The 144,179-nt window shown below is 37.2% G+C and overlaps 1 protein-coding gene, 1 long non-coding RNA gene and 1 pseudogene across 2 annotated transcripts; 1 reads left to right on the top strand and 2 right to left on the bottom strand.

Annotated features, from left to right (window-relative positions):
* Positions 1-57,668: 57,668 nt before the first annotated feature.
* On the bottom strand, positions 57,669-62,293 carry LOC110213827 (elongator complex protein 5-like). Its single transcript, XM_078155104.1, is given in 2 exon segments — positions 57,669-61,599; positions 61,602-62,293. Coding segments are annotated over 2 exon segments (867 nt in total). The 5' UTR covers positions 62,140-62,293; the 3' UTR covers positions 57,669-61,270.
* Positions 62,294-62,723: 430 nt separating this feature from the next.
* LOC110213826 (activator of 90 kDa heat shock protein ATPase homolog 1 pseudogene) lies at positions 62,724-66,230 on the top strand (annotated as a pseudogene).
* A 9,760-nt stretch (positions 66,231-75,990) lies between these two features.
* On the bottom strand, positions 75,991-118,951 carry LOC110213858 (uncharacterized). Its single transcript, XR_002326130.2, has 4 exons — positions 118,837-118,951; positions 88,995-89,129; positions 81,949-82,005; positions 75,991-76,547 (listed from the first exon to the last, which is right to left on the bottom strand). It is a non-coding gene; the product is annotated as an uncharacterized LOC110213858 (long non-coding RNA).
* Positions 118,952-144,179: the final 25,228 nt, after the last annotated feature.

Below are 144,179 nucleotides of genomic sequence, written 5' to 3'. Positions count from 1 at the left end.
ATTGGATTTGGCAACTAAGAGATCATTAGTAACTTTGGAGAGAGCAGTTTCAAAAGGTCAGAATGAGATCAGAAGCCTAACTGTAAGGGGTTAAGATGAGAATGAAAGGAGAGAAAGTGGAAGCACTAACTGTAGATGGTCTTAAGGAGTTTAGCTACAAATGGTAGAGGAGATATAGAACAATAGTTAGTGGGGATGGAAGGATCAAGTCACTTTCTTAAGGTCACATAAATAGTAGCAAAGCTGGAATTTGAGCCCAGGTCCTTTGGCCCTAAATTTATGGTTCTTTATACTTCATTATAGCTACAAGACTCTTCTCTCCTTGTAGTCTATTGTTCAATGCAAGGAGAAGGTTGGGGTACTAATTTTATTCATCTGTGACTATTCCCTAAACTTCCTTAGGTGAATGAAGCTTCAAGCAAGGGCACTAACACCTGAAGATTGGTTTGGTTTTGTACTTTGTTCTTTTGTAGTCCTCACTGGCCGGCTTATATATATATACATATATATATATATGCTTAAACTATTTTCATCTTTTGTGTGTATTCTTTTATGGTCTGAGCTTATGGAAGAACTCCCACAGTATCTACATACATATTGATGGACCAGTTCTGTAGTTTGTTCATCAAAAAATAATTAAAATCTGGGCAACAGAAATTCTTCATATACTTGGTCCTTCCTGAGTAGATGGTTAGGCCAAATTCTTTTTAGCTGTAAAGGTGGAGTGGATTGATTTACTCAATCTGGTCTCTCCACTCCACTTCAGGTAAGCACTGACTGATCTTAATATATTAACAAGATGAGGTGAATAGAAGGCAGATATTGCTATCCCTGTTTTGCAATTATAGGAATTGGGACAAAAAAATGCAACTTTGAGACGAAAACCATAAAAAAATTTTATGACTAGATGGGAGAACCATTATCCCTAACATTGTATTATTTATATATTATTTTACTATATTTTATTATGCCTAATAAATTGCTATGTTATATAATATTATGTTGTATTATATTATATCATATTATATTATATTATATCATACCTAAATGGTTATGTCTATACATGTAAAGTGAAGGGAAGAATTTGGGCAAATATCTACATAAATCAGATAATTTTGCTATTAAGCAAAATGGTAAAGAATAGCAAAAAAAGTAGAAGTTGGTCTCAATTTTTTGGATCTACTTTCTATCTTGATGAGTTTTCTATATAACTATTCAATTTTCTACTCCAATTTATCTGTATAGGCAAAACCAGTGAATCAATAGTGCAGTTAATACTTGGATTAATCTACAGGCAATGTAATCTCTAATGTGCCCTTTCCTTGGACTTTTCTCTCAGGCAATTCTTATCATTTGAAGTTGTACAAAAGTGGAAAGAGCTGCATTAAAAAGTAGTGAATTCCCCATCACTGGAAATGTTGAAACAAAGGCTAGGAACCACTTATTGAGGATATTGTAGAGAGAAATCATGCATGTAGAGGTGGGCTACATAGCTTCTGAGGTCCTTTCCAAACTCTAAGATTTTGTGTTTCTATCGCATTGTATCACTTTGCATTTCATTATTTATTGCATAGCTACACTATATCTGAGACATAGTTTAGAAAAAAAAATTGTCTCTGCCCACAAGAAATTTCCCATCTCATTGGGAAAACAAGACCACAAAACCAAATAAAAGGTGAATTATGAATGATTATGAGAAGCTAGATCAAGTTCAAGAGCTCTAGACTTAGTCCCTTTTCTATCTTTGTAAGAAGAGTCTTAACAACTACTGTGCCAGAATTATTTAGGAGGCCCAGAATAAAATATACATTTTAATTAAACATATCATAGTGTAGTAGTTACTGTGACCTGTCTCCCAGAGTGATGCAGGATACATTTCCTCCTCAGGGTTCTAGAGGAACCCCTGAGGAGTTGGGGGTGTCTTTTTCTAATGCTGTCGGCTTATGCCATCATTCCAATGTGTTCCTTCTACTGTTAACCTCCAGTGATTAGCACTCCAGTTCCACTTATCTAATTAACATCTATTGGTTTTTACAACAAGATATTTACTTTGAATATATGACATGAACAGAAGTACAAATATTTGTACTTGTATTTGTATTTGTACATACAAAAATGCCCATGGTACAGAGGCATATTCTCCCATATACATCTTTGGTCCCTGGGAAATGTTGGTGCAGTTTTACCACCAAGTTCACGTCCAAATGTAGTTTCACTGTTGGATGGGTCCCTGTCTCATTTACTGATGGTCTTGGTCACACCTCAAGGCATTGATGCAGAACTGGCTGCAAAGCTCAGCCTGGGTTCAGCTCTCAGACTTCTATCTCCAATCTTCTTCACCTAAAATGAAAGAGCAAACACTGAAGCAAAGAACTGAGGTATATATCCACAAGATCCCATAATGGTCTCTGATGTGGAAGGGTCTAAGGCCTTTCTTCTTACAGCATTATCTCTTTTCTCTCACAGAAATATCACCATACAGGAAGAAGTCAAATCAAGAGAAGCTGGACTAGTGCCTTTTGAATGCATGCCCAGTTCTGACTGCAGCTAATCAAAGAGGCTCCTCTTCACCCTGTGGTTAACTGACCAAAATCGATCACAAAATATCTATGCATGCCTTAAAATTCACATGGGGATTGTATCCCTAAACACTCTGAGCAGGTTATAAAGACTGGACTTATTGACCAGTCCCCTTGTTGCAATAGAATGTAGAAGATACCAGCCTGGGTTTTTCAGTCATAAGTGATATCAGCTATCATTGTTAAACAGATGTTCCAAGGAAAAGAGAGATCCCAAAAGACAAGTCTAACAGTGCACTGGAATTATTTGATACATCTTTGAACAAAATCCACAATAATTGCTATGCGTTTAGGGAGTGACTGTCTTTTGCCTCTTTTTATATTACTTGCATTTAGCATAGGCACATAGTAGGCACTTAATAAATGCTCTTGGGCTGAAAAGCAGCCCAATACAAAATAATGATTCAGAAAAGTAAATGATATAAAACTATGACAAATTTAAAACCTGGGTAGAAAATTGGGGAAAGGAATGAAATATTGTTTATAAAGACACTCCAACAATTACTTAAGAGCAATGGGGGCATATCCTGACATTGCAGGCTTTAATCAAGCTAGAAGTACTAATTAAGCACTTACTATGTGCCAAGCACTGTGTTAGGCATTGGGGTACAAGTACAAAAAATAAAACTGGAGATCAAGTCCCCACCCCTATGTGGGGGTGGGGTGGAGTGAGGAGGAGTTGGAGAGAAGAGAGAAGAAAATCTCTTGACTTTCTTCAGGTTTCTTCAGTCTGTTTGGGCTCTTCAGTTGATTTGGGTGCTTCTGACTTCCAGCTTTGAGAGAGAAGAAAATGAGTGATGTGAACCCCACTTCAGGTTGCCGAAGGGAGAATAAGATTCTGGGAAGAAGGTGACATGAGAAAAGCTAGCAAGCTCTGTCATGTCGCTATCCCCAACTTGCTACACTACAGACTTCAGGGAATCTCCCCTTGGGTGATATTTGAGCCTTTCTCTCTTGGTTGAGTTGAGTTACCTCATTCCCAATGGGATAGGTCTCTCACTCTGTATTGTCAGGTATATATTCTATGTATCCGTCTTTTGATATTGACTTGGATGAATGTGTTTCTTTACTAATTGCTAAAAAAAAAATGAAACAATATTCACAATGAACTTATATTCTAATGAAGGAGACAACAGACACATATTTTTATATATGTATACATAAAAATACATACAATATAAATCAGTGCATACATATAAATATATAGGCTAAATTTACATATTCAAAGTAGTTTGAGAGTGAACGCACTAAGAGTTGGAGGGAATTAGGAGAGGTTGTATGCATTAGATGGCACTTGAACTGCCTCTTAATGGAAGAGAGGGATTCTATGAGGAAGAATTAAGGAGAGAATACATTTCAGGCAAGAATGATGGTCAGCACAAAGGCATGGGAGTATCAAAGAAGAAGGAAGGTTCTGAGTGAGGAAAAGAGAAGGCTTTCTCCTTGTTTGAACAATGAGTCCTTTTGTATCATTAAGGTCCATTTCTTACTTCTTTGTCTCTGTGAGTCTGGGATTTGAAGTATCTTGCTTCTGTTGCTTGTTAAAATGAGGTCCATAGAAAAGATGCAAGCAGGAACTGCCTAGAACAACGAAGTCTTATACTAAGTTGGTTTAAAACATTTAAAAAAAATGTGGTAACGAGAATCCTTAATATAGAAAAACACACCTAAAATTGTGCATGAAGTAAAATCCAGAAAATGAAATTCTGACTTTAACACCTAGACAAGGTTGCAGATTTTAGAGATTTTTTTTATCCTCCTATGTACAAAATTGAAGAGAAAAACAAAGCAGCAGGAGGTCCAAACATGTCAATCAAAGAGGAGACAGAGTATCCTTGCATAGGAATACAATTATGTAGAAGATATAAAAATAGGATTCTCTAATCTGACAAGTGAAAATATCAACCAAAAAAAGGGTATAGAGGATAATCTTTCCCTTCCTAAAACAATAGAAAAATGGGAAAATGAAAATTGGATGGAAGAATGAAAGTAAGGCAAAACTAATGTTGAACTTGGAACCAGAGAACCTCAGTTTAAAATTTCAATTTTGCCTCTTTGGACCTTGGTATTCTCATCCATAAAATGAAGAGGTCCAATAAGATGACCTCTAAGGCACTTTCTAGCTCTAAATCTTATAAATCCTATAAACTATTAGATTTGTACACATGATCAAACCATCAAGATAGAATATAAGACTCTTGTTAACTCACTCATGTATGGAAACATCTTTTGCTTTCTATAAAAATAATGAGTAGTTAGATTTTACAGGGTTTACATGAATGCATCTCACATTGAGTAATGGAATAAGCCATTTCTATTACCGGATAAAAAATTATGCTTGCACCTGAAAAATCATAGATTTCCATTTACCATAGTAATTGAGTTTTAAGTGTGCCTTAACAGGATGTACACAGGCTGCTGATATCTACATTGTTGATTTCTGCTTACTTTTGTAGAAAACTCCTATTCCAGACAGTGGTGGTTTGTTATGTTAATGTTATTGAATTCTTGTGTAGTTCCCCACCCCACCCCCTCCATGTATTGATTGCATTACAAAAAGAAGTAAGTAAAGATATATGGTTTGTGTGTATGGAAAAGTGCTTTGATGAAATGAAAAATCTGTTTAATGAAATATAATGAAAGTATCGCACATCAATTTCCCAACCATTCCATGCAAAATTATAGTAGTAGGAGGAAACCTCTTATAGCTGGGCAAGCCCTAAGACTCCTTCAGTTATTCTCCACTTAAAAGCTATCAATTTACAGCTGTCCTATGTATTGCCCTGTGAATTGAACAAGCCTTTTCAGTCTTTAATTAAGAGTGAAAAACTCTTTGAACATCACAGCATTCATCTATTCATGTGTGGAAGGCCTAGTGTAACAAAAGAATTTAATCAAACTACAAGCCTAATAAAGACTACATTGCCTGAACTAAGTGATGTTATTGCAGTAGCAGCTCATAGTTTTACATTAAAAAAAGCAGGTCAGAGTGTTCATTCATCTTGATTAGCAATGCCAACCTAATTACTTCTGGAGGAAACAGTAATTAGCTGGAGTCTCACCTCATTAATCATGACATTCTTGTAGCAGACTATTTTTATCTGATAAATGGCTTGGATTGGAACAAGGTGTATATTTGATTTCTAGTTAATTGTACACAGCTTGCCGCATAACATTTCACATTTTTATCATTTAACTACTTGCTTCCTGTGAACCTCTTGAGGGCTTTTTGTTGGCTATTTTTATTTACTTGGGTGGAAATCCCATATAAAAACAGGGCCAGTTGCACTTGATGATGAAAATAAGAGAAATGATGTCCTGAGGAATTAGGTGATAGACCTCCATTTATAAGTCAAACCATTCCAAGAACTCAGGGACAGTGGTAAATTTGCAACTGTCAATTCAAAGTATGTGGAAACATTATATTACTTGTTATTTTGGCTCAGTAGTTTCTAAATGCTAAATGTTATTTCAAGGACCTGTTTGGGTATTCCCTCCAAAAACACAGATGTCAATCTGTCTCTGACTTAGTAGGTGATCTTCAGGAGTTGCTGTGGCCAAAAATTCATCACCATGCAGCCAAGTGATGATAAACCTCTTCAGACTTGGTTAGATTCCTCCTTCAATAGGGTCTGTTCTCCTAACCTTTCCATCTTGGTAAAAGGAGCTTGCACTTTGCAGGTATAGCCTTCCAGGTTGGAGCTGTGAATTCAGGGTCATGTCCTCCCCATTATGAAGCACTGGAGATAGTAGAGGAAAGAACAAAATATTGCTTTTAGATCTGCACTATCCTCAAATCAGTGCTTGAGGTTAGAAACCTCCATAGGGATCATGGAGAATAAAGCATAGGGCTTGGAGTCTGCAGCATTTGGATTCAAATTTTTCCTCAGACACTTGCAAGCAGTAACCCTGGATATTAGTTACCTTCTTTGGACCTCAGCTTCCTCACCTGTAAAATGAGGGAGCTGGTCTCAATGACCTCTAATATCCCTTCCTGGTCTAAAAATATGATTCTATGATTTGTGATGCTGTGAAACTCATTCTATGCTAGTTGCCAGGTAGGAGGTTTTGTGTGTGTGTGTGTGTGTTTAGGAAGTTGGGGGAACTAGGATGAAATGGAGGAGCTAGTATCTATAGTTACACGAAAAAATGCTCTAAATCGCTCTTGATTATAGAAATTCAAATCAAAACAACTCTGAGGTATCGCATAACACCTATCAGATTAGCTAATATGACAAAACAGGAAAATGATAAATGTTGGAGAAGATGTGGGAAAATTGGAACACCAATGCATTGTTGGCAGAGTTGTGAACTGATGCAACCATTCTGGAGAGGAATTTGGAACTAGGCCCAAAGGGCTGTAAAACTGTGCATACTCTTTGATCTAGCAATAGCACTACTGTGTCTGCATCCCAAAGAGACAATACAAAAGGGAAAAGGACCTACATGTACAAAAATATTTATAGCAGCTCTTTTTGTGGCGGTAAAGAATTGGAAATTTAGGGAATGCCCATCAATTAGGGAATGGCTGAACAAGTTGTGGTATATGAATGCAATGGAGTACTATTGTTCCATAAGAAATGATGAGCAGGCAGATTTCAGAAAAACCTAGAAAAAACTTACATGAACTGATGCTGAGTGAAGTAAGCAGAACCAGGAGAACATTGTACATAGTAACAGCAACATTGAGCAATGACCAACTTGGATAGACTTAGCTCTTCTCAGCAATACACGGATCTAAAACAATTCCAAGACACATGATGGAAAATGCTATCCACATCCAAAGAAAGAACTATGGCGTTTGAATGCAGATCAAAGCATACTATTTCTCTCTCTCTCTCTCTCTCTCTCTCTCTTCTCTCTCCTCTCTCTCTCTCTCTCTCTCTCTCTTTTCTGCCTCATGATTTTCCCCTTTCATTCTGATTCTTCTTTCATAACCTGACTAATGTGGAAATACGTTTAATACAATTATACATGTATAGCCTATATCAGATTGCATGCTGTCTTGGGGAGGGAGAAGGAGAGAAAAGGGTAAAAAGTTTAGAACTCAAAATCTTACAAAAGTGAATATTGAAAACTAAAAATGAATAAATAAATTAAAAATAATAGAAATAGAGAAGCTAGGATGTAAGCGGAGAAAGATGCCTGGGCATCAGCTTAGCTACTCAGGACTGAGTATTGGGATTGCTGCTGGGGCTGTAGCCAATGGTGGGGTTGTGATCTAGGGTGGAAGGGTAGGTGAAGTGTCATGTCACAGGGCCCACAGAATTAAAAGGACTGTCATTTTTATCATCAGAACTATATTTAAATAGCTCAAAAAGAGGGGCCTACATTTTTTCTTAAATGTCTCAATCAGAAGACTTCATAGCTTCCCTTGGCAGTGTTCTCTATTGACAAAAACCCTTAGAGTCAAGAAATATTTTTAAAGTCTAGCAAACATTTCAGCTGTAGTTTAATTCTGTTGTTTGTTATTTTGTTCTCACTGGAAGCAGAACAATAATTTATCACAGCGGAAATAGTAGATTAGGGGTCAGAATACCTGAATTTTGGTGCAGGCTCTGTCATTGTGGAGATATGTGACTTTGGGCAAATTATACAAACTTCCAGTGCCTTTGTTTCCTCATTTGTAAAATAAGGACGATACCTTCCCTAACCTTTCTTACTGAATTCTTGTTAGGACCAAAAAGATAATATATATGAAAGCATTTTGACAAGAATAAAGTACTATAGACATATAAAACATTATTATTTTTCTTTCTTTCCAAGGCAATTGGGGTTAAATGACTTGTCTGAGGTCACACAGCTAGTAAGTGTCAAGTGTCTGATGCCAGATTTGAACTCAAGTCCTCTTGACTCCAGGGCCTGTGTTCTATCTACTGCACCACCTAGCTGCCCTATATAAAGCATTATTAATCTAAAGTGTTATATAACATAATATATTATAATATATAACACATTATATAATATAATATAATAATAATAGTGGCTAACAGTTACTGTTATGATAATAATAATAGCTAACAGCACTTTAAGATCTGGAAAATATTTTATACATGTTATCTTACTTAGATCTTACAACAACCCTGTAAAGGAGGTGTTATCATTATCCCCATTTTACAGATGAGGAAACTGAGACTAAGGGAGGTTCAGTGACTTACCTAGGGTCATACAGTTAGTGTCTGAAACAGGATTTGAACTTGTCGTCCTGATTCCAAGTCCAGTACTCTATTCACTGTGCTACCTTGCTGCCCATATTATAGTCTAATACAGGGGTGTGGAACCTGAGGCCTCGAGGCCACACATAGTCCTCTAGGTCCTCAACTGTGACCCTTTGACCAGTCAAGTCAGGCCTTGAGCCTGCAGGTTCCCCATCCCTGATGTAATACTTTAAAAAGTGTGATTTCATCTGGATGCATACTCCCTTTACTGACACAGCTCATAATTTCTCTGTCTCTTGTGAGACCAGTCAGTCAGTAAATAAACATTGATTAAGTTCCTAGTATGTGCCAGACACTATGTTAGGTGCTAGAGACATGAAGAAAGAGAAAGGACAGTCCCTGCCCCGAGGACGTTGCAGTCTAATAGGGGAGACAATATGCAAACTACTACTTACACATTAGCTGTATGCAAGATAAAGAGGAGGGAACAGAATTGAGAGATTGGGAAAAGATGGGATTTTAGTTGGAACTTAAAGGAAGCCAGGGAAAGCAGTAGGCAGAGATCCTTGAGGAGGAAGCGTTCTCTCTCTGCATGAAGGACAGCCAGCAAAAATGTGTGGATTTGGAAGGTATGGGAGATCGAGTGTCTTGTTCAAGGAATAGAAAGGAGGCTGGTGTTACTGGATTGAAGGGGACGTGGCAGGTATAGATCATGAGTGACTTTGCCAAACAGAGGATTTACACACACACACACACTCACGCGTACACACACACACAGTCCTAGAAGTAATAGGGAGGCACTGGAATTTATTGAGTAGGGGAGTGACATGGTCAGACCTGTGCTTTAGGAAAATCACCAGAATGAGTATGAATTTCTAATTGTTAAACTTATCACCTGGTGGTCAACTGTTAAGTGAGGAAAATCTCCATACTTACCTACCTTGGTAGAAAATGTCATAACTTTCCAAGAATTTGGGGTCACTTCCATGCCACAATGAAAAAAAATATAAGGAAGAATTTATTAGAGGAAGATACTATTCTTTAATTGAATAAAGTTATTGAGTTTCTATTTGATTTCCAGAACCTCTTGTTATCTGGAATAAATAAAACCAGTTCCTTTATTCTTTCTTCTTAGAACTTGTATTTTAAATTTTCAATCATTATTGACGTCCCTTGGATCTTCTCCAAAACCCAATCTTTTTAATTTTTTTCAGTTATAGCCTTCTAAAATATGTTCTCTGTACTAAGCATAGAGAGAACTTTCTACTATTTACAAAGTTAACATATTTAGTATATCATCCAATATGACAAAGACATCATGGTTCCATTTTTAAAAAATCTGTTAAATTTGCTTTTTCTTTTTTAGGTAAATTACCTAAAATGGATTTCATTCATCTATTAATTCATTCAATAAATATTTATGAAGTACCTTCGATCTATGGTGCACTGTGCCAGTTGATGGGACAGAAATCATGCAGAATTTTAGAGGTGGGAAGGACCTTAGTCTAGGGATGGGGAACCTGCGACCTCAAGGTGGCAGGTCCCTCCCACCTAAGAACCATACCTAACAAGGAATCTCCCATGACATCATTTCTAACAGCTACTCACACTACCTCTGCTTGAAGACCTGCAAAGAGGAAGAACCTATTACCTCCTCAGACAGCCCTTTGTATTCTAATAGTTAAGAAGTTGTTCCTTACATAAATCCCAAGTTTGCTCTGGGTACTGCCCTCAGGGACCAAACAGAACAGGTCTAATCTCCCTTCTACAGGATTCAAATACGTGATCACAGCTGTCATGTTCCTCACCTCTTTCCCCTCAGTCTTCTCTTTTGCAGGTTTGATAGGATCACTGTCTACTGGGCTTCTCTCTGTTCTTGTCACAGAGGGTTGTTAGACTAGCTTTCCCTGATAGGTAATAAAGTTGCCCCCAAGGCTTGATGGGCCAAGTGAGCTAAGGTTCAAGTTGAGTATCCCTCGTTGCAATATCCTGGTGACCTTCTACCAGATTGATGTAGCTTCTTGATTACATAAGGGCATAAAAAGGCCCACCCACATGCAATTGAGGCCCTTCAGACTTGGTAGATGTCCTGTGACTGTGAGTCACCACATGTAACCCTACCGACCAGAAATATTTCCATTTAGAAAGGAAGGGGGCAAGATCCAGTCAAGCAAAGTGCTACAGTATCCTTGTTGAACATACTTTGATTACCTGTGATTACTTCGGTTAACTGCTGAATCACCTATGAGTGTTTTATTTTGTTTCAATATTGAACCTGGAAGGGGGAAGGAGGAAGGATGAAAAAAGAACAAAGTAAAAAGTGCACAGCAGAGAACAAAAGAAAACTTAAAAAGAAACAATGAAAAGATGAACAGCTTTCAACACAATGTATACAACATACAGGCTTTCTTGAAATGAAAATTTGTTGCTATATATTTTGAATCCTCCCATGTTCTCCTGTTGTATTTTCTTTTCTTACTTTGTAATGTTTCAGTATTTAAGTTTTTGATATGTTTCTTTATCTTTTCTCTATTCTATATTTGAGTTCTGGTATTTGCGTCTAAAATTTTTTTTAAAAAAGGAAAAAACAAAAAACAAAAACATTGAACCTAACAAAGTACTGGCCTGAGTTTGACTTGCCCATCACAGCAGGCTAAATGTTCTCAGTTCTTTCGATAAATTCTCAGTGTGGCATGGACTAAAAGACCCCTACTATCCTGATTGCTCTGCTCTGGACACTCTCTAGCTTATCGACAAGCTGCCTAAAACTGTGTGCCCAGAACTGAACACAGTACTACAGATGTGAACTGACCAGGCACAATACACTAGGACTATTACTATTTTTTCATTTCTGGAAGTTGCACATATCTCTTAATGGAGCCCAGGACTGTATTTTTTTTTATTGCTATATTACATTGCTCAATCAAATTGATCTAAAGTGATTTAAGGAGTTGGGTAACATTATATATTAGGAAGATAGACTGAAAACTCAAAATCTTATTCAGACAAATTGCTGTCTAACCAGGCTTTGAACTTATGAAACTGATTTCTTAAACCCAAGTGGAAAACTTTACATTATTCCTACTGGATATATATTATCTTATTAGGGCAGTTGTGGCATAGTGGATAGATTGCTGAGCCTGGATTTAGGAGACCTGAGTTCAAAACACCACTCAGCTGTGTGGTTCTGGGTAAACCCCCAACCTCTGCCTCAGTTTCCTCAACTTTAAAATAAGAACAATAATAGCACCTCCTTACAGGGTTGTTGTGAAGATCAAATGAGATAATTGTAAAGCACTTAGCACAGTGCCTGGCACATAGTAAATGTATAAATGTTAGCTATTGTTATTAGATTCAGCCAGCGCCTGTCAAAATTTTTTTGGATTTTCACTGTCATCAAGTGCGTCAGGCTTTATTTGTCTTTTCTATGAACTCTTTGAAATCTACTTTTCCAAATCTAGGATGTATGTCAGATTATGCTTGGCTTTGTTCTTCTTCTGTATCACAAATTATAGAAGGGAGTGGTCACTTCCCCCAAAGTTCCTATCATTTCCACCCCAGAAACACATTTTTTCTGTTAGTGAGATTCAGACCTAGCATACAATTTTCTTTTTTCAAACTGCTACCATTCAAAGTATGAAATTATCATTAAGGTAAATCAAGAAGTCATTAGCTTCTCTTTTTTGGCAGAGCAATAGTTTTCATAGATGTCTGGAAAAATCAAAGTCGTGCATCACAACTGTATTTTGCTAGGTTTGTGATGTTTCCAGAACTCATCTATGTATGTACTCTTTCTGTCCAGTTGATACATAATGTGCTCTGCTAACAAAAACGTTTCTTTCTCCATTGTTCTTCACTCTTTGTGGTTCCTAGATTTTCTCACTTGAGTCTATCTTCTTAATATATAACATTACCCAATTACTTTCGGCCATCCCGTTTCTTTTGAATAAAATGTACATAGCAGTGAGTTGGTAAACATTAAACACCAGCTCTCTGAAAAAAAAATGTATGCACTGCACACTTTTAAATTTAATCTGCATTATTAACATTTTCTCCATTGCTTTCTTAAAACAATCAACAAAACATGAAATCAAGTCCTGATTTGTAGCATTTGCCAGTTTCCAAGGTATAAATACTCACACTGAAAATGTAACAATTGGCTCTTTTGAGCTGATTTGAGCTGGACCCAGCACACACTTGGATGTATCCATCCAGAATCATATTCCCAAACATTTTATTTCATTAAATCTCAGTAATAGCTATTACATCAAATTTGCTTCCTTGCATTAGGATCTTCAGTTTATCTTGCTTGTTGCCTAAACTTGAGCCATTTGTATCATGGACTTAGTACTGGCTCTTTTCTAGGATGTTATCTCCCTTTCTATTATTTCCTCCTAGAATTTTTGGTTGCTACAAAAAAAAAATCCTATTGATTTATTTGGGGGAGGGGCAGGTATTTTGTATCTTGCTATGTTACAAAATTTATTAATTGCCTCAGATGGTTTCCTTGCTGATTCTTCAGTATTTCCTAAGGAAAGTATTGTGCTGTTAGAAAAATAGGGATAGCTTTGTGTCCTTGCCTGTCTTTATTCCTCTATTTTTTCCTACTGTCTTACTGTTTATTGTTAGCAATTTCTAGAATCATATGAAATAAGAGGAAGGAAGGAAAGGAAGGAAACAAGCATTTATTAAGTACTTACTATGTGCTAGTAACTGTGCTAAATACTTTATGAAAAATGATCTCCTTTGATCCTCACAACACCCTCTGAGGTAGTGCTATTATTATTCTCATTTTACAGTTGAGGAAAATGAGGCAGACAGATATTAAGTGACTTGCCTTGGGTTACAAAGCTACCAGGTATTTGAGGCCAGATTCCAGGCCCAGTGGTATTAACCATTGGCCCGACTATCTGCTTAACTTTTGGGCAACTGGGTAATGCAGTGGAAGGGAGCTGGACTGGAGTTAAGAAGACTCATCTTCTGGAGTTCAAATCTGGCCTTACACACTTACTAGCTGTGCGACCTTGGGCAAATTGCTTAACCCTGTTTGCCTCATTTTCCTCACCTGTAAAATGAGCTGGAGAAGAAATTGGCAAACCATTCCAGTATCATTGCCAAGAAAACCCCAAATGGAGTCACAAAGAGTTGGACAAGATTAAAATAACTGAACAACAACAAAACTGCTTAACTGTGGAGAAAAGGCATATTTTTAATTTGTACTTTTATTTCTTGAGAAAATATCTGGTTCTTTTTAAAAAAACAATTATAGGTAATGCTATCTTTTTGGATTTAGATATATTCTTTTTGTCATATTAAAAAAATCTTTCTATGCCCAGGCTTTGTAGGGTTTTTAGCATTAATGATTGTTGTACTTTGTCAAAGGCTTTTTTCTACATCTATTAATAGTATCATGTGGTTTGGGATGTTTTTGTTTTTAATAGGATTATTTTAATTATTTTCTTGATATTGAATCAACTTTGTGTTCCTAATATAAATCTAACTTGGCCAGAGTGAATGTATTTTGAATATATTGTCATCAGGAATTTGTTTACCATTTAAAAATGTATATTTGGTAATGATATTTGTCTATAATTTTCTTTATTTGGGCATTAAGTTTATGTTTGTCTATAGAAAGAGTTTGGTAGAATGTTTCCTTTCTTAATTTTTGAGAATAATTTGTGTATCATATGAATTAAGCATTTTTAAAAGTTTGATAATATTTTCTTGGAAATCCATCTGAACCAACTTTGGTAGTTACTTTTTGCTGGTTTAGTTTCCTTTTCTGAAACTGAATTATTAAACATCTCTATTTGGTGTGCCATTAATTTTAGCATTTTATATTTTATAGATAATCATTTATTTCTTTTAAATTCTTAGTTTTGTTGTTATTAACTGTTATGTTAGGTTCTGATCATTGCTTTTTTTCTTCTCTTTTTGTGATTTCACTGTGCTCACTTTGCTGTGTGTTCACTGTGTTATTTTGTAAATGTGATTTTCCTCCCAATCCTTTTAAATTGGGTTAGCTAAAGTTTTTTCTAATTTTCTTAGTGTTTTCAAAGAACCATTTTTTAATTTTAATTAGGTCTGTAGTCTTTATTTTCCAAGGTATACAGTTCTCTTCTAATTTTCAAATTTTCTTTTTTGTGCTTTTTAAAGGTTTGTTATTTGTTTTGCTTTCTAATTTTTAACTGAGCCCATGAGAGATTAAGTGACTTATTAATTTCTCTTTGAGGTCCAGCAGGAAGGCAGAGCCAAGATAATGGAGAAAAGGCAGAAACTTTCCTGAACTGTCCTGAAAACCCCTCCAAATAGCTTTAAATAATGCCATAACATAATTCCTGAAGTGGCAGAATCAACAAAAGGATGGGGTGAAATACTTTTCCAGCCAAAGGCAATTTAGAAGTTGGCAGGAAAGGTCTGTTGCACTTGGGTGAGTGTGGAGCATAGTCCAGCCCAGGTTGTGCTAGCACAGACCCAGTCTCAGCATACCAGGAGCAGGTCTTGGGAGCCACTGAATCAGCAGTGGAGATGCCTGCTTCGAGAGCTCTCAGCCCACAGAAGGTAAGGGGGTTAAACAACTGATCAGAAGGAGATTACAGAGGTCTCTTTGCTGGCATTAGGGGTGGGACTCTGTTGCTTTGTTCATACTCAGATCTGGGTGGCAGTCCTGGGTGGCAGTCCCAGGGTGAGAAGGAGTACTAGCATACCAGAACTTGCAGTTGTAGTGGAACAGGGACCCTTGTCACAGTTCCAGGAAAGAAAACAGTGCTTGTGGTCACTCACAGACCAGAGCACAGGCCAGGAAGGTAGTAAACACACCTCTACTTAGATAATACCACCTTAGAAGAACTGAAAACTTATAGATCCCTAGAAGTATCTCTGTAAACAGCTGCACAAAAGCCCTGCAGCTTGACAGTGCACCCTCCACCCTGGAAGCAGAGCCCCATATTAACAAAGAATTGAAAGTCAAGAAACAGACTGGAAAAATGAGCAAACAACAGGAAAAAATTTTGACCATAGAAAGTTACTATGGTGACAAGAAAGATCAAAATACACACTCAGAAGAAGATAACAAAGTCAGAATTGCAACATCCAAAGCCTCTAAGAAAAATAAGAATTAGTCTTAGGTCATGGAAGAACTCAAAAAGGATTTTGAAATTCAAGTAAGAGAAGTAGTAGAAAAATTGGGAAGAGAAATGAGAGTGATGCAAGATAATTTTGAAAAAGAGTCAATAGCCTGGGAAAGGAGAAACAAAAAATACTAAAGAAAATAACATAATAGGCCAAATGGTAAAAGAGGTGGAAAAAGTCAACGAGGAGAAGACCGCCTTGAAAAGCAGAATTGGATAAATGGAAAAAGAGGCACAAAATTCACTGAAGGAAAAAACTCCTTAAAAAGTAGAATTGCCCAAATGGAAAAAGAGGTACAAAACCTCATTGAAGAAAATAATTCCTTAAAAATCAGAATTGAGCAAATGGAAATAATGGCTTCATGAGAAATCAAGAAACAATAAAACAAAACCAAAAGAATGAAAAAATAGAAGACAATATGAAAATTCTCACTGGAAAAACAACTGACCTGGAAAATAGATGCAGAAGGTATAATTTACACATTTTTGGACTACCTGAAAGCCATGATTTAATAAAAAAAAAAGAGCCTACATATCATCTTTCAAGAAATTATCCAGGAATACTGGTTTGATATTCTAGAACCAGAGGATAAAATAGAAATTGAAAAAATTCACCAATCACCTCTTGAAAGAGATCTCAAAATGAAAACTACCAGGAATATTATAGCAAAATTCCAGACCTCCCAGGTCAATGAGAGAATATTGAAAGCAGCCAGAAAGAAACAATTCAAGCATTGCAGAACCACAGTCAGGATAACACAAGATTTAGCAGCTTCTACAATAAAGGATCAGAAGGTTTGGAATATGATATTCCAGAGGGAAAAGGAGTTAGGATTACAACCAAGAATCACCCACCAAGCAAAACTGAGTATAATCTTTCAGAGGGAAAAATGGATATTCAATGAAATAGAGGACTTTCAAGCATTCTTAATGAAAATGCCAGAGCTGAATGGAAAATCTGACTTTCAGATATGAGACTCAAGAGAAGCATAAAAAGGTAAACAGGAAAGGGAAATCATAAGGGATTCAATAAGGTTAAAAGGTTTACATTCCTACATGGACAGAAGATACTTGTAATTCATAAAAGCTTTCTCATTATTAGGGCAGTTAGGAGGATATATATAAGAGAACACCTGTGTGAATTGAATATGAAGGGATGATATCTAAAAAACTAAAATTAAGCTGTGAGAGAGAAATGAACTGGGAGAAAAGGAAAGGGAGGGGTAGAATCAGGTAAACCATCTACATAAAAGAGGCAAGAAAAAGCTTTTACAGTGGAGGGGAAGATGGGGGAGGTGGATTGGGGAAGTGAGTGAACCTGATTCTCATCAGAATTGGCTCAAAGAGGGAATAACATACACACTCAATGGGGTATAGAAATCTATCTTACCCTATAGGAAAGTAGGAGGGCAAGGGGCTAAGAGAAGGTGGTGGAGTGATAGAAGGGAGGGCAGATTGGGGGAGATGATAATCAGAAGCAAAACATTTTTTGAGGAGCAACAGGATGAAAGGAGAGAGAGAATAGAATAAATGGTGGTGGTGGGGAACAGGATAGAGTGAAATACATTTAGCAATCACAACTGCGGTGTTTTTTTTTTGTTTGTTTTTGGTGAGGCAATTGGGGTTAAGTGATTTGCACAGGGTCACACAGCTAGTAAGTGTCAAGTGTCTGAGGCCAGATTTGAACTCAGGTCCTCCTGACTCCAAAGCCAGAGCTCTATCCACTGCGCCACCCAGCTGCCCCCTCAATCACAACTGTGAAAAAAAAATTGAAGCAAGTTTTTCTGATAAAGGCCTCATTTCTCAAATATATAGAGAACCAAGTCAAATTTATAAAAATAGGAGCCATTCTCCAATTAATAAATGATCAAGAGATATGAACAGTTTTCAGATGAGGTAATCAAAGCTATCTATAGCCATATGAGAAGGTATTCTAATCACTATTGATTGGAAGAATACAAATTGAAACAATTCTGAGGTTACTACCTCATACCTATTAGATTGGCTAATAGGACAGAAAAGAAGAATGACAAATGCTAGAGAGAATGTGGGGAAAATAAGACATTAATATTCTGTTGATGGAGTTATGAACTGATTCAACCATTCTTCAGAGCAATTTGGAACTATGCCCAAAGGGCTATAAAACCATGCATACCCTTTGACCTAGCAGTGCCACTACTAGGTCTGTATACAAAAAGAGATAAAAAACAAAAGGGAAAAGGACCTATATGTACGGAAATATTTGTAGCAGCTCTTTTCTGGTGGCAGGAAGCTGGAAATTCTCAGGATGTACATCAATTGGGGAATGGCTGAACAAATTGTGCTATGTGATTGTGATGGAATACTATTGTGCTATAAGAAATGATGAGCAAGATGCTCTCAGAAAAACCTCCAAAGACTCACAATGAGCTGATGCAAAATGAAATGTACTGTGTACAAAGTAACAGCAATATTGTAAGATGATAAGCTGTGAATGACTTAGCTATTCTCAGCAATACAATGATCCAAGACAACTCTGAAGGACTTATGATGAAAAATACTATCCATCCCCAGACAATACAGATTGAAGCATAATTTTTTACTTTATTTTTTGTGAGTTTTTTTTTGTGAGGGAGAGTCTGTGTTTTCTTTCACAACATGACTAACATGGAAATATGTTTTGCATGACTACATACGTATAAACTATATCAAATTGCTTGCTTTCTCAATGAGGGGGGTGAGGAGGGAGGAATGGAGAGAATTTGGAACTCAAAGTTTAAAAACAAATGCTAAAAATTGTTTTACATGTAATGAAGGAAAAATAAAATACTGAATAAATTTTTAAAAAATTTCTCTTTGAGGATATAGCTTGCATTTGTATAGTATTTTATATTCTTTTAAAGTTTTTTTTACATATATCATTTTGTCCTGATAACTCTAGAATAGGTTGATTGTTTAAATACCCATTTTTATAGATAAGAAAACTGAGGCACATAGAGGGTAATTAATTTGATTAAGGTCATTCTACTTTTAGTAGTAAAAGCAATACTAGAACTCATCTGAACTTGTAGCCAAATGGTATTTACATAAAACCACATAGCCACTTATACTATAATAACTAGCTAGCTATTGATTAGTCACTATACTACGGTACAATACCAAAACTCTTAATAATACAAGTACATTTTAGGACATGAATACAGACTATATCCTTATAGTTAGTGTTTGAACGAAATTATTTATATGATTGAAACATTTCATTCATTCAACACACATTTATTAAGTTCCTACAATGTACAATTTTCTATAGGATTCTGTTTTATTGGATCAGAACACATATCCTGCCCACTATGTATGGCTTTAAGGCTCTGACCTGGGTGCCTTTCTTTTCTCACTCTACATTCTCTCTTGGTGTTCTCAAATCAACTCCCATGACGTCAAATATTTTCTCTATGCAAATGATTCCCAGGTCTATGTTCCTAGCCCTACCAGAATGAATACTCCTTGAGGACAGAGGACTGTTTTGTTTTTTAACTTTCTTTGTATTTCCAGAACTTTGTACAGTACCTGTCACATAGTAAGCTCTTAGTAAATGCCTCCTGACTGGTTGTTGACTGACTATTTCACAGAAATTTTGGTAGCTTGTCTCATAATTATTTTCTTTCACAGACATTGTTTCTATAATTTGTTCATTGATCTATTAATTTTTTTATACTTTTACAAAGGAATATTTATTTCAAAGAAATAGTAAGAACAGAAGTACAAACATTCTCCTTCCCTTCCACTCAACACACACTTTAGGTCACACTCTCCACTGTATCTATACAACCTTAATCCCTAGGGAATGTGAGCTCAAACTTCTGGCAGTTTCTATAAAGCACTGGTCCCCCAAGTTTGTATCTAAATGCAGCATTGCTACGGTATGATCCCTATTCTCAGCTAGCTTTGGGCTGAGCCCAGAATGTCAAAAGTCACTCCTGAACCCTTAGCAAGGACACTCTCAAGGTTTCTCTGAAGAACTTTGGAATTGATTATGAGATATAGGAGACACTGGCCCAGGACCGCTCAGCATTGTGGGCCCACATCAAAGAAGGCACTGTGCTCTAAGAGCAAAGCAGAATTGCAATAACTCCAAAGAAATATGAGATGGACAAATTTAGAGCCATCTCCACTTCAAATGTTTATGTGGATTATTTGTGCTTGACCTGTGGTAGAGACTTCCAAGCTTGTATTGGTCTGATTAGTAACTGTCAGACACACTGCACCTTGACCCCAACATAGTGATGTCTTTGGCTCTCTTCAAGAATGAAGGACAACAAGCAGCCATTAAGTGCAGACACCCTAGTAAAAACTTTCTCTGCATATGGGCTAAATCAGGTTGAGGGTAACCAACAGGCCTCACACCCATCAGTGAGTTAGGGGGATGTCTACCCCCAAACATGTGAAGGTTTTCTTCAGCAGAATAGGCAGATGAGAACAATTTGTTCCAACAGCTATGAAAGCAGCTGAAGCAGATGCTGCAGAGCACTTAGAGATTTATCAGACATCAAAGATATGAAGGTCATCCACTGCATACCAAGCCATTGACTGTCTCACTGACTTTTGTCTTACCTTTGGACTTCAATGATTTTAGAAGAGAAAGTGAGGCTGATGACTTTATGCAACTATGCCTCACTTAAACACATTTCATCTGCAAGTCAAGCCATCACCCCATTATGTCATTAGTGCTCTGAAAATGAAGGACAAACAACAACATTTAGGAGCTGGAGTTGAATAAAAGTCACTTCTTTACTCTCAGATAAGAAAGCAAACTGTCTAGGCTTCTTGCCTTAAAACTGTTAGCTTTCTGTTGTGGGGATTGGGGTAGGATACTTTCCTTCTTTCTTTTCCACTAGGGGTTCCCACTCTGCTCTGGACCCTCATTCACTTCATTGTTGTTATCATTGTTTAGGTGTTTTTCAGGCTTTCCAACTCTTTGAAACACATTCTGGGGTTTTCTTGGCAAAGATACTAGAGTGGTTTGCCATTTCCTTCTCCAGCTCATTTTAAAGATGAAGAAACTGAGTAAAAAAAAGTTAAGTGACTTACCCAGGGTGACACAGCTAGTAAGTGTCTGAGGCCAGATTTGAACTTATAAAGAGGAGTCTTCCTGACTCCAGGCCTGGCACTGTATCCACTGTTTAATCATTGAGCAATTAATTCTAAAAGAAACAATAATCATCCTTCTTATCCAAAAGGAAAGCCAAATCCCTGCAGCAATCTTGGAGCATGAGGACCTTACTGCAAAAGAATTAGGGATTTGAGGTTGGTTGGAAGTCACTCCAATCCACTCATTCAGTATGTAATTTTTAAATGTCCATTTAGGTCTGTATCTTTTCTTGCATTCTTTGTATCAATTGCTATTTTTATTGCGCCCTTAGTCTTGTAAAGGATGTTAAGCATTTCTCTTTTTAAAAGACATTTATACATTAGCACATTCTGGTTTTGTAAAGGTACTATGTGGTGCCTAGAAATATACATATTCTTAAATGTTTCCTCAAAGAAATTGTAACATCAGTCAGAATACTGTAAGCGCTTAACCATCAGGGATGATCAGGAAGGATCAGGAAAAACTTTATGGAGGAAGTAGTATTTGAGCAGGACCTTGAAGTTACTACCCATCCCCCAGTGGTTTGTTTACCCATTGAAATTTACCTCAACTTACAATATGGAATTCTTATGGTGATGTCTAAAGTATTAGCTCTTTTATCTGATTTTGTAACCACGTATTTCATGATCAATGTGTCAGTCCAAAAAAGTTTACTAAATACATGTGCAATAATGTTTATGAACTCATATATTTAATCTTTTCTTTGGTCCTACCTCTAGAGTTGAAAAAACAATCACAATATATGGCATTTTAGCATGGGAGTAAAAAATAAAGTTTTCAAAATAAGAAACACAGGCTTAAGGATGACAATTTGTAAAAAAGATGCATAATTTCCTTTTCCCATGTGGGTAATATTGCATATTATCTTTTCTACAGGTTTGTAGAAGAGGGTAAGGTCTGCAAGGGAAATGCAATTAATGTAGGAACATAAATAAATAAAATTAATTAGCAAAGTTTTGTTGTGAAAATTAGACCAGTTTCTAATGCATAATTTTGATGTTAACAGAGCCTGGTATGCTTTAGGCCAAAATCTTTGATTCCAGAGCATAGTTCTTATGCTGTTCTTATTAAAATTTAAAAATGAATATATTCTACTAATAGAATTTTTTCGTATAAATGGATACGGTTCTAGAAAACACAAGAATACATTTAGCTGAAAAAATACAAGTATTCATTTAATTTTCTTTATTGATCTTCTATGCTTATTACCAGAGCCACATCCAAAAACTCCAGTACCTAGAATAAATTCAGTTGTGGAGGTTTGGGGTTCGGAAGGGATACTATAAGGTTATTTGTGTGATTGAGATAAATGGGAGACAGAGGCCTTAGAAGTTGAGAGGCTGAAGAATTGGGAGCTAAGGTGTTTGAAGAGTTTAAGAATTGGGATGGAGAAGGGAACTTTGAACCAGGTGCTGAACTCTGTGTGTGTATGTGTGCGTGTGTGTGTGTTTGCAGGGACAGTCCTCTTAAAGGTCTATGGATAATAGCAACAAAATATCTGGAAGATAACATGAATTTTAGAAGAACCCAGGTAGTTTCTGAGTGATGGTGGCAAAGGAGGGTTTGAGAGTTGCACTGGGGAGCGAGGAATGTGTCATTTCCTCTTCCAGATCCAGAACACCAACTTGTATCAGAGGGTGTGAGAGAATGAGCTTTTAGCCTTGGAAGGGATATCCCAAAATGTAGTGTTTCCAGGAAAAAGCAAGGTTTTAGTATCACCAAAAGATGGAAAGAATCTGAAAGGAAGAATCAATCCTAGGCTAAATAACGGCATTAGAGATTTTGGGCTGGAAGGGACCCTGGTAGGTCATCAAGCACAAACCTCTTATTTCACAGATTTTAGGCTCACAGTATAGCCACGCTCCAGAGTATGGCTGCATAGATTTACGGGAGTTATATTCCAAAGGGACAACATAAGTCCTTCCTGCTCGAAAGGGAAGGTTCATGAGACTCCTGAGGGAGGATGTGAAGCTTAGCTGTGGCTGAGAGGAAAGGGAGCTAAAGTACATTTTGAATGGAGACTAACACTGGTCGGGGTGGGAGTACTGAAATCCACTACACATATTCCTCAGGAGAAGAGGTTTATGTCTACAGTGGACTGGGGTTGCTCCTTGGGATAAAAAAAAGGACAATGAAGGTTTAATTCCTTTTCCCTTTCCCTAGGCTCTACAGTTGGTAGACACTTTCTACATGATTTTTTTTTCTTTAAGCTGCTCCTAATTTTTGATTTTTTATCCCCTCTAAACCATTACCAGTTTGCCTCTGTCTCTCTCTGTCTTTGTCTCTCTCTGCCTCTCCTCACCCCTTGTGACAGTGCCAATATCTATCATGGCTCTACCCTGTTCTCCCACAATAAGAGTTAGGCTAACTTTTCCCTAAAAGGCAACAAAACCAGGACTTCATTGGCCCAGTATGGGGTAAGACTCAAACTGTGCCTCCTTTGACACAGCTTTCTGGTGGACTCTGGTTGTGCTGCTGTGTCTTCTTGCTCACCCAGAGGCATGAAAGGGGCTGTTCAAATGAGATCAATGGTTTTCAGATTTAGTGGATGGGGGCAGCTAGGTGGCACAGTGGATAGAGCACCGGCCCTGGATTCAGAAGGACCAGAGTTCAAATCCGGCCTCAGACACATAACACTTACTAGCTGTGTGACCATGGGCAAGTTACTTAACCCCATTGCCTAGCAAAAAAAAGAAAAAAAAAAGAAAAAAGAAAAAAGATTTAGTGGATGCCTGAAGAGCATGGCAGTCAGTCATCACATCCTGCTTGGCTGACCAGATGCATTTCTATATAGAGAAGAGGAGCTATATATTGAGTTAAGAGCTACTCTGTATCCTTGAAATGTTAAGTAAACTTTCTTTAGTTAAGAGTTCAATGACCTATGCATGCCTCATTTTGTTCTAACATAAAACCTGAACTAACAGTTTTCAAGCCCTGTACCTAATAGTCCTCATCTTCAGAATTTCAGCCACTTGAATCTTTTTTGGTCATGACCTAATTGCCTAGGAATGAATGTTCATGGATTGATTGTTTGTATCTGTTATTTAGGAGCATATATGAGCTAACTCTAATAGAATCACCTTAAGCTTCCCTCTCAATCAACTTAGCCCTTGGTCCAAGGTGTTGGGGAGGGAGCAGGGAGCAAGAAAAGAATGCCTTTCCTTGACAGCCCTAACAGTCAGAGAAAGTGCATCCTCTGTCTCCTTATTTCTGTACCACAAGCCCTTCTTGGCTCCTTCCTTGCAATCCCTCAATACACAAGTAATTAACAGACATGAGTCACAATGAATTACAGTTTAATGTGTAGACTAGGCCGATGGTATCAAACTCAAATAGAACAGATCCCTGTTGGCTGCATATTGACTTAGAAAACCATGAATTAACATTATTTTTGTTGTGTTGTATTTTTATCTAGTTAAACATTTTCTAATTACATTTTAATCTGGTTCCAGCCACACTGGGGAGAGTTGCTGGCAGCTTTAGGCCTGTAGGTATGAGTTTGACACCTCTGGACTAGACAAGCTCTAGATTTCCTTTTAGCTGTAACATGCTATGGTTCTATGAATCTACTGGGAAGATTGGTAAGTATTGATGGCCTCACCAAATTTCCATTTCTTGAAAAATAAGCAGCCTTGGTATCTTATCATTCAATTGAGGCTCAAATTTTTAAAGGCAATACATATAATTTGTCTATGAAAAAGTCAGATGCAAAGAAGGCTAAGCACATGGGGAATGTGAACAAATGAAATCCTTACATAATTCATAATCTTTAATTCAGTTTGGTTAATGGTTCCGGCCTTTTCACTACCCAAACTGGCTAATCAGTATTGATTCTCCTTTGTTTTTTTCCTTGCTTTTTCCTCTGGTGGAGGTGCTAATGAGAATGGAAATATCCAATGTGTAAATGGTGAGAGGAAGAAGGAGTAACTAAGGGACTGAGTAAACCTGTGGCTCAATAATGAGCCTTGGAAAAACAGATTTAGTTGATAGTATTTCCAGGTTGAAGACTGTACTTCTGGTTGACTCTTGTCACAGAAATAAATATAGCTTTGAGCTTAATTAAAAGCAAACAAAGGAAAGCTTACTCATCTGAAAAACATCTCTTTCCATCATTTTGTTAGTTATGTATTTTTATCTCTCCCCTAATGTTCATCTCTGATCTGTCATCAAGGGGAGATTTCTTAAAGTCAATGCCACTGGAGCAGAAGCTCTTGGGGTCTTGTTGAGTCATTTTTCACTGTGTCTCTATATGACTCCATTTGGGATTTTCTTGGCAAAGATACTACAGTGATTTGCCATTTCCTTCTCTAGTTCATTTTACAGAGAAGGAAACTGAGGCAAACAGGGTTAAATGATCTCCCCAGGGTCACAGCTAGGGTCTAAAGCTGGATTTGAAATCAGGTACTCCAGACTTCAGAGCCAGGACTCTATCTACTGTGCCACCTAGCTGGAGTTTTACTGAGCCATCAAAGGTTGACCCTGCAATGAACCAACCTAACTAAATTAAAAGAGCCTGACACTAGAAGCTTTGTCACCAGATAATTTTTTTGGCCAAAACAACTCAGTAAGGTAGACTATCAAGGCAATGAAAGACCGTGGTCTGCATTAGTAGAAGAACTAGGCACACTAAGAAAACAGCATGTCTTTGGAGTATTAAATGTGTGCTTTTCAGATGAGACACTGTAGCAGGTATCCTCTGGGCGTTGTCCTGCATCTTCCTTGCTGCCACGGTTGAGGACTTTGTTCTGGCATTGAAGATAAAAAGATCCTCATCTGTCTCATTGACAAGGATAACTTTATTTGGGCACTGATGATGTCTTTCTAACAATGTCAGGAATTCCTTTCCCAAGGTTAAACCCTTGGAAAAGTATGAATTTCTTGCCTTATTCTGAGTTGCTCCACTAAAGTAGGTAGATTTAATGATTTGTGCCATAATCTTGTATTCGGTCTCTAAAGGTTGAGGGGGGATGAATAGCTAGAGAGAAAATAAAAGTGGGAGAGAAGCCAGCTTTCCTGGGAGCCTTGTACAGTAGTCACATGAAATCTCCTAGGAACTTACTATACTATGAATCTGTATGCTTCAGGAAACCCTGTTCCCTGATGAACTAATGCTAAACAAAGACACAAACTTGGGAAGTCAAGATCAGATTCTCATATCCAGAGCAGCAGGGAGACAGCAGCATGATAGAGACGTTCCTGGATCAAACCCAGTGGAAGAGCTGTTGGATGTGGTGAGAATCAGAGCATAGGTTCAGCAAGGTAAAGAAAAAGCCATGATATGGAATTACAAAGCAAATCTTGCCCTTCTTTGAGTTATGTGGCTTGTACAGTCCTAGAAAGATCTACCAGAGTAGAGGGTTGCTGGACTCTAGCAACCTTGCCTGCTTTCCCTTTGCAAGGGGAGAGAGTGAGTATTACATCTGGGCACTGGGTTACATTTGGGGTAAGACAGGTGTGCAACATCTGAAAGAAGAGTTTCTTTACTCTCTAGTATTCCTGAATGCTTTTAACTTAGGAGGTTAGTGAAGGGGAAGAATTAACCAGGGTAGTTCAATAAATTTGAAATTGACTGTATAGGTCCCCAGGGGACAGGAAGGCTCACCCAAGGAGAAAGGAGTTGTTTTGATTGTTTAGAGACTCAGAGGCAAGGCCATTTTGTTTTGACTTTTCTGCCAGGTGAAATAAAGGCTGTCCTATTTTGATATCTTATTAACCTCAGTGCTTGCCTGAAAGCTTTTCCTTCCTTCTTTCTTTCTTTCTTTCTTTCTTTCTTTCTTTCTTTCTTTCTTTCTTTCTTTCTTTCTTTCTTTCTTTCTTTCTTTCTTTCTTTCTTTCCTTCAAAGGCCTTCATAATCTAGCTCCCTCCTACCTTCCTAGTCTTTTTACAACTTATTTCTCAGCACACATTCTTTGATTGAGGGACACTGGCCTCTTGGCTGTTCCACAAACAAGCCATGCCATCTCTTGGTTCAGGGCATTTTCTCTGGCTGCCCCCTATTCTTGGAATGTTCTCCCTCTTCATCTCTACTTACTAGCTTCCCTGGCTTTCTTTAAGTCCCTCCCCATTTTGCCATCTTGGTGAACCAATTGGACTCTACACTGTCCTTTTCTCTCAGTTATTGTGCCCCCTTATCTTACGGAAGATCTTTGATTCACCTCAGTCTTGAATTACTCCTATTGTCTGCTGCCTTCACTCTTACTAATGTGCTGCTGAAGATGGAAAAAATCACGAAACTGTGTTGATCATATCCATTAAAAATTTATGTTACCTAATCTGAACTGGTTCCTTACTGTAGCAAAGCAACCTTTTACACTTCCCTGATTGATTCATTATCCCACTCATTACAGTAGCTATTTCAGACTTTTTCTTTCCTCAAATCTTCTCTTACCTCTTTATCCCTTCCCTATGTCATCTCAGCTGAGGATCCTGTTTCATACTGAATTGAAAAAATTGAGGCCATTTGCTGAAATCTTCCTTTTCTCCCATCCTCCTCATCTCCCATTACCAAGATCCTTCTACCACTATTTCCTCCTTGACTTCATTCTCACAGAACGAGGTGGCCCTTCTCCTTGCCAAGGGAATCCTGCACAAGTGATCTCATTCTATCTTGTCTTCTCTAGCAGACTGCTCCCTCTGTTTTCCTCACTTACATTTATCTGTCTTACTTGTCACACTTATCCCTTATCTACTGACTGCTTAAAACTTCATAGAAAACCATCTAACTGGACCCAGAATGTCCTATAGTACCTAGCATCACATCGTGCTAGCTAACTTTAAGTAAATCACTGAATATTCACTAACATATTCTCATCTCCCTTTACTAATGAAGTCTGTTTTGTACCTGATAACGTATTTGGTACCTTGAGTGCTTATAGGGGGTCTTGAGAGCTCTGTTATCCAAATTTGAGGAATTCTAGACATGAATACATTAGGAGATTTTCCAGGAACAATTCTAGGTGGGAGTAGTGAAATAAAAGAGGAAATTGTCTCCCTTGGAGTCAACCCCCAGGACTGAAACCAGTCTTTATGAGACCAGAGTCTTTAGGGGTGTGCACCTATCTATAAACTAGCACATGATGGGAAGGTAATTTTTGAACATATCTAAAAATATATGAATCTACTTAAAAAAAACCATACACACACACACACATTATTTTGCTTTAGCTTGGACTTCTCTCTTTGTGGGCAGTTATAGTCTCTTCATGAATACTATGTTAGCTACAGATAATGGATTATTCATGCTACATTAACCTATCAGTACTTCTCATTTCATCTTTATTATTGCATTTCTTAAAGAGCCTAACAAGGACATAATGACCCCAGAAGCTATCAGGGCACTCCACTAGGCTGTCAGAAGCAAACTTTTGCCAAGTGGGAATCACTTCACTAAATTGTGAATGTCCCAGATGTTAAAACTGGTATCAAATCTATAATACAGCAGAGTGGACAGACAGCTAGCTTAGGAGAGATTCTGGAAAAAATCCTTTTTATGGCATACAAAAGCATTTTTTGTGTGACTATGAATTTAAAAATGGAAATTGTGCTCTATGTCATGTACCAAGTTCAAGAGTTGGCAAGGAGAAAATAATTTTCACTCTGTGATAGTTTACTGGAAAAGGCAAAGTGTTTGATGTTTTGGTTCTACAAAGCTGATTAGCTCAGCTGAGTTGCACAATTACTGTTCAATCTTTGATCAATCTAACCCTTCCCAAATGTGAATAACTGAAAATGATTTTTTCTATTTATTAGATTTTTTTAAAAAAAACTTTCATTTTTAGATTAAATTGAAATGCAAGGTTCAACCTAATGATGAAAGATTAGATGAGGTTTGGACCAGTATAAATAGATTTTCAAAAGGAAGAGTTATTTTGAGTGGAGTGCTAGTTGTACTAGACAATTTCAGTCAGGCCTCCTCTTCAGTCTTGTCAAAGCTTAGCACAGTCCAGAAGGCAGTAGTGCGTATGCCAAAAAATCAGAGCAGAAGCAGAAAAAAAAGAAAGGAAGGAAAGAAGGAAGGAAGGAAGGAAGGAAGGAAGGAAGGAAGGAAGGAAGGAAGGAAAGAAGAGAGGAAGGAAGGAAGGAAGGAAGGAAGAAAGAAAGAAAGAAAGAAAGAAAGAAAGGAAGGAAGGAAGGAAGGAAGGAAGAGAGAAAGAAAGAAAAAAACAAGTGCACTAAGAAATACTAAATGGAAAGTCAATGATTATAAATAAAAAGGAAAGTGAGCACAAATCAATCATAAATGAATCTGAAAACAAAACAGGAGTTGGAAGGGTGAGAGAGACTTCACACATAATATAAAGCTAGATAAAAATAATTAAACTGTGCTTCTTCAACTGCAAAAATTTGAAAAATTCTCTAAATGTTAAGAAAGCAGGAATATAAAAAAGCAAACCCTTTCTTTGTTGTCTGTAGCTAACAAGAGGCAAGACATATGCCAGCTGCAGGAAAGGAAGGAGTTGATGCATCTGGGGTGAATGGAAGTATTCTATTATCTATACTTATTTCTCTAAATTAATTTTTCCTTTGTCACATTTCCTGGAGAGGGCCAAATAAAACAACACTTTCTAGCTGTACTTATTTTAGAGCTTGGGACAAAAAAAAATCAAGTGATGGGGTCCTATATTGATGATAAAATTTATAGGGATAGAATTAGACCTGTGATTTCATTAGTATAGGGAACTCTTTTTTTCTCTTTTCTTTTTTGGCAAGGCAATGAGGTTAAGTGACTTACCCAAGGTCACACAGCTAGAAAGTGTTATGTGTCTGAGGCCACATTTGAACTCAGGTCCTCTTGAATCCAGGTCCAGTGCTCTACCCACTGTGCCACCTAGCTGCCCCTTACAGGGAACTCTTGACTGAAGAAATTACTACTATCAATACAGTTCAGAACCTTCTTTATAATGCTAGTCTTACAGAGTTTCCTAGAGCACTGTATTTTACATCGTGACAGAAAATATTCCATTATGTTTATGGACCACAATTTATTTGGAAATTCTTCAATCTACTTTTTTTTTTATTAAACTATTTTTTTGGTGAAGATTTTTCTTCTCCTCTTTTTTTGGCTATTGTCATTTTACTTAATTTGACATATTATTGTTTTTGAGATGATGAAAGGGAACTGGGCTCAGATATAGCCATTCAGCCACTTTGCCACAAGTCCTCTGAAATATCTATCAAAAGATGGGTATCTTTTCCTTTCTTGCTTCTTGCACACCAGTTTTTCATGCTTCCAACAGTCTAGAATCTTATTACCTCTCACCCGAACAATTTTAATAGTTTCCTAACAAGTGTCCACATAGTTTGTTTCCTGTATTTTGCTGTCACAAATTATGCTGTTATGAATATTTTTGTGAGGGTGGTACTTTCTTCCCATTACTAACGTCCTTAGAGTTTAAATCTAAAAGTAGGAATTTCAGGGTCAAAGACTGTGATAATTTTGGTAACTTTTGTTGCATAATTCCATATTGCATTAAAAATGGTTGATCCAATTTATAGGTATAAAAGCAGTGAATTAAAATGTCAATTTCCCCACATTTCTACCATCACAGCACTTGAAAATATAATATTTTACACAGTCTTTCTAAAGGGTTACTTTATCTCAAGTTCAAATTTGGGTAACAAAAGGATAGGCTTTATACTTGTTCTGTAGTCTTGCTAGCTTTCCCCTTTTTCCTTACCTGTCTCCATGTAATGACAACATATAACTACCCTACAACAATAAACACAACCAGTGAACACAACTTCTTTCACAAAATCTTAACTTGCAGAGATGGGGGTGAAGATAGAGATAAGAGGACATTCCAGGCATAGGGAATAGGTAGAACAAAAGAATGGAGGTGAGAAAGTGTGGAATATGTTTGAAGGATGACAATTCAATTTGTTTGCAATATACAGTGCATGATTGAGCAGCAGTCAGATAAAGCTGGGAAAGCATTTAAATGCTTATTATGTGCCAGGCCCTGTGTTAGGTGCTAGGAATACAAAGAAAAACACATATGGTACCTGTCCTTTGAGGAAGGTTTTCTATGCCAAGCTAAGGAATTTGGTCTTTATTCCATTAGAAACCACTGAAGGTTTTTGAGCAATGTGAAGACCTATGCATGACTATGCCTTCGTAAGATGGATTTCTTCAAATCTGACAGTGATATGCAGTATAAGTTATAAGCGGATGAGTCTGCAAATGGAGAGTACTATTAGGAAACTAATGCAATAGTGCAGGTGAAAGACAATGAAAGTCTGCATCACAGTTAGAGCGAGCAAACTAAGGAATGAAGAAGAAGATGGATGTGACAGATATTTTAGGAGAACTGCAAGACGGCTGAGTGAGTGGCTGCATTTGAGCTTGGATTCCTTCATCATCTCAAAAAAAAAATGTGCCAAATAAAGCAAAACACAAAAATAAAAAAGAGGAGAAAAACAAATCTTGATAAAGAAAACCTTGCAGAAAAATGAGTGAAGGGATTGAAGAAATGAGTTAGAAAAAAAAAGCTCCAATAAAAAAATGTATATGTTGCAAGTCAAAAGAAGACAAGAAGAAATCAATAGAAGAATGAATAATACAACAATAACAACAACCAGACCCCAACAAATGAGAATGGAAAAAAACTGCAAAAATGTCCAGAGCCCTAATAGAAGAATTAAAAGATGAGAGGATAGAAATTATAATTCTTAAAGAGTTCCAAATATGAGCAAGGATTTGTGGAGAGAGAGAGAGAGAAATGGAATATAAAAAATAGTAATGTAACAGTAATCTTCAGAACAAAATTGAAAAACAGTAAATTTGGATGACTGCTTGAATTCTCTTTAAAGAAAAACAACCAATCTTAAAGACAGAACTCAGTGAGACAGACAGAATTATTGACGCCTTGTAAAAACAGTGAAACAAACAAACCAAATACCATATTTCAGAAAATTATACAAGGTATATTGAAAACAGGTCACAGTATAGCTTGAGAGAATCCATAGCTTGCTATCAGAGAGAAACCTGAAATTTAGTTCATCCATAAAGGTGGTCATGAAGCTCCATATCTTTGATATCAAAGAAAGCTTCTTACAAGCAGCTGAGAAGTAGTTCATATTAAAAAAAAATAAAAATTGTCTATTTTATCTCTTCTGATCACCTCTGCCTCTTGTTTGGTTTTAAGAAATTTCTCATTCACCAAAATTATGAGTTATCTTCTGTCATTCTCTTAAATTTTTTTTAGTAAGTGATATGAACTTTTATACTTAGGTTCCATATTCATTAGGGGATTATTGGAAGTTCCAATACTTTCCTCAATTATTTGATGAAAGATGTTTGTCTAAACCTTTCCATTTTTCATTTTCTTTGCTTTCCATTTCTCTCAAAAGTTTTGTCAAATAGGGAATCCTTCCCCTAGTCATTTATACTCTTGGTTGTATCAAACATTGTTGTGGATTGCTTCTAATTCTTGCTTATCCACTCTGATTCTCTGATTTACTTTTTAAAAAAACCAGTATCAGATGTTAAACCAGGTTTGATGTTATAGCTTTACAGTATGATATCTAGTCACTACATCCCCTACATTGTTATCTTTTTTCACTTTCTCCTTGAGATTTTGGTAGACCATTTTTTTTTAATAATGGATATATCACATTTTTCTCTTTTTACTGTCTCGCTCTAATATTTCTTACTTTATCACTGAATTTTTAGTTTAATTTCTTCCATTCTCTTTTCCAGGGTGTTCACAATTTTGGGAATGTTATCTAGCTTTTCTTCTAAGTTGTTTATTCTCCTTGTTTCTCAAAGATTCTAATTTCAATCTTTTTGTCTGCCTTTTTTTTTTCTTACAGTACACTGTCTAACCCCTCTAGGAATCTTTGCATCTAGTCCATTCTCTTTTCTGGGGTTCTACCTGAAATTATTGTAGAATCATCCTCCTCTCTTGGAATTGTGTCCTGAGAGTCTCTTGACTTACAGTGTTTCTATCATATCTTTGAGGCTGGTGATATTCACTTTTCACCAATTCCCCCTTCGTGCAATTCTGAATGGGTTAGATGCCATGCCAGACAAAAAGTAAGCTCCGGGAATTTCTTTTCAGAGCAGTCTTGGGTGGTACAGATGCTAAGCTAGGTGAAAGCAACCTCTGTTCCAAACCTTTTCAGATCTGTTTTGAATGGTTTTCATGCTAAGCTGGATACAAATGCTTTCCATCAAAAGGCCCAATACTGGACGGCAGCAGGAGGCCTTCCCCCTCAGCAGTGGAGCACAGTAGGATCCAGAGCAAATAGTATATTTCTTTGTTGTTTGGTGGGGATGGGAGGGAGGAAGGGGAAAGAACCCACAGGAATTTTTCATTTATCTCTTTTATTTGTTAATTCTCTGTTTCCTTTGGCTCCATTTCTTATTTTTTAAAGGTGGTTTTAGAGGAAGTTACATTGGATTGGAACTTTTTTATGTAGTAATTTTCACTGGAATTCTTCTATTTATAACCTTTTGACATTTGGTTGGTTTTTAAGTATTTAAATACTATGCTATTCATCATATCTATATTTAATGTTGTTATAGCTTATCTACAGGACCTTTAAGAATAATTTAGATTTTCTACTTCTTTCTCTTGACCATGCTTATTTTTACTTTTGTTATTTTTACTTTTGTCTTATCTGAGGTCATATTTGATGCTTCTGGTTTTTAGGATGCAGCTGAGGCACAATAGATTGTATTCTAACCTCTCATCTTAAGTCTGTATGAGAGAGTAATGTGGTATAGTGGATATAGCCCTGACCTTGGAATTAGCAGATCTTGTCTTGAAATGCACTGACTGGGAAAGTCCCTTAAACTTTGAGTGAGTCAGGCAACTCTCTAAGACTCCAAGTCTTAGAAACTGTGTAGATCTACAGTGATGGAGGAAGTTCCTTACTGAAAATTCCCTATATTGATGAAATAATAGGTCTGATAAATTTTTGGTTTTTGGAGGTAGTTTATTTAAGTCATTGAAATGGAAGAATCTAGTAAGCCCCCATCAAAAGGATCTTGAAAACTACCCTACCTCCTTCTTGATAATTCTTGGTTTCCCTCTGGTGTCATTGTGATTCCGATTCTGACTGCCTTTAGCTTCCCATCTTCTATTTCTGATGTGCTACTTACGTAGCTCCCTTTCCAGAAAGGTATTCCTATTTAATAAAGGGATAACAGGTGTTTTTAAAAATTTATTTTAAAAAAAATGACAAGTATTTATTTTCTCTCCTTCCTACTTCCTATCTCCCTCCCACCCTGAAAAATAAAGAAAAAGAAAATCCTTGAAACAAATATTCATAGTTAAGCAAAACAAATTTCCACACTGGCCATGTCCAAAATTGTGTGTTTCATTCTTCATCTTGAGTTCAGACTGGTAAGTATTCTTCAACATAGGTCATCTCATGGCTTGTTATTGTGTTGATAAGTGCTTTTAAATCTAAAGGATAAATTATTTTCCTGATTATGCTCATTTCTTTCTGCATCATTTCATACAAGTCTTCCCAAGTTTCTCTGAAACCATCCCCTTTATCACATCTAAAGACTCAATAGTATTCCATTTCATTATTAAATCTTACTTTGTTCAATTATTCCCTAATTGATGGGTACCCTCTCAGTCTCCAGTTTATTGCCACTACAAAAAGAGCTGCTATAAATATTTTTGTTCATATAGGTTCTTTTCTTCTTTCTTTATTCTCTTTGGGTGTATAAGCCTTGTAGATAACACATATACTCCTCATCATCTGTGATTAATAACATACTGTGACTATATATTTTTTAAGGCAATTGGGGTTAAGTGACTTGCCCAGGGTCACACAGCTAGTAAGTGTTGAGTGTTTGGTCTGAGGCCGGATTTGAACTCAGGTCCTCCTGACTTCAGGGCTGGTGCTCTATCCACTGTGCCCCTAGCTGCCCCAATACTGTGACTATATCAACTGAACTAGGGAAGAACCAATTCCCCCTGGCCTCCTTTATACTTACCTTAGTTATTTCTTCTTTTTTTTTTTCACATATATAAGAAATTTTACTTAACATCCTTTCTTTCCCACATTTAAACTTGTCTTGGTGAAAAAGCCAATTATTAGAAATCATTTATATAAAGTTGCAATTTCTCGGTAAGCTAAATGAATTATTTAGGAACTCAATAACAAACAAATTCTTCTCTCAGAGCAGACGACCTTGACACAGTTGGTAGGAGCTTTTGGCAAGCTTACAAAGTTAAGGGAATTGCCTTGTGTCCCTCCTTTTCACTCAAAAGTAATTAAGAATTCTAGGTCTTAGCTTTAAAACAGTAACTTCAAATAACTTAGTTAACAATTTTGGTAATTTTCATGAGTGATAGTTAAATTATTTTAGCTCTAAGTTGTTCTTTTAATCATAGGTAAAGATAGAAATACCTGATTTTCTAAATGATAGTTATAAATTAGTTATTTCTTCTTGATAACACATTTAAGATCTCATTGACTCTGGCATTTGGCTATTTTTTTATCTATCCCCTTATGTCTGACAACTAATGCTTTGCTATATTCTCAGCATTAAAACAGAAATCGCTTTATGTTGATGCCTGCTAGTAAACTTGACTCCTCTTTGGCCTCAAGGAGACCTCAATTTCTTGTAGTCTCTCCCTGGCTGCTAATGAACTAATAACTTGAGGAGGCTAACTTCCTGACAAAACCCCAATCCCCTTTGCTTCTTTCTGCAGTCATTATAGGCAGGTTAACCACTTGCTTTTTAACTTCTTATCCCAGGGTTTAAGATGAGTCTAAACATGAGATACAAAGAAATTTGACAAATGAGCTAATTTGCCCTTTAATCAAGATTTTGCTACAATCTAGTCTTATTTTTATGACAGATTGGAGAACAAGCTGTGAAACATACATGTACCAAACAAACAATGATAATAACTTTTTAAAAAATGACATCAACACTCTTAACATTCATATTCAGGTGGTCTGTTTTTAAAACTTTCAAAGAAGTAGCATGGCCATTCTCAAGCCTTGTTCCTGGACTGAATCAAGACAGCTGTCTTGTTATTTTCTTTCCATTTTAAAGAAAAGCTTGTTTATTTTCTTCTGAGTCAGTAGTTTTTGCCTTTAAAAGTTGGCTGGCCAGAATGCAGTTCCTCATCTGTAAAATGAAAGAAGGGGGAAGGGGCTGGGTGGATAAGATGACTAAGGTTCCAGCTCTGACTGTGTTGTAATGGGACTATAACCCAGGGGGCAGCCAGTTAGAAAGGAAATGACTTTACCAAATGTTGATGAGGAAAAGATCTGAGACTCATTTGCATATAATTAGCCTCATAAATGTCTTTTTCCACATTCTACAAATAAGAAAAAGAGGTGGAACTATTTTTTCTCCCCTTCAAACACACCCATTTGCCTGCCCTTTTGTGACTTGTTTTCCCCTTCGCTGCTTTTTTTTTTTTTGGCATTTGATTTCCTTTAAATAAAAATGTTTGTGGGTAGAGCTGGGAAGGAGTTTCGGTAATGGATATTCTTCCATTTGTCCCACGTTCTAAACTTCCTAGGAATATATCCCTGTGGACAATATATATAGCACTGACTTCCTGGCTTGGACACAGCATGGGTAGATTTGCATTGACTTTAAATAAGCCTTCTGCCCCCCACTCCTTATGTGAAAAATAAAAAATGCACTTATAAATTCAACTACAATTTTTCTTAAAGACAGAGGGTTTCAAGGTTTTCATATCTAGCCCTTTATATCAATTTGACTTTAGGTAATGCTCAGTAATCACTCTTTATTCCTCTTTAAAGCCTGAATTAATTAAAATGTATGTTTCACAATGAGTATTGTTTCTAGATTGTTTTTTCAAATTCCCAATATAAACAGCTTTTTATGTAGATAATTAAAACCATCTGCTTCCTGGTAGCTCAGTTATGTTTACAGCAGCCCCTTTTTACTTGGGGAATTAAACTGTCATAAGTTTTTACTTTAGTGGATGAAACATCACAAAAAAATGCTCATGGCAGTTTAATTCCTCAAAAAGAAGAAATGTAGGCTATTAAATATTCCTGTCAAAAAGCTTCCAACTCACTCAAAAGGCCTTTTTACCGGGTAAATATATCCAAGAACTTATTTCATCAAGGAGACTTAAATGCGAAAATAAAGATAATAATATTTTGCACGCATACAGAGGGCTCTGTGTGCACGGCCCTAAAACCAGTTTTAAAAGCATTACCTCTAATAAGACTACTTTGAGGTACAGTGACACTGTTAAGCCAATTTTCTGGAGAAGCAAAAATTGAGAAATTGAAGGACTTGTTCAAGGTTACACAGAAAGTCAAAAGCCAAGTTCCGCTCGCAATCCCTGGAGTTTATCAAAAGAAATCCCTACTTTCCTTTCTATATGTTGAAAACACACACAATTTAAATAGTGTTCAAGTGAGTTATCAGGAGATTTAAATCTTACTGTCATTCCTTATTTTCAAATGGAATGAAACAATTTGAAAAAGACTGGTCATGTAATTTGCCATTTTAGCATCATCTTTAAGAGTGGAACACATTTATTAAAGAAAGAACAGCTTGTCTGAACTCATGCTGAGTTTGGGTAATAAAAATCCATTGTCTCAATGTTACTTCTAGTTCTTCCTTTCACAGCTAAGCCCAATAAGTTATTATTTTTTAACCACAAAGATTAAGCCACTTGACCCTATTATTCCTTGGGCACTTTTTATCTATTTTGTAAAGTAGAATGATATTTGTTTTGTACCAAGCACATAAGAAGCTTACTTGGAAAATGTGGAAGAAAGAGGAGTGAAATCATGTTTCAATGACCTTTAATTTGCTGCTTGCAAAGCTTCATTGTCTGTTCAATTACAAGATTTTGGCTGTACGTTTTAAGTGAACTGAATTAAAGTTTTATTTTGTAGTTATAGGAGGGAGCATGGTAAATGTTCTTATTGGGATTAAGTCTTCCAAAAGCATGTTGTTGGTTTTTTTTTTGTACTCATGGAGTAAGATATCCTTTACTCAAAAAGATGGAACAGACTAGATTCTGATCTTCTGAGCTTTGAAAGATTAGAAAAGCCATAAAAGGTCATCTAAGCAACTAAAGTCTAGTTACACCATTGGAACTGGTAGCTCACAGACTCAGTAGGTGAGTCTGTAAGCTCCTCAAGGGAGGACACTATTATCTATCTTTGTATGCTCAAGGCTTAGAGCAGTGCCTGGCACATAGTAGACACTAGATAAATGCTGACTGACTGACTTGTGAGGAGCCAGCCTGGAGGAGCAATCTCTTTGACTCAGCCCAACAGAACATTGGTCCAGCAGCTGAGACGTTACATCTTACAAGGAGCTAGCCCAAATGAGAAAGGGCTATCCATGACTACACCAACCCAGAAATGAACTTGGTGGTGCCTCTTCAAAAAATTGAGGACTTTGGGCCAGGAGGTAATTTTTAAGCCCATGCACCCTTCATGATCAGCATTTCAAGTTTGAGAGCTTATCCCAGCAACCAGGTGTATAAAGAGGGAAGAATATATACCTGGTCTGAGGAATGTTTTTATAGTTTCTGTTCTTGCTATACTTTTCTCAGTTAATCTCTTCATAAAAGCTAATTGATATCAACTGGTTAATTGATATTGAAGAGAAATGCCAGTGGGGGTTTTATGAGTGATAGTGTTAAAATCATACTCTGTTGGAGTTACCCCTAGACCCAGATTAAACCAGTAGTCAGTTACTCTGGGGATAACTTTAGTTTGAGTGGGATTTGAGAAAATGAGTCCAAAGGTGTTGTTACACACAATAATCTATTCCAATGAGTTACATCCTGTACTGCTAGTGGGATATTTTGATTTTCAGTTTCATCTCACTAGAACAACTGCTTTTAGATAGGTTATACTTGGATTTTCAGTGTGAAGAAGACAGTATGCTTCTTGAGGTCAGGGCTTTTTGTTTGCCTGTTTTCATTTTTATGTCCCCAGCTAGTCCCTGCAGAGTGCCTGGACCATAGGTAGGAATTTAAGAAATGTTTGTTGAATTGAATTAACTTAGCTTTAGTAATAAGATGTTACTCTTTTAAGGAAGCAATCAAATGAGGAAACAAAAAAGAACCTGTCAAAAAACAGGAGGGGAAAGGGACAACAAAGCACATTGGAGACCTCATAAAGACTGATTGGCAGGTTAGGCTGCAGGCTGCTTAACTGGGCTCAAGTTGGGAAATGTTAAACATAGCCTTGCAAATAAGTTTTTGTCACCTAACTAATAATGATTAGCTTAGAAAAATGTAAAAGATGTAGATTTAATTCATTTTATATGTTAGAGCTGAGAAGGAGCTTAGAAACTTAGAGTTCCTCCGGTTCTGGACCATTGTGCCAGCTGCCTTACTCTAGGATCAGAAACCATGCACCTAGGACTTCACCTTTTCATCTCCTGAACCCCTGCCCTGCGGCCCTGCTGGTCCGATTGGTGCAAGCCACGCACTGTTTCAGGCAGACCCTAGTCATGTTTTAATCCACTCCCTACTCAACTTCTCAACAGCTGCCTTGCTGATGTCCAAGTTTTCTTCACCCTCCCCTCCAACAGGTTTTAATTTTGAAACTATAATCAAAACAACATTGCTATTACTCCTGGAAAGAGTGTGTGTCAATACATTCCCCCCATGATTCCACTTACCAATCTAGTATTGAACCAATTTTCAAACCAATATATCCCCTCCCCAGCCATGATTCCTCTACATAACGTTGCCTTCCCTTATTAAAATGTAAGCTCCTTGGGGGAAAGGAATGTCTTCAAAAGTTTTTTTTATATTTCAGTGTTTAGCACCATGCTTAATCAATGAATGAATGAATGAATCTACTATGTGCCAAGCATTATTCTAGATTCTGAAGATAAAAGAACAAAGAAAGAAACAATTTTTACTATCGATTTACTTACATTCTAAGTAGAGCTAATGTGGAGAAACAATAAATACATATGAAAAATATATGTAGAATAAATATAAAGCTAACAAACAAACACACACAAAGTAGTTAAATACAAAGTAATTCGGGAAGGGAGAGCACTAGAAGCTACTTAACACTTAGTAAGAGCTTAATGAATGCTTTTTCATTTTATTTGTTCAGATGCTAAAACTGATGTTCATTGAGATGAGGTGACATGTTAAAGTTAAATTGGCAGTAGAATTATGGTTAAAAGGAACTCTCCAGACTTCTGGTTTAGGGCTCTTCCCACACTTTTTAGAATGTATAAGGGAAGTCAGAAGAGGCATGATAGGCTGTAAATTTTTTTTAAAAATCCTGATAACTGTATTGAGAAAGGTAATTGATAGTCAAAGAGCTGATTAAATATGCAATAGAAAAAACATTAGAAGAAATACCACCAAAACCAGGTCTAAAGCATAGATATCCTTCATCATTTTTATTTGACATTGTACTGTATATTCTAGCAATTCCAATAAGACAGAAAACTTGGTATTAAAGAATGGATTGCTGGCTAAGATGGTGATATGAAATCCTAAAGCAGGGATTCTTAACCTTTTTTTGTGTCATGGACCAAAACTCAGTTGCCTTGAGGAACAACTATTAATAATGAAGAGTGCCATATAAAGCAAAAGAACTGAAGGAAATACCACTGATCTCCATTTTGTAAAAAAACAAAAACAAAACCAGAATTGTATAGGGAATTGGGACCAGATACATGGGCCAATCTAGGTCCTAAACTGATGTCTCACAGTAGGTGATGGCATCAGAAAACTGGGCTAAGGCCAGGGCAACTTGTGATCTGGGAGACTAACTCTAGCATTATCTATAGTGAGATCACTTCAGGTACTATCTGAAGCCACTGATTCCCAGTAGGTGACTGTAAAAAAGAAAATGGATAAGGCCAGCACAACTTGGGTTGGGAGTTGGATCACAAAATACATGGAAGCTTCACACTGCAGCAGTGGGCCACTAACTCTGTGTCCTGCTCCTGGTTTCAAGCCAGGACTATGATTTTTCTGCTCTGTAATGGAAGGGGTGGTTGGGGCAAAGAGAGGAAACATTGTCTTAGGATATGTTGGAGAGAAAAACATCCCTAATAATCATAATAGTGAGAATATGAACAGACAATTTTCAGAAAAGAAAATAAAAATTGAATAAAATGCTTGACTTCCTAAATATTAAGAGATACAAATTAGAGCAATTTTTTAAGATCACTCTTCTCTAATTCCTGTTAAGAATTCCTTGTCCATTCCTTATATTTATTTACTTTTCCTCTTTTGATAGCAACTAATTTATACTTCATTTTTCTGGGGATTTTTTTGACCTTGACTGTTCCTTCCCAGATTCTTTCCTTACTCTTAAACCCTTCTTTCCTCTCCCTGTCCCTGCCAAATGATTTTTAAAAAAGGAATTAGATTTATTTTCCTTGGTTCCAGAGGTCAGAAATAGAGCAAACTAATTCAAGTTATAGGAGAGCGGATTTTGGCTCAACGTGAAAAAAAAGTAGTGCAATGCAAAGCAATGCAAAAATGAACTTCTTTAGGTTGGGAGAAAGAGAGTATATTTTTGAGTGCTTGTCAGTTAGCTATCACTAGAAGTCTTTAGGTAGAGTATAGATGACCACTTGCTACCCTGTTTCCATTGAGACGACTACCATCCTTCTAGTCACCCAGGTTCTCAACCGTGGAGTATGTTCTTCTTCCTCACCCTACAAATGCAATCAATTGCAAAGTGCTATCAATTCTACTTCCACATCTCTTACATCCATCCCTATCTCTCCATTCACATAGCCACCATCCTAGTTCAGGCCTAGCTGCCTCTTGCCTCTTTCCCCTTTCCAATAAATATATCTTCCTTAGAATTACAAAAGTAATGTTCCTAAACATAGTTGTGACTCTCCTGCTCACAAAGCTTCAAAGGCTTCCTCTTTCCCTTAGAACAGAGGTTTTTAACCTGAGGTCTGTGAATGTTAAAAATAAATTATAATTATATTTCAATATAATTTATTTCCTTTGTAATCCCATGTATTTTATTTTATGCACTTAAAAACCTTATATAGCTTTGCTTTACTAGACTCCCAAAGGAGCCTATGACACAACAAAGGTTAAGAACGTAGGCTAAAATACAAATCTCTGTTTGGCATTTAAAGTTCTTCACAGTTAGATTCTGGTTTATCTTTCCAGGTTTATTACACGTTACTCCCCTTCACAATCTATGTTCCAGTCAAATGGCCCTACCTGTTGCATGAAATTCAACTTCCACCTTCATACCTGGAATACAACCCATTCCTTATCTCCAACTCTTTGGTCCATTCAAAACTCAGATCAAGGGCTACCTCCCATATTAGGCCTTTTCATAGCCTTTCAGTTACTAGCAACCTCTGCCCCTCCAAAAAAAGACTATATATTTACCTTGTATTTTCTGTGTATTTATTTATATGTGTACATATACTTTCTTAATAGAATATAAACAAATTCTTTTGGGGTAGAGACAATTTTTTTTAACTGGATGATTCCTGAAGTCCCTTGCAAATTTAAGCTTCTGTGTTTTTATGATTAAACTTGTGCTTCAACTTCTTCCTTCAACAATCCTTTTATTAGACAAATATATTCTATTGAAGTAGTGTGGAATATCATAAAAACCACTGGTATGAGAAATAGGAGATTTGGATTCTGTTGCTTTTCCTGTCACTGATTTGTTATGTGACTTTTGGCAAATCACTCAAATCCCACTGGACCTGAATTTCTAAATTCAGAAAATGATGAAGTAGGACAAAATGATTTTTTTTTATTCCTTTAAGCTCTCACATCAATGATTCCAAAAAGCAGAAAAGGCATTTCTTTTCACCACTGGACAGAGGTACCAATGGGACAAATGAGCAAAAAACAAACCAGATGGAAAAAGAAGAGAGTAAACATATGAATAATTGAGTTGCATTTTGTACTTGTGTTGAGGGCTGATCTTAAGAGTCTGATAAGGGTTTAAGATCCAAGGCAGAGTTTGACCTCTGCTCAGGCTTTCACCCCAAAGGGCTCAGGGATTAGGTGGTACGGCTCCCCAAATTCCTTCCTGATAAAGAGGTCTCTGAGACATCCCTTCTCTCTCTTTGAACCTTAGATTTACGTATTTACTCCTCTATGCAGGTGGCGCCAAGGTACCTGGGAAAACCTTGGAATCTACAGCCCAATCCAGGAACCCTAATAAGGAAGAAATTCATGATTGTTACATCCTCAGCAGATGTTCTGGGGAGTATCTCATGGGGAGGACTCTTTGAAGTTAGGCTAGATCTTCCCTATATATTCTGTGCCCTCAGATGAATAAACTGAGTCAGTAATTCTACTCCACCTGGCCCATGTCATAAGTTATTTCACACCCTCCGTTCGGTGTACAATCTGGTTGCGGGCGACATACTTGCTTTTATATCTGTAGTTTGGGCAATTTTTGGGATTATTTGCATTTCTCTAAAATATCTAGGTGGTACATGTTATGGATTCCATATGTCTCTTCCTTTCCTTTCTCTTCAACAAATAAAATTTCAGTTCATGATAACAAAGCCTATGGAAACTGCCTGGACTTCAAGTTTCAAAATCTTTCCAGTTTCATGTCTTATTAAGCCACATTAGAAGTGATATACATTTATTTTGACAAAATACACAAAAGAGCTTTCCAGGTGGTTAAGACTTTTAAAAAAGAAAACTGTGTGTTTTGTCAATTCTGGAAATATGAGAGAAAATGGCAACTTGTCAAGGAGAACAGTTAGCATTGGAGGCTACTCCAAGATGTTAAATATCTGTTTAGATAAGGGAGTAGCGTTGGGAAGCATGGTAAAACAAAACATCCAAAAATCAACTGGTATCAAATAAATATATTAGTAATAATATTTTCTAGTTCCTTTGGGGATATTTTCTTGTTTTTAAGGAAATGGGAATGAATATAGTAGAATAGGAAATGGAGGGGTTAATATTCAATGCAAAAGTGACATTACTATATAGAGCTTTGAATAAGATTAATTTTTTAACATAGCAAAAAAGAATGTTACAGTCATAGTTCAATCATTCCTATTATAGCATATATAGCAATGTAATTGCTCAGTAAGCAATTAATTACATAAGTCATTATATGAAAGCAAATAGATGATTACACAAAAGCATATTTTATACTATATAGACTTTCATCAGGCTCCTTCAAAATGAATGCTTTTCATTATTAAGTGATTTGAATGTGAAACACACAATTTGGCCCTTCCCTCTGTTGTTCACCTTTGTGATGAGGAGCTAAAGAGAAGGGTGAAGGCAGAAATGTTGAGTTGTAGCAACCAAAGAGGAGGTACTTTTTTTTTTTTTTTTTTTTTTAATGTTTCATTTCTTTAGGCAATTGAGGTTAAGTGACTTGCCCAGGGTTACACAGTTAGTAAGTGTCAAGTGTCTGAAGCCGGATTTGAACTCAGGTCCTCCTGACTGCAAAGCCAGAGCTCTATCCACTGTGCGTCCTAGCTGCCCCAAAGAGGAGATACTTTGGACAAAGCATAGGAGTAAGAGGGATATGACATCTGTCTCAGTTACTGGAGATTTGAACTGAAGGGCTCAAAGTGACAGACATCAGGCTGGAATGCCATCAGGTTCTCCTTTACCAGTGCCTATCACTAAGTCTTCTTACTGTACTCTGTTGACTGACTGATTGATGCTCTATCCATTAGATTGTAAGCTCCTTGAGGACAGAGAATGCCTTTTGTCTCTTTTCGTATCCCCAGCTCTTAGCACAGTGCCTGGAACATACTTTATAAATGTTTGATTGATTTTCTATTCAAAAGGGATGGATCACATAGCCACTAGGATCATGAGATTTTCTAGCACCTTAAGCTTCCTGTTGACTAGGAGCATTTTAGTGGCTATTAGTGCCAACCTGTTGGTTAAATGTAGGGCTTATTTGGGAAATCAGGATAAGGTGGTGAATAGAGAGACTTCGAGTTAAGAAAATCTGGGTTCCAGTACTACCTCTGATACATATTGGCATGTGATGCCCTTGGCAAGTCACCTAACTCAATGCCTTAGACCACTCTCTAATATAAGGTTTCTTAACTTTTTTTTTTGTTGTTGTTGTTGTTCATGGATCCCTTAGGGTCCAGGAATCCCAGGTTCAGAACTTCTGCTTTAAGGGTTATAGAGATTTTCATTAATTTAGTTAATTACAGCTATGCTAATCTACATTGGCAGAGGAAATCCTCACTGGCAGCTCCTTATTCCAAAAAAATTACAGAATTAGTCAGAAGAGACAAGGCTACAGGTTCCTAGAATTCTATAGACTTCCCTGAAACTTTTCTTTTTTTAATATTTGCCATTTTTGAAAGATTCTTCCCTTTTTGTTTGCTTTTTTGCCTACTTAGAAACCTTTTCTGAATTGAACTGTTGCATTTTATTATATATTGAATTTATGCTAATGCCTTAATCTTATGTTAAAAAAATGTAGCTTGTATTGGTGCCATAGTATGTTGAATTTATCCTAATGAGTAAGATTTAATAAGATTTAATGTTTTTATTTTATGCTAAAGATAAACAGTTGCTGTTGTGTGATTAAGTAATGTTCTTTGTTGCATTGCAACATATGCTAAAATAAGTGAGGATGTTAAAAACTTCCAGCACTGATGTGAGGCTTTTAAATTAAATTTTCTTCAAGGACTTTGGATGCTAGGAGTGTCTAATGGCGCTGACAACAAAGTATTGAGATGGTATTTAATTGGGCTATGAACAATTTGGTGTAAATGTAAAGTTCTTATTAAACATCACAGGTAAACCAAGAGAGTCTGTTTGTAGCTTGTAGGTTGCCTGCCTCAGTGGCATATTCTAGCATCCACAGGGACAAAATCTGGAAACTAGTTATGAAATTTCTCAGTTGAAGAAGAGATGGAAATAAGACTCAAGGCTTTCCTGCAAAGGGAAGGAATATGAAGGTGCTGTGCAATATACATATGAGAGAAAATTGAAATTAGATTGTAAGCTCCTTGAGGGCAGGGACTATCTTTTGCTTCATTTTGTATTCCCAGAACTTAGTACAGTGCTTGGCACATAGGAGATGCTTAATAAATGTTTATTGATTGATTAATTGATCTTACTCTGTAGCAGTTAATATGCTTCTTCCCATGCTTCTCTGAATTTCTCACCCAATATTCCTTACTGTATAATAACATTCTATGACATATTCCAACTTTGTTTTAATTTTTTACTACCATAATAGCAAAATAATTGCTACAAATAGTTAAAAATAATTATAAAGGGTTGCTATAAATATTTTTGTACATATTGGATCTTTGCTTCTTTCTTTGACTTTCTTGCTTAATAGTGACACAAAGAGTATGGACAGTTTATTTACTTTTCTTATATAATTTCAAACTGATATTCATAATGATTGGGACATTTCATAACTCCACCAACAGCACACCATTATACGTGGGTTCCCATATGCGCTTTAACATTGATCATTCTCATGTTTTGTCATCTTTGCCAATTTTCATTGGTGTGAGGTGAATCCTTATTTAAATATGTATTTATCTTGCTTTTATTGATTTGCATCATGTTTTCTTGTAATTATTTACAGTTTGATTCTTCTGTGGAAAACTACTCATCTTCTTTGACCATTTTTCTACTGATAACTAGCTGTTGGTGTTATATATTTGTGTCAATTCCCTCTGTATCTTGGATATGAGACTTTTATTGATGATACTGGAAGCAAACATTTTTCCTACTCTACCATTTCACTTTACCTTTTCTCTTTATTTTATTTGTAAAAAATCTTTATTTTTATGTAGTTGAAATTATCTATTTTTTTCTTTCATAATTTCCTCTATCTCTTTTTTGGATAAAAATTCATTTCCTAGACATAATCACGAAAGATACCTGATTGTATTATCTTCTAATTATTTTTATGGTGTGACCTTTTATATTTCAAATATGTATTCATTTTAAGCTTACTGTGATATATGTTGCTGACTTTAGTCTAATTGTTGCCAAGATTGCTTTCCAGTTTTCCTAGCAGCTCTTATAAAAGTCAGTCTAATAATATATGTTGTTGGATTTATGAAACATGGGTCTATTGCGTTTAATTGTTTCTCTTATTCCTATTCTCCTAACCAACTTTTCTATTTCCTAATCAGTACTAAAATAATTTTGATGACTATTATTCCAAAAGATAGTTTAAATTATGGAAATATTATGCCTTCTTCATTTCTACTTTTTCTCATTATTTCCCTTCTGATTCTAGACCTCTGGTGCTTCTAAATAATTGTTTTATTATTGTTTTGTCCAGTTCTAAAAAGCATTCCTTTAATAATTTGATTGGTATAGTACTAAATCATTAAAATAATTAAAGTAGCATTATTTTTATTATATTGGCATGGTCCAACCACAATGACTAGTCCTCCTATTACTTAAGCCTTCCTATAGTTATACAAAGAATGTTTTATATTTTTATATAAATTTTGTGTATGTCTTAGAGGGCAGCTAGAAGGTGCAGTGGATAAAGCACAGGGCCCGGAGTTAGGAAATCCTGGGTTCAAATCTGGCCTCAGACACTTACTAGCTGTGTGGCCCTAGGCAAGTCACTTACCCTTGTTTGCCTCAGTTTCCTCATCTATAAAATGAACTAGAGAAAGAAACAGAAAACCATTCCAGTATCTTTGCCATAAAAACCCCAAATAGGGTCACAAAGAGTTGGACACGACTGAGAAGACTTAACAACATGTCTTAGTAAGTGTGTTTTGCACTTTATAGATCCCTCTCCTTTCCCCTGCACCATAGAATATCTCTAATTATAATTTCTGTTGTTGTTAATACTGTATAAAATTGCTGATTTTCTTTGTGAATGACTTTGGATTCTTAAGATATATTGTTAAGCAATAATAATGGTGAACAATGATAATTATAAGCCGTATTGTCAGACTCATATGTAGACTCAGGTTAATTTTTTTTATAATTACTTTATGGGCTATGTAAATTAAATAACTGAAGTTGAATAATGCACTTTTATTCTATCCAACTGATTTTTAAGAAATTTTAATTGGAAATGTTTACATAAATGTACACATATATTTAAGTTCACACGAGACTATATGTTTAATTGTAGGTATTGGGATAGTAACATTTTATTTTAAAACCTGAACCTTTCCTAGGCCTAACTTTACCATAAACTTCTGTGTTAACTTAATAGTTACATTCTCACTTTCTCTATCCTTTCTATTTAAAAAAATAACTATCCTAGACATAAAATGTTAAAGTCTTCTAAGTGCTTTCCTCATAATAGCACTGTGAGGTAGGTGGTACATTCACATCGTAATTTTCAAAATGAGGAAACTGCCTCATAGAGGTGAAGTAACCTGCCTGGAATGATACAATTAGGAAGAGTGACTTGAATCTTGGTATTCTGGTCCCCCCACAATTAAATCTTTCTTTTTACCCGTACTGCACATTTAGGAAGGTATTCCTTTTGCCTAAAGTTTCAGAAGTTCAAAATGTACTTATACTATCATTTTATTTTGTTTTCCTGCTATAGCTTGAATTATAGATGCATAAGTGTGGGTGTTGCTTTAATAAGTTAATCAGTCATTGCTCCTCACTTAACCTTGATCAAGTGAAAACAGCTTCAATCAATCAATCAAAAATATTTCAATTAGATGTGACAGGAAATCTCTTGGGATTAGTTGAAGAGACTTTGTGATGTCAATGGGAACTTGAATAAAACTAGCAAGCTTGTTTGGAATCTGGATTTGGGCATGTGGCAGCTTAGAGGTATGAGCCTTTTCTTGTCGCCAAGCTCCAGAGAAGGAATCATTTGGGGTGGAGGAGAGGATGACAATGCTTTAGGTTTCCTCCCCATCTTTGGTTAGGGTAGGACTTGTGAACTTGGTTGCTTTCCTGTTAGCCCAAACCTTCAGTATAGGGGCTCTGTTAAAGAAGACACAAAAGTTACGTGGATCTTAGTTTTATCTCAGTACAAGATTCTTTAGATCTTATACAAATGTAGGGGGGTAAAAAGGGAAAAAATATCAACAGATTAAAAAAAATGGAAAAAAAATCCACAGGTTCAAAGCTGGAGGCATCACATTCTACCTCAGTCTCTTCTTATAAATTCCTGCTTTTATTATGTATAAATATCTGGAAACATTTCTCTTTACATTACTTAATTATCTTTTCCTTATGTAAAATGTGCCCTGCAGAGTATTTCTTTTTTGCATTGGAAAAATATTCCATTGTGGAGATGGAGCTATTTTGGTTCGAATTTTTAATCAGTAGTTGAGGGAGTAAGATACATAGCAAAATGAACTGATAGCCTAGGTGGAAGGTCTGATTTTCCAACACAAGCCTTGGGAGTTAGTTGTAGCGTTAGAATATCTGTCTCAGTGGAGCAATAAGGACTGATGCTCTGATAAGGTACCTAATTAAAGACTTAATATTAAAGTAATTTAATTTTTAAAATAGGCTTTTTAGTTATCAAATTGTTTGCTATTATAGAACTGGAATCCAATTCAATAATCATCTATTAAGGGTCTACTGTGTACAAGGCCTTGAGCCAGGCACTGGGAAATACAAAGGAAAAAATGAGAACTATCTGAAACAGATATAAAAACCCAACATGTAGTAGGTGAGTACATACAAAATATTTGGACTGGGCTGGTGTGGGGGAAAGAGGGAAAAGGGAGAAGGGGTAAGGAGGGAAGGAGGGTGGCTGAAAATGCTAACAACTTGGCAGGGCTCAGGAAGGCCTTATAATAAGAAGTGATACATGAGGCTGAGCTTTAAATGGGATGAGGGAGTCCAAGAGCTGGAGGTAAGGAGGAAGAGCTTTTCAAGCAGAGGGTACAGCATATCCAAAGGCAGAGAGGTAGGAGATGGAAAGTTGTAGCTAGGAACAACTTGTATATAAGTTTGGAAGTAACTTAGGTTGCATGAAGGGAAGTAATGTGAAGTAAACTCAGAAAGATAGCTTGAAGCCAGCTTGTGAAAGGCTTTAAATGTTAAAGAGAAAAATTTATATTTTATCTAAAGGCAATAAGGAGCTATTGGAGTTTTTGAGCAGAGGAGTGACATGGTAAGATCTGTGCTTTAAAAATATAACTTTTGAAGAAAGAAGAAAACAAATTACCAGTATCAAAAATAAAAGTGTGAAATCATCACCAATGAAGAGAAAATTAAAGCAATAATTAGGAGCTACTTTGTCCAATTACATGCCAATTATAAATTTCCCAGATTAACAGAAGAGGAAATAGAACACTTAAAAAACCTATTTTAGAAAAAGAAATTAAACAAGCCATCAGTGAACTCTCTAGGAAAAAAGTCCCCAGGGCCAGATGGAATCACAAGTGAATTCTATCAAACATTCAAAGAATAATTAATTCCAATACTATATAAACTATTTGGAAAAATAGGCAAAGAAGGAATCCTACCAAATAAAGAAGGAATCCTACAAATATGGTACTGATAACTAAATTAGGAAGAGCCAAAATAGAGAAAGAAAACTATAGACCAATTTCCCTAATGAATAGTGATGCAAAAAATTTAAACAAAAATACTAGCAAGGATATTATAACAATATATTACAAGGAGCATACACTATGACCAGGTGGGATTTATATCAGGAATGCAGAGCTGGTTCAATATTAGCAAAACTTTCAGCATAATTTGATCATATCACAAAACCAACAGAAATCATATGACTATCTCAATAGGTACAGAAAAGGCTTTTGACAAAATACAATACCCATTCCTATTAAAAACATTAGCGGGCATTTTCACACAAATAAAGTCAAACCTAAACAATTGGACAAATATTAATTGCTCATGGGTAGGCTGAGTCAATACAACAGAAATGACAATTCTGCCTAAATCAGTCAACTTGTTCAGTGCCATACCAAACTATCAAAAAATTGTTTATAGAGCTAGAAAAATAAAATTTATCTGGAAGAACAAAAGGTCAAGAATATCAAGGGAATTAATGAAAAAATGCAAAGGAAGGTGGCCTAGTTGTAACAGATTCCAAACTATATTATAAAGTGGGAACCATCAAAATTATCTGGTTTTGATTAAGACATAGAGTGGTGGATCAGTGGAATAGATTAGGTACACAAGACAGAGTAGTAAATGACCATAGTAATTTAGTGTTTGATACACCCAAAGACCCGAGCTTCTGAGATAAGAACTCACTATTTGACAAAAACTGCTGGGAAAACTGGAAAATAATATGGCATAGACCAACATCCTACACCATATACCAAGAAAAGGTCAAAATGGGTACATGATTTAGACATAAAGGGTGATAGCATAAGCAAATTAGGAGAGCAAGGAGTAGTTTACCTGTCAGACCTATGGAGAAAGGAAAAATTTATGACCAAACAAGAGACAGAACGCGTTACAAAATGTAAATGGATAATTTTAATTATATTAAATCAACTTTTTTTGCATAAACAAAACAAATGCAACCAAGATTAGAATGAAACCAGAAAGCTGGAAAAAAATTTACATCAAGTATCTCTGATAAAGGACTCATTTCTAAAATATATAGAGAACTGAGTCAAATTTATAAGAATACAAGTCATTCCCCAATTGATAAATAGTCAAAGGATATGAATAGGCAATTTTCAGATGAAGAAATCAAGGTTATCCATAGTCATATGAAAAATGCTCTAAATCACTACCGATTAGAGAAATGCAAATTAAAACAACCCCAACTGAAGTACTACCCCCCACTCATCAGATTGTCTAATATGACAGAAAAGGAAAATGATAAATGTTGGAGGAAATATGAGAAAATTGGGACATTAATGTACTGGTTGGTGGAGTTGTGAACTGATCCAACCATTCTGGAGAGCAATTAGGCACTATGCCCAATATAAAATTATGCATTTCCTTTGATCTAGCGATACTACCATTAGGTCTGTATCCCAAAAAGATTATAAAAAAAGGAAAAAGGACCAATTTGTACAAAAATGTTTATAGCAGCTTTTTGTAGTGTAGATGTATTTTAGTATCAATGAGTCAAAAAAAGAAAATAAGGTCAATCAGCATGACTTGTTCTTCATGCTAACTGCTTCTGTTTCTATCTGTTTTCTAGCCATAACTTCAGCAATTTGATGAACTGAAGTCAGGAGGGGCAGCTAGGTGGTACAGCCCTGAAGTCAGGAGGACATGAGTTCAAATCCGGCCTTAGACCAAACACTTGACACTTACTAGCTGTGCGACCCTGGGCAAGTTACTTAACCCCAACTGCCTTAAAAAAAACAAAAACAACTGAAGTCAGGGTTATTGGCCTATAGTCTGCAGACTGTATGCTCATGACATTTACCCTTCTATAATAATCCTTTTCATTGTTCATGATCTTTAAAAGCTCTCTAAAAGTAGCTCAGCAATCACATTTATTCTTTTAGGAGTCTAGATGGATTTCTAAACCAAACTGTAGGTTCAACCTTCCTTTGTCTGAATTGGGTAAGTTTCATGTGATGCGCACTCCCCTTACTTCTATATTTATATATTCTTCTTCTTATGCACCCTAATTATAGGAAATAGCAAGTTCTACCTCTTCTTTTTCCTTTCTGCCCTAATGTATTCTTTTTACCCTTCCTTTTCTTTCCTCTTTTAAAATCCAAACATTTGAACCACTTCACTTGCAGCTTCTATATTTTTTTAATTTAACTAACCCCAAACTCTTTGAGGACAATAAAGTTCTGAAAGGATACTTGTTTCTTCTCCTTTTAGAATTTTTAGCACTAAATCATCTTATGGTTCCTTCTGATTGCTCAAATGAATTTACCTTTCTGAGTTTCTCTTGACTCTTGTGCTTATAGTTAAAAATCTTGCTTCTCTTCTCTGTCTTCATTCTCTCACTCAGTGACTTTCTCAGCTCTTACGAGTACAATTATCATCTCTGTGCAGATGACTCTGAAGTCTCTATACAAAGCCCTAATCTTTCTCTTGAATTCCAAATCACCAATTGCCTACTGAACATTTTGAACTGAACTCCTTAAGCATCTTAAATAATATGTCAAAAACAGAAGGTATCACCATCCTTTGGGTCACTCAGGTTTGCAACTTCAGTGTTATCTCCAACCCCTCACTTTCCCTCAAACCACAGTCAATTGCTAAATCTTGTTATTTCTACCTTCACAACACTTCTCAGGTAAATCTCTTTCTCTCTACTCACATGGCCACCAGCCCTAACTCAGTCTTTCACCTAGACTACTGCAATAACCTCTTAATTGATTTCCTTGCCTCAAGTCTTGCTGTACTTCAAACCATCCTCTATAGAGCTCACAAAATGATCTTCCTAAAGTACTTGTCTTATGTTGCTCTTCTCAGTAATATTCAGTGACTAGATGTTCCCTCTAGGATCAACAAAAAACTTCCATGTCCTATTTAAAGCTCTTAGAAACTTGCCCCCTTCTTATTATGTATTACCCCCCTCCATACACTCTCTAGAAACCATACTATTTGCCACACATAATGTTCTATGTCCCATCTATAAGCTTTTGTACTAGCTGCTTATCATATTAGGAATATTCTCCCTCCCCACCTCCACCTCTCAGAGCTTGTCAAATCCTGTTTACCACTTAAATCCTTTCACCTCACTTCAACCTACCTTTCCAGTTTTGTTAGGCATTACTCTTTATGCACAAAACACTCTAGGTAGTATTCCATTTTCCATCTCTGTGCATTTGTACTGACTATCCTCCATAGTTAGAAATCATTTTCTCCTTATCTCCACCTCTTAAAATCCCTAGTTTCCTTCAAGAACCTGCTCACACATTAACATCTATGTGAAGTTTTTTTAAATTTTTATTTTTTATTCTGAACTTAAGAAATAAAATAAGCATTTCCATAACAAAGTAGAAAAAAAAGAGGATTGCAAATGAAACTGCAAATCTCTTATGTGCAATCTGCTTTTCCTTTTAAATATATAATAAAGTTATCATGTAACTTCCTTTTTTTTTTCTTCCCTCTTTTCCCTCCATTCTAGAGATGGCTGCCATTAGACACGTACGTGTGTGTGTTTCTTATAGCACAGTAGTATTCCATCACAACCATGTAGCATAACTTATTTAGCCATTCCCCAATTGACAGGCATCCCCCAAATTTCTAGTTCTTTGCCCCTACAAAGAGAGCTGCTATATGTATTTTAGAACATGTGGGTTCTTTTCCTTTTCCCCTAATCATCTTGGGAAACAGACCTAGTAGTGGTATTGCTGGGTCAAAGTGTACAAGTAGTTTAATAACATTTTGGGCATAATTCCAGATTGTTCTTTAAAATGATTGGATTAGTTCACGGTTCCACCAAGAGTGAATTAATGTCCCAATTTTTCAACATCCCCTCTACCAATTTGTTGTTTTTCCTTTCTAACATTTTAGTCAATCTGATGGGCATAAAATGATATCTCAAGGTTGTTTTAATTTGCATTTCTCTAATCAATAATGACGTAGAACATTTTTTCATATAAGTATAAATTGTTTTGATTTCTTCATTGGAAAACTACCTGTTCAAGTCCTTTGACCATTTATCAATTGAGGAATGACTAATATTCTTATAGATTTGACAAAGTTCTTTACATAATTGAGATATGAGACCTTTATCTGAGAAGTTGTCTATAAAATTTCCCCCCAATTTTCTGTTTTCCATCTGATCTTGGCTACATTTTTTTTTATTTGTACAAAAGCCTTTTAATTTAATGTAATCAAAATTATCCATTTTACACCTCTCAATGCTCTCTATCTCTTGTTTATTCATAGATTGTTTCCCTATCCATAGTCTGATAGGTAATATGTTCCATGTTCTTCAAATTTTCTTGTAATATTTCCTTTTATATCTAGATCATGTATCCATTTTGACCTTATCTTAGTAAATGGTGTAATATATTGCTCTATGCCCAATTTCTGCCAGACTACGTTCCAGCTTTCCTAACAATTTTTACCAAATAATGAATTGTTATCCCTAAAACTTGTCTTTACACTTGTCAAATACAGAGTTACTATAGTCAATTGCTGCTGTGAATTGTATGTTTAATCTGTTCCGCTGATCTTTCTATTTCTTAGTACCAGATAGTTTGGTAATTACTGCCTTATTATATAGTTTAAGATCTGGTACTGCTAAACCTACTTCCTTTACACTTTTAATATAGTTTGGTAATTACTGCCTTATTATATAGTTTAAGATCTGGTACTGCTAAACCTACTTCCTTTACACTTTTAAAAAAAATATTCTTGATCTTTTGTCCTTCCAAATGAATTTTATTATTTTTTTTTCTGGCTTAATAAAAGTTTTTGGTAATTTAATTGGGATGGCACTGAATATATAGATTCATTTAGGTAAAATTATAATTTTTATTGTATTGACCCTGCCTACCCATGAACAATGAATACTTCCCTAATTATTTAAATCTGATTTTATTTATATATATGTATTTTAAATTTTGTTCATATAGTTTGTGGGTTTGTTTTGGCAGGCAGCATCCCAGGTACTTTATACTGTCTAGAGTTATTTTAAATGGGGTATTTCTTACTATCTTTTCTTGCAGGATTTTGTTGGTCATATATAGGAACGCTGATGATTTATGTGTGTTTACATCCTGCTACTTGGCTAAAATTATTGTTTCAAGTAACTTTTTAGTTGAGTCTTTAGGATATCCCAAGTATATCATCTATCATCTGCAAAAAGAGTTTTATTACCTCATTGCTCATTCTGATTCCTTCTATTTCTTTTTCTTCTCTTATTGCTATTGCTGGGATTTCCTATACAATATTGAATAGTGGTAATAGTGGGTATCCTTGTTTTACACCTGATCTTAATGGGAAGGCTTCTATCTTATCCCTATTATAATGCTTGTTGATCATTTTAGGTAAATGCTTCTTATCAATTTAAGGAAAAATAAATCCTTTCTAATTCCCCAGCTGCTCTTTCTCTCCCCTGAATTACCTATTTTTTCAATATTTATCTATATGTATTATTTTCCTTGATTGAAAGTAAACTTCTTGAGCACAGACACTACTTCCCTTTTTATTTGTATCCTCAGGCCCTACCACAGTTCCTGGAACTAAGCAGGTACTTAATACTTTGCTAAAATAATAGTATAGTAGGCTTTTCAAAAACGAAAATAAGTTTAGTGCATCAAGACCTGTTTTTGATGGTGTCACACTGGCTCTTTGTGATCCGCTCTTTTCTAAATGTTCACTAACCATCTTTCTCTAATAATGTTCCAGTATTTTTTTCGGGAATCAGCATCAAGCTAATCGAACTATAGTTTGCAGACTCCATTCTCTCTCTCTTTTAATTTGAAACATTTTGCATTTTTTCTGTAATACTCCTACATAACAGTTGCTTTTTAAATATCTGCTAATATTGATTGTAAATTTGTCTGGGCCAGGGATTTTTTCTTTGATAGTTACTGTATAACTAGTTCAATTTCATTTTTACGTTGATGTGAATTTTTTTTTAAAGAGTATTTATTTTTAACATTCTTTTGACTCCCAGTTTCTCTCCCTCCCATCCCTTCCCCACCCACTGAGAAGGCAAACAACATATCAATTATATATGTGAAATCATGTGAAGCATATTTCCATATTAGCCATATCTTACACTCACACATACAGAGCTAGAAAATTATACTTCAATTCGCACTCAGAGTTCATCAGTTCTCTCTCTGGAGATGGATAGCATTTTTTTTTTCATGAGTCTTTCAGAATTGTCTTTGATCATTGTTTTGATCAGAGTAGCTAAGTCTTTCACAGCTGATCATCATTACAATATTGCTGTTACTGTGCATAATGATCTGATTCTTTTCATTTCACTTTGCATCAGTTCACATAGGTCTTTTTTTCTGAAACCACTTGCCTCATTTCTTCTAGCACATTAATATTACCATCATAGCCATATGCCAATGTGAATGTTATAACTATCTTTAGATAAACTTCCATTTCTTTTAAATTCATAGCTTTGCTGGCACACAATGGTATCTGATATTTTCTGATAATCCTTTCAAATTATTCTGTCTTGTGATTTTGCCTTAATGTTTTACTTTGTTAATTTTCTTATTTTTGTTCAGATTAACTTCAGGTTTATTAATTTTGCTAGCTTTTTTTTTTAAAGAATTGGGTTTTAGTTTTATTAATTCTATTGTCTATTTTTCTTCTAATTTTCAATATTCCCTCTTTTGTTCTTCCTTTGGATGTTTCTAATTGCTTATTAAATTCATTGTTTTTTTTTTTTACACTTTGTTGATATATGTTCCTAGATGTTTCTTTAGCTGTATCCCACAAATTCTGGTCTGTTGTCTCATCATTATCATTCTCTGTCACCATTTCTGATATTTGTTCTTAATTCCACTATTTATTCAGCATGTCATTATTAAGCCTCCATTTAGGTTTGTATCTTTTTGTAGTATTCTCTGGACCACTTTTTTTTTGCATTACATAGTAAAGGTGGTGTTTAGTATTTAGTATCCAAATTCTTCTCTTGAATGGTTGGATCAGTTCACAATTCCATCAACAATGCACTACAGTCCCAGTTTCCCCACATCCCCTCCCACATTCATCAATTTTGTGTCATATTTGCCAATCTGATGGGTGAGGTGGTACCTTGTTTTAATACTTAATTTATTATTGCTTCTTTTTTTTTTAAACTCTTATTTTCTCTAGTCCCAGCACATGCAATTTTTGTAAAGGTGCCATGTGGTGCTAATACACACACACACACACACACACACACACACACACACACACACACACATTCTTTTCCCCCACGTACTTTTTTATTTTTTAAATACTTTCCCCAATTACATTGTAAAAACAATTTTTTTTAACATTCACTGTTCTTGTTTTGAGTTCCAAATTCTGTCCCTTCCTTCCCCTCCTCCCTGAGATGGTAAACAATTTAATATGTTATAGATATGCAGTCATGTAAAACATTTCCATATAAGTCATTTTGTGTAAGAAAACATGAACAACAACAAAAAAGTGAAAATACTATGGTTTGGTCTACATTTAGATGACATCAGTTCTTGCTCTGGAGGTGGACAGTATTTTTCATCATGAATGTTTTAGGATTGTCTTGGATCGTTGTATTGTTGAGAACAGCTAAGTCATTCACAGTTCTTCATTGTACAATATTGCTGATACTGTGTACAATGTTCTCCTGGTTCTGCTTCACCTCCCTTTGGATTAGTTCAAGTTAAGTCTTTCCAAGTTTTTCTGAAAGTATCCTGCTTGTCATTTCTTACAGTACAATAATATTCCATTACAATTATACATCATAACTTGTTCAGCCACTCCCCATTTGATAAGCATCCCCACAATTTCCAATTCTTAGTCACCACAAAAAGAAGTGCTATAAATATTTTTGTACAAGTAAGTTCTTTTCTCTTTTTTAGTGGATCTCTTTAGGATACAGATCTAGTAGTGATCTTGCTGGATCAAACAGTTTTACAGTCCGCAGTTTTACAGCCCTTTGGACCTAGTTCCAAATTCCACTCCAGAATGGTTGGATCAGTTCACAACTCACCAACAATGCATTAGTGTCCCAGTTTTCCTACATCCCCTCCCACAATTATCATTTTTCTTTTGTGTCAAATTTGCCAATCTGATGGGTAAGGTGGTATCTTGTTTTAATCTTCATTTCTCTAATCAATACCACACATACATATTCTTTAGTATTCCTGCTCAGATGTTTTGTCTTTCAACACTAAATTTTGCAAGTTTGTTAATATCTTTCCCACCCTCCATAATCTTTATTCATTTTTAAAATTTTGTTAATACCTCTTGTTTTAGAATCTAGATATTTTCTGTTCCTCCCCTATTTCACTATCCCTTGTGAAGAAATAAAAACAATTAAAGAAAAATGATTGACAAAATAACAACATCGAATAGTGCATGTAACAATCTGCTATCAAAAGGCTCAATGCTTAGCATAGTGCCTGACACAGAGTAAGCATTTAATAAATGTTTCTTGGTTGATTAAAAATGGGGAAGATTCTTCAAAATCTTTAAAAGATAATTAATATTGGTTTACTAATGAGATCTGGCAGTTATTACAACCTCCAAGAATGTAGTTCATCTTGGTCTGGTGCCTCAAGTACACCAAACAGCTACATGCTTGCATTTCATTACCTATGCAAGGAGCAACAGAAGTGCAAGAATCTTTCCAGCAATGGGACCCATGCTCTCTTGCACTCTTTGGCTCATTACACCTTCATTCTATGGCCCTAGGGGCACATCTCTCAAATCTTTGGTTTGGCTAATGTGTAGGGGCTGCCCAAAAATAATTAATAAGATCCTTTACAAAAGATACTCAGTGTATCAAGTAGATCTTATAATACCTAATATATATGTGTTGTGTGTGTGTGTATATATATATACATGTATATACACACATGTATATACATATATAATTTATGTATACATATATATATAACATGTAATAATACATATAACATATAAAAAACATAGCATGGCTATTTCCTTTACCACAAAATAAATGTTTAAAACAAGACTCAAAAGCACACATTGACAAATATTTAAGCACGATATAGTAACTCATAATTTTTATTATATTCTCCCAAAAGGTAAAGGCGCCTCAGAAACTTGTGAGATTGCTGAGCAGGCAATCTTGAGCAATTTCACTTCAGATCTACGCCGTCTGCTCAGCTCACTCAAGGTCTATATTTTCTAGCAAGCTAGGCTCACCTTGTCAGTGGCTATCTTTTCTTCTAAGAAATACTGTCCAAACAGGAATACTTTCCACTAGGAAATTGCACTTGATTCTGGAAATCCCAGGTTCTTGAGCTTACAAGGTTGCTGCCAAGGCTAGCAATATTCATCTCAGGATTGTTTGGTGATCTCTGCTCAGGTAAGAAAAATAAAGAGGAAGCCTGGGCATTGTGATTTAATCTCAGTCCTTCCTAGACAGTACATGCTCTCATTGCTATGTGTGAGCAGCTGCCAAAACTGCTGGGAGAAGGGGACAGCAATTGTTTCTCCCATTACTGAAAGTCTAAGGTAAATCCTGAAGAGTCCTGACATATTTGACCATCAGGAAGAGAACAGGCAAGAAGGTGAAGTCACTCCTCTTAAAGTCTACTAAGTGGGTTGGCTCAATGGCCTATCCTCTTTGGCACACCTAGGCTCCATTCTCCATCACAGGGACTTAGGGACCAACTAAGAGCTTTTGTTCCAGCATATTCCTGAGCAAGAGACCAAGGCTCATGTGTCAATAGAAGTGACTTATTATCGGGCCACTGGAAGAGGGCAGGAAGTATATTCAGTTTTACAGGAAGTGACCTAGCCAGAGCACAGGTGTGACTGGCAGTAGATAGGGTGTAGGCCCAACTCCATGGAAATGCTCCAGTCCAACACATCTAAGGGGTCTTCTGATAACCACCATTACACTTAACTTGGACAGAAGCTCACTTTTGATACTGCCCCTCCCCCAAGATTCTTCTTTTTAGCAGAGAAAACGGATTCAAAATAAAAGCTGAACAGCTCTGCCTTCTCTCCATGAATGGTTTTAATCTTTCCACTCACAATGAACAGTGGTCCTGTCCCTCCTTTGATTCTCCTTTTCTTCCAAATTTAGTCAAACTCGGCCCCACCCTTTTGTTTTTTAACTTTAAATTAACTCAATTGTACTTGTTCGACAATCATTAAAAAGGGAGAGAAAAATAATTCAAATAACACAGGTGAAACCTGTTACTCCATTCAATGGCACAATCAATATGTACATGATTTGAAGTGATTCTAGAATCTCCTAATTGTGCCCATAAATTAGAGGTAAATGTGATGAGAAAGGTAGCCTAATTAGTTACCCTTTCTAGAATTTCTGGTTGGCTAGAAGGCCCCTAATGAATTGTTCCCTTGCATTTCCTGGTGAAACAATTCATATCATGGTGTGGTCCATCTTTAATATCATTCTTACATGTAAAGCCCCTTTAAAAGTTTTTTTCCCCTAACCATCAATTTTCTTTATTAAATGTTTATCTGCTTTTTTTCCGGATTTGAGAAGACCAGTTACTCTCCTGTCTCCTAATCAATAGCTAACCTGGGTACAGTGTAAAATAAAATTTATATTCAATTACTTTTACAGCAACCACTTATGCACCATCTGCCCTCTGACAGATTGCCTTTTAAAAAAGAGCTACTAACCCTTTCCCAGCTACAACTGTTTAAAGATACTATACTATATATTTAACGGGGAACTTTAGGATTTTCAAAGGCAATTGTGACTATACCAATTTTTGGCTTATACAGTGACTTTAAACCATAACTTTCAAGCTGAGATACGAGTACAGTACAGCAACAGGATCTAGGTCAATACCACAGCGAGGTCTTCCAGAACCATCAGATATCCAGGTCATTGTCTGGATCCTCCTGGTCCAGGTAGTCTTCAGCATCAGGCTCATAAAATATTTGGCTGGTGGAAGAGGCTAGAGTAGGATGAAGCAAGGATTGCTGCTTTTCAGAACTGAAATGGAAGGGTAGGGCCAGGGTATCCCGGGCCTCTCTTTCCTTCTTGGACAGGTGGACGTTAAAGGTTAAGTCTGCCATGACGTCCATCGTGGGGGACGGGGGTCTGCGGTGAAGCTGGGCCTCCAAAGGGGGTTCCCCGTGGAACTGCAGGCTGAAGTTGGGCAGGATGGAGAGCCAATGAGTCTGCTCGACCGGGCGTGTCTGGGCTTGGGGTGCAGGACGCGCGCAGTGGTGCAGCCCAAGCTGCCTCCCACCGTCACCTCGACCTGGGCCAGACTCCCCAAGGCGCCCAGGGGGCCTGGCCCATGCACGTCCTCGTGCAGCAGGCCAAGCACCCGGACCTGTCCGGCGTGGGCGCTGCCACGGCCCAGGGCTCTCAGCGCCTGGCAGAGGGCGCTGCAGGGGGTGCGGAGCAGCAGCCAGCTGAGGGAGTCCACGGCGAGGGTGCAGGGGCCGGGCTCGGCTCCCCTCAAGCACGCCCTCAGGGCTCCCAAGGGCCCCCCGCTCCCAGCCCAGCCCTGGGGGTCTCCGAAGACATCGTGGTAAACGAGCCGCCGGTTGGTATCGGCGTCCAGGCCTTCCCTGAAAGCCTCTTCGCTCACCTCGCAGCCCAGGACCTGCACTCGCTCCCCTTTCAGGGCCACCTCCCGAATCAAAGCCTTCAGCAGGCTCCGGCCCTCCCACTCCACCGAGTCTCGGAGCAGCACCAGGTCGCCGAGGCTGCCGAGCAGCTGCAGCATGTTCTCTCTGGCTTCTCGGTTCCCCGTCAGTCCTACCACGCCCGCCCCACACGCGGCTCCCCAGCGGCGCCCGCTGATGGCGTCACGAGGCTTGGGTTCGGATTCCGAGAGGCGGGTCCTCCCTCCACCCCCGCGGGTCCCGAAAGCCTCTTCACGTCGCGCAATGTGACGTCACCGGCCGTCCTCTGCGCGGGAGGCGGGGCCGAGGGCAGGCGCGCCTCCTGATCCCGCGCTTGTGGGGGCGGGACTGAGGGCTGGAACAGTAGGAATGCGGCGAAGCGGAGCAGCGAGCCTCGAGACACCTCCCGGTGCAGGGCGGGAAGGTAATATGAGCCCGGTACGGCCCTTCGAAGACACCTCCCCTCCCTCCTTTAAGGCAGAGGGGGGAGGGTACAGCCCCGTCGCTCGCCTGGAATAGCCGTTAGGGACCGTTGTGATTGCGAGGAAGTCCAGCCGGGGAGCGCATGCGCCATACTACTCCCTTTACCTTTAGGACATCTTTGGCTTTCTCATACTTTCATCGAGGATACCTTTGTTATGCTCTACAATTACCTTAATAAGCGTGGGAAAGTGGAGGCCGCCAGATGGCGCCGTGGATAGGACGCTGGACCTGGAGACGAGATCTGAGTTCTAAGGTGGCCTTAACTGTGTGCCTCTGGGCAGTTCACTTCGTCTGCCTTAGTTTCCTCATTCATAAAAACAGAAATACTAATAGCTACCTCCAAGGTTGGCTTGAGGATAAAAGCACTTAGAAAACCTAAAGTGCTACATAAATGCTAGTACTTATTAAGTATAGTGTAATAAAATGTTAGTAGCAATAAAATAAGTTATTGAATTGCTGGAGAGAATGGAAAGTTGGAGGAGGATCAAAAGTTCTCAAGAATGAAATGCTGAAGAAACAAAGAAAAACAATTTTGATGAAAAAGCTGTCTGATGTGGATGCACAGGGAAATCAAGCTAAGAATAAAAAAAGTATGTGCATTGAAGGAAGAACATGTAATGAGGAATGAATATACACTATAAGTTTGGCATAGCCCTGTAAGAATAGTGTCAGGAGTGCTAATTTTCAGAAATAGAAAAAGGAGCCCAAGATTGGGAAAGGCTTTTGTTTTTGATGACCACACATACATAATAGAAGACCAGCCTCAGACACTAGCTGTGTAGCCGTGGGCAAGTAATTTAACGGATGTCAACGTTAGTTTCCTCATCTGTAAAATGGGGATAATAAGGGCACAAGGGTGACCCATGCTGGATCATGGAGAAGCAGGCAGATGCCACTAATGTCAATGACTGGCACTGGACTGGGAGGGATGGTTCAAACTGGTCCATTGATAAACTGAAATCCCTGTTTCTATCAATCCAAGTACAAGGTGAAGAGGGCAACTGTTAGGTGACAAGTAAGCAAGCTTGATGGAGAGGCATCAATCAACAGTCACAAAGGCAAACTCATCTTCTGTGAATGGACCATCAAATGGAACTGGACAAATACTAAGTCAGGAGTGAAATACAAGGGACACTGACATCCCCAACTTGTCAGATGAAAAAGACATCAGTGAAGTAGAGGTTGTTGTCAACTTTGCCAGAGATAGCATGACACAACCCTCTTGGCCTTAATGAAGCAAGAAGGTGTGACAAAGATCCGGGATGCTGTGGAAACATATCAGGACTCTTAAAAACAGAATTCATACAGGGGAAGATGTTACCTACTCTGAGTGGCAAGACAGTAGATCCAGCCCCCCAGCTGCCTGAGAAAGCTAAAGAGTTCAAAGTCACACCTGGTACTTTTGGCAAGTCAGCCTAAAACCGTTGGTATGCAGATCCCTGCCTTCAGGGTCATTTTGAAGGACACTGCTCACCAGAGGAGCTCTTTAGGGTATTTGTCACTCAGGAGATGGTTCAGGCCTTTATCCATGCTTCCAAAGGAGGAACAGACAAGACGGCTGTTAGTGGTATTATTCTGAGAGCATCAAACAGACCTCTGGCCATGGTGCATGCTTATTCTAATGTTAACTTCTACAGGACCATGGCCCACCCAGCGGCTCAGTACAGCTCTCTACCATCCTGCAGCTGTGACTGGCAGGATTGCACCATCCCAGCCACTATTGTGAGGCCTAGGTCCCCTCTTCATTCATATACCATGGATCAGTGCATCTTTTCTGCTGGGCAGGATCAGACAGTGAATTCTCTTTTATGTCTACATATGCTAAATAAAGATAGCTTTAAAAAAAAAAGGTCCCAGGGTTTGTCATTAGGACAAAAAGAGAATATTTGTGAAGCACTTTGTAAACTTAAATGCTACATAAATGCCACAACAACAACAGCAACCACTATTACTACTGCAACTTTGCAACAATTGATCATTAACTATTTTGCATTTCCGTTCCAGTAAGCCAAGTGGGCTCTTTTTCTCTTCTGTGGTTTTTCTCTCTCTGGGTGACACTTCATATCTAGTCCTGTGGCTTCTTTTGCTATGCTGTTGCCTCTGCAACTGCTCTGATAGCTGTTGCTGGGAAGAGGAAAGATTCCTGATACCTTTGAGATCTCACAAAGCTGTGAACCAAAGGAAAGAATGCAGAAACAGATGACCCAATCCCAAACAGACATGCTGACTTATGTGTTCATGGGCAAGCCTCTCTTTCCTGCCCCTGTTGACTTCTGGGAGCTCAGCAGAAGGGAGAGGCCAGGATTGCCCTTTTAGTTGTTAACCTGAGTCCCAAAGCCCATAGGTATGGGATTCTCTCATTAGTAGATAGCAGTGTCCTACACCTGCATAAGGGGCAGGGAAGAGTTGATGAGAAAAGGAAAGAATGCCAATCTCTTTGAGTCTCTCTAGGTCTTGTGTAATCTCTTGAGTCTTTTTAGGTTCTGCAGTTGCTTTGGATACTTCTAGCTTCCAACTTCAAGAATGAAAATGGAAAATGCCAACCCTACTTCAAGTTGCTGAAGGAAAAGACTCTGAGGAGAAGACAACAAGAGAGGCGCTGTCAGTCTCCATCGTGTCCCTATCACCAGCTTGCTACACTAGAGACTGGGAAATTTCCCTTTGCACAAGATCTGGGACTCTCAGTTGGTTGAGCTTAGTTACCTCACTCCCAGTGGGAGATCTTCACTCTTTATTGTCTAGTATATATTCTCATATATATACTTTCTCTGAATTCTGTTTTGCTAGAGACTTGGATAAATGGGTTTCTTTGCTACCTTCTCTATGTTCATCGTGGAACTGATATTTAGTGGGAAGGGGGAGGGTGTCAGGCTTTGGAGAGAAACCTTGGGGGTGGGAGGTCTTTCTTTCCTCCCCCCATTAATGACTAGCAATCAGAAGTTTAGGTTGAGCCTGAAAATCATATCCCCTAGAACAACAATATTTAAGAACACAGATATAATTTTAACCCAGTATTCCCCACTCTCTGAGGAGAAAAGAGTGGCCAAGCTTCTGGCCCTAATCTTTTGCTTCCTCTCCTGGAAGGAAATAGTCTCCCTTGAAGAAATGTCAGAGGGAGAAGAGGTTGGAGTTGACTATTTTACCTCCTTTCAAGCCACAAAATGATGCCCCCATGCTAAATGATGGGGATAGCCCTTGGCTCAGCTGTCAATTAAGCAAATCTTCATGGATAATGAAAAAGGTTCTTTCACCATAGTTCTCCAAGGAAGAGTTATGTTACAAGGAATGAAAGAAACATTTATTAAGCACCTACTATGTGCCAGTCACTTTGTTAACACTTTACAAATATCTCATTGATCCTCACAACCCTGGGAGGTAGGTTCTGTTATTCCCCCTATTTTACAGTTGAAACTGAAGCAGAGGTTAAGTGACTTGCCCAGGGTCACCTAGCTGGTAAGGATCTGAGGGGATCTGAACTCAGGTTTTCCTGATACTAGGGTCAGCCTTCCATCCACTGCAGTACCTAACTGCCTCTTAAAGGAGGGCTCACTGGGGTTGGTGGTAGGGCAATAGAAGGAAATGACTATCATAAAAGCAAAAGGCTTCAAAACTTTAAAAAGCCTTCTTCAATAAATTACATCATTCTCTTGATCAATAAGTCTGGTAAAGTTGTTAAAAATAGAAAATAAAGTTATTATCTAGTACTTTACTTTGTATGTATTGTATACATTGGTATTTATTCACTTTATGGTGTTTATATGAGTACTTGTCTTTGCCATTAAAATGTAAGCTTTCTAGTAGGGATTATTTCTTTCTTTTTATGTTATCTTCTGTCTTTTTACAATGATCAGTACATAGAAGGCACTTAAATTCTTACTGATTGATGAGGTCATGACAGCGTTTTGTGATCACCACTTCCTTTTCTAGGTATTTATTAATTATCTCTAACCAGGAATTAAAGTTAAACTCACTGACCTAAAGTTTTCAGACCCATTCTCTTCCTTCTTTTTTCAAAACAGGGACCTTTTGGGGGGATCTTTGAAATTCCTGGTATTTCCATCAATTTTGGTTTTTAAAAGATCATTGACCATAGTTCAGTTCAGTACCCAAGTCAGTCAGTCAACATTTATTAAGTGCCCACTATGTTCCAGAGTATTGTAATAAGTTCTGGGGATACAAAGAAAGATATAGTACCCAAGGATATGGTTCATCTGAGTCTGATGAGTTGAACTATATAGAGCAGCTAGATTCCCTCTTACTCTTTCCCTGCTTATCTTGGATGCAATTTCTTATTACTAAATTTTTCTTTCTAGTACAAAGATTATTCTTCTTTGCAGAGAAAACAAAAGTGAAGAAAGAATTAAGCAGCTTCTCTCCATAGTCAGTCCTATACTGTCTTTGAATCTCTTCTTTTTCTTCAACAATACATTTAAAAAATTATTTTAAAAGCCTTTTTTTGTCATTAGATTTGTCTGTCAGCCTCAGATCTTTCTGAGCTTTTTAGCACTTCTCATATGATTTTTACAGGCCTTTTATATCATTCCCCCACTACCTTTACTTTCTACTTGGTTAATATCTTAAAAGAAAAACAACAAAAGGACCCTAAACTGATAGATGAATTAGTTCCCTGTGCATCCCCATTAGTCTCTTTAAACATATTACTACTCTCTGTCCTTTTATTCCTCTTGGTATCTTTAGTTTAAGGGTATCTTCCCTTACAGAATTTTTCATCATGGTATCCTTTCTAGTCTTCCTCTGAACCCTGTAAAAGCTAATACCCCCAAATCTATCATGCATGTCAGAATATTCCTAGTTTCCTCTCCTTTATCACACATTTTAAGATGGAATGGTCACTTCCATGATTTTGACCTTCAGTAACTAGTTCCTGGTTTAGGGCAGCTAGCTGGCACACTGGATAGAGTGCTGGACCTGGAATCAGGAAGATTAATCTTCCTTAGTTCCAGTACAGCCCCAGACACTAGCTGCTTGACCCTGGACAAGTAACTGAACCCTGTTTGCCTCAATTTCCTCATCTGTAAAATGAGCTAGAGAAGGAAATGGCAACCACTCCAATATTTTTGCCAAGAAAACTCATGAAGAGTTGGACTCGACCAAAAACAACTGAACAATAAAAAAAAGTTCCTCCTGGTTGGTGAGAACAAATCTAGAACACCAGTTCTTCAATTTGCTTCCAGCTTTTAAAGGATTAAATTATCAATGAAGGAAGCCAAGGCATTATTAGATGATCTGTTTTTGGAAAAGAGGGAACTTTAGCAGATGTCTAGATAATTTGGTTCCCTCATCACTACAACAACATTCTTCTGTGCCAGTTTTGTGAACTGTTTTCTGAACTCCTAATTTACTTCCTCTTCCTGTTGAAATTATCTCTGATGCCAATCTTGATTACATCTTCTGCCTCCATTTATCTTCACCAAAATGCTCTCTATCATACTTACATTCTCATATGAGTATATGAGTACATACTCATATGACTATATTTTCTTATTTTACAATGTTAACCCCCCTCCCTGCTTACCCTATTCTGTTCCTTTTGAATAAGATATAACCTTCCAAAGAAATATTCCAGTCATAGGTTTCATCCTATCAAGTCTCAATGATAAACCGGGTGATCACATCTGCTTTTTTATATTTGGTTTTCTAGTTCTTTTTAGTCGTGATTCACTTTGTGCATTTGAGTATCAGGGGTGGGGAACCTGCAGCCTCGAGGTCACATGTGGCCCTCTTGGTCCTCAAGTGCTAAGTCCTCAACTTCACAGAACAAAGTTTGGATTTAGTCAAAGGGCTGCACTTGAGGACCTAGAAGGCCATATGCAGCCTCCAGGCTGCAAGTTCCCCACCGCTGGATAGCTCCCTGAGACCACTGGCTTTATTGCCTCCCTTCCTTCCTCCCTTTTTTCCTTCCTTCCTCCCTTTTTTCCTTCCTTCCTTCCTCTTGAGAAATATTTCACTGAGTTGCACAAACTTTCTATCAGAACAAGGTACAAAACAATTCTACAATATATTTGTAGGAAAGGAGAAATAAACAGTGCCAAATTCTTGTTTACATACTGTAAAGCAACTCATTTCCCTCTCTCTGTGATGTTCTTTTCTACCATCCTGGAGGTCCTTTTGCTGTCAGTATTATTTATTTAATCATTTACAGTCATTGGTATCTCTGCTTGGAACTCTATCATATAACATCAACATGTGTTTCTTGTGTAACTATTAAAACCTTACTGATAGAATATAAAAAAGAATAAACAAAAAGCTGTTGGAATTTTCAATCAACTACCCAGCTGCACACTATTTCTACAAGTTCTAGTTTAGAAACTTCTAAAGCTTTAGGTGAAAGTCTTTGTGTGATAGACTGAAGTGAATACCTAAGAAAGAAATCATTCAACTACAAATCACAGATGTATGCACCCACAAATGTATGTATACATACATATGTATAATTATGTGATGACTGTTATGTAATAATAATCATAGATATACATATATGCATAAAATTACAGATATAATTTCAAAATCCATAAAATTTACTGAGATTTAAAATAAATAATAAACTTGATTTTACTCTTCATCATTTGTGCTTCTTGGACATTTCCAGCTATGCTATTTCCACTGGACTGCACTAAGGCAATTATTTCAGCTTCCTCCCAGTTGGAAAATTGGACTCTGTCCCTGAAATTATACTGGGCTTTGATGGGTCAAAGTCATATGTTCCAACCTTTCCTGGATATCTCCAACCATGCCACCTCTTATGTACCTCCCACTTCCTTTCCCTTCCCCCTCACCTTTTTTCTTTTCCTTTCCTTTCCTTTCCTTTCCTTTCCTTTCCTTTCCTTTCCTTTCCTTTCCTTTCCTTTCCTTTCCTTTCCTTTCCTTTCCTTTCCTTTCCTTTCCTTTCCTTTCCTTTCCTTTCCTTTTCCTTTCTTTTTTTTCCTTCCTTCCTTCCTTCCTTCCTTCCTTCCTTCCTTCCTTCCTTCCTTCCTTCCTTCCTTCCTTCCTTCCTTCCTTCCTTCCTTCCTTCCTTCCTTCCTTCCTTCCTTCCTTCCTCCTCCTCCCTCCCGCTTTCCCTCTCCCCCCTCTTTTTTTTTCTCTCAATTTTATTTGTCTTTGCAATCCATTATCTCATTGTTGAAAGGAGAATGAATTGTTTTCAGGTACAATCATAGATCTTTAGATTAACAGTTCTCCTATAAATTCTTTGAAAAAGATACCAGAAAAATGAACTGATCTGAGTTCACCAATAGGGAAAATTATCTTGTATGATTTTACTGGCATAGGGAACTTCCAGTAAGGACTTCAATGGTTGTAGATCAGTAACTCATTTGTAAAGAGGCATTTGCCTTGGGGCATTGAGAGGCTATGCTGCTAGCTCATAGTCACTTAGCTGCTATGTCAGAGGCAGTACCTAAATCCATGTCTTCCTCATTTCAAGACAAAATTCTATCCAGTACACCACACTGTCATAATCATAATAATTATAAAATTAAATAATAAAATTCAAAATATTTTTGAATGAAATATAGAGGTTTACTTAAAATACTGCAGTTCTACCCTCTAAAAACTTCCAAGAGGGAATACACGAAAGTAAACAAAACAGAAAAAAGGATAAGTAGTCAATAAATAAGGAGGCCACATGTTCTAATGGAAAGAGCACTGACTGAAGCGGGAGCAATGAAGACAGGCAGAGGCATCTTCCTTAAAATGGAGGTTTGGGGAGGAGCCAGCCAATGATAGTGAGAGGTCACGGAATGAAGTATATTTCAATGTGTGAAGTCTAGGGGTGGAGCGAACTTCTCAGGCATTGTAGAGAAAGCCAGGGAGAAGTCTGAATGCAAATCAAAGCATACTATTTGCTTTTTTCTTCTTCTGTTTTGTTTCTTATTTCTTGTGGTTCCTTCTATTGGTTATAATTCTTCACAACATGACTAATACGAAAATATGTTTAATAGGAATGTATATGTAGAGCCTATATTAGATTGCATGTCATCTTGAGGAGGGAGGTGGGGAGGGAGGGGGAGAAAAATTAAAACTCAAAAGCTCATGGAAGTGAATGTTGAAAATTAAAATAAATAAATTTAAAAAAAAAGAAAATCAGGGAAAGTCTAGAGTGTAGATAGGACAAGATGCCCAGTTGCAGAAGCAGCTAGTGGCACAGTGGATAGAACTGTGGGCTTGGAGTCAAGAACACCTGAGTTCAAATTTCAGATCTGAACTAGTTGTGCAACCCTGGGCAAGTCACTTACTTAATCTCCATTTGTCTCAGTTGCCTGAACTGTAAAATGAGGACAACACCTACTTTGCAGGGATCTTGTAAGGAACAAGTGGTATAATGTGTATATGTATATGTATATGTATATGTATATGTATATGTATATGTATATGTATATGTATATGTATATGTATATGTATATGTATATGTATATGTATATGTATATCTATATACACATACATATACACACATATACACACCCACACTATATATAATATATATACATACATATACATACATATACATGCATACACACACACACATATGATTAGCACAGTGCCTGGCATAAAGTAAGTTCTACATAAATGCTTATTCCCTTATTCTTCCCTGTTCCCCATCCTTGAAAGGAAGTGGCAGGATTTGAAACCAGAAAGGAAGAGAAAGTATGCTGAAGGTGGAGTGGAGTCACTCCCTTTTAAGTATCAATTGACCGGATAGCTAGGTGGCGCAGGGCCCTGAAGTCAGGAGGACCTGAATTCAAATCTGGCCTACTAGCTGTGTGACCCTGGGCAAGTCACTTAACCCCAATTGCCTAGAAACAAAAACAAAAACAAAAAAATTCAATTTGAGTCATCAAATTTTTTTCCAGCTCAGCTGCTTATCATAAGAAGACTTCCTCATCTCAAAGCATCTAGACCCTTCAGTGCTAAGTAAGGCACATGTGGTTAGTAAGAAGAAAAGTCAATTTTGTGCATGTTCTGTTTAATCTTTTTCATATATACATATATATATATATATATATATTTGTATAATTATGTATGTATGCAATGTAAGTGGAGGGTTGACACATGCCTAGATGACTTAAAATGGCACCACCCATATGGAAGATGCTAGTTGATCTGCTTCTGGGAGATTAGAAGGCTGGTACACGAAGAGACTTCCAGCATCAGGAGTTTTGGAAACAGCCTTTTTCTATTGGTTGCTTAGCCAGAACTGTGTCTTTAAAACTGCTTGAGCACAGTGGGACTTTTCCTACATTTGTATCTGTGAGGGAAGGACTAAGGACATCCTCCTCTTTTTCCAACAACCCTCCACAGCACCCCCACACCCCACTTCAGCCTTTTAGGCGTGAACTTTTGGCCATTTCCTTTGTCTTTTTCCATTCTAGGTGCACTGAGCAGTCTTCAGTCCAAGAGCTAGAGCCATGGGGATCTTGGAGTCCAGGCATTTAAGCTGGATATTTCAGCTAGGCTGGCAGCCCTGAGGAGTATGGGTCTAGGTGTGAGCCCAATAGAAATTGGCATAACTGGCTTTGGACTTAAACTTGATGGGACTGAGCTAAACTGTGAGCCTTCTCTTATCCCCTTCCCAGATTGTGAAATGGTCTGAGGGGGATTATGCTCCTAAAGTGTTGGGGGAAAATGTATGTTTGTTTATGCTATATTTTTGAAGTAAACATCCCTTTGCAAAAACTAATCAGGTGTTATGTGGTTAAATGGAATGGGAATACTAATTGTTGGGCCACAAATGGAGGAAATGAAACTGGTGTTGGATTAAACCGGTGTTGGCAGAAAAAGACTCCGTGGACACCTCTCCTCCATGTACCAAAGAATCTTAGGAGGAGGTAGGGGGGAAATATAACAGATGTAGTTCTTAGAGAGTGGGGCCAGAGCTAAGTGTATTAAATATGTATGTATGCATGTATGCATGTGTATATATATATACATATATATATATATACATATATATATGTGTGTGTGTGGATATAAATACACTATATACATATAATCTTCTAGTGAGAAAAACACAGTGACATTACCAGAAAAAAATTATTTTTGTGCTATCAGAGGCTTGAGTCGTCCTTCCATGCATGTAACTTCCCAATGCTTGTGTTCTCTCCCACTGAAAGCATGTATGTTTGTGGATGAGTATGAACTAGTTTTATGGTGAAATGTTCCATTGTTATTTTTCCTACTGTGATATTGCATTAATGCGTTTATTTCCAATTAATTGTGTCTTCTGGCTGACTAAAAAAAAAGTAAATTTCGTTGTTGTTGATGAGGCCTTATGGATTATGGTTTTGAGTGGATGCTGACACATAGAAGCTCAGATAGCTTTTCCGGGAAATCTGTGTTTGGGAGGAGGTTACCCCATGCCTCTTGGACAGTAATTCATTACTCTCTCCCCCACCTCAACAAACAGTGAAAAAAAAATTGTATATATCTATAATTATGTCTCTGTTAATCTATTTATCTCTATTATGTTTATTTCTGTCTCTTAAGAAGGGTATATGGAGTTACCTGGTTAGTCCATGTAGATTATGAGTGTCCATATGAGTGTCTAGATGTGGCTCACAGGAAGGCAAAAATAGATAGCTCTTGAGACTCCTCCCCTGACTCTTCTCCAAAGAAGACTTTGATTCCTTCCAGAAGAAGAAGCAGGAGGTTAAGAGCCAGAGACTAGCTACTCTGTTCTCCTCAGAAAAAGGGGATTCCTGGTAAGACTTATGTCTATCTGTTTCCTTAAATATTGTTAGTTTAGGAGAAGTAATTTTTAGGTTTCAAGCTGCCCTTTGCTGCCTACTCCTCATGAAAGTTTGGGGAAATGAGTAATCAATCTCTACCATGAGGAGAGAGTCTCATACAATTGGCCTTTGAGTTGAGTTACATATTTATACCTATGCATTATACACACACACACACACACACACACACACACACACACACACACATACATACATACATACATACATACATACATACATCGGAGCCCAGCCTGTAGCTTACTTCATTTTGACCTATTGCTTTTAGTTTCTTCTGGCCAGACTTGCTGTGCTGCTACCCATGCCACGGTATGATAGGCATGGTAGAAAATACAGATTTTTCATTTTCTGGGATTATTGAAACATATCCCCTGAGTATTAGAATGGATTGAGGTCATGATTAGAATGATGAGAAGTTTGGGAAAGAGCTATGAGAAGCCTGGAAATACTAGGAAAAATCAATGTGAGTAGCTTGTTTTATAATAATGGGGCAAAGAATTGATTGTTTTCTAATAGAGGAAAAAACTGATCTTTGATAAAGCACCTCAGTAGTCAAAATTTTGCCTCAATTTTATTCTTGCACTGATTTTCCTTTAATGAAAGGAGAAAGCTTATTATGAAAGGAAATGTTTAAATGAAGATTGAGGCAGAGGGCAAGCATTGCAAGGGCTCTTGAAAAGGAAAAATTAAATTTCTGAAGATTTTCTTTTGCATTAATCTATATAAAATTGTGGGGCTTCTTTTTAAATAGCCTTTTTTTCCTTTCAGCTAAAAAACATCTGGAGTTGATTTTCTTTGGTTGTGGGAGGATGCTGCATTTTGTTCTTTTTATTCACCTTCGTAATAATAATAATAATAATAATAATAAATAATAATAATAATAATAATAGTGCAATGAATTTCTTATAAAATAGCCTAAATATGATTTTATAAATTCATAAAATCTCTGAGTGTTAGCACATACTATTCTTCCTATTTTATACTCAAGAAGAGTGAGAAATAGGTAATTTAAATGTCTTCTGAAAAGCTCTGTTGAATGTCTCATAGGAGAGCTGAATGATATGACACATTTCATTTTAGTATCCATTGCTTCTTAAATACTTCAAACACTTTGGATTTGTGTTGGTATGGCATCTCCCTCCAGTGAAAAGGATCACCTCTTTGTAACTTAGTGGTTTTTCAGAAATTGTGATGATGAAAAATTCATTACCCAGTGGCTATTCTGGAGATGTGATACTTTGAACTTAGGTGAGTCCTTGGCCAACAGACATATAGTCCACCACCAGGACCATGATTGAAGCCTTTCAAACAGTTTGGTATGACTGGCTAGAACTTTCATTCTGTTGACATAACCTTCAAGAGTCCAGAGTTACCTATATACCAAGGTGAGATATTAGAGCAGAATTTTAGTGGAAGAGTATCCCATAAAGCATGTAATGTTTATTCATCAATATTCTATATACTATACTTTTGCCTTTTCTTCCTACTGTCATTCCTCCTACTATCTCAATTTCTGAGGATGAATATACAAAAAAAAAAGGCTATGAAAATTATCTTCTTCTCCTGTGACTGCCTGAAATGCTCATAGAATCATAAAATTTGAAATTTTGAAGGGTCTTCAGCAGCCTAGTTAAACCTATAAATGCAAGAATCTCCACTACAATATACCTAAATAGTGGTCATATATCCTCTGGTTGAAGACCTCCAGTGAAGGGGAAACTACCATATCTCAAGGCATCCTATTGCACTTTTGGAAAGCACTAGTTGTTAGGAAAGTGCCCCAGACATCAAGTTGAAATTGGCCTCTCTGCAATTTCCACTTTGCAAAAATTCCACTTCCATTATTCTGCAATTCCTCCTTGTTCTACTTTCTGGGGCCAAATAGAATAAGTGCATTTCCTCTTCCACATGACGAGAGCTATCATTGTGGCTGAGTCTTCCCTTCTCCTCCTTCTTGCCCACTTCCTTCAATCCACCCATATGTCACAAACTCAAGGCCCTTCACTAATCTAGTTGCTTTCTTCTGGAAATACTTAGTTTATCAATATTCTCCTTAAACTATGGTTCTCAGACCTGAACACAGTATTCCAGTTGAGGTCTAGTGAGGGCAGAGTGTAAAGAGACTTATCACCTCCTTATTCTTGGAAGTTATGCCATTCATTTGCAACCCAACCTTGCATTAGCTTTTTTTTGGCTGCCACATCACACTACTGAATCAATACGTCTCAGCATAGTGCCTACCATATAATAGACACAATAAATGCTTTTTGTGTTGCGTTATATTGTATATTCATCTTACAGTCTATTAGACCCCCTCTCAGTTCTTTTGCAGAGCTGCTTTGTCTTCCCCATCTTATACTTGTGAAGTTGATTTTTTTGGTACCCAAATGCTAGACTTTATACATCCCTATTCCATTTCATTTTATTAGACTCAGCCAAGGGCTCTTTCCTGTAAAGATGCTTTCAGCTCCTGATTTTGTCATTCACTGTATTAGCTGTCCCTCCTAGCTTTGTATCACCAGCAAATTTGATGAGCATATGATCTATGCCTTTATCCAAGACACTGATAAAAATGTTAATCAGACCAAAACCAAGCACAGATTTCTGAGATGCTCCATTGAAGATTTCCGACCCTGTTAACATTGAGTCATTAACAACCACTTTTGAATGCATCCATTCATCCAGTTCTGAATTTATTAGGTTGTATTCTTGTCTAATCTATATCCCTCTATCTTCTCCACTAGAACATAATTTAATACTTTATCAGAAGTTTGGCAAAAATGTACATAAACTTTATCCAAAGCAATCCCTCTTTCTATTAGTTCAATATTCTTGTAAAAAAAAAAAGAAATTAAGTTAGCCTGGCACATCCTATTCCTGGTGAGGCCATCCTGGCTCTTTGTAATCACCATTTTTTTTTTTTAGTACATCTACCCTTTAACAAACTGTTCTAGAATTTCCCCAGGAGTTAAAGTCAAACTCACAGGCCTATAGTTTGGAGACAGTTTCACTTTTTTTTTTAATAGTTATGACATTTGCTTTTCTTTAATTTTGTGATACCTCACCTGTTTTCTATGACCTTTCACATATTACTGAGAGTAGCTTAGTAATCACATCTTCAAGTTTTTTCAGGACCAGAGGATGTAGTTGTTTTGAGCCAAGTGACTTGAATTCATAAATGGCAGTTAGATACAGTCTTGCTATCTCTTTACTTTTCTGTTTGATATTTTTCTCATTGTCATGTCCAGTGAAAAATTTCTTCCCTATTTGCAGGTAAAAAAGAAACAAAAAAAGGATTGAGTAGCTCTGGGTTCCTTCTTCTTTGATCCTCCTTTCCCTTCCAGAATAGGTTAAAAAAACCCCTCTCTTTTTGTTGTTTAATTATGTCCTATCTAAGACAAACCTGAATTCCTGGATCATGGACTCAGTTTTTGATATATGCCCAGAATATATTAGAGTAGAATACCTACTACAGTTGAATACTGAATAATCTAGGAGTACACCAGCATGCACTGGGGAGCTCTTCTATCCTCTTAGTGTATGTGTGTGTGTATGTGTATGTTATTGTGTAGACAGACACAGCATGAATGCAGTATAAGGGGAAGCAAAAGATCCATGTTAATTTGGAAAAGAGACTGTTTACAACAGGGGCACCCCACATTTGTCTCCAAATATTTAAAGTATTCTCATATGGAAGAAAGTTAGTCACAGAGAGAAATGAAGATGTTACAGGGTGAGAGATTTCATTTTAATACAAGAAAGAATTCCTGAACAATTGGAGCTGTCAAAAAATGGCCTGTTTCATGAGGTCTGGATGGCTCAGTTCCTGTAGGGGTTTGAGCAGAGATAAGATAACATCCTGCTGAAGATGTTATAGAGGTAATTCACCTGTCAGGCAGAGAGTCATACTAGATGTAGGAAGTGATTCCAAGAGTATTGTATTCAGTGGCTATTATTCAAGTGATATCAGTTACAAGTTATTTTAATAAACACAGAAGGAAAAAGAACTTTGCTTATTTCTACTGACCTGATCATCAAATGGTATTCATTTACTCAGTAATTTACACACCACAAATCAATTTTTATAGGTGAATGTATGTGCAAAAATTAATTCAAGTATGATTATTGCCTTTAAACCAAATATGTTCTAAATAGGGATTGTTGTTTCAAATTTCTGAATAAAATTATTGCATAGCATTTTGGAAATACAGAAAATTCTCTGTTGCTGTTTTTTTTTTAATAAGAGGGCATTAGTTAACACTTATGATTTTGAGATTGAATTAGAATAAAATTATTTTGATAGTGAAGGGATAGGGATCAAATCAGTCAAGAAGTAGCAAAACAAGTCTAAAATATCATATAGAAACAATGAAAAAGGGGCAGCTAGGTGGCACAGTGGATAGTACACTGGCCTTGGATCCAGGAGGACCTGACTTCAAATCCGGCTTCAGACACATAACACTTAGCAGCTATGTGATCCTGGGCAAGTCACTTAACCCCACTGCCTAGCCAAAAAAAAAAGAATATAAAAGAAACAATGAAAAAGATTGTTTGCTGATTAGACTTGCATAATTTAAGATGTACAATTTGGAAATGTTTAGCACTAAATTCTGCTGCATGTCATATACTTTTGAGCATACAACCAGTTTCTAGCACGATAAAATCTCATGATTGATAACAAACACTTTTGGGAATGAAAGAAAATTCACAATTCAAATTCAAATCAGGGATTTTTTCCATTGACCACTAGATGTCAGTACTGAACTGGCAAAAAATCTGCACTACCAAGCTTTTAGACAACATGCTATTAATTTATAATAAAAGCTATCTGACAGCTTTATTCTGATGAATTATGGGAATCCAAACCATAATTCCCAGGCTTTGGTTTATAAATTGTCATTGATTTTAATGTTCTTTGTAAAGTTGTGGCATGCAACAAATTTTCCTGCCAAGAGCTGTTAAATAAATAGTCCTCCTCTGCTCTGAGTAGTACATTGAACTTGTTAGACTGATGAGCAGAACCAATTGATGGTTATCCATAAACCATTTATGACAGAATGCACAGCAGCAATTTGAACAATTATTGAATGCATTTATTATATATATTTTTTAATTCTCAAGTGAACCGAAAGGAATAGTTACAGGTAATAGACAGTAGCAATGCCACACAATTCTTTATAAGAAACATCCTGATTGACAGATGACTAGAATTGTTGTAGGATTTACTGAGGGCTCCTCAAACCTTGCTAGAATTGTTTAGTTTTTTCTATTGTGAAATTTGGCACCCATAAAGTATATTCTGAGCTTTTTTCTAAAGAAAGATGGTTAGTCAGTATAAATGCAAAAGCTTTTGTCTATGGAAAGATCACTTACACACTGGCTTCAGAATAAAGGCTAGCTTATGCTCCAGATATCATTCCTGTGCATTTTAAGATACAGTTTATGTATACAGGACTGTGAAATTTGTAACACTATGAATGTTGATTAAATGCTTAATCACTTAGAAACAGAAGTTTTGTACCAGCTTTATGCTGGTCTATTTGATTTCACTCCTAAGAAAACACTTAACACCCCCAGCATTTTTCAGAAGGGCCATCTTTTGAATTTGTTTCCTTAAAAATAAAAATCTCCAAAACATCCTTTGTCAGTAACAACTTGCCCTCTACTTGTCCTTAACTGGTTGATTTCTGGTTATATCATTTAAAATTTGTCATATGTGTGATGTTTTAGAAATGTTTTGTTTTTGGAAGGTTTTTGGAAAGCAAAGTACTGTTAATGCCTGTATTTCTGATAATAAACCTACAAACATGGCAAGTCACTTAATCACTCTCAGTCTCAGTTTCCTCATCTGTAAAATGAGGGGCTTGAACAAAGTTATCTCTAAGGACCCTTCTAATCCTGAATGTTATGGTTGTCATGGGCTTATGAACTGCTTCAGGCATTGTAAGTCAGTGAAACAGAGTATGAAAAACCAAGGAACTGACTCAAATATTCTCTATTTAGTTCATTTTTCTTGTGTTTCACTTTTGCCCCAGATGTGGTGATGTGATATCAGTCCACACTCTGGAAAAGCTCCTCTGATTCTTCTTGGCAAAGGAGTGGGTCATGGGCCAAGAACATCAGCTATAACTCAGAATTGTGTGAAAGTGTTAAAATTCCTTAAATGCTGCTCTTATTTAGTGCTGTTTTTCTCTGATTTAAAAGAAAAAAAAAGAAAGGAAAAAGAAAAGAAAAGGAAAGAACTCCAGGAAGATAGAGTTTCATACACATATGGCTGCCTTTTACAAGTCATTATGATCTGTCATATAAATAGTGTATTTACTGACATTTCAAAATGTGGACACACATTTATTATTTTTTAATAGTTGCTTTTCATTGCAAGCTTCAAACAAACACACAGACATTAGAAAATATGCAATGGGTCCACAGGTTCAAGTATCAATGTTATTTTCACTTCAAAAAGCTAAAAGACAGCCTAATGCAGAGTCTAAGCCTTTAGACTAAATTGAGTTAAATTAAATTAAGCTGGATGGAAAGTTAGAAAGGAGTGTTAGTTTCAGGGCTGATACAATTTTTCAGTGTGTGTGATGAATAGTAGCTGTGTACTTTAGTGTGTTTTTTCAAGGGAATTTTAACAGTAGTCACTTTTTTCTCTTCACTCCATTCCAACAAGCATTATTAATACTAAGTGCAAGGTGTTGTGCTAGATGCTGGGGATACAAAGACAAAGTGAAAAAAGTAAAGGTCTCTCCCTTCAAGAAGCTTACATTCTGCTGAGGGGATACAACATGTAAACACGTATGTTTATATATGATTATTTTACAGTAAAAAGAGTCTTCCTTCAGGAGACAGCACATGAAGGAAGGGAAGAATTCTAAGTGGAAATGATGAAAGATTGTATTCCAGGCATTGGTACAGTCTGTGAAAATGTACAGAGGCAGAGGATGAAATGCCAGGTTAAGAGAACAGAAAGTAGGTCAGTGTGGCTGGAATGTAAGTTGTGCGAAGAGGTGTAATATGAATTAAGACTGAAAAAGCAGACCAGAATCCTACAGTAAAAAGCTTTAAATGTCAAGCTGAAGAGTTTGCATTTTCTCTGAGAAGTAATAGAGAGCCACTGATATTTCTTGAGCAGTGGAGTAATATGATTAAATGTGTGTTCATGAAGATATTTTGGTAGTTGTATCATGGGCTGGAGAGGAAAGAAACCGGAAGTCAGGAGTCCAGTTAGGAATCAGCTTCAATAGTACAGGTGAGAGCTGATGAGAAATTGAAGTAGAGTAGTGACCATGTAATGTGAGGTATGTTTAAACAGTTAAATTGACAAGACTTGGCAACTGATTGGAAAATGGTAGTTAGGGAGAAGGAAGTGTTGAAGATGACACTCTGGTTTTTAAAGGACCTATGAAAATTATGTGGTTAGATGTTTCTAGAAAGAGTGTGACTTTGGGTTGGAAGGGAGATAGGAAAACTTGAAAATTTTGTTGGAGTTCTGAATTCTAAACTCAAGTCACCAGTAGCTAGTTGAGTTAAATACAAATGCCCACTTCTGCTTTCTAGGTAGATAAAATAACTTTATAAATTTAGAGCTGGGAGGGACCTTATAAATTATCTAGTCCAACCTGTTCATTTTACTGAGGAAGAAACTGACACTCAGAAAAAATGAGTGATGTGCTCCAGGTTCACACAGGTAGTAAGTAGGAGAGCTGAGTTTGAAGTCGTGTTCTCTGGCTTCCAATCTAGTACTCTCTTCATAATATCAAACTTTAAAATCTTTAAGACAGTATCTTCCTGGTCCCTCCCCCCATAACTCTCCTCTTAAAAAGGGAGAAGGGCATGGAATTGAATGAACTGATTGTATTTTTCATCTTCTAACAAGTTGAACTAGTATAATAAAGACACACCTTTTGAATCAAAATATTTTGTAGGGAAGGATTTTTAATATTCTTTAAAGTGGTTTAGTATCTTCAAAAGTAAAAATTATGTGAATTTTTTATGATGGACATTTGTACATATTACTTTAAAATGAGAAGAATAAGTGATGAATTTCAGTATGTGTGATGAATAGTAGCTGTGTACTTTAGTGTTTTTTTTTCCCAAGTGAATTTTAACAGTAGTCACTTTTTTCTTTTTATGCCAATCCAGCAAACATTTATTAATACCACTAAGTGCAAGGTGTTGTGTTAGATGCTAGGGATACAAAAACAAAATGAAAAAAAAAAAGGTCTCTGCCTTCAAGAAGCTTACATTCTACTGAGAGGATACAACATGTAAACACCTATGTTTATATATGATTATTTGAGAGTAAAAAGAGTCTTCCCTCAGAAGACAGCACATGAACTGAGCCTTGAAGGAAGAGAGGAATTTTAAGAAGTAGAAGTGAAGAATGATTATATTCTAGACATTGGTGCAATCTGTGAAAACCTAAGTAAGAAAAGGGAAAAAAAGAAGGAAAGGGAAGAAGAAAAAGGGAGACAAAAAGGACGTAGAAGAATATAGGAAATAAAAAAAGCATAATGATATTTTGATGGAAAAGTCTTTAGAATAAAACCAATAAATCATTCATTTGGTTTTTGTTGGCCACCTACATACATAGAGGGTTAAATATGACATAATAAAAAGAAAACTGACCTATGAATCAGAAGGCCTGGATTCTAGCCTTACCTCAGTAAATTGACTTTGGGTAAATTCCTCAACCTTATTGTGCCTCAGTTTCTTCATCTGTAAAATAAATAACAGGATCATAGATTTAAGTTTTAAGTTATATTTGGTTAAAGAGGAGTACTATAGGATCATTGCTCAGGTAGACAGAACAATAATTGACCATGGAGAGAAGGCAGAGGTGCTTATTATTATTGTTATTGTTATTATTATGATTGTTTTGCTTCTATTGTTTTTCTGCAAAGAAGAATTTTCATTAGACTGGACAGGAAGTTGGTAACCAATATGAATAGGGAGACAGTAAAAGATCTATGTCCTACGTACAGGGGTGGGGAACCTACAGCCTCAAGGGCCACATGTAGCCCTCTTGGTCCTCAAGTGTGGCCCTTTGACTGAATCCTAACTTCACAGAACAAATCCTCTTCATAAAAGGATTTGTTCTATGAAACTTGGACTCAGTCAAAAGGCTGTTCCTAAGGACCTAGAAGGCCACATGTGGCCTCGAGGCCACAGATTCTCCACCCTTGTAGGATATTGAAAAAGCTGGAATATGTACTGTCTTTTAAACACTGTGGATAACAGGAGAAATAAGGGCAAATATTGTCTGATTTTCCACAGAAGATAGGAATTGGAGTATAAATTCCAAATATTAAATAGGTAGGCAACCTCTAGAAAAAACAGTGGTGATCATAATGAACCTTGTCTCCAAGACCAGGTAATGCCAGACTCACCTGATTTTCTTTTGGGAAAAGTTTAACAGACTGGTAGATCAGGGGAATGCTGTAGATACAGTTATCTAATTTTAGCAAAGCATTTGTTAAATTAGGGCAGCTAGATGATGCAATGGATAAAGCGCAGGGCCTGGAGTCAGGAAGACCTGAGTTCAAATCTGACCTCAGATACTTACTAGCTGTGTGTCCCTGAGCAAGTCACTCAACCCTTTTTGCCTCGGTTTCCTCATCTGTAAAATGAGCTGGAGAAGGAAATGGCAATCACTCCAGTATCTTTGCCAAGAAAACCCCAAATGGGGTCATGAGGAGTCAGACATGACTGAAAAATGACTTAACAACAAAAATTTGTTGAATTCTCTCTTGTTCTTCTTATGGAAAAGATGGAGAGATAGGCAGATTTGGAATTGATTGAATGGTTAGGCCCCCAAAGTAATCACAAATGATTACATATGCAAAATCTACAGTAGCATGCCACAGTAATATATTTTTGCCCTTATGCTGTTTAACATTTTGGATGTTTGGATTTGCATTTGCAGATGATGCACCCTTGAGAGGGAATCACTTACAGATTAGATGACAGAATTCAAAAAAGATTTTGATGGGCTACAACATTGAATGGAATCAAATGAGATGGAATTTAGTAGGGATTATTGTGATATCCACACTTGAATTAAGAAAACTGACTTCACAAGTACAAGATCAGGATGCTATGCCATTGCTCTTCTGAGAAAGATCTGACGATTATAGTGAACTTCAACCAGTGAAGCTCAATATAAATTAACAATGTGATAAAGCAGTCAAGAAGGTTGATGGTGTTAGACAACAGGAAGAGAGGAAGAATGTTCACAAATAAGGAGATTGTAGTCATACTGTCCTCTGCCCTGAAATACTGTGTTCAGTTTGAGGTGCCACATTTTAAGAAAGTATTGATAATCTGGGGAGTGGCCAAAAGAGACCCAAAACTGTGGTAAAGTGGCTTGAGATCATGCCATATGTGAATAGGGTGAAGAAACCGGCTATGTTTCGCATGGAGAAGAGGCCTCTTATAGGGCCATCATAGCTAACCTCTAGTATGTCAAGGGCTGTCCTGTGGAAGAAGGAAAAGATGTTTTGCTTGTTCCCACAGGAAAGAGCTAGAAGCAATGACTGAAAGTCAAAAAGAGGTAAATTTAGGTTTGATATTATAAAAAAAAAACCATATCAAGTAGAGCTATCCCAAAGTGGAATGGAAGTTTCAGGAGATAGGGAGGATGCCTTTACTGGAGGTATGGAGTGAAGGTTGGCTAATTACTTAGAGGGTATGGTTCAGAGAAGATCCTTTTTCAGTATGAGTTGAAATAGATGGTCTCTGAGGTCTCTTCCAATTTGGAAATCCTCTGATTCTACATGTCTATGATTAGAAGATACCTGAAGTCCTTACTTCCACTCTAGCATGCTTCAATATCTCTCTAGCTGCATGACATTGGGGAAATCCCTTGACCTCTTTGGGTTCTGATTTCCTTATCTGAGCTAGATGATCTCTGATGTTCCTTTCTAGATCTAAATTATTATGTAATTTGGAGGATACTCAGTATGTAAGTTCACCTTCATACTGTTACCAATATTGTCAGCTATGACTGATTGGAAACAGAGTTTTTCTCATCCTGCTGTTCAAGCAGCTGCTAATGGGCAAAGATCACCCCAGCTCCATTAGCCCATAAGCAGCTGATTTAGTCTACTTACAACATTGGATTCTTAAAAAAAAAGAGGATTGAGGTAGCTCTGCTGTTGGGCTAAGGCTGTTAAAGTTCTGATTATTGTCATGTCAGATGTACAAGTGGGTCCCAAAGTGGAGTAAGAGTAGTCAACCTTAAATGGCTGGCTTATAGACATGGCATATGAAGTATATATCTGTTTTTACATTGTAAGATAATGTCTTGAAAATATTTTGTAGTACTATAGAAATTAAATGTATAGATGATGTTCTGATAATTTGTAGCACTTAAAATATTGAAAGCATTCTTTAGAGAGGAACTAGAGAAATGCTCAGTTACTTTGTTTTGCCACTTACCTATTCTATACACTATAATGAGAACAGACAGCATCATTCCAAAGCAGTGGAAATCTCTCTAAACTTTATAGTTCATACCTTCTCTCTTGGCAAAGGGGTAATTAATTATTTTGGCTGAAAAGGCCTTCATTTTAAACTCTTGGTCTGCTGAGAAAACAAGGATTCTAAAATTAAAAGCTACTTTACCTGGAAGGAATATTAGGAGCTATTCTGTTCAATCCTCTCATTTTCTCAAAGAGATAAACTGCCTAGGAAGTGTTACACAGTGAGTTAGCCTGTTTATGTTAAGACAGAACTTAACTACAAAGAATGGCTACATCAATAAGAATCACAGGATCCAAAAATTATATACTACCTCAAGAGCCATATGATCTGACTCATACCTGAAAAAGGATTATCTGTAAAACACACCCTGAAGGATTTAGCTAGCTTTTTGCTCTAGACCTGCTGTGAGGGCAAACGTACCACCTCCTGAGATAGACCATTCTGCTTTTGGATAGCTGTGCTTGTTAGGAAGAATTTCTTATTGTTAAGCTTTAATTGCCTATTTGAAGTTTTCATCCATTGCTCTTGGTTCTTGCCTCTCAGACTAAATAGAATGAATCTTCTCCCTCTTCCACATGACAGCCCTTCACATATTTGAGGACAGTTATGATGACCCCATAATTATTCTTTTCTTCATGCTAAATATCTCTAGTTCCTCCAATCTATCCCCATATGGCATGATCTTGAGGCTCTTTATCATCTTGTTGCCATCTTTTAGACATCCCCCATCTTATTCTCTACATCCTTCTAAAAATGTGGCACCCAGAACTGAACACAATATTCCAGATGTGCGCTGACCAGGGCAAGTAAGTGCATCACCTGACTTGTCCTGAGAGCTCAGCCTCTTTTAATTCAGCCTGAAATAGCATTAACTTTCTTGGGTACTATGTTATCTTGTTGATGTATATTTATCTCACAGTTCCCTAAAACCCTAAGATTTTTTTTTAGGAGAACTGTTGTCTAACTCTGTTTCTCCTCCTGCACCCAATCTTCTACTTAGGAAGAATGTGAATTTGATTTTTTATATTCTAAGTGCAAGTCTCCACTTTTATCTTTATTAAATTCACTTTATTTTGTTCAGTCTAGCCCGTCAAATTATTTTAGAATCCTGATTCTGTAATCCAGTATGTTAGTGATTTCTTCCAGCTTTGTGTCATCTGCAAATCTGATAAACATGCCATTCATGCCTTCATCCAAGTCATTGATAAAAATGTTAAAGAGCATATAGGATTAAACACAAATTCCACTAAAGACTTTCTTTCAGGTTGATATCCAAACCTTGATAATTACTTTTATTATGTCTAGACATTCAATACATTTTGAATTTGCTTAATTTTATTGTCCCCTACTGACTAGCCCACACCTTTTCATCTTTTCCATAGGAATGGCATGAGAGATTGAAAGCAAGATCTGTTACACAAAACTGTTCTGCATATAATATGGCTCACTGTTTAGTTTCTACTCTTGGTTTTTTTTATATACCTAGATTACTTTTTCATAACCCAATTTTTAATCAAACTTAGGGGATTCAATATTACTTTTCTTCCTTTGTGTCAGGGAGGGCTAACAGATAATATTGGAACTCTATAGGTACTCCTGTTCAATTATTATTCTGTTCTAACTCTGACTGGGGCAGCTAGGCAGCACATTGGATAGGGTTGGGCCTGAAGTCAGGAAGACTCATCCTCCTGAGTTCAAATCTGGCCTCAGACATTTACTAGCTATGTGACCCTGGGAAAGTTACTGAACCTGTCTGCCTTAATTTCCTATCTGTAAAATGAGCTGGGGAAGGAAATGGTAAACCACTCCAGTATCTGCCAAGAAAACCCCAAATGGGGTCACAAAGAGTCAGACAGGGTTGAAACTACCAAACAATAGCAAAATCTAACTCTGATGAGGTTCCACAACAGCTAGCTAGCATTTACGTAGTGTTTTATAGTTTGTCAAGTACTTTATATATCTTATTTACTATGAACTTCATAACAACCCTGTGTGATGGGCTAAGTGAAGTTAATTGACTTGCCAAGGGTCACACAGCTAGTATCTGAGTCAAGATTTGAACTCAGCACCTACTACTCACTCCAAGTCCAGCACACTATCCAGCATGCCACATAGCTGCCCTGTGTCTAGTTCAAAAGAAGCTCTGGTTATCTTTATTATCAAATTATATGAGGTAAAAATGTGCTTATCCTTTTCACCTGTTCAATAAGATGTTGATCAGGGGCTTTTAACATTCTTAGAGTGATATATAATTAAGTATATGTATCTGTATGATATCGTATACATATATTTAAATATATATACAAATATCATAATGATATGTCAGATATTTCAGATTGTTCAAAATTCCAAGCTTAAGATGTAGCAATATAGACAACTTTGCCTAACAACTTTCTGATCATTATTATCAATCAATCAAAGTGTTTTTTTTTTTTGACGAGGCAGTTGGGCTTAAGTGACTTGCCCAGGGTCACACAGCTAGTAACTGTTAAGTGTCTGAGGCAGGATTTGAACTGAGGTCCTCCTGCCCCAGTCAGTGCTCTATCCACTGAGCCACCTAACTGCCCCAAAGATTTTTTTTTAAAAAGCAGATATATACCCACTAAAGGTGTTAGCCACTATTGCTGTTTCCACTGAACAGAGTTCAGATGGAAGAGAGATTCCCTTTAAATAGTACGGTCTATTATAATTTGTGAATTGCATTGTGCTGACTGAATCAAGGCCCAGACCACTGCAGGGCCTCCTAAATGAAATCTATAAATTCTCAAGAGAATTCAGCTTAATTATCCACATAAGAAAGTCCAAAAGGATAAAGAATACTTATTGTCCAATCAACAGTAACTATTATTAAATGACTATGAAGTGCTAGGTATAGTGCTAGGTTTTAGGAATGGATGCAAAGGACAAAATCGTCCTTGCCCTCAAGAAGCTTGAAGGGAGACAACATATACAATACTTTCATGTATATGTGTATATAAAATAAATATATAAAAATAAAAATAAAGCAATTGTATTATCTGAGGGTGGGAGAATCAGGAAAGCAATGTTGTAGCTTAGTTTTGAAAGAAACTAGGGGTTTTAAGATACGAAGAGCTAGTGCATTACAAGCATGTGGCTTTTGCAAAAGAACAGAGATAGGAAATGGAGCCTGAAGAATAGTAAATAGGCTAATTTGACTGGTCTGTAGAGTGTGTAAAGAGGAAGAATACAAAGCAAGGCTGAAAAGGTCCAATCTATGTTATGCAGTTGGATGGACACCCCAATATCATGTCTGGGACACACTTTAATATGGACAATGAGCTGTTCTCAGAAGTGCACAGGATAATAGGCTATATTGCCTTTGAGAATTTGTGTACTGCTTTTAATAAATCCAGGATTCTTCCTGAATGAAACAAAGGCCCATATTTCAACACCAATTATCTACTGGTCATGCTGCATTGTTGTGAGTCATGAAATACCACAACACCCAAAGAATTAAAGTTGAGGGTCACCCAAAGGACAATGGAAAGGCACAGAGTGGGTGGGTGTAAGCAGGCTGCAGAACCTCACCAGCAAAGAATTGCAAAAGAGAAGAAACATAAAAGATGTCATTGGAGAGATTTATGGTGGAAAAGAAGGTGGGTCAGTCATGAGGCAAGAGCTAAGGATAAAGCTAACTGATAAAGAGTGCCCACACTCCTGTGTTATCCATGCAATGTCAAGAAATCTCCTTTGTGGAGGACCTTCAGGAAGGCATAAGCAAGAGTTTCACAGTTTGAGAGCACAGGGATAAATTGTAATTTGTAGCATTAGACTGAATTTCCATATTCCTGAGATCATAGATCCATTGAAGTATCATTCTCAAAAATAAGATCTCTTAAAATTTTGGATCATAACCTAACAAAATTTCATGCTATTCTCTTTTCAATCCTCCCTTCTCACTCCATTCGTAAGCATTCAAGCACAAAGTCCAAGAAATCAAGGCTTAAGAAGTAGTTTATATACTGAATAAGTGTTTTTCAATAAATTTTTTAAAACTTGGAGGGGAAAAAGAGCTTCACGTAATTTTGTAGGACCTCTGAGGCCATGAGTTTTTAAGTAATCTTTTCTGATGTTTTTAGACAGACCATTAAGCTGAGGATAAAAGTCTCTGTGTTCAATATCTAGATACATTAAGCATTAGGTTTAAAATTTACAGTTTTCATTTTGACAAGGAAAATGACATGTTTGGTCTGGAGTGCTACCTTGAACTGTTTTTCAACACTGAGACAGGTTGTCAGACTGAAAGGTGGTGGTCTGTGCACTTAGTCCCTGATGCTTGTGTACAAGGGTCCAATGAGGTAAATTGTTCCAGCCCATCAGGAAATTCAAGGCAAACCCTGTAAAAATGAATTGATCTCTGATTAGGAAAAGGGCAGAAGGGAATAGGGACTAGTATAATACAAATACACTAAGCTACAGGGAGAAAAAAGTATTTGCATAACACCATGCAAATAATATCCAAATAATCCTCCATTTTTATTGAGCACACAAAAGGATCCTTCTCAACCTCCATCTGACCTGTATTCTAATGCTTATGCAATGAGTCTTTAATAGATTTATCTTCTTACTTGACATCCTTTATTATTCCCTCTTAGTTATTATGTTACTCTTTCTGATAGTCACTGACACAGGTACCAGAATTTACCTTATTCTAGATTCATTCACATTTGTGGATTTTGTTATGGTACCTGGTTGCTAAAATAAAGAATTAGATTTGTTCAGGGGATGGAGAATACTTCAGCTTAAATAGAACATAAAACAATAACTGTCCCATAAAAAGGGTACTGATCAGTGAGAGCCACAGTTCTTGGAACATGAACAATATATTTTGCCTGGCATCACTCTCCACGGAGGCTTGGTGAACCTGCTTCTGGAAACCCATGATGGGATGAAGGGGTCCTCCCTGATTCACAGCATGCACCTGGGACTGTTTCCTGCCTGCCTTTTACTTGGCTGCTGAGCTGGAATTGAATATGTATTCAAAAGGCATGAACAAATGGAAGAATTGGTAGCAAGTGAGGAAAGAACTGATGTAAGCCTCTGGGTGGGAGAGAAGTAATAGGTACCACTATCTGCCTCATCTGCCCTCCTAGGCCTTCCTTTGGCTGTGAACTCACATCTGCCTTTGTTTCTTATCTCTGCTGTGTCTATTCTCTCCTATTCTCAGGTGAATGAGTATCAGAAATGGAATGGAGCAATTATTACCTTGTGAGCTTTGTAGGTCAGAAAGAGCCATGAGAGGCCCAGCAATGGAATTCCATAGCAGAGACTACTGGAGGCCATAGCAGCTGAGCCTGCTTGATCCAGACCAGCAGTGAACTGACCCAGCACTTGAGATACTGTGGTCTGCAAGCAAAGGTCATAAGCTATGCCACACTAGAAATGAACAGGGGTGGGGTCGAGCACGTATTGCTCTGTAATAATCATTTTAAGTTTAAGGCCACCATCCCAGGGACTGAGAAGATGTGCAGAAGAGAGAGTATGCCCTAGTTCTGGGGGATGATTTTGTTCTGTCCTTGCAACATAATCCCAGGGAACATCGCTTTGTAAAATCTAACCAATGTTAAACCATGTTGAAATCAGTTGGTCAAGTGGTGACATGGTGTTGGGGAGATATTGACTGGTGATTGTACCATGCTGCCTCTCTCACCATATGGGAAGGCTTATATATTGTGGGGAATTTTGTTGTTGATTTGATTTCTTTAGTTCAAGTACATTACATATGAGTGCTAGGTTGCTTCATGATGATATTATGTTGACTGAATCAAAGGCATTGTTTAAAACCACAAGTATAGCTAATAAGACATATAAAATAGATGACACAGATGATAGTCGTGCTCTTGGTAGGCCTTTCAAGGCTGGGAGGTTTCTTGTCAGCCAATATTTACACATGAAAGACAGGAATTTAGAACAATTGCTGCAAAGTGGAGGATGATAGCTCTGCCTGGTTCCACCTAGCCTTTTTTGTATTTGCCAACCACCTTCCCTCTCCCTTTCTTTTGTTAAGAAAGAGCCAAAGGATTTGGAGAGCTTAGGGAAACCGCAGCACCTCAGAGTCACACAGACCTTTGTGATTTGTGGGAATGAAGGTTGAGAGTCAGGAACTGACTGGAGTTAAAGAAGACTGTCTAACACTAAATCAGATAAAAGCTTGGGACAGACTCTGATCCTGCTATTAGGGAAGTGAGTCCAAAAGACAGAATAAATATTTGTGGTTTCTTATTAGCTTTTGACTGATCTGTATGCTGAAAGAGTTTAGAATCTGGAATGAAAACTCTGAAAACTGACAGACTTCTCTCTCTATGAAAAGAAGTCTGTTCTCCTCTAGTCTGGTAAGTGGATATGGGAGAGCTTGCTTTTGTAAAAGATCTGAAGCTTAATCTTTGGACTATAAGCTAAGAAAGAGATAGTAAAAACAATCTTTCTTCTTCTGGGGAAGAGCAGGCTGCAGCTAAGGCTAGCTAGATGGCAGCAGTGAAAAGAGAAGGGAAGAGAGAAAGAGAGAGAGAGAGATCCAGTAAGGACCAAATTTTACATATACATGTGTACACACACAAGCATGACTTTAAATAAGTAGTGCTTAAAATGTCAAGTGAATGCTCAACAAATAATAATTGTGATACCATATGACATTCATAAAAACTACTTTATATCTAAGTAGCCAAATCCATACCTGATATATATGTATGTATATACACGCAGGTTTTCCCCCCACCATGTACATGTGTGGTCAGGAGTGGCACTCTCCCTCCCTTCTCTCTTGATGGCTTACTCATTCATACTACATTCACACTGGCAAGTCTATTTTCCCCGTCAAGACCTGGCCATGTTTGCCATACAATTATAACTCATTCTCTTAGGGTCCTGAGGATAACCCTGATGGGTGGGGGTTGAGGATGAGACACATCAATTACTTACTATTAGAGCTCCTGAGCCCTACCTGATGTGCTTCTCATTTATACAAATCAGTTTCAATGACAACATTAACTCTTTTTTTTTTTTTAGGCAATTGCGGTTAAGTGACTTGCCCAGGGTCACACAGCTAGTAAATGTCAAGTGTTTGGTCTGAGGCCGGATTTGAACTCAGGTACTCCTGACTTCAGGGCCGGTACTCTGCCCCGACATCATTAACTCTTAAATATGAAATATTTACTAAGCAAGAAGACAAAAGGAAAAATAATCATAAACTATATTAACTAAATAGAAGGAAGAAGCAATAATTATGAAAACACAACAGCCCACTGATAAATCTGGTTCACACTCTCCCATTAATACATACTGTGCCCAGGGGGAAAGAAGAACACAAAATTGCGAAATTTAGCACTGGGTCACATAAGTAGGAAAATCTATGTACCTAGGTTAGAACTCTGGACTTCAGGCCTGGGATGATTCACAAGTCTGGATTTCAGGCTTGGGAATCTGTGGCTTCATTTAGGTACAATCTATACTATCTGTCACCTACAGGGTAGGATCATTCCTGAGCCTTTCTGATCTCTTACTGGATGAAGATACTTCTCTGCTACTCTTGGGCTGCTGAAGCAGTATTAAGCTCTTTTAGCTAACAGTAATCTCCAGCTTGGGATTTACAGAGCTTCCCAAGTCTGTTCCCCTGGTTAGGCACATGCTTTTTCCAGTGAAAATCAGTTTCCTTTAAGCCTCAGATCTGCAAAATTATTCAGGCTGGCTCTCTATAGGCTTTGAAGGATTTCCCCTATCAAATCATGGAAAACAGTAAAGGGCAATGCAGGCAAACCTCTGAAAGATTTCCCTTCCCTCAAGTTGTAGATGACTCTGGAGCTCATGGTAGGCATTCCCCATTCCTCTTCATACAGCATAGGAAGCTGTTTTCTCCAATCCGCTTCCAGAATCAAAACTTTCTCACAACAAAATCAGCTCCTCACACCAACTATATTATGTAAACAGCTTCTCTCATAAGGTTTTTTGTGTGTATATATATTTTATGTATGTATATATGAGTACATACATATATATGTATGTGTGTGTGTATATATATATATGTATATGGCTGACTATATCTTAGGCTACATTATGAGAGGCATTATATGTGTAACAAGGGAGTTGATAGTCCCACTGTAATCAGCCCTATTTAGACCAAACACAGGATAGCATATCCAGTTCTGGGTGCTATATTTTAGAAATGATGTTTACAGAAGTTTGTGTTGGGTAGGGCAGCTAGGATAGTGAGAAGTGTGGAGAACATGCTTATTTAAATATTTGTTGATATTTAATATTTATTTGATATTTAAAATATTTAATAAATTCTGTTTTGCTTGGAGAAGAGAAGATATGGGAAATGACATGATAACTATTTCCTAGTATTCAGAAAGCCTGTCATGTATAACAGTGACTAAACTTGCTCACTCTGGCCCCAAAAAGAACTGGTAGCAAAAGTGCACAAGTTACAATGATTCTGGTACTATAAAAGGAAAAACTTTCTAATCTTTAAAACTTTTAAAATGGAATTGGCTATCTAGGTATCTATTGAGTTGTTCTTCACAGGAGGTCTTCAAGTAGAGGATGGATAACCATTTGTAGGATATATTATATAGCTGATTTCTTTTGAGGTTTGGGTTGGCCTACATGAAATATGAGGTCCTTTCCAATTCAGGGTTTCTGTCATTTTTATAATAACCATATTACTGTTAGGCAATACAAATTATTTAATGGGCTTGCTGTCACAGTTCTCAGTGGAAATAATAAGTTTCTTCAGCTAAATGTTTATAGTAGCCCAGGGGTTTTAACTGGATTGGGAGGACTGGGCTGACTCACATCATGTAACATCTGGTATGGGCCCAGCCTTGGCCACTGGACTTTAAATGAACTGATTGAGAAGGGCCTTTTCTCCTACAAAAAAGGGGAATATTTTAATGCCAAAGTTACTTTGAACCTTTGGTGCTTTTCTATAAGAGGGAGAGAAGGTAATACTTGCCCCAGGATGTTGAAGTGCTCTCTTAAGTCTGAACATGTCCCACATGGGATGGTACTAGAAGGAATAAACATTAGATATCATATTTATGGTGGTAAGAACCCATCTGTAGGGCAGTGCTAGAGGGATGGTGTTGGGGGCCTAAGGCATGACTTTGCTAGCAAGTGGGAAGGAGGCTCCAAGACAGGGAGAGGCAAAGCTCATGGGGCAAGAAGACAAGTCAGAGCAATAAAGAGCAACAAAGGCTGGAACCATAAGCAGCAGCAGGAGACAGTGGCAGCTGTGCTGTGGCAGAATGCTTAGTAGGAACTATCTGAGAGTGAGAGACTCAGGGAATAAATACTCTGTGAAATTTCATCAGTACTGGTACACTTGTTTTCATGTTAGTTTGTAATTACGGGGGGGTCATAAAGGCAGTAACTTTTTTTGGCTAGGTAGGGAAAGAGGTGTGTGTGTGTGTGTATGCATATGACAATAACATAAGTAACAATACCTTTAATATCTTGAAAAAATATATTTCCTTATTAAGGACAGAAATAGTTTTTGAAAAAATTATAGAGAAGCAAAGGACCTTAGATATGGGGACCCCCCCCATTTTGTATTTGATGAAATTATGTTTCAGTGATTTGTCCTAGCAACTAATAAATCTAATTACATAGCCAGAGCTATCCAACTCCTCCAAATCGATAGCTTTTTTTTCTGTACTAAATGCCACTGCCTCTTTAAGTAGTAAGAACTGAAAGTGTATTTCATTCAAGATAGAAATAATGATGAAAATGAAAACTACTCTAGTAGAGAAAAAATCACTCATTTTAATCATGACACTCTATAGCATTTTCTTATATTTGCAACATTGGGAAACATGGTAATTTTCAAGGTCTACAACTCATAATTATTCCAATACTCAGGTCAGAGAACTACTATTCAGACCCATAATCATGAAATCTAAGCATAAGAAGGGGCCTGAGAGGATGTTCTACAACCAAATTAAAAAAAAAAACAAACCACTATACCCCCTAATACCATACAACTGAAGTCAGTTTGCTTTTGCCTTTGCTTGAAGGTGGCTAATGAGGAAGCAGCCTCTTCTGAGGCACCCGATGCCACTTTTGAATAGCTCTAATTGTGAGGAAGTTTTTCCTTACTTAAAACCTTTAAATTTCTCTTCTATATTTCCCCATTCACTTCTCTGATATTGTCACCATTCTGGCCCAACGTGGTCTCATCACTTCAAGCCTGGATTATATTAATAACCTTTTAGTTTGTCTGCCTGCCTCAAGTCTCTCCTCCCTCTTCAGTCCATCCTCCTCTAAGCTAAATTGATCTTCCTAAAATTCATGTCTGACTACATCACCTTCCTATTAAGAAACTCCAGTGGCTCCCCCACAACAACCTTCAAGATCATATATAAAATCCTTTGGCTTTTAAAATCCTGTATAACCTGGCTGCTTCCCATCTTCCAGTCTTATCCTCCTCCATGTACTCTATGGCTTCCTTGCTATTCCTCACACACAACACTCCATCTCTCTCTACTCCAGACATTTTACCTGGCTATCCCCATGCCTGGAATTCCCTCCCTCATCATTGTCACCTTTTGGCTTCCCTGGCTTGCTTCAAATCTCAGCTAATGTCCCATCTTCTCTACGAAGGCATTTCTCCGTCCTCTTTAATCTCAGCGCCTCCTGTCTGAGGTTATCTCCAACTTTTCCCATCTATATATTGCTTTCATGTTGTCTCCCCCATTAGACTGTGATGGCAGGGGCTGGTTTTTTTTTTCCCTTTCTTTATTTGTATTCTTATTGCCTAGTACATAGCTGTTGTTGTTTGTCTTTTTGTTTTCAAAGACAACCAATGACATCACAAGGTGATGTCCTGACTTGTGTGTGAATTGGTCTTAAGTGAGGCAGTTACACAAAGCCATCAGCCTTACTCTCTCTTCCAAAGTAATAAAAATCCAGGGGCAAGACAAAAGTCAAGACTGACAATGGCCTGGGATGTAGTGAATGACCTTGGTGTCTTCAATGTCTGGCCAAGGTCTAAGCACTCCACAGTATCTGCTTCAGCTGTCTTCATGGCTGTTGGAACAAATTGTTCTCATCCACTGGGGGAAGTCTTCACATGCTTGGGGTTGACACCTCCCTAACTTACGGGTTTGAGGCCTGTTGGTTACTGTCAACCTAGTTTAGCTTGTCTGCCAAGTAAGTTTACTGGGGTGTGGCTGCTGCCCATGCTACAGCTTCTTGGAACCAGAGGTGACAGTTGAGTGCCACCAAAGGCGGATAAGCAGGCCTGAAAAGGGCCTCCATGAGCCCTAATACATCCTCTAGTACACAGCAGGCACTTGATAAATAATTGTTGACTTAAGCTTAAATTTACCTCTTTATGACTTCTACCCATCTCTCCTGATTCTTCCCTCTGAGGTCAAACAAAATGAGACTAATCCATCTTCCCCAAGACAGCCCTTCAAATACTTGAATACAGCTGAGATTTCCTCCCTGAGTTTTTGTTTCTCCTGTCTAAACAGTCACAATTGCTTAAGTTGGTTTTCATATGGCAGGGCTTTAGGAATCTTCACCATTTGGATTGCTATCTTCTGTATTACAACATACAGACAGCATTTAAGTGGCACAATGGATAGACCATTGGGTCTGGAGTCAGGAGGACAAGAGTTCAAATCTGGCTTTACATGCTTACTAGCTATGTGACAACCTCTGTTTGCCTTAGTTTCCTCAAATACAAGATAATATAATAACAGCACATACCTCCTAGTGTTGTTGTGAAGATCAAATAAGAGAATCTGTAAAGTGCTTAGCACAATGCCTGGCACATAGTAGGTGCTATATAAATTCTAGCTATTATCATTATTGTTATTAGTATATGCTCATTGGTTTATCAAAAATCTTCCTAAATTGCAGTCTTGCACATAGTAAGCACTTAATAAATGCTTATTGACTGACTGTGGCATACAGAGCTGAATACAATTTTCAGATGACTGACCAGGGCAGAGCATAGCAACACTATCACTTCTTTACTCCTTAGTGTAACCCAAGATCCCATGAGCTTTTCTTGATTGCCACATCATACTGTTAACTCATAAAGAGATTGCAGTCTACCAAAATGCCCAGGTCTTTTCCAGACTATAGTCTAGCTGTGCTTCCCTCATCTTGAATTTGTGAGATCACCTTTTGGAACCCAACTGCAAGACTTTACATTCTCCCTATTCTATTTCTTCTTATTGATAAGGCCCAGTCAAATTCAGCTTGTCAAAATATTTTTTGGAGCCTCTGTCATTCCTATTGTTAGCTGTCCCTTACAATTTTGTGTCACATGTGAATTTGACAAGCACCATAGAATCATATATCTAGAGCTGGGAGAGATCCCGGGCTACATAGTTCAACCCTCTCATTTTACAGATGATGAAACTGAGGCCTGGGAGGTAAACTGAGCTGGTCGGATTTGGAGCCTGGTCCTATAACTCCAGAGCCAGTACTCTTTCTACTGTACCATCTAAGCTTTTGTTTACTCTTCCCTTCTTTCACTTTTTTCCTCTCTTTCCAAATCCCATATTCTCCAGTTCACCATTAACAAATTTATATGTGGTTTGGTATTTTTAAATGTTTTGCTGGGAATCAGTAACAGATAAGAGATGATAAGATCTTTAAAGTGACAAAAAACTACCAAAAATCATTACAAAGTACAAATATCTTAAGTCAAAAGTACAAAAAAGTCTATAATTCAACGGAATGAAAACCCCTTTTTGCACCCCAGTAATAGTAGCAGGAAAATGGTCTGAGACTGTGATTTCTACTCTACAGTTTTAGGCAAAGCTGCTGGCCAGTGGTTCATTGGACCTCAAGTACTCCTACTTGTCTTTGATTAAGCCTACCTATGTCTGCCTGGAAAAGAAGTACAGCTTAGGCCAGGCAACAAGAAATATTCCACTGGTAAGTTTTAAAGTTGTCTTGTAGGACTACAAGATGGGTTTACAAAGCATTTTTCTTTCAATGTTCCTTTGAAATAAGAAGTGCAAACTTTTTTTTTTTGAGACTAGAAGAGGCATGGAGAGGCTGGAAGTCTTGGTGATTCATGAGTCCTCATTGGCACTGCTCTGTATTTCTGACTTATGCTGGTTTGGCTTTCCATAGGCAGCCTGGTAGCCCTTTGCTCCAGGAGTTCACCATATTAGTGCTGGGCATAGTACAGATATCCAATTGACTTTAGCCCCATGAAGCTCAGAACTTCTGAATTTAAGTGATCTACCAGCTTTTGCTGGTGGATCCCCCAAGTAGCAGGGACTCCAGATAAACAGCACTATGTCCAGCAATACAAATATTGTTATCATCCCCATTTTACTAATGGGATAGGTTCAACAACTTTTGGCATTCTCCAGAAAGTCAAGGTACAGGAACCACCAGGATTATGACCACATGGTTCACCAATCCATAACTGCTATCTCTTGGATTAAGAGATCATTCCACTGGATTTTCAAGGATGGGACCCCAAGGACTTGAGATCCAGGAACTCTCTACTCTGTCCACATGGGCAAAAGCAAATGCAGCTCTGTTGGCTTGGTGGAACACATCTATAATCACTACTGTTGGGAACTCTGAGGCTGGTGGATGGCTTGAATTTTTCTGAGCTATAGTATGGAGAAAGCTGATTATGTGGCTTCACTAAGTCCAGCACCAAGATAATGAACCCTGGTAGGGGTGTGATGGGGTGGGGCAGGGAGCCTCAGGTTGCCTAAGAAGGGGTGAACTTGCCCAAATCAGATATGGAGTAAGTCAAAGCTTTCATCCCAGTCAGGAGTGGGATCAGGCCCATGAACAGTTGCTGCAGTTCCAGCCTGGGCAAGATAGAGGGGCTGATTCTCCAAGCAAACAAATATGCAACAAAAGAAGCTCCAAGGCACCCATTTATAGCTCCTATAGTAGGGGAGCTACTGTTTGCTCCAGATTTTCCCTCCTGCTACCATGCCCACCCCTAAACAGGAAAAAGTAAAAATAAAATGAGTAACAGAAAAATAAGAGGGAAGACAAAAATAGTGCTCCTGAAAGAAAAGTTTATAGGGATATTAAACAACTCCCTTCCTATATACCTTTCATCTATAAGGAAATCCTGGATGAATTGTCCTGTAAGTAGTAGAGCTAGAAAGAAAATTGTACAGTCCTGGCTGAATCCCCAAAATGAAATCTGTGGTTTGGGAGAATTTGGAGATCCCTTGAAAAATAATTTGTACTTGGGGATGCTAGGTAGACAACTCCAAAACTGGTGCCACCTAGGATATCCCTCTATATAAGTGAAGAAAGTTCTGTCAAAGTTAAGCAGACCTCTGACAATCTGAACAAAATCAATGAATATTTATGAAAATATAAATTACCTTGACTAACAGAACAGGAAATAGAATACCCAAATAACCCTATCTTAGAAAAGAAATTGAACAAGCCATCAATGAATTCCCTAACAAAAAGGCCCCAGGGCCAGATGGGTTCACAAGTGAATTCTACTGAACATTTAAAGAACAATTAATTCCAATACTGTATAAACTACTTGGAAAAATAGGTGAAGGAATCCTACCAAATTCCTTTTATGACACAAATATGATGCTGATACCTAAATGAGGAAGAGCTAAAATAAAGAAAGAAAATTATACACCAATTTCCCTAATGGATATCGATGCGAAAATTTTGAACAAAATAATTAGCAAGGCAACAAGGACAGCAATATATTACAAGGATTATACACTATGACCAAGTGGGATTTATACCAGGAATGTAATAGTGGTTCAATATTAGGAAAACTATCAATATAATTGACCATATCAATAACAAAACCAACAGAAATCATATGATTATCTCAGTAGATGCTGAAAAAGCTTTTGACAAAATTCAGCATCCATTTCTACTAAAAAACACTAGAGAACATAAAACAAAGGGAACATTCCTTAAAATAATAAGCAGTATCTGTCTAAAACCATTAGCAAGCATTATTTGTAATGGAGATGAGCTAGAAGCCTTTCCAATAAGATCAAGGGTGAAGCAAGGATGCCCATTATCACCACTATTATTCAATCACCACTATTAATCAAAGGAATTAGAACAGGCAATGAGGAAACAAAACTATCACTCTTTGCAGATGATATGATGGTATACTTAGAGAGTCCTAGAGAATCAACTAAAAAACTACTTGAGATAATTAACAAATTTGGCAAAGTTGTAGGCTATGAGATAAACCAATATAAATCATCAGCATTTCTTCATGTGACCAACAAAGCCCAGCAACAAGAGATAAAGAGAAGTTCCATTTAAAATAACTGTAAATAATATAAAATATGAGTCTACTTGCCAAGACAAACCCAGGAATTATATGAACACAATTATAAAACACTTTTTGCACAAATAAAGTCAGATCTGAACTGGAAAAATATCAATTGTTCATGGGTAGGCTGAGCTAATATAATAAAAATAACAAATCTACCTAAGTTAATTTACTTATTCAGTGCCATGCCAATCAAACTACCAAAAATTATTTTATAGAGTTAGAAAAAAATAACAAAATTAATCTGGAAGAACAAAAGGTCAAGAATATCAAGGGAATTACTGAAAAAAAAAATACAAAGGAAGGTGGCCTAGCAATACCAGATATCAAACTATATTATAAAGCATCAATTATCAAAACTATCTGGTACTGGCTAAGAAATAGAGTGGTAGATCAATAGAATCGATTAGGGACACAAGACACAGTAGTCAATGACCACAAGAACCTAGTGTTTGATAAACCCAAAGATCCCAGCCTTTGGGATAAGAACTCACTATTTGACAAAAACTGCTGGGAAAACTGGAAAACAACAGGGCACAAACTAGGCATAGACCAACATCTCACACCTTATACCAAGATAAGCCCAAAATGGGTACATGATTTAGATGTAAAGGGTGACACCATAAGCAAATTAGAAGAGCAAGGAATAATCTACCTGTCAGATCTATGCAGAAGGGAAGAATTCACGACTAAACAAGAAATAGAGAGCATTAAAACATGTAAAATAGATAATTTTGATTATATTAAATTAAAAGGCTTTTGCACAATCCAACCAAGATTAGAAGGAAAGGATAAAGCTGGGAAACAATCTTTACAGCAAGTGTCTCTGACAAAGGCCTCATTTCTCAAATACATAGTCAAATTTATAAGAATACAAGCCATTTCCCAAATGATAAATGGTCAAAAATGAAGGGGCAATTTTCAGATGAAAAAATCAAAGCTGTCTATAGGCATATGAAGAAGTGCTCTAAACCACTTTTGACTAGAGAAATGCAACAACATCTCTGAGGTACAAATTCATACCTTTCAGACTGGCTAATATGACTAAAAAAGAAAACAATAAATATTGGAGAGGATGGGGGAAAATTGGGACACCAGTGCACTGTTGGTGGAGTTGTGAATTGATCCAACCATTCTGGAGAGCAATTATGAACTAGGCCCAAAGGGCAGCCAAATTGTGCATACCCTTTGATACAGCAATATCACAAATAGGTCTATATCCCAGAGAGATCATAAAAAATGGAAAAGGACCTACATGTGCAAAAATATTTACAGCAGCCCTTTTTGTGGTGGCAGAATATTGGAAATTGAGGGGATTCCCATCAATTGGGGAATGGCTGAACAAGTTCTGGTATGTGAATGTAAAGGAATACTATTGTGCAATAAGAAATGATGAACTGGAATGTTTCAGAAAAACCTGGGAAGACTTGTATGAACTGATGCAAAGTGAAATGAGCAGAATCAGGAAAATATTGTACACATCATCAGCAACATTGTGTGATGATCAACCATGAATGACTGAGTTATTCTCAGCAACACTCATGAAGAAAAATGCAAAAATGCTATCCATATTCATATAAAGAATTGGTAGATTCTGAATGTAAATTGAAACATATTTTTTCACTTAACTTCCTTCTTTTTCATGTTTTTTTTTCCCTTTCCCTATTTCTTCTTTCATAACTGTGACTAATATGGAAATAAGTTTTATATGATAGCATATACATAACCTATATAACCTACCATTTTGGGAAGAGGTGAGAGGAGGGAAGGAGAAAAATTTGGAACTCAAAATCTTGTAAAAAACAAATGCTAAAAATTGTCTTGACATGTAATTGGGGGAAAAAAGAATATTAAAACAAAACAAAAAGTTAACCAGACTTCACTAATAAAAATTAGGACATATAATATGTGTGGATATATATGGCCAATTCTATGACTTGCCTAATGTATTTGAGCTCAATTTTTTACCCTCCCAGACCAACCCCTATTTTTAATTGTTGGTATCTTTTTTTTTTTTCAGCCAAAGACAAGGTTTATTAGAACATCCATCATATTGGGCAGACTCTTAAGGAGTCTGAACATTAGTAAGCTATTGGCTAGATTATAAGAATCTGAGCAGTGGCTAGATGGACCTTATATACAGAAAGACTATGGGAGGGATCTAGGAGTGGCCAAGTAGTTTATGAGGTAACAGAAAGCCAGGGATGGCCAAGGGAGAATGGAACCTAGTTAGGATTAAGGGTGGGAAGTGGCCAGGGGACATAGGGAGGTCTAGACTAGGTTAAGGGTAACAGAGAATTAGTAGATTGGGTGTAGCCACAAAGAAAGGCCAGTTGATGGGATTATAGCCTCAGGCAAACACCAGAGATTTGGCCTTGTGGGAAAGTCCAGGGTTTTTCCTTTTTGGGGTCTAGATACCATCCTCATCATTCCCCTCTCAAACAATTGGGACACAAATTCTTTTGGGGTAAGGGGTGAAGGTCTTGGCTTCTTAAACTGCTTCCTGCTAGCAAGGGGAGTAGAGCTGTCCCTGCCTCGAAGGGGTCCCAAAGAGGAGGTGGACTGGAATCAAGCACAGGCTGCATCCAAGGAATGATGGGGGGACATCGGCTGGTATCAGTTGTTTGTTACCAATTGTAGGTGAATGGCCTGTAGTCTGTAAGACACAAATCTGACAGAAAAGACTACAGGGCCCAGGTATAACAAGATAAAACATCCTTAGCTCTGTTTGGATTCAGATAATTCAGTTTTCCAACTGTGTAGTATCAAATCCACCTCATAGCCAGACTCAGGAATAGCCAGGTGGGTAACATTCCTTTTCAAAAGAACATAATGGAGAAACTGAACTGGGAGGATCCCATCTTAGACTGAGGCTAAAATTGTCCTCTCAGCTTTTCCCGATGCTGACTTCCCACCAGTATCACATTCTCTCTGAGGTGCTTGGCATGTCTCAATGGTGGATTATTGATTTATCAATGGATTATTATGACCCATTAGAAAACTCAAAACAAAATCATGAGCTTTTTTACCTCAAACAGCAAGCTTCACTAATCACAGCTTAGGAAAAACTTTTCCAGGATTTACATCTCAAATTTAAATTTGTCCTAGTGTAAAAAGCCAATCATTAGAGATTATTTCTCTCTCTCTCTCTCTCTCTCTCTCTCTCTCTCTCTATATATATATATATATATATATATATATATATATATATATATACACACTTGCAAATTCTCAGCAAGACAAAACCCAAACAAGCTTTTTGCAAGTTTACACATGAAAACAATGACCAACAATAACCAAATTATTTTAGCCCTATTTTAAAATTTAATTTATTCTGACCTCTATTTTAACCTAATTTTAAATTATTTTAACCCCTATTTTGAATTGTTGATATCTTTTTTGGGGCATCACTTTTAGTAGCATTAACTGGGGTACTCATTCTTTTTTAAGAGAGAAATGGATCCTTAAATAACAATCAATATGATGGCACATTTTTAAAGCTACAGATATATGGAACTTAAGTCAGGGATGGGAAATAAGTGGGATTTAGTGAGGTTAGGGAGGTGTTTTAAGTATACATTCCTGGGTGTTGTGAAGTTCAAATGAAATAATGATTGTAAAGCACTTTGCAAACCTTAAAATGTTATACAAATGGCAGTTACTATTATTATTATCATTGTTTTTGTTGTTGTTGTTATTAGGTTACCAGGTCTCTAGTCTTGTGATGACTTCATTCCCTGAGACTTCTACTACATTCTTGCTGAGCTCAAGCAATGTTTATAGAGCAATATAGGTGTGTGCTGGTAAATGTTTAACAACCAGGCTCTCTGGTAAAAAAAAAAGTATGATAAGAATAGGAGTCATTCACCAATTGATATATGGTCAAAGGAAATGAACAGGCAGTTTTTGGATGAAGAAATCAAAGCTATATATATTCATGTGAAAAAATGCTCTAAATAATTATTTATTAGAGAAATGCAAAATGAAACAGCTTTGAGATATCTCATACGTATCAGATTGGCTAAAATGATAGAAAGGGGAAATGACAGCGGATGTGGAAAAATTGGGATACTAATATACTGTTGGTAGAACTGTGAACTGATCCAACCATTTTGGAGAGCAATCTGGAATTATGCCCAAAGAGCATAAAACTGTGTATACCCTTTGACTCAGTAATACCATCATCTGTTTCCCAAGGTGATCAGAGAAAAAGGAAAAGATCCTATATGTTCTAAAATATTTTTAGCAGCTCTCTTTGTGGTGGCAAAGAACTGGAAACTGAGGGGATAAGTAACTGATAACTGAGGGGAATGGCTAAACAGGTTGTGGTATATGATTGTGATAGAATACTATTGTGCTGTTAGAAATGATGAGTAGGTTGATTTTAGAAAAAACATAGAAAGACTTGCATGAAATAATGAAGAGTAAAATGAGCAGAATCAAGAGAATGTTGTATATAGTAACAGCAATATTCAAAGAATAACAGCGAATGACAGTTATTCTGAGTATTATAAATACTCAAATCAACTACAAAGGACACATGAAAGAAGATGCTATCCATCTTTAGAGAAAGAACTGATGAATACAAATACACATAGTATGGTTTTATATCCATCCATCCATCCATCTATCTATCTATCTATCTATCTATCTATCTATCTATCTATCTATCTATCTTTCTATCTATCTATCTATGTCAAATGGTGGCCTTCTCTAATGTGGGATGTGAAGGGAGGGGAAGAGGGAGCCAGGAACTTAAAATTTAACCAAAAAATAAATAAAACTAAATTTAAAAAAAAAGAAAGTATGCTCACACAGTTAGAAGTTTAATTTTCAGTATCAATACTTTCTTAAGTCTAGAAACCAACAAAACAATCAATCAAATGCTGATTTGAAGTGATGACCAATTTCTGAAGTATACGTGTTCATATTGAAAATATTTAACATGGGTTCTCACACTGTTTCCAGCACACCTTGGGACACATTTAACACTGACTTCAGGGTAACCAATCCTTGAACCTATAATTGAGACTGAGAGAGATGTGGGTTTACAGTATACAATTCTTAAGCTTCTCTCATCTAGAGAAGGATATTTGTAAATTGCTTGTCTGGGATCAAATGTGGGATATAATTATTCATGCTTAAAAAGAAAAATTGGCTTTGTCCAAATAATTTATTGAGCCTACATAGTTCTAACTAAAGGTTATGGACAAAGGAGCATTATCAAAAGGAAGGTCTGGGTTCAGTATGGAAGGAAGAGGGCCTGTCAATGGAATATACATTAACCTAGCCAAATACATATTCAGAATACAGTCTTAAATACAGCATCTTTAGGATATAAAGAGAAATAGGTCAGGGAACAGAAATGAGGTCCTTTATATCAGAAATTGACCCAAGTGATACCTGCTACCTGAAAAGAAGATGCCCTTAAGGAACTTACATTCTAAAAAGGAAAGATGATACTTATAAAAGAGTGGTGGTCAGTGAGGAGTGTTTTGGTTGTGTTGATTTGATAGCTATCTCAAAACAAAAGCTGTAAAACAAAGGGGGAGGGGAGAGCAGAATTCTTGTGTGGTGGCACGGCATTGGGATAATCAGAGAGTAGTTTGGTAGTTCTATATCTGGATTCCATATGACAAATACTTGTCAATCAGAAGCCCTTTCTCATTGAGGCCTCTACTCTTCTGATCAACTCCTCATCAGAAAGGGATGTTTAAGTCAGTCCCCAGGTGCTACTTGCTGTCAGTGTCCTGTATTTTTTCGTGATCGGATAGATTGGGCAATTCATGGTGTCCTGAGTAGTCTCCCCAGTGCTGATTTTGCTCTGAATTATTTTGTAATCTCTCAGTTCCACTAAGAGAAGCTTACTACATATCAGGTACTTTGCTAAGCACTAGCATATATTTACAAATCAAGTACAAAGTAACTTCTGAGGGGAGGTACCTAACAATTGTGGCACCACTTGAGGTAGATCTTGAGAGAAGCTACAAAATTTAAGAGGGATAGGTGAGGAGAGAGTACAATTCTAGGTTGCGGTTATGTAATCTATGTAAATTCAGAGAGATAGGAGATAGCACTGGGAATGACAAATGGTGGAACAGAAAATAGTTTGTAAAATCTTTACAGAGAAAGACAATGGAAAACTACAAGAAACATTGCCACATAAGACAGAAGGAATAAATGCAGAGAAAATGAGTTTAAAGCAAATGATAGAACCTCCACTAAACAAAATAATTCCAGTAACAATTAAGAATGAACATGGAGAGACAACAAATGTACAAAAGATGGAAAAGATCTGCAAAGATTTTTATATAAAATTCTTTTCATCATAGTCCTTGATGTGCTTCTAAAGGATATTGAAATAGAATTTAAAAAAAATTGCAAAGATAGGTAAATCAGTTTAATTAGACCAAGCTCACATATGGAAATGTCCATGATGGAGGTGATACAATTTTGAGGACATTAAGGCGTTGATAGTCAAAGAAACTGAAGGAGCAAGTAATACCAAAGGTGTGGGGAAAAAATCTTGGACTGCAAAATAACAATTGAGAGAACAATCAGTATGATAACTACTGAACTATATAACAATTTCCCTAACCATACAAAACTTTTATCAATATAATTAACAAATGCATTGAATGAAAACTAGATAACAGTATTAGAAAGGAACAGTCAAGCTTTGATTAATGATATTACAAAGTATGCCACATCTTTACCATAATTTACTGAGAACTGCAGCAAATAAAAGATCTCACTGTGTTAAATTGTTTCTTCATTATTTAAAAATTAGTTTGGCACAGTTAAACTGCCTTAAGTCTCTCATCCAATAAGATGTCACAATAAGATGTCATATGTCACAATTATACAAGATTCCTTGAAAGGGAAAACAAGAGAAATAACCTTATTTGCTTCCTATTTGCCTTGTACCTCAGTTTCCTAATTTATAAAATTAGGGTGTTAGGCTAGATGAGCCCTGAGGTTCTTTTTAGCTCTGTAAGTACTATCATCATTATTATCTTCTGATTATTAATATACAGTGAGGTATAAAATAGGATGACTTTTCTTTGCCAAATGTATTTGCCATTTCATGAAGATTCTATAAATGATGAGGTCTTCTATATTTTTCTGTTTGTAGATGGCACTGTGCTGATTGCATCAAGCCTGAAAAATTTACCTTAATTAATTCTATAGATATAGGTACAACAGGGTGGACATAAAAACTCCATTTCAAAAGAGGAAAATTACTTATTAGGCTCAAAAAATTTTATATATATTCATCAACCTGTTGGGCATTCCTCCATAATTCTGGATTAGTTTTCTTTTTGATATACTGTATGAATGATCATTATTATACCTTGTTCCAAGGACAATTAATTTAAAGCTATTTGTGATATTCATTGGAGCATTATGGAAAAGTAGGTTACCTTAGAAATCAAGCCCAACCCCCTTCCTCCAATCCCTTTTCATTTCACAAAAGAGGAAACTGGAGCCTAACAAACTAAAATCACTTGTGTAAGGTCACATAAGTATTAAGTTGAAGACCAGCTTTTAAACTCAGGTCTCTGATTCTAAATCTAGTGTTTTTCTAATTATTCTATACTACTTTAATTCAATGGAATTTGTGCAAAGTTTTTTGAATTCATGCAGTGGGTCTTATGCATAATTGAAGTGGAGAGCTGCATATATATGTGATTCAGGGAAGACTACCATGTCTAAAAAAGTCATCTTTTTTGACTCAAAACTTTCATTCTTGTTAACATTAATTCCTGCGAAGGTTAGCACTTTTTGCTGTAGTCAATCATTTACACCTTGGTGCAAACGAAAGGAAGAAAGCATACTTCCATATGGGAATGGAGCATGAAGGTATTTGTTAGGCAGCCCTTAACATTGCTATCCTTTGAAACCTCATTACTTTTTAGAATATAGTGTAGGAGGAGCATAATAATGCCTCTCCCTTAAAAAGGGGGTAGATCCCTTTCAAAGTTAATGATCCTGAGTTTTGACATAAAGTTTGGGAAACAAAAGGTGCAGTTTTATCTCTAATGCATAGGGAGAGACAAAGAGCAGTTTATAGAGACTACCAAGGAAATGTCTGTGGGACACAAGGTATGACCAGACTAACAGTAGGAAGAATATAAGGGGCATATAAAGGACTCCATTTCTAGCTTCTCTCTCCTTGCCCTGCCTGCCTTTTCTTTTCTATATCTTGCTCCTTTTCTATCTGATTTCTCCTTCATCTTTGGCACCCTTTCCATCATCCTTCAGGTTTCTGCTTTGAACCTGGTAGACAATGAGACCTTGTGTTAAGTCTGATTTTAAACTAAGTCCGTCTTCTTGGCAGCAATGTATCTTTAGGTTATTGCTAAACATATATTCTTATTTCCTGGGAGTCATTTTTAAACAGATTTACATGTTTCTTACGAATTGAAAATTTTCTGCCAACTCCATGCATTTGCTAGCCTGCATTGAATATTTCTCTCCCTGGTAGAGAGTTCTTCTCTTAGTTTGCCACGGCTAAATACGAAAGATTTCCCATTAACCTCACAACCCGATACTCAATGGTGTCTGTAACATAGGATAGCTACAGGTGAAGAGGTAGAAAAGAAGTGAATGCTACTGAAGGGTGGAAGGGGTGAAAAATGAAAAGCTTGTAGTTCTGCTAACAAAGTTCATAATTCCTCTTTAGACCACTTCTGAGTCCATCAGAGAATCCTTACTGATTAGCTGGCAGAATTCTGCAGCAGATATAGTTTAGGCCATATAGAGGATGTGAAATTTTATGTGTTTAGGTAGGACTCTATGGAAAATGCTCTAGAACACATCTGTGACGTACACAGAACTCCTGTTAGGCTGAGTGATTGAACATAAAATCTTGTGAGACTTTACATTCAATAATTCATACTGGTGGAAATTCCATCCCTGTAATGGTAATCATACCCTTGGGCAAAAGTTACTCCCTTCAGGGAAAATTCTCTCATTATATGAATGGCTTCATTGGAGTTGGGCTATTGCCATTATATTTTGGAAGCGCGGATGAATTCATAAAGTGCTGACCAACACATCAGTAACTTTTATAAAAAAAAAAATTGGATCACACTTGCAGTGAAATAACTTTTCCCATGTTTCTTAAGATGCCAGCAATCTTTGTATGTGAAGACAACATAGAAAACTGGAATTCTAATGTGAAAATACTTTTCCTTTATCTGCCACATTGTGAGGTAGGCCTACAATAGAGCTCATGGAAAAGGAAGAGTGAAATAAAGATTATATATATCTGTATATATTTATGTATCTATATCGGTAATAATAGAATAAATTTCAGGTTGTCAGCCCATGAAGCCTTTTTTACCAGAGTACTGGAAAGTATTTTATGAACTATAATTGACAGAGGTGAAAACCTGAGCAATAGATTAACATATCTGTTTATCATTTCACTCTTGGGAACTGTATCCAAAATGAACATAGCTTCTTTCTGTAGCTTATCACTTACAGGAACATTGAAAAAATAAACAACTATTACCTGGAAGAACAGATGTCATTTACTCATTTGACAAACTTTATTGAGTTTTTTCTTTGTGTTCCTTACTGTGGATCATGATGGCTTGGGAATCCTTTGAAGACGCACTTGAAAAAGCACTGGATTGAAAGTCAAGAGACCTGATTCCTGCTTTTGCTACTAGCAGTATGATTTTGAATCATTTAATCTTTTTCAGATTAAATTTCTTAGAAGTGAGGGGATCATAGAGACAATCTCTAGTGTTATTTTCCCCATTGAATAGTAAGCTTCTTGAGGGTAGGGACTTTGTTTTTGTATTTGTATTGTATTTGTAAGGAACCCCCTCCTTAGCACAGTGGTTGGCACATAGTAAGCACTTAATAAATTTTCATTCATTCATTCATTCATTCATTCATTCAGTAAAGGTCCTTTTCATCTCTGATATTCTAAGTAGGAAGTTTGTCTTTTGTGTTCAGACTTTGAGAGGCGCAAGGGGCCTTAGAGATCATTTAGTCCAAACCACTTATCCCTCAGTCTTCCTACTGAAATCTTCCCTTTCTGCCTCTGCTTGATCCCTAGTGCTCCAATGTCATGTTTGCCTGGAGTCCTGAACTGCTTCTCTCTTGGGATAGTAGCTAAATAATTTGATCAGTGAACAGGTTCTATCCTTAATGTATTGCCCTTTGTAAGTAATTTGTGCATTTTAGCAGGGACCTTTTAGAGACATCTTAACCTAAGAAAGTAACTTTTATATCTCTTCTTCCCTTCATAGCTAAATTCCTTGAGAAAGCAGTCTGCAATTGGTGCCTCCTCTTCCTTTCCTCTTATTCTCTTCCAAACCATTTGTAATCTGGTTTCAGATCTTATCTGAAACTGCCCTGCCATCTTAACTGACAAATCTAATAGCCTTTCCTCAATTTTTATCCCCTTGACCTCTAAGCAACTTTTGATAGTAATATCACTTTCTCTTTTTGGATTCTCCTCTAAGTTTTTGCAACATAGCTCTCTCTCCTGTCTAACAGCTTTTTCTCAGTCTTCTTTGATGGTTTCTCTTCCATGTCTGCTAACCTTGGGTTAAGGTTATATGGTCTTAAACAATTGGAAATCAAGGAGAAACCCATCAATTGGGGAATGGCTGAACAAGTTGTGGCATATGAATGTAATGGTATGCTATTGTGCTATAAGAAATGATGAGCAGGCTGACTTCAGAAAAATCTGGAAAGACTTACATGAACTCATACAAAGTAAAATGAGCAGAACCAGGAGAACGTTGCACACAGTAATAGCAACATTATGCAATGATCAACCATGAATGACTTAGCTCTTCTCAGCCACACAGTGATCCAAGACAATTCCAAAGGACTCATGATGGAAAATGCTATCCACATCCAGAGAAAGATCTGGAGTCTGAATATAGATTGAAGCATACTGTTTTCACTTTCTTTATTTTTTTTTCATGTTTTTTTTTCTTTTGGTCTGTTTCTTCTTTTACAACATGACTAATATGGAAACATGTTTTACATGATTGCACATATGTAACCTATATCAAATTGCTTACTGTTTTAGAAAGGGGAGAGAGAGAGAGGGAGAAATATTCAGAACTCAAAATTTTAAAAAAGAATATTAAAATTACATGTAATTGGAAAAAATAAAATACTATTTAAAAATATTTTTAAAAGGGTTACATAGCTTTAAAATGCTATATTCAGCCCCCTTCTCTCTTTCATTCTATACTATCTCACTTGGTGATCTCATCAGATCCCATGGTATAATCTCTATGCAAATGATTCCCAGATCTGTATGTCCAGCTCTAGTCTGCCTCCACCGTTCTAGTTATGCATCATCAATTACCTTTTGTACATTTCCAATTGTATATTCAATAAGCATCTCAAACTCAATACGTCTAAGCCAAAACTCATTATTTTATCCTGTCCTTCCAACTGAGTCCTTTTTCTAAACCTCCCTATTAGTTCTGAGAGCATCTTCCTCCTCCTAATTATGCAGGCTTTTGATCTTATTGTCATCCTTGACTCCTCACTCTCCCTCCCACAGATCTAATCCATTGCCAAATCTTGTTTCTAACATCACATCATTTCTAATATTTATCCCCTTCTCTTTCCTCACACAGTCACAACTCTAGTTCAGATTATCACCTAGACTACTGCAATAGCTTTCTAACTGGTCTACCTATCTTGAGTCTATTCCCAGACCATTCTCCTCCACTCTATTGTCAGGGTGACTTTTCTAAAGTATAGCTCTAACCATGCCATTCTTCCCCTCTAGCCCTCCCTCTCAATGAGCTCCAACAAGGTTATTAATAAGCCTATTACCTCTAAGAAAAAACATGAAGTCCCCTTTTTGGCTTTTAAAGGCTTCCATAACTGCCCCCTTCCTATCTTTCTAGTCTTCCATCTTACTCCCCTCTACATCCAGCTATACTAGCCTACTTGGAGTTTCTGGAATGTGACTCTGCATCTCTTCTTTCTGTGCCTTAGCAATGGCTATCTAAATTTAAATGACTTTTATGTTGTCACATAGCCAGCATATGTTAGAAGCAGGATATAAACCTAGGTCCTTCTGATTCCAACGTTGGATTCTATCCACTATGCCATATTGCTTCTCTTGGGTGTGTTTTTTCTTTTTGATATAGGAAACTTCCAGTTTAAAAAGTCCCTCTACCAATGCAAATCAGCAACTTCTAGGCAAATGATAATCTTAGAAAGCTGCCAGGGAGCAGGGAAAGTTTAAAAGACACAGCGGCCAAAAATGGTAGGAATATGTCAGAAGCAGAATCTGAACCCAGCTCTTCTTGACTGCAAAGCAAGTCCTCTATTATATTATGTTGCTTTTCTTGGGTATTGTTAGTGTAAATTCCAATAAACTCATGTATTATGATATATTTAGCCATTCCCATGTTATTTGACATTATGGTTGCTTCCTTTGGGAAATAAAAACTGCAATGAAAAATAATGGTACTATAAATATCTTTGAACTGATAGCTCTTAAAAAACATAATGATAACATGTAATATCAATAAACATATTATACATCTATTATGTGCCAGGAACTGTACTAAATGCTGGGGATACAAAAAGAGGCAAAAAACAGTTCCTGCTCTCAAGGAGCCTGCAATCTATTGGACATACTAGGTGTGTGATATCTATATTATACATGGTTGTATATAATTACATATGACTATATAATAACATATTAGTATATACATAGTAGTTCACCGTATAGTATATAGTAATACATGATATTAGTATATAGTAATATAATTATATAGATATATATTCTAAGGTTATAACCCCAAGAATGTATGTATGTGTATAATATGTAGTAATATATGGTATTGATATATAGTGATATAATTATATGGATATGTATTTTAAGGTTATGTCCCCAACAGTGTATGTGTGTGTGTGTGTCAACGAGAATGACTTAAAAAAAAACAACAAAACTTTTGGTACATATTGCCAGATTACTTTCCAAATGATTCCACTAGTTTGCAGTTTCACCAGCAATGACTAAGTCTATCTCTAGTACCTTGCCAGCACTGGGTTTTGTTGCTTTTAATTATTTTTTGCCAATTTGATGGATGTGAGATGGTACCTCAGAGATGATTTAATTTATATCTCTTTGGTTATTAGTGTGTTTAAGTATATTTTCAAGTGGTTACGAGAAATTTGTTTTTCCCTTTTTGTATTCTATTCACCATCTTTGGCCGTTTATCCATTATAGAGGGCAGAACTAAAAACAGTGAGTAGAATAAAAATAATAATAATTAATAATAAAAATGGTGGGTTAACATATATTTCTTATGGCTTATAAAGTGCTTTTCTCACAACAACCCCATAATATTATAAGTTTCAAAAGTATTATTACCCTCATTTTATAGGTGAGGAAACATACCTAGAAAGAGGTGAAATGAATTGTCCAGAGTCAGAGAGCTTGTGAATGGTAGAGCCAAGCCTGGGACCCGGGTCCCTTGACTATCATGTCATAAAACATCTGCTGAGATGCAGATTTCAATTCATTTAGGAACTTTTCCCTTATAAAGGTGTTCAGGTGTTGAATGGTCAGTATACAGAAGCAGTAAGATGTTCAAGCAGGGACTGGATGACTACTTATTGGGGATGCTGTGGAAAGGGATTCTGGTTCAGGTATGGGTTAGATTAGAGGATGTTTGAGGTATCTCCCAATTCTGAGATCCTATTATGTTTTAAAGGACTATTCTTTACACAGACTGAATGCTGCATCATCATGTTGGTTTTTGGACCAATGAACTCTCCAGCTTGTCAGTATTCAGATTATTACCAAATTGTTTAGTACCTGTCTAATTAAAGCTGAAGTCACTTGCTACTCCCTTCATGCATGAGCAAATTAACTTCTAATAGGAAAGAAGATATATCATTTAGACCAAAAGGGAATGAATAACTATAAAATAACTGCCTTCTACTCTTCTTTTTGTGACAAGAAGTAGGGAGGGGAAAATGTCAGATGACACTTTCCTCTGTACATGATGCTTTGGCTTTTGAGTCATTTGGTGAATTTTTGGTGAAAAATGGAAATTTTTGCCATGAAGATGGCAGAAAAATCTATAACTGAAGAAGATGATGGAATAGGTGGTAATAAGGAAGATGCCAGAAAGAAAATGTAAACATTTATAAAACTGAATTAGGCTAAGATGATTTAAATAAGGGTAGTGGCAGGGGGAAGGGGAAATGTACCGTCACCATGAGGAGAAAGAGCAAATCTTTGGGAACCCTATGCTTCCCTATTGAATGTGTTCTGAGAAAGGAGACTGGCTGGCCCAATGCTGTCTCTTTTAATTATTTTTAAAAATGGAAAACAAAAGTTGGTTCTCATTTTCTGAGAAGGAAAATCTCCTTGCTATTCTACTTTTGTTTCTGTTCCAACTAAGAATGGTCTTTTCTTTTACAATGGACAAAGAGACCACTGTGTCAGGGTACTGACTTGCTTTTTGAGAACTTCAATTCTCTTCCCTCTCTTTCTTCTTCTACTGACCCTTCCCTTGGAGCTGGTGTCCGGCCTCTGGTTAGGAATACTAATGAGGATGTCTTTCAAGGGCTAGGGGTATTTCATTCTGTGAATCTGCTTGTAAAAGTGTTATCCAGGTAACTTACTTGGAGTATTATATAAAATAATGGGAAAACTTTGGAATCAGGGAAGATGGATTTGAATCTTGGCTTTGCCATTTGCTAGTTGTATTAGATATGCCTTGGGCAAGTCACTCCACCCTTCTGATCCTCAGTTTTCCACTGTAGTTATTACACTAGATGTGCTCAGAAAACCCTTCTAGCTCTAAATCCTATGATTCCATGCCCAGAGGCAGAATTTACTACTCAGTGCCATGATTCATTCTCAACTTTGAAATACATAATTCAGTGGATGTTTTAATACTATTTTCCTGTATAGAACAGCTGACTGAGCATTTTAACTGCTGAAAATTTATTGCTGTTTTTTTCCCCCCAAATCTAAGAGCAAGACTAGAAACAATCATTCAAATCAATTCAGTAAGCATTTATTAGACATTTAGTAAGTGCCAGTTATTCTGTTAAGTACTGGAAAAACAAATATAAGTAAAAAGGAAGACAGTTCCTGCTGTCAAGAAGCTTATATTCGAAAGGATGAAGATAACATAAAAAGGAGATGAAAAGCAGGCATTGAAGAAAGAAAATATTTTCACAGTGATATAGAGAAAGAAGTTTGGAGAGTTAGGAGTAGAGCCCAGAGAAGAATGAAGGAAAGAACATACCTTGCCTGGGCATTTTCCTTAAAATGAAAGGTCTAGGAGGAATTGACCAATCAGAGGAAGGGGCCACTCGGCAGAGGGATCATCTAAGGGGAAAAAGCTGCTGAGTGCAGAACTCTGGGCTATTCAACTGTTTTGTCCAACTGTGAGGTGGTTCCTATTAGATTATGTACCATTCAAACAATGTTAAAATTTGGGTTATCTTTTACAATGTTTTAAGTGGAATTGCTTTGCTTCTATTTCTTTTTGGATTTCTGTTCTTAAATCTAATAGTTCTAACTGTTAGGAAGCATACTGTTGAAGTCAGTTTAGCTTTCCCAATTGCTAAACTTCTCATTGTTATAGATTAATAGGTTTCTAGAGCTAGGTGGGACTTCAGTATTTCATTCCCCCTCCCCGCTCCCCCCCATTTTAATAATAAATAAAAGAACAAAAATGAAGTGAAATGAAGTCACTTAGGCCTAAAGTCACATAGCTAGTTAGTAGCAGTGTTCTTCCTATTGTGCTTCACTATCTGCTAATTAGATATGCCTTTTTAGGTACCAAGATTAATTTTATTTCTCCTTAGTAATTATACCTTTCAAATAAATGCTGCTCCTTTGGACCATATCTTCAGTTCATATTTATCTGCTGATCTCTGTCTTTGTATTTTTATTATGCCTATCACTCTATTTACTAGATGCTGGCTCAAATGGGATATTTTAGCCTAGGATACAAAATGGGAAGGAGAACCTCCTCATTTGCCACAAGCACCAGATGTTTCTGAGAGTCCATCAGTGAGATTGATATGATTTACTCAAGAGAGTTAATAGCCAATATTACACACACTCATATTTTACATATTATATATAACGTATATATATATATGCATATACATGCATTTTACATTTTCTCTTAAGCATCTTGACTTTAAGTAGTTCTTTATAAATGGATTCTTCTAGTGTCCAAATGATTTTGGTTTTTCTTTGAAGCTACTTCAATGTATCTTTATCTTTTCACATCGTCAGGTTCCAAGATTATAGTTAAGTACATATGCATTCCATATTGCAATAGTGGTATTTTGCACAGCCATATGATGCTTATTCACATTTCTCATATTTCTTAAATTTAATTGCCTAGGGCTGACAGTGAGAGGCTATTTACAACTTTGACCCAATAAAGTCCTTTGAGATTTTTAATAATACTTACAAAAACTTAATTTTTAGTAATAAATTTTGTTTTCAGAAGGAAACCTAATTTAACAAATGCTCCAAGACTCTACAGAATCTATTTCTGGAAAAGTTAAGCAACGTCACTTTATAAAGTGATTGCAATGCACAGCATGAGTCTTTTCTTGCTTTTGGAGTTCATTCTTTGTTAGGAGGAAGTGAGAATTTGTGCTCTAAGTTTAATAATTTCATACCAAAATTGTCCATTTGTATTTCAACTAAATTTTGCTGACTTTTAATGCCTTCATTTACATTGTGTATACACTGTTTTTTTTCACTCGTTATTATTTTATATAAATCTTCACATTTCTCTGAATTCTTTATATATGTTGTTCCTGAAGTGGTAATATTAAGGATAGAGGATAGGGATTACACTTTTGATTTCATAGGTAGGGAAATTCTCAGGTAAGTGGAATGGTAGTTGCCTTCCTAGGAGTTTTTTTCTCTCTCCTCCCAGCACAGGAATAAATACACACACACACTATTCTGGTGGTGCTCTATTGCTTTGATTTATGAAATACCACAATGGCCAAATGATTTAAATTGCTGTTTGTAGAATGCAGGGTAGTAACAATTAAAAAAAATCAGGTGGGAAAAGTGTCCTAATGACTATTAAAAGCTGCATGTCTGAAAAAAGAGGTAGGTTGGTTATATAACCAGAACAAGAGAAAACCAAGACAACGAAGGGACAGCTTGCATATTCTGCAGCTATCTTTTCTAAAGACATTAATGAAGGTCCCCTGCAATTGTGCAGTTCTCATATAGGATATTTATGTCAAGACAAATGTCAATTAATGTTTATTGAGTGGCACCTATGTGCCAGGCTCTCCACATAAAAATATGAAAAACAATTCCTGCCCTCAAGGAGCTTACAATATTTTTTTTGTCAGCTAAGCTTAATTTTTTAAATTTAGTACTTTTCCCCCCAATTTCATGTAAAAACAATTTTAACATTAGTTTTAAAAACTTTGAGTTTAAAATTCTCTTCCTTCCTCCCTCACCAGCCACCCTCATTGAGAAGTCAAGCAATTCAATATAGGTGATACGTACGTTGTGAAAGAAAACATAGACAAAAACAATTCAAGAAAAATAAAAGTAAAAAAAAAGAATGTTTCAATATGCAATTAGAAACCATCAGTTCTTTCTCTGGGTATGGATAGCATTTTTCATCATAAATCCTTCAGATTTGTCTTGGATCATTGTATTGCTGAGAATAGCTAAGCCATTCATAGCTGATTATCTTACAGTATTGCTGTTACTTTATACACGATACATTTCACTTTGCATGAGCCCATGCAAGTCTTTCCAGGTTTTTCTGAGAGCATCTTGCTCATCATTTCTTATAGTACAATAGTATTCTATCATAATCACATACCACAACCTATTCAGCCATCACCCAACAGATAAGCATCCCATCAATTTCTAATTCTTTGTCCCCAGAACACAGCTGCTATAAATATTTTTGTACATACAGGGCCTTTTCCTTTTTCTCTCTTTTGGGATACAGACCTAGTAGTGGTAATGCTAGGTCAAAGGGTAGGCATGGTTTCATAGCTCTTTGGGTATAGTTCCAAATTGCTCTACAGAATGGTTGAATCAATTCACAACTCCACCAATTAATTATTGAGACATTAATGTCTCATTTTTTCCCACATCCCCTCCAACATCTTTATTTACTTTTTTCTGTTCTACTAGCCAATCTAATAATACCTCAGAATTGTTTTAATTCGCATTTCTCTAATCAATAGTGAGTCAGAGTATTTTTTTATATGGTTATAAATAGCTTTGATTAAGTAATCAAAGCTATTTATAACCATATGAAAAAAAATCTGAAGACTGATCATATCTTTTGATCATTTATCAACTGGGGAATGGCTCTTGTTTTTATAAATTTGATTCAGTTCTGTATATGTTTGAGAAATGAGGCCTTTATCAGAGACACTTGCTTTCAAATTTTTTTTTTTCAGTTACTATTGCTAACAATATTTCCCTCCATCCTATCTCCTGGCAGGAGCTTTCAGTCTAACGGGGGAAGACAACACACAAAAGAAAGCTGAGGCAGGGAGGGGAGAAGTTATTTGGTGCAGGGGAGTGGTTAGAGAAGCCAATTAAGTACAAAATGAGAACGGCCAGGTGGGAAATGAGATGGGGGATATCAAGTCTTGTTCCGCTCCTTAAATGTTTATAGTTCTACCCTCCAATGAGGGGCACAAGGCGCTTGTTAGAGGCACGGCTTAAGGCAAGTGCTCAAAGTTAGGTAAAATGAGTCTCTGATCATTTAGCAAAGGAGGGGGCTTACTCCGTCCTTGTTGCAAGGATAGGCAGCACCGGGCTTTTCGGGACACAGCTCCCTCTGTGTCCACTTGGAAATGTGTCTGCTCAGCCAGTCAGCAGGATGTGGTGAGTCACGTGGCCAGGTCCCGCCCACTTGGCCCTAAGCCAGGAAGTACGTCAGAGAAGTCGGGGCCAATCAGATTCCATGGGGGTGGAGCTTTCCCAGGGGAGCAGCTCGGCCTGGGACCAAAGAAAGTTGTGTGTGTGTGGGGAGGAGCGGTGTGTCGGGGCGGGGGGCGGGCAGCGCTGATGGCGTATGAGGCTGAGTGGATCTTGTAAGATAATGAGATTTCCCAGTGGTGGGTTTCGTAGGGCCATGGTGGAGAAGTCGTAGAAGTCCAAAATGAGTACAGCTGGGTGGGAAATGAGGTTGTGTCTGAGGCCGGATGAGGTTGTGCAGAGTAGAACAAAGCTAGGGTTTGCTGATCTGCACCATTGAGAGGGAGTACCCAGGGGCAATCCATTGAACTATCAAATTATATCCTCTGGAAAACTTGATTGCTATAGTGCTAAATTTGTAGATTAATTTGTATTACAGGATCATAGCTTTAGAGCTGGAAGGGACCTCAGAAGCCACATAGTCTAACCCACTCATTTTACAGATGAAGATACTGAGGCTCAGAGAGTTTAAATAAGTTGCCCATGGTCCCAGAGCTGGTAAATATCAGAGGCGGGATTTGAATCCAGGTCTTTCTAACCCCAAGTCTAGTTCTGTACACACTACACCATGCTGTCATCTTTGCTATATTGACATAATTAGATACTTAAATGGGTTTGTGAGCTTACTGATGTTGCAGGTCCCTCTCATGACATAGATCACAACTCACCATTGCTGAGTCGACCTATGAGACTCCTGTTCATATCTTCCTTAAATTTGTGACAGGGGATGCATATGATGTTCTGGAGGCTTTCCTCATTTCTCCTGATGCACTGGGTCACATTTCCTGTCCATCATTTATCACTCTTTCTTGCTATAGGACTAGCCCAACTTTTATATCTAGAACTTGATACAAGTTGCATAATATTATCTGCAAATAAAAGTGTCTAAAGCATCTCAGCAGAATCCTTTGACTTGGGCTTTGCATCGGATCTCCTCTATGACAGTGAACACTTTTGATCTTCCTGTTTTAAGTCTCACTTGATAGTAATCAACTTCTTGACTGATACCTTGTTGACACTGGACCAGAAACCACACCCTGGAGAGCTTAAATTTTGGTTTTAAAACTCCTGTTCTCTGGCACTGCTGTCCTTAATTGGTGATTGCCTCACTTGTCCACTGTCCTATATCTAGGCCTTACTCTGGCCTAGAATAGGAAAAGTACTGCAGGCTTGGAGAAGAGCAAATGTTGACCCAATTTTTTAAAAAGAGAAGAAAGTAGTGTCTGCAAAACATAGGCTGGATAGCCTTGACTTTGATTCCTGAGAAAGGGATTTTTAGTGAACATGTAGGAAAGGAATAGGTTCACAAAGAGCCAGCATGACTTCATAAAGAACACATCATGTCAGACTAAACTTATTTCATTTCTTTTCTTTTTTTAAAAATAGCATTACTAAATGGGTAGACCAGTACATTGATAACTAACCACTTGATAAAGTGTCTTGTCACATTCTTATGGAAAAGATAGAGATGTGGGCTAGACAATAGTGGTACAAATGATTTCAGAACTCCAAGAATATTCATTACTAGTCCAGTATCAGCATGGCAGGAGGTCTATAGTAGAGTGCCAGTCTTCATTGGATCATAGGTATCATAGACCTTAGAAATCCTGTAGTACCACTGTGTAATTTTTTCATTGCTATTGTTCAATCATGTCTGACTCTTTGTGACCCCATTTGGAGTTTTTTGAAGTGGTTTGCCATTTCCTTCGTCTCCAAGTCATTTTACAGATGAGAAAACTGAGTAAATAACTTGTCCAATGTCACCCAGAATGACTGAAGCCAGATTTGAACTCAGTCTTCCTAATTTCAGGCCCAGCACTCTAGCCAGCTGTGCCAAGGACAAGAGAGATTGAATGGCTTGCCTGTGTTCATACAGGTAGTATGTAGTTTTTTGGTGAGGCAGTGGGGTGAAGTGACTTGCCCAGGGTCACATCTAGCTGCTCCATGAACTCAGGTCTTCTAACTACAAATCCAGCATTCTTTTCACTCGACTACACTGCCTCTTCACTTGTCCCAGAGCTTTTTTTAAATCAAAGATTTGAATAAAGGCATAGATGACATTGTCCTTATGAAATTTGCAAATGACACAAAGCTAGGAGGAATAATGAATACACTGAATAGCAAATGGAGCTGAATTCACTAAGATGAAATTTAATATGGATAAATGCAAAGTCTTCAGTTGTGTTCCAGAATGAACTTCAGAAGTACAAGATGGGGAAGTTATGGTTAGACTAGTTTGTCTGAAAAAAGGTATGGGAGTTTTTGTAGAATATAAGTTCAAAGGAACAAAGACTGTCTTATTTTAGCCAAAAAGGCTAATGTGATCTTAGGCTGCTTTAAGAAGGATGTAGTTTCCAGGAATAAGGAAGTACTGTACTTTGCCTTGGTCAGATCATATCTGGAGTTTCCAATTCTGAATTTTGCATTTTAGGAAGGCCATGGACAAGGTAGATAGCATGGAAAGAAGGTAACCCAGCATGGTGAAAGGCTGAATCCATGTCAAATGAGGTTGGAGTTGAAGGAACTGGAAGTATTTTGCCTGGAGAAAATGCTTTGGGAGGAAATAATATTCATCAAATATTTGAAGGATTGTTTAGAAGAAAGATTGAATTTGTTCCGTTTAGCTCTGGAAGGTAAAATCAGAGATAATGGGTATAAATTTCAAACAAACCAAAAAACAAACCTAAAATATTTAGTTCTGATATAAGGATAACTTCCTGATGATTAAGAGTTTTGCAAAAGTGGAATAAACTACCTTTGGAGGTAGTGAAGACCTCACTGGAGGTCTTCAAGCAAAAACTTGATGATAATTTCTGGAGTAGATTGTAGTCAGGCTTTTTCTCAGGTATTGATTGAATTGACTAGTTGATTCCCAAAGTCCCTTCTTACTCTGTAATTCTGACTTTGTATGGTTATGTTATTCTTTTAAAGCACAGTGTTTTTCATTGTATATAGAATTTTCTTTTGTTTGGTCATTTTCTGTCTTCCTACTTCCCCCCCCCCCATCTTAATTTCTGAACTTTTCCCTGCTAAGAGTTGGAAGTCACTGATTGAATTGCTGTGCGGGGGAGACTTTTCTACACGTAGCTGGTAAAGATCCACACTATCTGCTATTACTTCCAAGTTATTTAATTTTTCATCTGCTCAGGCCACTGCCAACTAGAGCTTTCTTGTAGTGGAGGTAGGGAGAGGGGGAAGAGGGGGTGTGGATGATAGTAGATGGGGAATGGGTTTATTCAGTGATAGTTCTGGGTTCAGAGTAACAAGATTGGGGAGAGTGGGATGTGGAATATGTTAACCGTTGGGGAATTAGTTCTGGCAGATTATCAGTCCCTGCAAAGAAGTCCATTGAGGGAGGGAGGTGATTAGATCATTCAGGCCCCTTTCTAGATAACTAATTTTTGTGTCAGGTGGTAATCATAACTCCTGTAAGGCCCAGAAAGTGCACCTTACAGAAAGCAGTAGTAGGTAATGTACCGGGCAGCTAGGTGGAGCAATGGATAGAGCACCAGCCCTGGAGTCAGGAGGACCTGAATTCAAATCCAGCCTCAGACAGGTAACACTAGCTGTGTGACAACTCAGGGCAAATCACTTAACCCCAATTGCCTCATAAGAAAAAAAAAGTAGGCAATATATAACCTTGAGGAATCTGGATATGAGCAAGGGGCTGGCATTGCAAGGCTGGTCTGGTCTAGAAACAGCACCTAGAACGCTAAAAAAGACCCTGGGGCAGAGATGCCATTTTTGTGCTTGAGTTTAGTCTATTAACCTTCAAATTTATGATTGTTCAGTTTGTTTTCCTCTCCATCTACTTGAGTTACCCTTAAAAAGAAAATCAGTACAAAGTACTTGCTTTGTTCAAAACAATTTGATGCTATGTCCAGTGGGATACAGTGGAAAGGGAGTTTAACCTGAAGTCACAAGACCCGAGTTTGAATCTGGGCTCTGCCTCTTGCTGTTTGTGTGACCTTGATTACAGTCTTTCCAAACCTGGGTTTTCTCATCTGTAAAATTAGAAAGTTGTATTAGATGACCTGTAAGGTCCCTTCTAGCTGCAGATATATTTTAGGCTTCTATGATTATCCCTCACATATTACCTCTCTCCTCAGATCAGACTTCTTTTCATATCCTTGAGGTTTTGTATGCATACCATTATTTTTGAGTCTTACCTTGGCCAGGCCACATAAGAGTTTGGTTCAAGAGCTCTCTTCTATTCCTCCCCACCTACCTTCTCCTTTATTTTAAATGACTTTCATCTCTGTTGCCTCATCAAGAAATGCTAGTTTCCCTTTGGTTCCCTATCTCTCCCTCTCTCTCTCTTTTTTTTCCTATAGGTATTTTACTTCTGTGTGACCTCCTTCAATGAAATTAGTGGCTCAGATGACTAATTTTAGTTCTTTTTAATGACAGATGAGGTTGGAGTTATAAGGAAAACAGTTTTATTTCCTCTTAGAGCATGCAAATATGTAGTCATTATTTCCTTCATGCTATGTAGACTTGTTTACCATGTTAGGTTTTTTTGTTTTGTTTGTCTGTTTTCTGAGGTTAAAAGTCAAAGAAGGTCTTGCTCAATACTGGATTTTTTTAAGGAGGAATAACTGAAAGTCAGTGATCTTTTTGAAGACCTTCTTTTCTTATGAAATCATGTATTCCACTTTGCAGTACACTATTTGGAACTCCTCTGTGTGTGTGTGTGTGTGTGTGTTGTGTGTGTGTGTGTGGTGTGTCCAAGGTGATTTCCTTTGCTACCCGGTATATCATTCTGTAGCGTTTTCTTTCATTTCTTCAGCATTTTTTCTGTCATCCAGATATACTGTCTTCTTGCTCCCACATCGCCTCTCATGTGAACTATCACAATAGCCTTCTGATTGGTGTTCCTGCATATTCTTCCCTTTTTTCCAGTCCAACTTTTGACACAGTTGCCAAGTTTATGTTCTGAAAGCACAGGTCAGATGATGTCACTCTCCTGCTTAAGAAGCTTCAATAATGATATTGAAAGTGGATATTTTGGTATTTCTAGGCTACTTGAGTAAGAGGGCTTTGTTAGGACCTTTAAATCACATGGTAGCCCAACTACTTGCCTATGTATCTGACCAGTTCTGATTTTACATGTCAAATGATAATGTAATCTTTTTTCTTTTTTTCATAGTTAAATATTGAATGCATATATTTGAATATATACCAGGATCCAGTTTAGGTAAAAATAAGATATTCTAATATCTGTGTCTTTAAATTTCTAATGGAAATAGCTAGCTCCTCCCAGGTTAACTTTCCTAACCTCAACAGCAGCTTTTGTTATTTCCTATCTATTTAAGTTCAGATTCCTAGCCTTATATATCTAGGCTCCCTTTTAATAAGAGAATAGACTACTGGCCACTTATCCATTCCCTGGCCCTTGTGTTGCCTTTTCTCAAGGGGATAGCTTTTTGGTTGCCTGTCTACTTTGTGAATATCTTTGTTTTGGCCCTATATCCATTAAGAGGTTGATCTGGACCCTCCCCTTCACTTGAGGGTCTATCTCTGGCCCTTTGCCCTTATTTTGCATGAGGATTAGTGTTACTGACTCAGCCCACTGGTGGTGGTGTTCAGTCATTTCAGTCCTGTCTGACTCTACCTGACCCCATTTGGGGTTTTCTTGATAAAGATACTGGACTGGTTTGCCAATTTCTTCTCCAGCTCATTTTACAGATGAGGAAACTGAGGCAAACAGGATTAAGTGATTTGCCCAGGGCCACACAGCTAGTAAGTATCTGAGGCCAGATTTGAACTCAGGAAGATTAGTCTTCCTGGCTTTAGTTCTGATACTCCATCCACTGAATCACCTAACTGCCCCATCCCATTGGTGTCCCATTAATTTACCTGATCTTTTTGGTTTACTGATCAGTGATTACCCTACATGTTTTACCACAGTAAGGAGAAACCCCTCCATATTTATTAACTATTTCATGTTTGTTGGAGCAGTGATTTCATTAGTGTGGGTGTTTTCTCCACAGAGAGAGGTGTGGATTATAACCCATGCAGACCTCACTATTCTGTATGATTCTTCTCTATATAGTTTCATAATTTTACTCAGTGGGGTTGGAGGGTTTCCCCTGGCTGTTTAAATAACTTGAGAGTAGCTGTGTGGCACTTGTATGATCCATCTCATTACATGACTGCCTCACTTACTTTACTTCATTCTTTGGGGTGCACTGCAATTTTGAATCCTGCCTAGCCATACAAAGATAAAGAACTGAGGTGTGTGTGTGTGTGTGTGTGTGTGTGTGTGTGTATGAGAGAGAGAGAGAGAGAGAGAGAGAGAGAGAGAGAGAGAGAGAGAGAGAGAGAGCACAAGCCACAGAGGCAAAGAGAGATCAGAGAGGCAGAGAAACAGAAATCCAGAGAGAGACAAAAAGACTGGAGAGGGTGAGGGAGAGAGAGTGATAGCTAGAGAGACAGATGATGTGACAGCACAGTAAACTAGAGGAGAATGTGTGTGCCTAAGGGCACATGTAGCTGTGGTTAGTCCTTTCCACCATGGAATTTACCATTGGCTACATATCAGTCTTGTCCTGTAACTACCCAATCCTGATTGTACTTATCCAGCCTGATGTTTTGTTCCTTCCCTGAATGGGAAGCTTCCGGTTGTAGCTTTTTCAGACAATTTTAGCCTGTGCAATATAAGAGCCTTAGTTCCAGACCACATCTAGTTGTTTGACTGGGTAGAGTTAGAAGCAATAATGTAAATATATTTCTAGCCCTAATTGTGTCCTTTAGTCTGTTGATTATTCCCTATTCTCCCAGTCCATTGATAACTGTTCTAGCTAAACTAACCTCTAGCCTTGATAATGGTCTTTCATTTCAGTAGAAATTAATTTCTTAGCCTTTGAGTCTTTTGCCACCTTGACCTGACACCTTTCTACTTCCTACTCCTAAATCTTAATATAATATAATATAATATAATATAATATAATATAATATATAATATAATATAATATAATATAATATAATATAATATAATATAATGTAATATAATATAATCACATAATCATGCATAGTGTAAAATAGTGTTTAACACATAACAGGCACTTAATAAATACTAATTTTTTTCTTTTAATATAATATTTTATTTTCCTCCCAATTATATATTAAAACAATTTTGAATATATATATATTTTAAGTTTTGAGTTCCAAATTATATCCTTCTCTCCATCTTTCTTCTTTCCCCTCCCTGAGAAGGTAAGCAATCCAATATAGTTTATATGTGCCGTCATGTAAAACATTTCCGTATTAATAATTTTGTACAAGAAGATTTGAATATAAAAAAAGGATGAAAGAAAGAAAGAGTGAAAAATAGCAACACAATCCCAAAGGACAAATGAAACATACTATCTCCCTCCAGAGAAAGAACTGCTACTGTCTGAATACAGACTGAAGCATAATTACTCAATTTAACTGAATGACAGAATGCTACCAATAACTGCCTGAGGTGGCATTTGGTTGCATCATTACCACAGATGATTTAGCCACTCCTACTTTAAAATAAGTAATTAAAGAAAGTCATAGAGTTTACAAGATCCCAGCCTTGGGGAAGGCTTGCCATAGTTCCTAACCACCTGCCCACACTTGTAGCTTGCAACAATTTCTGATAGGCTAAGACCTAGATTCCTATAACCTTGGCTCTTCTGCCTAGAAAACCCAGAAAAAAAAAAACTAAACTAACAAAACTGTTTTTAAGATTAGCTTTAGTATCCTTAGAATGTCCAGTTACCTAATTGAAGAGTAGAATCATCTCCAAATGTGTTTGAAACTCGTCTGGTAGGGGCAGAGCCAAGATGGCAGAGTAAAAGCAGTGACTTGCTTGAGCTCTCCCCCAAACCCCTCCAAATACATAAAAAATGGCTCTAAACAAGTTCTAAAGCAGCAGAACCCACAAAAAGACAGAGTGAAACAAATTTCCAATCCAAGACAACCTGTATGGTTGATCAGAAAGGGCTGGGAGGGGAACGCAGTTAGGTGTGGGCGTGCAGGCCTCAGCGAACCTGAAACAGGCTTCAGAGGACTGAATCATAGGCGGCTGTGGCAGTTTCCAGACTTCTCAACCCATGAACGCCTAAGACAACTTAGAAGGTCAGTGGGAAAAGTCTGTGACTTCGGTGAGTGAGAGAAGCGTGGTGGTCTCAGCTCCAGTCCTCGAGGTTGGCCCTGGGGTGGTGGTTGCCTCCTCAGCTTTTGGCCCACGGACTGAAAGGGAATCAAGTGGCTAATCAGAGGGGGATTGCAGGGATCTCTCTGCTGGCGTAGGATTCTCTTGCTTTGGCCGTGCTTGGATCTGGGTCACAGTTCTGGGTGGCAGTCCTGGGGTGAGGAGGAGCGCTGGTGTGGTAGAGCTTGTAGTGACTGAGAAGAAAAAATCCTCCTCATAGTTCCAAGACAGAAGAGAGTGCTTGTGGTCACTCATAGACCAGAGTACAGGCCAGGAAAGGAGTAAACACCTTGCCCTTGATCATAGCACCTTGGAAGAACTGAAAATTTACAGGTTCCTAGAAGTATCTCTGAAAACAGCTGCACAAAACCCCTGAAGCTTGGGACAGTACATTCTCCACACTGGAAACAGACCCCTACCTTAACAAAGAGTTTATAACTCAAGTAATTGGCTGGGATCATGAGCAAGCAGCGCAAGAGTCAGATTATATTATCTTATTTTGGTGGCAAAGAAGATCAAAACATACAACCAGAAGAAGATAACAAAGCCAAAGCTCCTACATCCAAAGCCTCCTAGAAAGATATGAATTGGTCCCAGGCCATGGAAGAGCTCAAAAAGAATTTTGCGAAGTAAGAATAGAAGAAAAACTGAGAGTGATGCTAAAGGAGACCCCAAAAAATACTGAAGAAAATAACATCTTAAAAATTAGCCTAACCCAAATGGCAAAAGAGGTCCAAAAAACCAACGAAGAGAAGAATGCCCTAAAAAGTAAAATTGGCCAAATGGAAAAAGAAGTCAAAAAGCTTACTGAAGAAAATACTTCCTTAAAAATTAGAATTGGGGGGGTGCAGCTAGGTGGTGCAGTGGATAGAGCACTGGCCCTGAAGTCAGGAGGACCTGAATTCAAATCCAGCCTCAGACCAAACACTTGACACTTACTAGCTGTGTGACCCTGGGCAAGTCACTTAACCCCAGTTGCTTAAAAAAAAAATAGAATGGAGCAATTGGAAGCTAGTAACTATATGAGAAATCAAGGCACTGTTAAAACTAATCCAAAAGAATGAAAACAAAGAAGACAACGTGAAATATCTCATTGGAAAAACAACTGACCTGGAAAATAGATCCACAAGGGAGAACTTAAAAATTATTGGACTATCTGAAAGCCATGATCAAAAAAAGCCTAGACATTATCTTTCCAGAAATTATCAAGGAAAACTGCCCTGATATTGTAGAACCAGAAGGCAAAATAGAAATTGAAAGAATCCACTGATCACCTCCTGAATGAGATCCCCAAAGGAAAACTGCTAGGAATATTATAGCCAAATTCCAGAATTCCCAGGTCAAGGAGAAAATATTGCAGGCAGCCAGAAAGAAACAATTCAAGTATTGTGGAAACACTGTCAGGATAACACAAGATTTAGCAGCTTCTACATTAAGGGACCAGAGGGCATGGAGTATGATATTCCGGAGGGTAAAGGAGATGGAATTGCAGCCAAGAATCACCTACCCAGCAAAACTGAGTATAATCCTTTGGGGTAAAAAATGGTCATTCTTTGAGATAGGGGACTTTCAAGCATTCCTGGGGAAAAGACAAGAGCTGAATATAGAATCTGACTTTCAAATACAAGACTCAAGTAAAACATAGAAGAGGTGAACAGGAAAGAGAACTCATAAAAGACTTGTTAGGGTTGAACTGTTTACATTCCTGCATGGAAAGATGATATTTGTAACTCATGAGTCCTTTGTCAGTATTAAGGTAGTGGGAGGAAAAAAAAAATACATATGTATATATAGTTAGATAGATAGAGGGCACAGGGTGAGTTGAAGATGGAGGGGTGATATCTGGAAAATAAAATTAAGGGGTGAGAGAGGATTATACTGGGAGAAGGGGAAAGGGAGAAGTAGAATGGGGTAAATTATCTCACATGAAACAGACAAGAGAAGGCTTTTACAGTGGAGGGGAAATGGGGGAAGGTGAGAGGAATGAGTGAATCTTATTCTCATAGGTTTTGGTTTAAGGAGGGAATAACATACCCAGTGGGGTGTGGAAATCTATCTTACACTACAGGAAAATAAGGGGGGAAGGGGACAAGACAGGGAGTTGATAGAGGGGAGGGCAGATTGGGGGAGGGGATAATTAGAAGCAAGCACTTCTGAAGAGGGACAGGGTCAAAACAGAGAATAGAATAAATGGGGGTAGGATAGGATGAAGGGAAATATACTTAGTTTTTCACAACATGACTACTATGGAAGTATTTTGCGTGACTACACATCTATAACCTGTATCAAGATGCTTGCCTTTTCAATGAGGGTGGGTGGGGAGGGAGGAAGGCAGAAAATTTGTAACCCAAAGTTTTAAAAACACATGTTAAAAATAAAAAAAAAAATTAAAAGAAAAGAAACTTGTCTGGTAGATGCCATATTGACAAAATGAATACTAAGACTAAACAAATTCTCAACTATTGGCATTACATGTGTAAATATTATATTTTTTGCAATTATCATGAAGTTCTTTTTCTGCTCAGTTTTGGTTGGCTCTCACCAGCCATTCAGAAATCTTCCAACCTCTGTACTCAAGAATTGATTCATGTGCTCAATTCATCATAATTATGTAAATTTTTAAAAAAGAAATGTGGTGAGTTCTTGAGGTTATAGTTTGCAACAGGCCAGGACTAATTTTTTATGATCTTTTGTATTCTATTAATGAAGGATAAATGTTTTTGAGTTATATTATTTAGTTCATCAGAGCAGGAGAGGACTCAAAATTGAAAGATTCGTTCTCAGACAGTTGTCTTTTGTAAGAGAAAAAAAGTCAATAAAGATGTTAATTTAATTTTTCTTTAATTTTGTCTTTGTATTAAAAATTTAACTTATTACAAATAGTACAGTAGGGAAGCCTGTAAAATTTTCATTTTTTAAATTTGAAAACTCAGCAGTGCTTGTAAGGAAACAGTGGTTTTGCTTCCCAGGAAGGGTTTAATAATACGGCACTATAGTGAGGTTTCTTATCCTTAACAACATTATATTACTTAAAAAAACCAATACACTTCAGGACACCTACTAGTGCACTTTAGAGTACTGCATGATTAACTACAATTAAACAACACTAGTTCAAGCATATATTTCTTCTTTTAAAAAAAGTTCTAATCATTTTTATATCAGAACCAGTGAGTTTAGCATTAAGCATTTGAATGAGTCACTGGGGAATCTAATTTGATGATCTTGAAATGTGAGATAGAATCTCATGGGAATGGGAAATAAAGGTAATGGATTATAATGGTGGCTTCAAAGTCTTTATCAGGTTTACCACATTTTCCTATAGTTCTGTGATAATATTAAAAAATCGACAGCTGACAAGTTTATCAATTCAGTAGAAACAAAATAAAAGAAAGCCATCAAACTAGTTGTTTTATATCATGTAAACCAAAACAATTGATTGAACTTTAAAATTTATTCTTGTGATGTCATGTAAAGATTTATGTTATTAATGAAAATCAGAGAATGTCTCTTCCAAACATAAAGGTTTTCATTTATTCTTTTGTTCATTCATTTATTCATCAAATTTATCCAAAAGCTACTATATGTAGAAAGCAGGTTGGTAGAAGTTAGGTTTAGACCAATATGTATGTGTGTGTATACATATATACACACGTACATAGACACAAATGTGTGTATAAAATTTGTATGTATATAAATTTAATACAGAAATATGTGAAGTAATTTTCGGGGTGTCAGAATCCAGTAGCAACTGATGATTGAAATCAGAAAAGGCTTTTTGTAGGACGTTAACACTTGAGGTGAATTTTTAAGTAAGCTAAATAAATAGTCTAAAACAAATTCTAGGTGTGGGGAATAGCCTATGCAAAGACATGGAAACAGGAAATTGAATGTCATTAATGAGGAATAGGATAAAGGATAGTTTTGTTGGAATATGGAATGCGTAAAGAAGAGTAAAACATAGTAAACTTGCAAAACTAGACTGGACCTAGATTGTGAAGGGCTTTAGATGCTAGAGATAATTGCATTTACTTCTAGGGGTAATAGAGAGTAGAACTGTGGTACAGGAATATCAATCTAGCAGCTGTGTGGAAGATAGAATAGAGTGGGGAAAGACTGAAGGCAGGAACACCATTTACTAGGCTATGGTTTAGGTGTAAGGTAATAAGAACTTGAGCTAGAGTGATGGTCATATGAGAAGAGAGAAGGGGTTAGAGGCCAGAGATATTCTAGAGGTGTAATTGACAAGAGTTGGCAACTGAGTGGATATGAGGCATGATGGAAAAGGAAGACTTGATAATGATGTATGGTTGTGAACCTGGAAGGATGGTGCTCCTTGACACAAATAAGGAAGTTAGAAAGGGTAGCTATTTTAGGGAAAAATAATGACATCTATATTGGAAATGCTGTGTTTGAGATGCCTAAATGACATCCAGTTGGAAATGTCTAATCATGGAGACATAAGAGCTAGATATATCCATCTAAGAGTATATTCAAAGAAAGGACAATTGAACACAGAAGGGTTGATGAGTGGAAGGGAGAAAGAAGAAGAAGAGGATCCAGTGGGAAGCTTACAATGAAAAAAGGACCTGAGGCATGGCCAGGAAGGTGGGAGGGGAAAAAAATGTCATGGAAGCAATGTCATCACAATCTGGATTGGAGACAGTATCCAGGAAGTGGGCTTGATTAAGTCTCAGAGGCTGTAAAGTGGTCAGGAGAAAGAACTGAGAAAAGCCTGGAGAAAAGATTGAAATTGGCAATTAAGATCCCATAAATAACTTACAAGAACAAGCGATGTAGTCACATGGCAAAGTACTGGGAAGTAACTTAGATGAGAAGAGTGGAAGTTGAGGGAATGCATATAGATTACCTTTTTTCCTCCAGCCGTGAAAGAGAGGAGAGCTATAGGAGGTTAGCTTGAGTGGATGATAGTGACAGGTGAAGAATTTTTTTTTTTAGCATAATGTACCTTTTACAGGTCTTCTAAAAGGGTGGTCACAGAACAAGAGGGATTTCCTTTAATCTCTGAGGGGTTTCAGATTTTAACAGAGGAAAATCTCTCATAGTATTTTTTGCTTTGATGTTGAAGGAGTCTTGTGTGGAGGAAAAGCCAAGCAATGAAATACAGAGACACAAACATGGAGAACCATCGACTGTGAGCTGATGAATGGGGAGAAGCGGGGCGAGGCACAAAGAGGCGAATTGCAGTTTGGAACCAGAGCAGCATCTCATCTGGCATTTATATGCTGAATTCTGCCATTGATTGACTGAGTACCTTAAGACATTCATCATCACTCCACAGTGACAGAAGAAAGCACTTAAAGAACCAGGTACAGAATCCCAGAACTGACCAGTGACTATCTAAGGTACAGTAATGGAACTGTGGTGAGACTGTCTGGGCATTTTTTTCTTCTATGCTTTCCTGAGGGGAGGAGAGCCTCTAACCTATTATTTACTTTACTCACCCTCTTGCTTTTCCCACTCCCTAACGAAGAACTGGGTGGAGGGCAAACCAGCTATGTTTATTCCCTCCACTTGTTCATCAGACTATGTCCATTTTTGAAACTATTTCAGTAAACATATTGTTTAAGTGTTTTCTCAGTATGTGTGTGATGATGTATCAAAACCCAGATAACCATTTGAATTTGGATCATTTCTGCTTACCTGATAACCAAGGGAAGACAGAACTCCACGAAGAAGTCTTGGAGTTTTATAAACTCAGAGTTGTTGGTACATACTGGCTAGAGGCTCAAATTGTATTGATAATTTAATTGATAATACAGTATGTAAGAAGGAAGAAAAGAATGCTATTCAGGGACAGATTACTCCTGAGACTCAAGCTATTAAGCAGTCTCAGGTTTCAAGTAGGCAAAATGTGTATAATATTGGTAGGGCCATTTTTTATGCACGTGCCAGGAGTCTTAGAAAGAAGCTTTTCCTCTGAGTGGTCCCTGAGATGAATGAAAGTCATGCCCTTGAAAAAGGGGAGTGAAAATGAGTTTTGAAAGCGCACTTAGCAGTTCCATTGGTGCAATAGAAGAATCACAGCAAAGCCTGCCTTGCTCACGAGTGTTAATAGTTGCTTATATGTGGGAGCTTGTCTGGGGTGAACAATTTTTATTCTCTTTCTCCCTAAAAATCCCCCTTTTTCTTTTATATCTATCTATCTAATCTCTAGGATTACCAAAGCATTAGTGGAAATACTCTTACTTTCATAGGTACTTAATTGGTCATATGCTAAAGTGGATTAGTGCATATGATGAATGCTTAAATAGCTAGTTAATGTTTAATGCTTGAGGCTACTTTATTGGTTCTTTAAATACTTTATTTATCAACCATTTGCAAATTTGAATGCTGTACTTGTGATATGTATTGTCCTATCATGCGTATCAACCTTCATCAGGGTCTTCTGATACTAGTTTAAATGTAGTGACATAATGAGAATGTTGAAAGAAATATAAGTCAGGGAAATATAAGATAATTCACGTGAAAGTTGGACCAAGACAGACCACTACAGATGTGCTCTGTGAATTGCCAGATCCATTCAGTTTAGATTGGAGGAAATAGGACCAGAAATTGGGGAGCTACTAAAATCTCAAGAGGGAAAATTTGGAGACCTCGAAATCATTGGAAATCTTTACTAAATGTAAATTCCACAAATTATGTTTAATAAAATGGATAGCAAGAATTATAAAAAAAATCTCAAATGACTTTGTAAAAGAGATGGGCATGCAAAGACTGGAATTTTAAGAAACTGTTTTTGAATTTGATATGACTCCAAATTGAAGACCAATTATACCAAAATAGAGTAATTTTTTAAAAAAGCTCATATTTTCTGTAACTATCATAAATAAGCACATCTGCAAACAGTATTTGAAAGAAAATACAAAAACGTTTCAAGACTTGCATCTCTGTAAGATGTATGTTAGTTGCTGTCACAATAAGAACCTTAGGAAGAGAGGTGACACTATCAAATAATACTCCTAAAGACTGCTGTAAAAACCCATAATGACAGAAGCAGTTTGAGAGAACTATTGAAAATGTGTGGAAAGGCATTGAAAGATTATAGCAATAGCTAGCTGGTACATCCTATAGAAAACCTGAATGCTGGATTGCTCAATTATTAGAGGAAATAAATAAACAAAAAATGCAGAAAAGAATCTAGAAGAGGAAAAGATACTAACAATCTTAGATTCCTGTTACCAGGTATTGAAAATTAATCGAGAGGTTAAAGTCATACAAAGAGTCAAAGTGGTACAAAAAAGAATTTAAGTAATTCATTTGCTATGAAGGTAATTTATTATAGAAGTTTGAGAAATAAAGAAATCAGAGGGTAGAGAGAACCTTTGAAGAAGGACGGAGAAAATTTCTGGCTGCCTATATGGTTGAAATAAATGTAATGCAATGAAAATGTAAACCAGGTCAAAAAAGGCACAGAAATCTTTATTATGCACCATTAGTATAAAGAACAGAAAATTATAGCAAGGGAAGTGACTGAAATGCTAGCTTCTCCACAAAGCTGGAAAGGGGGTGAGGCCAGTTAAGATCCATAATTACTGGCTTAAAAACTTCATATGTATTTCTCAAATATGAGAACCCTGGAGACCGCCAAACATAGGCCAACTGTGTGGTTATATACTTTATACAAAATATTCACAGCTTGCATCACTAAGAAAGTCTATAAACACCTCAATCCTTTAGAATTCCCTTCAAGGTTCAATTTAAGTGCTACCTTCTGCAAGGGATTTAGAAAGTATCTGATAACAGAAATACAACATTGTATATATCAAATATAACTGATATTTGTTATCACTGGAGTTGATCTATGAAATAACCTGGGTACAAGAACTCAAGCATCAATATGTCAGCAAAGAAACATCAAAGAAATGATTAAGTCAAACAGATTTGTTCATAGAAACAGGAAATTTTGATAATACTATACAATCAGATCATTACTTCTGGAAAGTACAAAAAGTTCATTCTTAAAGGAGAGCAGATTTATTTATTAATAAAGCTTTCTCAAGGAATTGATAGAATAAATGCCACATATCACTGCAGGGTGCAAAAATTTAAACTTACTGAATACCTAGAAAGACAGGCTTAGTCAATATTACACAGCAGAGGCTCTCTTTTCAACATAATTGACCATTTCCCAATTTTCTGTACTGTGAATACAAGCCTCAAAATATCGCTTTTTTTTTTTTGGCTAGGCAATGGGGTTAAATAACTTGCCCAGGGTCACACAGCTAGCGTTAAGTGTCTGAGGCCAGTTTTGAACTTAGTTCCTCCTGACTCCAGGGCTGGTGCTCTATCCACTGTACCACCTAGCTGCCCCAGAACATTCTTGAGAATGCAACAAACTGCTGCATCTGGAGCGTCCTCACAGATAAAGCTATTATCCACAAATATCAACACAAAAAATGGATTTCCCCTACATTTTAGAAGAATATTTTAAATAGTTTTTAAATAGTGTATTATATTTCTGAGATATACATACATACATACATACATACATACATACATACATACATACATACATATCTATCTATCTAACTATACTTAAGGATGAGTTCTTTAGGTGTCCAGACAGCTGGCTATCAGTCTAGCATTCTTCATCAACTTGGTTTTCCTGTGGGGGTAGGTTGGTCAAACTCTTTTAAATGGTTAAGGCCAGAATTAGATCTAATCAGTGCAATGTCGTTCAAAAAGGAGTGTCTGAAGGATCTTCCAAAAAGGCAACTATGTTGCACAATAGATAAGAGTGCTGGGCCATGGAGTCAGCAAGACCTGAGTTCAAATCTAGCCTCAGACACACACTAGCTGTGTGATCCTGGTCAAGTCACTTAACCTCTCTCTGCCTCAGTTTCCTCATCTGTAAAATGGGGATAATAATAGTACCTACCTCCCAGGGCTGTTGTGAGGATCAGTTGAGATCATATTTGTAAAGCATTAGCACAGTGTCAAATGCTCATTCCCTTCCCTTCCCTTTCTAACCCATTTGTCTCTATACTATGGATCTTCCATTACGATAATGAATACTTTTATTTAACAACATTCTCCATACTTTATGCATTGCTTTAAATTAATGATCAAGTCAAGTCAATAATCATTTAATGAGTACCAAGTAAGTAAATGCTAAGCACTGGAGATACAAAGAAAAGCAAAAGACATTTCCTGCTCTTAAGGAGCTGATGGAGGAGACATGCAAACAACTGTGTACGAACAAGAGATGTACAGGTTAAATTGGAGATGATAAAGAGAAGACATTAATGTTAAAGGGAATGGGGGAAAGGCTTTTTTGTAGAAGGTGAGAATTTAGCTGAGAGTTCTAGGAAGCCAGAAAATGTGGGAGACAGAGGTGAGCAGGGAGAGAGTGTGTAGACAGGGAAAATGCCTTGAGTTGGGAAATGGAGTTTCTAGAACAGGAAGGAAGTCAGTGCCACTGGATCACTGTGTATGTGGCAAGAAGGAGTGTAAGGACTAAGAAGACTGGAAAGATAGGATCAAAAGTTTATCTCTGTGGTTATATCTTTCAAGGAATCATGAAGGATTTCAGCATTTTCATTGAAGGTGCCTCCTTAAAAGAGAGCCTAATGGAATTTTGCTTTACCAGATCAAATTCTTTTTCATAGTATATTAACAGTAAGCATGGTGAGATTCTTGTATTCTCTGCATCTTTCAGTTAATTTTGCATTGTCAAAAATGTGGTCTACTCTGAAACATCATCTTTAAAGACCTTCTTGTTCCATTCTAATAACTTCATTAAAGATAAATTTGATTACATATGTAGATTATCTTCATAAAATTTTATATAAATGGGAAAGTAAGCATGTGTGTCAGTAGTTGCCAATGCTCTTTTGATTGTCTTTTTTATTAGGCTAGCAATAAGGTCTATTTTCCCCCCATGACTTTATCTTTTCCTCCTTCAGTTACCTTGAGAATCCATCCCTCCCTGCACTAGTCCAGATGATTTTCCCATCTGTTTTTCCCCCCACTGTCATTTCTACTTCTTTCATTTGCACGTCCAGAACTGTGATGTTATAGTCCAAATGTAGTGGCTCTATATGGTGAAAAGGTTTTATTTAAACACCTTTTGAAGATTTTTTTTTTTACATTTTATCTGTTTGTTTCTTGTCCTAGTTTCATCCATAGATACCAGTGGGATGACTTTACTTAGCTGGGTCTCTAGTTGAGCTTTCTTTAAGCTTGTTTTCTCTCCACTGGTGTTTTATTAGGCAACACTTCTCATAATCTTCCACCATCCTTCTCCAAAAGATTTTGCAAACAAATTTATATTCTAAACCAGTGTTGCTGTTGGCTGCCATATCTTGCTACTTGGCAAGTAAGTCAGGTGTTTGCTGACAAAGGAAGTTTTGAGGATCTTTTGGTCTCTTCATTATGGCAATTGATTTACAGTAGTTAAACTTCTTTATGAAGAAAGGGCTGCTTATGTATGTGTGTGTGTGTGTGTGTGTGTGTGTGTGTGTGTGTGTGTGTGTGTGTGTTTCTGAAGAGAATTTACTTACTAGCTAATTTCCTGGAAATGAGCCTATTCAAACTTAGGTAGGCTGGTCCTTGCACAACAGGCATACAGTTCATCACCAGTCTCATACTTGAACCTATCTAGCTTGGTAAGACTTATCAGAATTGTCAGAATTTTCGCTATATTTCCATAGCTTACAGTGACCTACAATTACCTCCATGTCTTGATGCATTATCAGAGTATTTATTATCTGAAAGCAGATAGCCAAAGGACCTGGAAATTTTTGTGGCATTATTTTACAGTCACATAATTGAACTCAACATCTCTTATTATACCACATAATTTTGTTACACGATGATGCATTTTCCTGTGGACAAGAATAGTTTACATTTATGTAGTGCTTACAATTTACAAAATTCTTTTTTACAACAATCCTAGGAAGTAGGTGGTGCAAGTGTTATTGCCTCCATTTTGGAAATGAGGAAACTGAGGCTTGGGGAGTTTAAATGATTGACCATGTTCACTCAGCTAGTAGGTAAGTGACAGACTTGGCACTTGAACTCATGTCTTTGACTTCAAATCCGGAGCTCTTTCCATTGTGCCAAATTGCCTCTGTAAATAAGGATTTAAAAAAAAGATGTTTATAGTAGTTTGAACAGCATTAGCTGGGTTTCCATAAGTTTGGCCTCATGTACATGCCAAACTAAAATCCAGAGCATACTGGTTTTACTTTTTTAACCTGATGAAATTCCTAGTTCTCCCTGATCTATTCTCTTAACTCCAATTCCTCTTTTGATAATGCTGATTTTTATCTGCCCGGAGTAGCATTCTTTTTGACCTACTGTTGTAGCCTTAACACTTAAACCAAGGCTCAAGAACCTTGAGCTACTGTTTTTATGTTTTACTAATGTTTAGCGAAGGCTTCCAAATTCATTTCCCATTTTCCTGGTGGGGGAAAAAGTCCTGTGCCAAAAGCATTCCATGATGGATACTAAACTAAGTCAGGTAGCAGCTGTCCAATCTAAACTTCAGTGGATAATTAGTTGATTCAGAATCCAAAAGAAACAGGTAATTGTGATTCATGAATCCATTGACAAGGCAGATATTTTACAACTTGCAGGCCTTTCTCTAATGAGAGAGACTATCTAGAGCTTTAAGCAGGAACACATTCACATTTAAGTATTGCTGTTTTCTTTGGGGATATTCTTGGCCAAAGATTTCATCTTGTAGCCTTCATTTTTTCTGGATGATTTTCAGGAACACTCCACAAGTAATATACTAATTTCACATAATGTAAATGCCTCCTAATTAGTCCTAAAGGAATGGTTGTGCTCAGGAAGGGAAAGGCCTGCCTTAGGAGGTGCAGAATTGGAAGCACCTACTGTCTGGCATAGATAGCTAAGGACGACAGAAATATTACCCTTCCCTTACCACCCCCTTAAAGTTGGGGGTGTCCACTTTAGGAAACTGAGAGGAGGGAAAGTGTAAGATGAAAGAAGGGAAAAGGACTACTGCTTGGGGAGGATGCAACAATGATTACTGACAATAGAGGAAAAAGTAGAGCTTCTGGATTCTTACTTATATCTGTTCTCTTTGCCAAGGAGAATGACCTCTGAATTTGAAATTATAGAACAAAAATCACTAACTGAGTTGATCCCCAAGATAAGTAAGGAAATGATAAGATACCTTGTACCTCTTAATTAATTTGAATCACCTGGCTAAGAGGAACTAAAATCCTTGGGTACTGAAAGAGTTGGTAGATGTCATTGCTAAAGCCACTGTCATTGACATTTAGAAGATGGGAGGAGCAGAAGGGGTACCACAGAAGGGGAGAAGAGAAAATGCCCTAATTTTTTTTTTTTAAGAAAAGAGAACATAGTCTGCAAACTATAGGCCATTGAGCTTATTTAAATTTCTGGGGGATTTCTAGAGCAGCTAATTAAAAGGAGAGTTAATAAACATCTAGAAAAGGAAAGAGTGATCACAAAAGGTGCATATGGCTTCAATACAGACAGCTTATGGCAAACTAATCTGTTTCCCTTTTTTTGGCAGGGTTACTCATTTTACAGGTCAGGAAGATACTCTTTCTATAGTTTACCTAGATTTTAGCAGAACATTTTAACAAAATCTCTCACACCAGTCTTCTAGGCAAGATGGAGAAATGTGGGCTAGACAACACATTTAAGTATATTCAGAATTGCTTGAAGACCTTAACCCAAAGAGTAGTAATTAATGTGTCCAGGTCAGGTTGGAAGAAGGTCCCTAGATTTGTGACGTTCAACATTTTTATCAGGTATGAATGATGGCTTAAATAGTATGCTTATCAACATTTCAGATTACACACATCCAGAAGAGAAGTTGCACGAAAGAGCCAAGATCCAAGATGACAAATTAGAATGCTGGTGTAAATCTAAAAAGACAGAACATAGGGATAATGTCAAGATTTACACTTAGCTTCTAAAATTAGCCTTTACAAGTAAAAGTTGGGGGTCATATGGGTTAGACAGCAGTTCATGTAAAATAGAACTGGAAGTGTTAGTTGCTTGCAAAACCAGTATGAACTTATAGCATGAAGGATACTGATAAGCTGGAAAGGAATCTAACTGGTTTGGACCTCAAGACTGATTGATGAAATCGGGAGGGCATAACTTGAAAAAGAGAAGGCTTCAGAGAAACATAATGGTTGTCTTCAAGTATTTGAAAGGTAGTCATGTTGGGGAGACAGAATGAGGAGTCATAGATAGAAGCTGCAGAAAGACAAATTTAGGTTTGTTGTAAATTTTAAAAACAGCAGCTAGGTGGTGCAGTGGATAGAGCTCTGGGCCTGGAGTCAGGACAACCTGAGTTCAAATCCAGCCTCAAAACACTAGCTGTGTGACTCTGGGCAAGTCATTCGACCCTGTTTGCCTCAGTTACCTCCTGTGTAAAACAAGCTGAAAAAAAAATGGCAAACCACTCTAATATCTTTGCCAAGAAAACCCCAAATGGGGTAATGAAGAGTCAACCACAACTGAAAAAAAGACTGAATAACAACAATAACAAAGTTTAAAAAACACCCCAAACTTCGTGCCAATTAAAGGTATACAAAAGTGGAATGGGCTGCCTCCTGAGATGGCAGCTTCACCTAAAATAGAACTCTTCAAGTGGAGTCTGGATAACCACTTGTCAGGTGGAGTGGAGTGGAGAGGAGAGTCTTTGGTGCAGGTTATATGCAGATGAGGTGGCCCCTGAGTATGCTTGAACTCTGAGGTTTCATGATTCCGAGAAAGCCTTTTAGAAGCTGTTTTATGTTTACCGCTAATAGCACTAACAAGAAGTTTCTGTAACAACAACAACAACAATAGCTAGCATTTATATAACACTTTAAGATTAGCTAAGTGCTTTATAAATGTTATCTCCTGTGATCCTCACACAACTCTGTGAAGTAGGTGCTATTCTTTTTATTTTTCAGATGAGGAAACTGATACTGAGAAAGGTTATGCAAGGTCACCAACTCACCTTTGTGACTTCAAGTCCAACTGTTTTATCTATTGTGCCATGTGGCTGCCCCTAAAGCACCTACTATGTGGCAGACACTGTGCTGGGGATATGACAAAAACCAAAATGTTCTACAGGGGGAACACTTAACAGCTTTTTTACTTCTACCCAGTTGGGTTTTGATGCTCAAGTTCTTTCATCTTGTAAGATACTTGATTTTAAAAAGTGATTTTTAACACTTTCCTTGCCTCATTCGTAGCACTCCTTTTCTTCCCAAATGTACTTTTGCTAAAGCCTCCTTTTGCTCCCTTCCCAAAGCCCTTCCTTTGGTTACTTTTCCAAATGTCATTTTGTTTATTTAAGCAAAGGAGTTCCCAAATTTCCCCTTTTCCTCCATTTGATTTCTTTGATTTCCTGTGTCCACTTATGTTGATTGCTGCTCATCTTTCTATTCCTGTCCCCCCAAATCCCCTGATTATTCATCTAAAGTCATGTAACAACTTCCTGATTGCTTAGGTCAAACTCTCTTGACAATTCTATGTCCCACAAATATTGTCACGAAAATACCAAAAAATGCATTTCCAAATGATAGCCACAGTGAAGTTTTTGGGATTTTGAGTTTCCTTCCTGGACTGGGCAGCTGTTCAGTAAAAGAGTATACCTGGGACACAGCCCCATGTAGTGGAAAGACTATTGAACTTAGTCAAAAGACCTGGGCTAACACTCTGCCACTTACAAGCTATGGGGATGTTGGGGCAGGCCACGTCATCTCTCTGGTCCTCTCTCTGGTTTCCTTATCTGCAAAAAGAAGGTGTTAAACTCAGGCATCTATCTCTGAGGTCCCTTCCAGCATTCTGGGATAATGATAAGTGATAGCAGGCAGATATGGGCCCAACTCACAGCTGCCTAGTCTATGAGTTAGGTTAGCTTCATGTGTCCCAGTGCTCTGAAGTGAATATCTGTGTAAAATGGAATGTGCAGTATCAGAGGGCCATCACATTTTTTTTTTCCGCTGCCCACATCCCCAGTGTCAATGTTCCCATTAAATGCAACTAATTCAAAAGCCTACAGGAGGCATATACAGCTCTCAAACCTATTATCTCTGCTTAACTCTTTTCATCTTTTTTTAAAGCTGCCCTTCTGGAATAAATTATAAATTGTCTAAAACTAATTTTCTCAGTGAACTGTTTATGGTTTTTTAAAGAGAAGCTTCTGGGAAGAGGCAGAAAGAAGGTTTAATAAATAGAGAAGCTGTGAGGTTTCCAAAACACATAAGTAAAATTAAGAGACTATGTGTAGCTGAAGATATCAGCAAAATAGATATAAGGCAAAATATATCATAGGATCATAGAATTTTAGATTTGGAAAGGACCTCAGGAGCCATCTATCTATTTTAAGCTGTACCACCCAAAAAAATCCCCATGCAAGCACACTCAACAAGTGTCACCTGTCCTTAGCTTGATCACTAGCAGCAAGGGAGAACCAGCCCTTTAGCATGGCAGAACATTCCACTTTTAGATATTACCAATTGTTAGAAACTTTTCCCTTATTTCAAGCCGAATATGTCTCTGTGCAGCCTTCTGGAGACATAAAATAAGTGTAATCTCTTGTGTAGGTGAGAACTCTTTAAGTACTTGAATACAGCTCTCATGTTCTATTCCTCCTTCCCACCCCAACAGTCTTCTTTTGCTAAATATCCTAAATTCTTCAACTAAACCTCATTTGACATTGACTTGAGACCCTTTACCATTCTGGTTGCTTTCTACTCAACATTTTCCAATTTCTTGATGTCCTACGTGAATTTTGGTGAGTAGATCTGAACAGAACCCTCCAGATAGGTACTGACCTGTTCTGATATTGCAGAACTATCACCTCCTTACTCTAGGAACTGATACTCTAAGCAGTAAAAAATCTGATTAGCTTTTTAAGGCTGCCATATTGTTGTGTAGATATATGGAATTGTCAGTCCACTGACACCCCAACCATTTTCAGACAAACTACTATCTCTAATGATGCCTCCCTCATCTTGTACTTGTGAAATCTATTTTTGAAACATAATTGTAAGATCATATTTATTAATATATTTATTTAATAAAATTTTTATTAACAAAATAAATAATTTTATATTAATAGAAATAATAAAATAGATATACACCTTCTTGAGTACATGTGGTAGGCTTATAGCCTTAGAGATCATGTAGAAACAACAGTGGACCAAGACAGGTCTGGGTTCTAATTTTAACTCTGAAACTTGTGACCTATGTGACCTTGGAGGAGTCATTTAACTTTTATAGCAGTAGAATTTTAAAGTTGGAACACATCTTTACACTAGGGACACTCACTTCAACTGAACTCTTTCTGTATTAGTTGTATTTAGTGGCAAGGGATTCTTAAAATGAGTGATTCCGTGGTAACTCAACATCTATATTAAGAGGTGTCAGAGGTACAGCTCTAATACTAGCACTCTCTTAATTCAGATTAGATGTTGGGATGAAATGAAGCACTTACAAGTCATAGAACATTTAATGCAAGGTGGTTTACTTTGCCCTAATATAGTACAGATATGCAACAAGGATACAGAGACACTTAACATCTCTGGATATGGGCCTCCTCATTTTAATATGTCTGCTCAGCAGAGCAGGGTAATGTGACTCACTTGGGCTTCAGATATCCGCATGTCTAAGGGGCCTAAACTCTTTGGCTGAAACTTTTGCCCAGAATTTGCCACCCTTCCCAACCCACCATCCAATCTCTTGTCAAGTTCTATCAATTCCACCTTGACAGCATCTCTTGTATAAATCATATAAATCCCTTCACCTCTTGCGTGGCCTATTGCATTATCCTGCTTGTTGGTCTCTTTGCCTCAAGTTTCTCCACACACCAGTACATCCTCCATTCAGCTACCAAAGTAATCTTCCCAAAGTTCAGGTCTGACCATGTCACATCCCTCTATATCACCCACCTCCCTCTGCCCCTGCTCCCCATTCAGTAAACTATAATGGCTCCT

Source organism: Phascolarctos cinereus, unplaced genomic scaffold (assembly GCF_003287225.1).
Source record: "Phascolarctos cinereus isolate Bilbo 61053 unplaced genomic scaffold, phaCin_HiC Scaffold_1;HRSCAF=81, whole genome shotgun sequence".
Lineage (NCBI taxonomy): Eukaryota > Metazoa > Chordata > Mammalia > Diprotodontia > Phascolarctidae > Phascolarctos > Phascolarctos cinereus.
Note: the sequence above shows the minus strand (reverse complement) of the source record. Positions and strands in the feature narration are given on the sequence as shown.